The sequence below is a fragment of the Pipra filicauda genome, unplaced genomic scaffold (assembly GCF_003945595.2).
Source record: "Pipra filicauda isolate LSUMZ 115617 unplaced genomic scaffold, ASM394559v2 scaffold222_size1277272_pilon, whole genome shotgun sequence".
Lineage (NCBI taxonomy): Eukaryota > Metazoa > Chordata > Aves > Passeriformes > Pipridae > Pipra > Pipra filicauda.
In genome coordinates, this window is record NW_024104335.1 from 78,031 (window position 1) to 211,288 (window position 133,258).

At 41.4% G+C, this 133,258-nt stretch overlaps 1 protein-coding gene across 5 annotated transcripts; it reads right to left on the reverse strand.

The window, feature by feature from the left end:
* Positions 1 to 2,730: 2,730 nt before the first annotated feature.
* MOB2 (MOB kinase activator 2) lies at positions 2,731 to 116,555 on the reverse strand. 5 transcript variants are annotated; one of them, XM_027724151.2, is made up of 5 exons: positions 116,370 to 116,555; positions 13,874 to 14,034; positions 12,636 to 12,729; positions 5,631 to 5,755; positions 2,731 to 4,051 (listed from the first exon to the last, which is right to left on the reverse strand). In XM_027724151.2, the coding sequence occupies exons 1-5, from the start codon at positions 116,384 to 116,386 to the stop codon at positions 3,741 to 3,743; spliced, it is 708 nt and encodes a 235-aa protein (XP_027579952.1). In that variant the 5' UTR covers positions 116,387 to 116,555; the 3' UTR covers positions 2,731 to 3,740. The 5 variants fall into 5 exon arrangements, with proteins under 5 accessions (XP_027579952.1, XP_027579950.1, XP_027579953.1 ...); XM_027724149.2 differs by lacking the exon at positions 116,370 to 116,555 and adding an exon at positions 92,793 to 93,053; XM_027724152.2 differs by lacking the exon at positions 116,370 to 116,555 and adding an exon at positions 70,531 to 70,573.
* Positions 116,556 to 133,258: the final 16,703 nt, after the last annotated feature.

A 133,258-nucleotide genomic window follows, 5' to 3' on the forward strand; every position in this document is an offset into this window, starting at 1 on the left:
TTGTCTGTGCAAAAGACTTGGTAGCACCGTTCCAATGTCCCATTCCCTGAATGGCCAGAGGCAGCCCATGTAACAGACACAGGCTTCTGACCTTGGTGCTTGCTTACCTGCTGCTGGTATTTATTCCAGATGGCACGTATGAAGAAATTCTGTTCTTCCTATTTGTATTTACAGGCACTTATGCTTGGATTTCCTAAGGATGCTGCAGCCTCAAAGACTTATGGATAGTGACAAAATGGGGGAGGGGGGGAATTTCAGCTTGATATAACATTTCACTCTTGCTATAAATTTATGCAACCTCAGCTCTTCAGCACATCACTCGTGTGTGTAGAGCACCAAACGTCAGGAACATGATCCAACAAAACATACATATGACTATTGTTGAGTTTAAGTGGAAGACTTTAGCCCTGTGATGGCTTGTGCTCATTGCCGTAGGTTTAGACTCAAAAATTGGTTAAGGATTCTGAAATTGCAGGTGTAAAGCTGAGAGTTTGACAAGACAAGGCTTGTAAAAGGCATGTTTGGCAGAGTGGGGGTGTGTGCATGTAGATAGCCAAACAATACTAGAAGACACATTTTTTATTTCTCTGGGGTATCTTATTTATTTAGCAACTCTTAAACAATGGTATGGTATGTCATGATCTTTGGGGGTGGGGGGACATCTTGAATGTAGGACAATGAAGGTGTCTCTGTTGTTCTGCCAGCACTCTGAACAATTTACAAAACACATTTAAAGCAGCAATATGAAGATTTCCTCAGTGTTAGAAGACCTAAGCCTGTCTTTTAGATACAGGGGAGTGCAGGCTCAGTGCTTACAGTGTGGGTCATGAGTGACGTTGCAAGCACAAGAAGCCACTGACAAGCGTTGAAGGCTCAGTGGCACTTCTGTATCTAATGTTACTACAGTGTAATTCAGTAACCTCAGAAATATGCTCAACGCCTTGAGGCTGAGCTTTACAGTAACATTTACTCCTGACAAGAAGAACACGGGTGTTGGCACTGTTTCAGTGTTTTCCTTATTCCCATTGCTAAACCCAACAAGATAGGCTACACTAAAATAGGATTCATTATTTGTGTTCTTGTTAACTGCTTGTAAAATATAAAGCGATTACCCTGCTAGATGAAGTGTCTGTGCTTTCAGGAATATCAAATGCCTGCAGAGTAAACTCGGGACAGCTGCCACGAACAACAGCAGGCTCTTCTAGAGGTAACGTGGTACTTCACTGTTCTCTGGTAGATGAATTAATGGTTTGCTGCTTTGCACCAACACTTGTGTTCCCAGACTTCCTATGAGGTTCTGCCAGTTCTCCTATGGGAAGCTAAGGTATAGTCACCCTTGCTTTTGATACAGACATCACTGTGTTGTGACTGGAAATTAAGAGTTGTAGTGAGGTCAGTCTTTCCAGGGTTGAACTGCCTCTTGTTCAAGTCAAGCCTTTCTCGAATGCATATCACTTCTAAATGGTCTTTAAGACAAGACAACTGCAAATGCATTTTTACAGGTAGATCATAAATTACCAGATATTACTTGGGTTTGAGTTGTTGTTCTTGCTATTGGTTTCTTACCTTGAATGCTACTGTGTGCTCTCAGGGCAAGTAGCAGAGGGGCCTTACAAATGGCACTGCTCTGACTGCTGCTGCTGACCTCTGGTTTTCCCTTCAGACAGTGGTGTAGGGAATTTTAATTTAAAGGCTCACCTCAGCATGAATGGAGACTGAATGGAAATATTTGTCTGGATATGGAGGCTGTAGCAGGAGGACATGGTGGGGAAGGAGTGCTCTTGAGCAGCCTGTGTTAGCAGCACCCAGCCGAGCAGGTCAGCGGGATTTTGGCACATTTGCAAGCTACCCACAATCCAGAGACAAAAAACACAGGACAAGCCTGAGATCACAAAGTTTGAGGTTGTTTTCGCTCCCTCTCTTCCCTCCTCTATTTCCTTCTCCTGTGCCCTTTTGCTCACTTTTATGACTTATTGCTCTTTTTCTCACTTGCACATTTGTTATGTGTTGTTGCTCTTGCACATTTCACAAGCTCTTTTCTTGATTATGCTTTTTTTTATTCTTCCTTTTCTGCTCATGCCTCTTTTTTTTTTTTTTTTAATTTCACCCCTTGGTTGTGCTTTTCTTTCACTTTTTTCTTTGCACTCGTTCTCCTTTCCTTCTCTCTACTGACTTTTACTACAGCTACAGACCTCACTCAGGAAAACCTTCTAGGATTCATGTCAGGTCAGTTATAATAATCCTGCATATATCCCAGGATAATGACCAAAACCAGTAACAAACAGTTCTCAGAGGCTGCCACAGATTTGATAGAGGAACAATTCGAACAACATTTGCTTTTTCCCAATGCTGACTGCAAGAATTCAGTGGAAATGTGAAGGAAAGAGAGTGGTATCACTGTCCAGCTACAATACCGTATCCAGAGATGCTGTGATACAGTATTTGCTCTAAGATATGCAGGAACCCACAGCACTTGCAGAATGGATATATGTACTAACAGGAAACTTGTTTCTCTCCAAGTGTTGTTAATCTTCAGATTATCTGGGGAGGTGGTTCCCACGGCTACCGGAAACAGCAAGGAATTGATTATAAATGTAAGATTACAGGGTGGAAGACAACCCATTATTTATAAAGCTGGCTGAGAGCAGAGCCAACAGCATTCAGTGGTGAGAGGGAGGCTGCAGGGGTGGAGTCTGCTGAGTTTTGACGCTGCAAAAACAAAAACAAAGCTTGTGGCTGATAGATTCGCTTTTATTATTATAGAACAGATGAACTAAAATAAGCCAACAATATAATTTTATGCCAACAGCCATCTTTCTAGCACAGGCGGTGACTGACTCAATGCACCCTTCTCCCCCCTCCCCGGGCCTCTGTTCAATGGAAAGCAAAAGGTGGTGGCTCTGGCACATGGGTTTTGGACTGCAGTGATCTTACTCCTGTTACCTGTAGAGGTGTGCCTGGGAAAAGAAGAGGCAGGGGAGCAGAAGAAGGAGTATATATACTGTAGGAGCAATAAGCAGAAAGGCTTGTGGATCCTCTTGCACGTTCTGACCACATAGATGGGCCAACTGGAGAATTATGCCCGCTGTCAACACGTAGCAAGCCCCTAGTTGCTACTCTAGTCAAGCCAGGAGTTTCTTCCCATTCCAAGCTAACAAAGGGCAAGATGCACTCAATGGGGGAGCTTTTGGCAGGGTAAAGAGGCAGTCTATGTAAAACCAAACCAAGAAACCACCCCCACCCCCCAAAAAAAAACCCCAAACAAACCTGCATTTTAAGCCACTTCCAAGTAAAAGTTATTTCTTATAGTATAATAGATATTTTTAAATGGCAGGACCACCAGCCTAGAAAGACCAAAGGGCTTGCACTCAAGACCAAAGAAAGAAAAACAAAAAACCAACCAACCAACCAACAAAAAAAAAAACCCAACCAAAAAATTCAAGAGTGGCCCCACTCTCAAGCTTGGCTCTTCTCTAAAAACAGCACTCATCTTCCATCTGAATAGGTAAAAGGAGGAGTGGAGAGAAAATAAAATAAAATTGGTGCAACTTCTCGCCAGTTGGCGCATTAACCCAAAGCTCCGTACAGTCCTGTACGACTGCGCGTCCTGTGGTGGCAGCATCATTGCTTTCAGCTTTCATCGCTGTATATGTCTGTATGTATATCTGAACATATACATACACATACACACAGAATAGATAATATTGTTTTTAATGTTAGTTTTGATCCTGTAGGAGGGCTCATCTCTCTTTCACATGGTTCTGTGCTCCTGCGCTGTTGCTGCTCCCATTGCCGCTCCCATTACTGCTGCTCCCGCTGCTGCTGCAGAGGACCTCTGTGAGGTCATCCATGATGGTGGTCTCTTTAGGGTCCACGAGGTTGAACTCCCTGATGAATAGGATAAAGTGTGTGTAGAGTGTGTTTAAATGTCCGTGCAGCTCCAGTGCCAAAGTCTCCTTAAAGTGTGAGGAGTAGATATGGGCCAGCACATGGAACAGGTACTTGCAGATCTTCTTCACTAGGGACTCGAATGAGTTTGGGAATTCCTTGCCTGAAAGGAAGATGGAGAAACACCATGATAGCACCAGCTGCTTACCATCAGCTCCTCAGCAGCATTTGGGTGGGCTGACCTGTGGGTAACAGCAACTAGCCCACCATATACAGCAGACAACTAGAGGGTCCTCTATCATCCTATCATCTTTCTTTACAGGAATTCAGGGGAAGAATCTACGGAGGTATTAAGCATTTTCATTTGAAGTTAAATTTTAAACCCTAAGGGTTCAAAGATCACGAAGCAAGTATAATTTTTCTCTAAAACCACTACATTTTTTGTTACTGGCTGTAAAAATAATGATTCTTCTAGGTCCTTATCTAGTTTGTCCAGGAGTAGCAAATTTTTCTCCAGGAAACCAATTCACAGATCCTGAAATGGAAGCCAAGGTACACGGGCCTTGGTAGTGTGCAGCTGTTTGGCTGATTTTACATAACGACTTCCCTCATTTCATTGCTGAAACTCTATTGAATGGGAAAGAAATGGAAGGAAATACTGGGTGCCTTCTATCAGGCATCTCTATCTAGGCAGCTGAAACTGTGCTTGCCTAGAGCAAGTGCTGGAGTACTGGACCTGCATGGTAACTACTTTAGTAACACTGAAAGTGAAACTGAGGCAAACAAAAAAGCAACACCTGCCATCCTGTGATGCACAGTGCAAAGTCTATTACTGGTCTGAAGTGCCCCTTGACCTCACAGACAATCACTTGCATGAAGTGCCCTCGCTGACCTTGGGAATATTAAAAAAACAGAAGACAACTGCAGCTGGCTTACTAGGCACAGTCTCACTAGATACTGCCTTTTTCCAGATCAGGCTGCTTGTAAGCAAAGGCTGCTAGCTTAGTATTTTCTATATTGTAATGTCTTAGTTTCCCAATTACCTGTTGAAGTGGCTCAAGAAGCCAGCTGCTTTTAGTCCTGATTAGGGCAACCAAAAATAACTTCAGGTTTCTATTGTCTTCCCCTTAAACAAAGGCATTGCATGTAGCAATCTTGATCAGATACAAATTTGAGTTAAAATTACTTTCCTATTGCTTTTCAGCTCTTAAAAATCACATTGTTATTTAATCTTTGTAAGGGAAAGGAGACTGCAAACTCTCTGAGAGACAAGGCCTTAGAACCTTCGGCAAAGAAGGCAAGCCGCATTCCTGGCAATCCAATTTATTTCCCCCTTAATGTATTGAGGCTCTAATGGAAACAGAGTTCTAGTTTGCTGTCAGCAGGCTGTATTGAACACACACCTGCTGACTGTTTTCAGAATTTTATCCTCTCTGAACACAGGCTAGATGATCTCAACATGCTTGAAGGGAAAGATGTACTGATGATGAAACAGAAGCCAAGGAGACAGGTGTGAGACTTTCACCCCAGTTCATGCACCAACAGCACAAGTCTTTTTTTACTGCAAGAATGAACCAAACTTAAAATCTCCCTTAAAGAAACCAAAAGAAACACACAAAGAAAACAACAACAAAATCATCAAACAAACAAGTGAGAAAGCCGTCTTGTTGTAATACATATGCTGAAAGCCAACTTTCGCTTTCCTTACGGCCTCCACAGAGAGCCCCAGGAAGCAGACATACCGTATTTTGTTGGAAAGACGTCCTCATCTGTCACTAGTTTCTGCACCGAACTCATGACGAAGTCAACGTACTGAGGAGCAGTGCACTTGATCTTCTTTCCCCGCTCATCATACCAGTAGTACTGTCTGCGGAGAGAATGGACAGTGTTACCGCATCACACTCTGGCTCCTCAGCTCCACTCCTCTAAGAGGTCAGTGTCTAAATAACATAAAACAACAGCTGCAACATTACCAAAACACATCACAGCTGCTGCAGAACAGATTCACTTCTTTTCTAGATCAAAGACCTTGAATTTCTGTTGGCCAATTTTGTTTCTCCCTATGGGTTTAGGCCAGAGTGCAGGTGGCAGTACCAAGCACAGAAAGTCTGCTGACAAGTCTCCAAGGAGAGGAGCTTTGCTGAGGCAGCAATAATTCACTATCCATGACAGGCTGAGGGTTTAGATACAGCCAGTATAACTGTACAGGAAAGCATTATATAACTATTTTTAAAAGGGCAAGAACATTGCACAGTGATAAACTGGTGAACTTCTGATGCTTAACATCACAGAACATAAATTAGTCTTGCAGTGCAGTATTATTAAACGGTCAGATGGTGGCTCCAAAACACCGGCTTTTCCAACCTGGTGCTCCCAAGGACCAGCAGCGATTTTAAGTGCTTCAATTCCTGTTCCAAGATCCAATTTGGGGAAAGTTTTCAGGACCCTTCTGCACATCCCTAACAGCATGCCCTTGAACTCTGCTCCTTTCCTTACAGTTACACCAAACACATGAATATACATTTGATTCTGTCACCAGTGAATATTCCTGTTGGATATTACAGGAGACATTAGCATATTGCCTGGACTTTCAAAAGCAACCATAATTCAATCAGTTAGCCATAATCATCTTGATTAACTGCAGCCATCCCTCACCTGATGGAGAATCTGAAGGCTATAAAATAACTGAAGGTTTGTTCCCTTTTTTATAAAGTCATAGTTAATTAAAGTACCTCCTACTGTTACCAGGAGCAGATATCCACTGGATTAGGCAGACAGTGAGAAATGTTTTACAGATAAGGAATTTAGCAAAACACTTTTTAATTGGTATTTTCTTGCCTATGTCACATTAGATGTGTCTTGAGTCCCAGTTTATGAACTCTTTCTTCAAACAGCCTAAGCTCCAGGAACAGTCCTGTATCATTATAGGGCTGATAAGAAATCCATTGCATTGGTCTTCTCAGAACACAACATTACTGGAGTTTGCTGACTGCAAGCAAGAATGGAAGTGGTTTGAGCATGAGAAAGAACTTGGCTAGAAAGACATCACACCCAACATGAGCCTATAAAGCCAGGACACTACTTTTTGCCTGTCTGTTCAGCTCCAGCTCTGCTGCTGCTGGCTAATGATCTGTGATCTAACATTTCTCACACAAATCACTGAATAAGGCTCTTTATAGCCCTAGACAAAATATTACTTCAGTGTGACGTTTAGCCACCTTAGGCCTAACAGGACTAGGCTGCAATGAACTTGAAGGATCTATATGTGCCACCTGGGAAGTGAAGTTTTATGTGTACTGACCAGCAGAACTGTCCTGAGGCAACTAAAGAAAAATGTTAATGGCAACTAAAAAGTTTTCATTTAGAATGTGTTTTCATTGCCCTAAAAGATTCTTTAGGGACCTGAGGGTGGTGAGGTGAAGAAACTAATAATGCTGTTCATGCCAAAAGCCATATTAAAATAAGAGGAAGCTGCAGAAATAAGTAGATAGTTCAAGTTAAGAGAGGAAAAGCAACTGAAAACTGCTCCTGCAGACACTTAAGTTTTAGAATTTTTCTTTCAGCTCATTTTCACTATGTGGTGCTTGGTCACTGTCATTTACTAGGAAGAGCAAGGATTGACTGCAAAATTGCATAAAAAGGTGAGAAAGTGGGTGAAAACAGCAGGAGTCAAAAGCTCCTTTTAGAGCTATGTCAGGCATCAAAACTGGCATTTGAGCCCTTAGGCACAGACTGTGTTTGTTTTTCATCACTGCTTACTTCCTTTGTACAATCCACATATAAGGAATTACACAATGTAGTGCACCAACACACAAGCCACCTCATTTGTCTAGTCTTGCAATAAGTTGAAGTGAGACAGTCCTAGGCAACTCAGCCTTATTTCGGGTCTTAAGACGGTGCTTGTTGCCAAGAGCAGAAGCAGGCTGGACTGTCTGTACCTCAGCAATTCTCTCACACTGCAGAAACCCTCAACTGCAAGACAGAAAGCATAGTTTAGAGTTGCCCTTAGGCACAAAAATGAGTCTTGATAATTGGATCTTAGTCAAAAGAAACAGTTTGGCAACTGTACAAGTTCACTTACATGAAAATATAAGTGAATAAATCTGCTCTAACATCCCACTGAATATCCTTTTTGCCTTTCCTTGAAAATTAGGCTGATTATGCAAAGTAGGAATTTAAAAGAAGAATCATTAAAACTAAGGAGATAACTACAAGGATTGTCCTGTTGACTAGAATCATGTGTCTTCCTCATGTTTCTGGTGCTGTGAACAGACTTCACAGGTCTTAGGGGAAGAGAGGAGCCCCTGACATGCCCTGAACATCTCGCACCTGGTACGCTGGAGTTATCTCCATTAACAAGATAGGAAGCAGGCGGGGGCCGAGGAAGGGCTCAACTGGGCACAGAAGCCTAATTGCATTCCAATACTGGCACTGTGACAGCACAGTCCCATATTAGGGAATGGATGGGAAGCAGAAAGGACAAGAGGATGAGACTTAAAGGCACTTTTTTCAAGAAGTGCTCACATGATGCAGATTTTGATTATTTTATTTCCCATATAATTTCTGGCAGATTTAAACTTCCCCAGTATGGAGAGCACAAGGAATTTGCAGCTCCGTTCTAAATTCCAGGGGAAAATGACTATGGGTTTAACAGAGAAAAGCCTATGATGCAAATAATAAAGTATAACACATATGAATTAACAATGCTGCATCTTAATATATGTATGTATTTTATCCCTTTTCCTCTAAAACATTCTGTGCTTGTGTTGATAACATAGAAACCAAGGCAGAATAGAAGTTACATTGGTATATAAGAAGAAAAGCTTCTGGAAGGAGGGAAAAGCAAATACTGTGGAGATTAGGTTGCCTGGAAAGGAAGAAGAGACAGTCCTGGTAGAAATACCAAAAAAAGGGCTATGTAGAAAGCCGAGGGCAGGAATATAGTGCTTGTCAGCAGCTGGAACAGCTTTGATGGTTTGATAGGGGCTAAAGAACATTTTGGATGGGGGAAAAGAGAAAGGAGCCATCAATGTAAAACCATACAGCTTGGGAAATTTAAATATAAGACAAAGCAAAACTTGAAGTTTAAGATTTCTAAAAGGAACTACCCTCCATATGCAGAGATACTAAGGGCAAGGTAGCGATGAGAGAGGAGACTAAGATTAGAAAAAAAAAGTTATCAATTAAGGGATTTCAGTGGACCAAAACGACACCTTGAAAGGAGGGCTGCTAGAAGTTTGCATCCATCCTTGATGCCTCAGGAGTTTTGTAGTCTTGGCCTTATGAACAGCACTTATATTGGCTCTTAGTTTGGTACACTCACTGCAGCACCTGAACAAGTTTTGTCCCAGTGTCAGCTACAAAACCAGTTTACAGCTCATGGTGCTTAAAAGCTGCTTTGTGTAATAATAAGCTATAAAGCATAATAAATCTAAATAGTAAATACTGTGTTAAAAATACAGTACCTGCTTTACAAGTGATAATCATATTAATAAGCAAAATTAAGTAATTCCCAAAGTTACATTCATGCCAACCTCATCAAATTTTGAGGATAAGTGGGCACTGTGGTGTTTCTCTTGGCATTATCCCACCTTGCCAGTAAAGGCTTCCATCTGTTCTATACTGAGACTAAGTTTTGGTCAGATGTCTCTTAGTGACCGTAAGCAGAAATTCTCCTCCTCACTGTGTGCAGATGGCTGTGCTATCTCACATATCTGACAGAGGGCTGAAAGCTGCATCTGTCTGCAGTTTGTCAGTTGGCTGGAGCTTCTCTGAGATATTAAATCCTTACCTCAAATATTTAGCTGCAACCAGTGTTTCTAGTGCCAGCAAATACTTTAAATGTAGGACTGGGTATTTGCAGTGCATTTGAATGTAAAGTAACTTGACAATCAACCTGTTCTCAATAGTTACTTCTCAACCTTAAATACAAAAAGCCTTCCTTAAGTGTGACCAGAATGGTGTGATCCAAAACACGTCTTCAGGAACTGGACAGGGAAAACATAAAAGTGGAACAAAATGCAGACCTTCATACAGAACTACCTACAAACTCAGCACAGGAAAAACATGGCAAACTGCACCCTTATTCCAAGGTACTGTAATTCTGTGGCCATCTTACATAGCTAGATGCCATTTTATTCCCAGGGACCTGAACAAACAGATCATGGCCACAGAAGGTTTAAGTCTGGAGTGTCTGTTGGGTTAACCAGTAACAGACACTGACGTTTAGGTGGCACTCTTTACATACTGGAGACAGGTCAGAGGCACAATGAACCAGAGCGACTCGTGTTTCTACAACAGAACAAGCACATCCTTACCTTACTGCATTAGGTTGACTTTTAATTAAAAAAAAAGAAAGGGGTGGGGAAGCACTGTCATACTCATAACTGGATATGAACAAATGAGCATCTATGAGGCAGTTCTCCATGTTCCATTTAGGCAAAGCTCTTCCAAAAGGGAAGAGCTAGGAAAGGCAGAACATAAAGATGAGGATTTGGAGAACACAATAATGAACAGGGCCCTCAAAGCTGAACTGTACTGAGGTGTGTAGCTTGGTGATCTCACCTTGGTGGTTTTTTTCATAGACCCACACACCTGAGAGAATAAACCAATATGCAGCCTACAGCTTGCAAACATGAATCAGCCACCTGCCCCAAGCACAGGAAGATACTGAAATTGTTATGATTTAGCTACACACAAACCGTTTCAAGTGCTTTGCCCAAATGTAGACATGCTTCCTGTTATTCCCACAATTTTTCAGTTTTCCAAAACAAAGGACAGGAACATTCTGCTACCATTCCTCACCATTAAAAATACAGACTACAGCTGGAGCCGCCTACAGGCACTTCCTCTCTTTATTCTGCAGCACAAACTGCTTACAGAGAACCGTTTAAGAGCAGAATGGAGCGAGGCTCCCTATCACCACCTCCTTTTAACCACTATTTCCCACCAGCCAAGTGGATAAACAGTTAAATTCAGTCCTTTGAACAGGCAGTGCTACAACAGGAATTTAAACATGAGAAAGCTTGGGAGCAAGAGTTAACAAAACACTCATCTTACTGATCACCATTTCTTATTTAGAGACATTCTGTCTCCTTTTGATAAAATCTGGGTCCAGCAGAGATTTATTACTTTCTGTTTCAGCTTGCTTTCAAAGTCCCTAGCATGGCCTTTAATTCTCTGACAGTTATCGTTCCAACTTTTACATGCAAAAATATCCACAGTACACTTTGCATTCTTTAGAGTGCTCTCAAAGAAAGCCTCTGATATTAATTTCAAGTGTACAAGATAGCCCAGTGAATTAAGCAAGGATTTCTTTCTAAGAACTATGTAATGATTGTCAGAGATACAATATAGAGTTCTGGTTCTGTTGCCTACATTCCCTGAGATATTTGATTGATGTACTATAACATTAACTGCTCAGTCTTCTGCTTTAAAATCCATTTCAATTAAATTAACCCCAGGAAATGCAAGAGGAGGGAAGAAAAGGACTATCAACACGTGTTGGAGGAAAAAAACCCCACAACACAACAGGCTTATTCATACTCGACTGGATCTCATATTCCATCATGTTGGACTGTGCTCATCAAGAGCAGGAGTTCATGCTAACTTTTTCTTATATTCACATTGTACAGTAAAACTATAAAGCTTTCTTTCATAACAGATAGCTAGTCAACGTTAAAAAAGTCTGCTAAATTCTACAGGTGGAAAAGTGCCAACGCAAAACGTTTTCCTTACTCTTTGCAAAGCTGCCACTTGTGTTCTCTGTGCCCAGGGGCTCGGGCAGAAAGACGGTGGCTTACAGTCAGGCTAGAGATTATCTGTCAGCAGCCTGGTGCTCTGTCAGCATTCCAGCTATCAAAAGCACCCTCTGAGGTTTTCACAATTCGCTTATCCTCCCCGGCCTCCTATGGAATCCCAGCACTGTTACCAGTACAGACAGTTCTGCCTTGCCCTTGTTGAGGAATACATTCAGTGCAGGTAGCTCGGGGTGCAGCTGCAGATTGAGCTCTGGGTGGTGGGAGCCCCAGGCAAGGGGCTGTGAATTGCCGACCCTTTGCATAATAAAGGGCACAGGGACCTGTGGCCCAGCCAGGGGACTGGACACTCAGAGACACAGCAGGAGCTGATGACTCTGCTAAAAACTCCAGATTTTATCGTGCATAGACTGTGAGGGTATAAAAACCCAGGGTTTCCTTTGTTCCGGGTCCCTTCTCGGAGGCAGCAACTCGGGCTGGTATTTTGTTATATAGCTACTGCACCAAGATTTAATTGTTTTAAGGATCAGGACGTCTCAGACTCCGCTATGAGAAACCTGGGGTCGAGCCGGTAAGGAAACCTGGTCTGACAGTGTGAGTGTGCAGTGTGTAGCTGCGAAGGGGCCTCAGTTCCAGCTCAGTTGGTGTAAGTATGACTGCCAGAGTGGCTCCTGGATGGGTGGACCTGGAAGTTTCCTTAACATCCTTGTTCCCCTCTCCCTCAAGCACACACATGGTAATTTGCCTCTCTGATCTGACCTTATAAAACCAGCTCAGAGCACTCAAAGATTCTCATCCTTCTAGTCCTCCACAAAAACAGATTTCCATCGCACTTCACTGCTGAGGGGAGAGAAGACAATGCACAGCTGACACATTCTCACCAAGTACAGACCTGCCGTAAAACACTTGCCCAATGCCATTCAATACCAATATCCTCCCCCGGGCAACTCTGAAGACATGGAAACCTTGTAATTGTAAATATTGACTTACGTATTGCACACTGCCATGGTCTGACATGACTCTCCTGTACAGAATTCTGAGATTGTACTATACTGTAAGTTGATGTGATGAAAGAAAGTTGTTGCTGAAAAATAAACAAAGGAAATAAATTCAGAAGTAAAATACTTTCAAACACTGGTTATCCTTCAGACAATTATTTAAATAGAGCAAGTGAAGTGACCTCAGTCTTGAGCTTGCATATGAATTCAAACATGATTTAGCTAAATGAGCCTAATGATGAACTGCAAAACAAAGAGGTATATAGAATGAAAGGTCTTGTTTGTATTTAAGATGAAAGCACCATGATGCATCAGCTCTCATTACTCACAAAGCAGTAAGACTGGAAAGTGTCTCCGTCATCGGCCTCACCTTTACAGTAGAATACTCTACTACAAGCTGAAGGCAAACAAATTGCTATGTTCTTTTGAAGTCAGACTCAGTATATAGTGGCTAGAAAAAGCATTAATAGTTCTCACAATACATCCCCTTGTAAAAAGAACCAGCATGAAAACTAGTACACATCTACTTCTTAAAAATCTCATGAGATAATTTAACATCTTAGTACTTCTCACAGGGCACCTCACTTTTTCTTAACGAGTCTCTATCAACTTTCCTAACATGCAGTTTAAAGTATTTTCTTGCTACTACCACCTACTGTTGAAAACATAAACAAGAGTGGGCCATAGCTGCAGGTGAGGACTGGCAGGGGAAGCACTGGGAAGTACAGTAAATCAGGACTGAGATGCACAGATACAGCGTTCAGTCACAGTAGTCAGTCGTGTGTCTAAGTTTCAGCCTGTCTACTGTTTAAATCCACAGTAGTTCCACCAAAGCTTGAAAGGAGTGGGGAGAAATCCAACCAAAAGACTTGCTTTACGTACAAATGTTTAGAAACTACCATGTTTACAATGCTTCTGGAAGGCCAGTAGCTTGAGTTAGAAACATGCAGAAGCAGCCAGTTTAGCATCCAAAGAACATCCAAAACTTTAATGCCCTCAGTGCCACAGTGAGGGAGGTGGAAAGAGGAAACGATCAAGGCTTCCATGCTGCTGAGCACAGCTGTGTTGTACCTGAGACAACTTAATTACTATTCAGGGTATAATGACATGCATTACACAGTAACCATAGTCATTGAGAGTCTCTCTAAGCACTGAAACAGTAAAAAGGGTGAATGAAGGCCTTCTCGAGCATAGACAGCAAGCTCAGAGCTGTATGAATGCAATACTCACTGTTGCTGGCAAGCCACTCGTTGAGGTCTATTTCTCGTGGTAACATCACTAGCTCCTTAAATTCGAAGTCAGTAATTCTGGATTTTGTGTATTCTGGCTCTAGGTAAAGTTTCTTCTCTTCTGGCGCTGGCTTTTTACCATTTGGCTTTCCCTTGGACTTCCTGCAAAAGATTAAAAAAGAGAGCAGCAAGGTTACCTTTACTGTTGAACAGCTACAGAAACCTGAAAGCAGCAGTTATCCAAACTCTTATATTTGTTTTTACACTGTTCCTCCTGCATTCCCTCCCCTTAGCTCTTTCTTTTTCAAATCAAAATAAGAGATAATTTCTTTAAAAGTGTATTTGAGCTCAGACCCTTTTTTCAAGTACAGTGAAAGTTTTAAAGGCGTCAAGAAACTTGAGACTGAGCTGCTCCATTCTCCATTGCCCTTTTGCCAGTTTAGGTTGCAAACCACTGGGAGAGCGACGGCCTCTCTTTATGCCTGTGCACAGACAGCAGAACTACTGTTCTGAAGGAGCTACTCTAACTAACGTGACTACCAACCTGCTGTGCCCTACAGTTAGCAGTCACCTGCAAAACAGGAGTCTGAGAGACAGCAAAAGCAGGCTGCTGCAAGATAGCTCTCAGCTGGAAAACCTGGTGCAGCTCATTCAAAGCTACAGCATTCCTTGCTCTCCAGCCCTATGTTCTCTGAGATACCAGAAGCCTTCTTGAAGTGAGCATCTGTGACTTCAGCTAGAAGCAGTGATAACCACAAAAACACCTGTTTTCTCAACTCCTGGGAGACCTGAGACAGAAAGAACCAAGTTCGTGTTTTTCTGAAAATCCTTTAAAATCCAATGCATTATGAAATGACCTTCCATTTGGATTTATAAAAGTAGACAAACAATAATTCCATAAAATGCATTTATCTCCAGGGCATATTGAGATTTTTCATCTCCCATTTGTAAAGTGTTTGCTGTAATAACTGGAGTCTTCTCTCACTCTGTTTTTAACATCTTCAAGCTAGACTCTCAACCCAACCCACATTCCTGGACCAAAGAATGGACCTGGACCTCAGTCCTGGACCAGCAGGACCTCAGAGGAAGAACAGCGGGTCAAGCACTCTGGTCTTCTAGGCTATGTGGTCAAACACCCATGTGTTTCTACAGTTAAAAAATCCCTAAGCAGAGACAGAAGATGTATTTAATGGTGAGGGACAAGCGTAAGGCAATACTGGCTGTGCACTATCACGTGAATACAAGGAGGAGATGCCAGGACATGGTTAACATCAGGCTTTTTCGGTTAAAGTGTTTTTTAAGGACTGGTAAAGCCAAGACAAGCCCACCTTTGGAGACAACTGCATTAAGTTTGCTGTCAAAACTCATCTAGATCCTATCCAAAGGAAACCAACCTCACATTCTGGGTCTTAACACACTTTAAATAATCTTCCAACTGTGTGTTCCTGTCTGAGGTACACGCAGGCTTGACTTTTGCTGATCTGATCTGTTAATTAAACCCATTGTCCACATCATCCACATCATAGAAGGGAGAGACTGAGATGTGCCTTTCACGGGAAAGCAGTGCCATAACTTGGATCACCAGCACTGCCACTGTTTACTGTCTTGAACTTGTACTGAGTCTTGACATACTTGTCTCCAACCAGTAAATTAAGAGTAGAGGGACTTCTGGATTTTGGAAAGGCCATCATCAAGGAAAAACTAAGGAAAGCTTGGTGACAGCAGCACAATATACAGTTACACCGTCACGATACATTTACACAGATGTTCAGAAAGCACCGCAGGTCTCTGTCAGGGAACAGATGGTCACACTTTCTTTCCCTATGTTAATGACAAACATGGGTTTCATGGTTAGAGAGAAGATGCCTATGTCATAAAACATCTTTTTAAAGAATACAAATTCAGGATGAAAATAAACTAAATCCAGTATTGGTGAAGAGAAATTCAGTGCTCAACTCCTCCTGCACATCTCCTTTTTCCACAGTAGTGCATTCCAATTCAAGTGGAGCCTGCAAGATTTGTCACTTACATTTATTGAGTGAAGCAACCTGGACTAATTCTCACAACTGCTCTACAAAGGGATGTTTTAAGACATGTGAAGTCAGTTGTTCCTCAGCACAAACCTCTTAACACAGAAGGGATGCTCAGTTAGATAACAGTTCCTGATTGTCAGCTAACTATTCCCATCTTCAAACACTTGCATTTGCTACATTTAGTGGTTTTCGGGTTTGGTTTGGGGGGATGGGATTCAGGCATTCAAGGATAATTTCATTTTAAAGAAAATTATAGCTCCAGTAACAGTCATGCAGAAAATACCTTCAACTTCAGAGACTGGTTTGACAAACCACATTAACCACACTCAGGGAAAAAAGTTATCAGTGAGAAGTAGTTTGGATAGAGTTTCTGTCTTTGCTGTAGTTCAGGATAATTAAACCAAGGGCCCCAGGTTAGGGCTGTGCCACATCAGCTAAGAACAGTCTTCTGAGAGGAGGTGGAGGAGGGAAGGAGAGACAAAGAGGTCAAAGACAGTCTGTCAGAACCAGGCTTGGAAGGGAAACCACAGAAGGAAGCAAGACACTGGAGGCTGAGGCAAGCCTTCCATCGCATAGGAATGAGTGGTGTGTGCCTCACCCTCACTTCAACATCTTCTCCCCATTTCATGAGAATAAAAATTCAACACTAAATATGTTCACAAGTTTGCTACTGCAAACAACCGTACATTATTCCTTTACAAAAACCAGAACCTCTCGCATCTCCACACAAATGTTAATTCTCTGTTAGATTGGTACATGCAGCTACTTCATGTCTTTTCAATAAAATTGTGTAAGTCTTTCCACAATTGCCTTGTACTGGAACTGGAGTACTTTAAACAGAAGCTTCCTGAAGAATCCCATGCTCTGCCCCTTTCCAAAGCTTTGGTTTGGTTTAAAAAGAACCTGACCCATGGGTATCATCACTGAATCTGCAAAATGTCCATAATCACTGCTATCAAAGAGTTTATTCACACCACAGAAAAAACCTGCATATCACATCACCATGTGCAGCACAAACTTGTTAACCTTTTGCAGCTGCTGAGAGCTAAAGCAAGACCACAGAAATTGTTTACACCAGCGGATTTTTGTGTTCTCCATGCAGTGCAGCTGGGACACTACATGGCACAAATACTGTAAGTAAAAACTAAAAAAAACCCTCCAGCCTTAAAAACATTATTTTGAACTGGATCATGCACACCCCCTCAATTAAGCAGAACTTAGTTTATATTGATTTACTCAAATTAGTTGAGTCATATTCACTCTAGGCTGTAAAGCTGTGGGTTTAGTTTCGAAACTATCAATACCAGCCCACACTTAAAGCACTTCTTTTACAAACTTACAAAGCTGAAGCGTACAGCAGTACAAAAAAACCTGGTTTAGAAAAACAATTACACATGATTAAGAATTAATAAATAATAGTTCCATATTCAAGATGAATCAAAGCTCATACATTCACAGTTACCAGAATTACCAAATAGTGTAAAGTTTAGGAGTTAGCTTCCTTTCCCTCTACTCACCCCAACCTCTAAGTTCGCTGTTTTTTCAAAGATTTGTAAGAAAACACCAGCTGGAATCAACTCCAAAGGCACAAAGTGAAATATCCATTATTTCCTTTGTTGTGAGCATTCAAGATGCCTTCCTTAATTTTTCATTTTATGTTTAAAGTACACAAATATGAAAAATGTTGAAGTGTCCAGAACGACTGTTCTGTTCAGGAAACACCAAAACCCATCACCTGTAGATGCTTGTTTATGGGAAAACATAACTAAATGTGATCTAAGACCACAAAAAGAGCAGTACCTTTCAAAACACAGCTATAGGCACCCCAAGTCCTGATTCATGTTTACAAGTGTCTTTCTTCAAAAATAAGTGAATTCTGGTAATTTGTCTTAACATGTCCATGTCAGATCAATTGTATCACCAAAGCAGTTGGAGGAATAGCTGTTATGCAGCTGTTTCGTGGTGTGTCAAGAGGACAGACCAAATCCTGTCTATCAGTGCTTAACTACCAAGGAAACAAACATCTTTAAGGAATCCAAGGAGACAGCACTCTGCAGTTTTTATTGACAGGCAAACCAGAGTACAAACTAATTCCTCAAACTCCTGGGATAGGTCTGTCTTTGGTTTTAGGCACTCAATTGAATATGATGCCATAGGCCAAGTCACACCCACGAATACGTTTCAGAGAGGGAAAAGTGATGGGAAATGGCAGAAGAGAGATCACTCATCTAAAGTCTTAGAAGAAGGTTCAGCAAACTGGCTCCAGTCCAAGACAGTACAGTCACTAATGCTCTTAGCAGGGCTTCCATACTCAGTCTTGTGTTCAGCTAGAAAACACAGCAGCTGGAAGCTTGCCTGGAGAAAGAGATGTGTAAGACACTCCACACCAAGTGACAGGCCCAGTGGTCTGTGATGATTTTTTTCCCTAGTCCAACTGCTTTGTTAAGATCAAGTAAAACTGCCAATTTCCCATTTTTTTTTCTTATCCCATCTCAGTTAATAAAGATCCTCCTCCTCTAATCTCTCATTTCCTTCTTGATCAGATGCTCAGCAGTTTCTTAGTTTAAAGAACTTTGCACTGTGGAGCATCTTTAAAGCACCATCCAAGTGTTTAGTTTCAAAACCATTTTGAGGGAAGTATTACTCCCATTTCACAGCAGAAACTGGCTGTAAGGTTCAAAGTTTATTCATAGTACAAATGCTAAAGATGTGCTTCAGTGTAAACCAACATGGTTTGTTTGGAAAGAAGCACACGTGGAGCGATCTGGTTTAGCTGAAGAAGTATCAGAGACACAATGACCACTATGTGGACATGCTTGATAACCTGATGTATAACTTTGGAATTGTACCAGGCATCCATGGTTCTGGTCCTGCACATCTGATTTATTGCCAGGCTGATCACACAGAGGGAATGCTAGCGGTATTTTAAATGCCAAAGTTCCCTAAACTGATCATGCAATTTTAAATTATCTCTACCAATTCAGGATTTGGTTTTTTTTCCAGAGGAAACCAGCACAGCTATAATAATTTCTTGCTGTCTCGAGCAAGCTGTGTGGTTTCTTACACTGCATCTGAAATTGAAATCTCTTCAAAAACAAATTACGATACTTTGATCCTCCTCTCCTACCTTCACATATAACTAACTGTCCTTGGGATGAGTGGCTGTTTATTTTTTATTTTTTAAATACATGTAATCAGTGAGTTTTTTCTTTTCAGTGTGGCATATCAAAGTGGGTTTAGTACCAGAAATAAGAGTAACTGCAGAAAGTAAAAAAGTTTATTTAAAAAAAGCCCCCATAGTGATGATGACGAGAGCTCCAGGCAAAATTCTGACCACTCTGTGCCTCAGGATCATGCACTGGTTTTAGGTTCCAGTAAAGTCTTAAACACACTGATTTCTATTTGAAAATTGACAGACCAGGTCTGACAAGCCTAACATGGCAAATCTGTCTCCCTGTTTGCAAACGTTAAAACTAAAAAGTCATCTCAGGTCTGTGAGGATGAAAACCACCACGGATCACGAAACTTAAAGGACAAAGATGCATATTTTGTGATTAATGTCGTGTGGTTTTGTGGGGGTTATTTAGCAACTGTATTCCTTACACAAGGTTAACTGCTATAATCTTAGCAATCCCCAGCAAATCACCAGAAAGCAGGTCTCAACTGCTGACAATCCTGCCGTGACATATTCCATTAGTGTTGGTCAGAGGAGAGCACAACCCCCCCAGTTCACAGCAATGCATGCAGAAGTGGCATAAAAAGAAAAAAATCTGTTTAAAGGAAGATCAAAAACACAGATGCCCACAGATGTGTCACTAAATTATATTTTAAAAAAAATCACCTGAAGGTTTGGGGGTTATTTTCAAGTAATCTGGTTTGCACTTTACAATTTGTATAGTTCACAATCTGGAAAAGTTTGGGGTTTAAATGGCACATTTCCAACTAAAAACTTTTATGTGGATTACAGTCTCCAACAGCAACACCATATTCCAGGTATACCTCTACACACTTAACTACCAGATATATCAAACTATCTGGGCCTTCAACTTTTCAGCCTGTAATTTCTTCTTTCTTTTTGAAGTGTTGTGTTTTAAAATATCCTCCACTGATGAAGTGTTATAAAGTGAATCATTACTCCTGCCAAAAGCCACTTTCTTGGTAATTTGAGGATGAGGGTTGGCTTCTTAAAAGACAAAATTAGAGAGGCAGTAGGCCAACAATTTAACAGTGTCTTTTAGAAGCTTTGTTGTTGACACAACACAGTCTTTATGAACACTTTGTTTCAATTTTTCCAGTGAATAAGGGTTTTTATAATTTAAAATTAAAGGTATACTGGACATTTGCATTTTAGCTTCTCTCCTCTTCCCTTCTTTGGGTAAGGAGTCAAAGGCGATGTGCGTGGAACAAAACACAACACATTAAAGGTAAAAAAATTCTAACATGCAAGCTCTCCCCCTCTGATCTACTCCCTTTGCAGAAAGGAAAAATGCAATGATTTCAGCCATCCACAGAAGGCTACAGCTTTGTAAGGAAAATGGGGTCAGCTGCTCACAGATTTACTTTTTACCTTTATGTTTTTTTCTGTGGCCCTTTACTGGAAAGAAATTATCAGTTACTTTCTGGTTAGAAATGTTCTGCGTAAGCATGGGAGTCCTGAACCCATTCATAGCAGGAAGGAAACAGTTTTATGAGCTAAAATTTACAAGTCCTAGTGACAAGAACAATGAAGAAGCAGGTTATGCCAGTTTTTACAGGTCAAGAACAAAGTCTTGAAGGCTGTCCAGTTTCCTACCTCAGCAGCTCACAGTCTTTTCTCCTCAGTTAAGAGCAAGAACTGGAAACTCAGAAGTGCTACGCAGCTTAAAATCCCTTCTTGGTAATTCAGTGTCTTTATTTATTTGTATAGCATGCAAGAAAAGGGGAATAACAGCTTCATTTGAACATCAGTAGAGCTGCCCTTCCTTTGAGGAAAAAGCTAGAGATTATATTTGTATTTCCCCTCTTTCTTTAAAACAGCTCAAAATTAGCACCTCTGTGGAGATTTTTCTGCAATCCCATGTCCTGTTTTAACCCAGATCACTGCTAAGTCTTCAGCTGAAAGTGCCATGTGACAGCACACCCAGAACACAAATCCTGGATGTACACATCCACATGCAGGATTGGGGAAGGAAAGAACATCAGCATGGGAAGGGAAGCTGTGCATTGGAAAGCAGTCCAAATCCTGGTGCATCATACAGTACAATTGTTCAAAAAGTGCTGTGGACAGTCCATTTCTCCTGGGCTGGGGAAGGGAAGGAGACTAAACTTTTTAAGACAGTCTCCATTCTGATCTCCTCTTGCCCCAGGTCTCTGACAGACTCCTCTGATCTCAGCTTCATCCTTCCCCTCTCCCGCCCTGGGTTAGCTCCAGGGCTTGGTTGCTGTGCAGGTCTAAGGGGGCTGCGCAGCATAAAATGTCTTTGGCAGCATTTTTGGCCCTGCTTCTTCATTCTTGTTCTGTTTTTAAAAGTTACTAATAGTTTATTCAAGAGGAGGAGGAAAGAAGAATGTACCCTACATGCCAGGGAAACTTTTTCTTCTGAATTCTCATAGTGGCTCTTGGCCTTAAAAGGGAATCTTTGCTTGGCCTCCGGATGCTCTGCTGTAAACAGTCGGTGCCAAGGCATGGCAGGCATGTTAAGGATGACAAGTGCCATAACATTATTTCGTAGTGCTGCTTCCCAACAGAAAGCCCAAAACGTTCTGTAGGGCCAAACTGAGTTCCAGCTGGTGCCGCTGGCAAAGCAAGGAGAACATGGGGCACCTGCACATGCCATGTCTCTGGTACATCAGGCCTTTCTGTTCCCTTTTGTAGGACTCCCACCCACCTACTGGAGAATGATCTGGAACACAAGTCTTACAAGGAACAGCTGAGGGAGCTGGGGTTGTTTGGTCAAGAAAAAAGGAGCCTCAGGGCACCTTATCACTCTCTACAACTACTTGAAAGGAGGTTGTAGCAAGAAGGGGTTAGTCTCTTTTCCCAGGTAACAACTGATAGGACAAGAAGAAATGGCCTCAGTGTTTAGATTGGATATTAGGAAAAATTTCTTCACCAAAAGAGTTATCAAGCACTGAAGTCACTATCCCTGGAGGCATTTATGATGTGTGGATGTGGTTTAGTGGTGGACTCAACCATGCTGTGTTTATGGTTGGATTTGACGATCTCAGGGGTCTTTTCCAACGTAAACAATTCTACGATTCCACACCTCTCCCTCCTTCCCTCCTCCCTTGCACATCACCTCACAGCATAAGCTCAGTGTTTGCCCATACTGGTGTGTCAGAGGCACATTAACTACACTGCTGAAACTCCCAGGTGTTTGCTGGTGCCCAGGTAAGGCTACTCAGGATCCCCCATCTTCTCCTCAATGCAGCTCTGGGAAGAATGGCTGCAGAGGCAAGGCCAGGCATGCAACAGCTCAATTAATGCTACAAAAATGTGCACAGTGCATTCTTGTGGTAAAACACGCTGGACCAGAGTTTCCTTTCTTCTCTGGGCGTACCTGCCAGAACTCCTCCTCCAGGCAGAAAGGAGGTATCCAGCCTCTATGGCTGCCTTTGGGAAGGGTCTTCTGACTGTACAGTCCTTGCACTCTCCCGGTTCCCCTCCAGACAACACACCTGGGAGAGGGGCTGTGTGGGATGCCAAGGAAGTGATGTCCAATGGGAAACAAACGGATCATTTATTTCTAGGAGCCAGTGATGTAATTTAAAAGAAACAATTCAGTAGAAGAAACAAAATTACCCAAGCAAATATGCAGTTGTTCTTCATTTTGAAATGTTCTCTTCTACCTTGGTGCCAAAAAGCCCGCACAAACCCAAACCTGGAGGTGCCAACATCAAGCCTCAACAAGATTCTTTTCCTAAGCAACTTACTGCAGTCAAGACTTCTGGTAATTTGTGAAATAGAACAAATCTCTCCTAAAGTTTATTTTCAAAAGCTCTGCATGGAGCCAAATAAGGTCTGTGGTAACAGAGATTCAGTAGGTCACAGATTAAGTGTTGCAACAACTAATTTATCCAATGCTTAGAACAAACCACAAAGCAGAACCCTGCGTCAGAGGTGCCCAATCCTGAGCCTGTGACAGATATGGAGTGGTGGTTCTTGGCTTTGTTTTTGTTCGTTTTAAGTCTCCAGTTAGCAAACTGTCTGACAAAGGAAGCCAAAACGGAGCAGAAGGAAGGCAAATCTCTGCTTTAGAAGCACAGTATATGCTCCCTGGACTGCAACTCCTCCTTCCCAAGAACGGCGCTCAGAGCAGATCCTGGTGTGGAGCACTGAGGGACAGGAGAGGCCATCCCATGCTGACTCTCTAGGGCATCTCTGCCCAGCCATTCATCAGCTGAAAATACAGGCTGGAGTTCTGTGTTCTAGGGTTTGTCTTGTTAACATGCAGCTCATTTTAGTCCCCAGGCAAACACTCCAAAACCATTAGGCCCATACACAGTACCAAGATAAGGATGCTCCTGTATCCTTGTCTCCCTCAAAGGAAAAATGCCATTAGTATTCTAGCAACACAAGTGCTTCCTCATCATCCTCCACTGCTAAATATATTCCCATACTGCAGCTATGCAGTAGGACCAGAATTCATTTCACCTGGCCACAGATATCTCCATATGTAAATGTTTACATCTCAGCTAGTTCTCCAAGGACCTTTTGAAGTTAGCAGAGAGAGGTTTTTGTCTATAATGGAAAACATTTCTGTCCAAGGCAGAGATCTGTAGCATATCTTAAATTTCTTCAATTAAAACATACAGAGAAAGGAGAAAATTGGCTCTCAACTGAGAGCAGACAATGGCAGAGACAGAAAGCCTGGTTCCCTAACATACACTGCAGTGGGGAGGTCACCCACAATGCAGAGCCTTGAGAACAAGTGATCTGCACCAAGATTTGAAAGCAACTAAGTTTTGGGGCAGCTTTTAACACCCTTTTCACTCTGGGGAAGATAAATAGAGATCTGTCAGGTTTATTATTATATTCAGAGCAGTGTTTTTTCAACAGACAATTAGAAATTCTGGAGGCCAGAAACACTGCTTGCAAAGAACAAGGAAAAACTTAAATTGACAAAAGAAGTTTTTGTCTCTCTTTTAAGGCTTTTAGACTCTGAAAATGGAAAGAAAATGTGAATGTACTATAAAAACACCGAAAATTCTCAATTAACATACCCATTCCCTATGTCTTTTCAGACACATTTACTAATTTAAGCAGGGATTTATCTAATCTCCTCTATTCTCCTATTTGAACACCAGAGTTATTTTGACTTCTATGTCATTACATTCAAGTTTTGGCAGCAACTGCTCCTCCTGGCTATTCTGATGCAGCCCCGTTATCTCTCTAGAAGAGCACATGCAGTACACTGTGGTCCACCTTTGTGGGGAGGGAGTTCACCAACAGAGCACATAAATCACTGCAGACACTGTTATCTTCCAACCCTGATGAAGTCTGTAGAACTGGCAGGCTGCAAAGCTATCTTTTTATTTCTAAACCAAGCAAGTTTGATTTGGATACCTCATGGCCTTGTAAATGTGGGATTTCACAACATAGCTTGCACAGAGTTGCTTTTCAGGATAGAACTGTGCTTTAATTGCTGGGAATTATTTCACCATGGCAACCTGGCTTCAGCAATCACACTTCTTGCTATACAGCCCAAGATAGACAAACGCAGACAGTCTGCTCTGTTCAGAGAGTACCAGGGTGCAGACAGGTTTGTCTTTGTAAAAAGTGTTTTAGTTTTCCTCACTGCCTTTTTGCCTTGCAAGCTCTCTTCGTACAACAACAACAAAAAATTATCTGACAACACTAACTAGTATTAAGGACTGTAGCCTAAAGAAAACATGCAACAAAGAAAATACGTTAGATATGCAGGCCAAGTTCAGAACCTTACCTACACACTTCATTTAAGAAGATGGGTACATAAAATGTTTAATGTACAGAATTTTAAAATTCTCAACTTTTACAAGTCTACAAAAATGTTTAAGGATGTATTTCACAGTTACACTGTACAGTCTGGAAGAAGGCAATATGGACTGCATGACATTCCCAAACAGCTAATGGGAATACTCACCCAGAGTCTGTACTCTCAATAGACAAATATTTCTCAACATGGTGCAACATGTCAGCTTGCAGCTGAGCTCAGTCACAGTTGTCTCTCTCCTCAGCTCCCCAGAGGCAAGGAACAGTAAAGGACCATCATCTTTACTTCTGACAGGAGTGGGCAAATTACAACCATTTAGGCACAAAAAGTATCTTGCATTGGAAGGATAAGTTAGTTATTTATGTTGGGAAGAGAGTAAAAGTAAGTTCATCACCTACCTTCCTACTACAGTTCTACCCTGGAAAATGACATCTATATGTAATCACACAGCAGGCAAGACTTCAACAGCTGAATCCTTTACATAAAACATTGTTTGCTTTACATCTAAAAAAATGTGGTTTAATAGGACAGAAAAGTGCTGGGGCACAGCACAACTGAGAGCGTACATGGAAACACAGGTAACAACATGGCTACTTCAAACACCTTGGCCTTCTTTGCAGGAGCTTCAGTACAGAACATAAGCTCAATTAGATATATAATATGGGAAAAAATTCAACTTGTTTTCACTATTCATCAGCAATTCCGCATGCCTGCACCTGTCAGCTCACTTTTAAAGCCTGTGTACCAACACACACGTGCATCTTGTTGCATTGAGACAAAGCTATGGGGAATTCAATTACCTACCCAGCCATCAGTTATTGAACAGGTTGGGCAATGAAATACTAATTGTGAGGAAGCAACCCCACCTGAAATTTTCATCCTCTGTGTCAAGCTTCACAAACTCATCTCTTACACTTTAAATTAACTACAGCATTGTGATTAGGAAGGATATTTATTTACTAGAAATGACCTTTGGTCAAGGTCAGTTCTCAATGGCAGCTTTAGAGATCAAAAATGGATTCCTTTTTCCCTTTTGTTAATATTTTAGCTTTAATTTAAACCAAAGTTAGTTCAGGGAAGTCCCACCTCTCCTGGCATTCCTTAGATCAGATCCCATGATGAGAAACAGTGTTTTTCAGTCTTAGTATGAACTCTCTTGTTAAACTTAAAAATTGAAACCAATAGCTGGAAAGTATAAATTGTGTGTCTCCTCCTCACAGGATAATCAAAGCATTATCTTAATTAGGTACCTTTCATTAACAAATTATGTGTACAAAACATTCCCTAATGTAACCATGTAGTTAATTTTTAAAATTTTGTGACAGAATGATGCAATGCTCTGTTCAGTTTTGCCATCAATAACACACAGCGGTTTCAGAATTTCTTAGAAAACTTCACATTGAAGTTTTGCTTTCTGTATAAAAGAGGAAGAAAAAAAATTTATTTAAAATAAAAATGCTATGGATTCATGGGCCAAAGTAAAGAATATTTGAATGACTGATTGAAAAAAATAGTAGGGTGGATAATAGTTTAATTACTGGTACAGTTAGATCACTGTTAATTAGCTTGTGAGACAGCAGTGATTCCCAACCCTAATTTATTACTTTTCCAGATACGTCACAGGAGACTGAAAAGCAAGTAAGAGCACCTTTACAGACACTCACTGATCCACTAGCAACCAGGAAAAAACCCTCACAGATATATTAAAACCTCACAGTGTTACCTCCAAGGGCTTGCTGAAATACAAATTCATTCTTTTAATTAAATGCTGAAAGCACAGCCAAGAAATTGGTTAAGAAACACTAGTAATTTACAAAAATAAATATTAAAATTAGGTGCACACAGTTGTGTGCTGAATTTATTTCATTCCCTTGGCTGCATGTGCAAATGACAAGCAGGCTCTTTTAGCTGCTCATGTGGATTTGCAATTGATAAAGTTCATACAAGCCTGGACGAACACATTCCCCAAAACACAGTGCAAAGGCAATGTCACACCTCAAAGCAAGGAATGGTCCTGACCAGCTGACTCTCTTCAAACCCAGTCCACACTGCTCACCAGAGAAGCCCCATTTCAGTTCCTGGCATTATCCAACAGTTCCTGCTGGTTTGGCAGAGATGTAGCCATACTGCTTGTGTGCTTAGCAGCTTCACTATGAAGAAATGAAAGATAGTACCCAACCTGTGAAGAAGTCTCTCTCAGAAGAGTTTACTATTGTTGTTGGCTGATGCACTTAATTCTAAATACTTACGTCTCTACTTCAAAAATCAGTAGGAATTCCTCTCATAAGGCTTGCAACTGAAATCATTTAACAACAGTGAGCTCAACTGCTAATAAAATGTGTGGATTTAAAAATTTAAGGACTTGAATGACACACCTAGGCATGGAAAAAATCTTTGTATGCTGCAAAACAACAGAAAAATAAGTACTTCAACTGAGACAGAAAACAGTTTGCTCTCTGTTCCACACAGATGGTGGTCTCAAGACCCCAGGCTTTATCCTTTTCTGCATAGGTTTGTTCTGAAGAAATATGGCAGTCGCTTCAAAAGTGAAGATTTTGTATAACAAAGAATCAGCAAAGCCTCTTTCATCTCAATTTTCCTTTTCCCTGCCATGACAAATGCATCCTGCTGATGGTTAGCATTTATCCCTGTAAGGCTTTGGTGTTCTGAGTCTGGGATGCATGGACACATTGGACTGAAGAGCAGATCTGAGTGTCTTGAATGTGAGTGGAGGTACACCAAGGTGCCCCTAATGTTATCTCACCTCTGTGTGAAGTTACATAAAATCACCAGTAAAGAAACCCAAGCCTTCTTTCTTCATTAACTCTGTGTACTTTGTATGGTGTGCCAGGACTACTTTTTTTTTTTGCCAGATATTAAGCTAAGAATTTTAATATTTTGTCATTATCTGCCTTTCTGAGGACAGGTGCATTCACTGCTGATTCTTCCTTTTTCAAAAATAAAAGGAATCACACAGACATCCACAATGTTCCTTTCACCTCGGGAGCATCTGCTACCACCAGTCCCTGCTGTCTGAGCAAAAGCATTTGTAAACTTATTTTAGTACCAGACAGAAAAGAACTTGGAAAATTAACAGAGCAGCATTTTCTGACAAGCTCAAACAACCTGACTTTGGTGTTAATGGACTCCATTCCCTCCAAGAAGTGGGGTTTTTTAGTTCAGAAAGCTAGAAGAAAGGGTTAATCCATACATCCTATCCCCTTCTCTTTCCAGAGACTAGGTGCTGGCAGCTCTTAAAAGAAATGCAACATCTCTTCTCTGACAGCAATCTGCTGCAGTCTTAGTTAAAATTCTGTAGAGCCACACAGCACCGGGGATGAAGAAAAGGATTAGAAAATCCCCCTCAACAAGAGAATGCTTTAACACACTTGATTTTGGTGTAGTCACAGAGAAAGATGTATGATAGAGGAATGGATATATTTTGTCTTAGCCATTTTATAGACAGGACAACAACTGGTGGGAGATCGCATTCCTACAGCCCACCTCTTCCAAAAAGATCATCAAGAAAGGCGAAAGAAAAAAGCTCTTCTACAAGAGGAATACTTTTCTCCTACAAACCTACCTGGTAAAAGCCTTGGGGTGCACAGACAGTTTGAGATACCAGAGAACAGTGGATAGAAATTGTGTGAAATAGATACTTTCTCCATAAAGAGCAGCAGCAGAAACATGGGCTATTGCAACACAGGAAACAAAGAGACAAACCAGAAATTGTAGGCAACTCCCAGAAGGATGAATGTTGCATGCTCATACTTTGCTCATATATAAACTGAAATAATCTTCCAGGCTGAAACAAGCAGCTAAAATCTGGAACAAATCCTATAACGAAACAGATGCATACCAAGGAAGCAAGATAAAAGAAGGGTGAATAATTTCAGAAGTTCGAGATTATAATCAACTCTATTCTTTGTAAAGTGTCCAGGAGGCATCTTCAGGAAAAAAAAGAAGCATACTTTTGCCCCTAAACCAGAGGAAAATGCTATTAAACCTTGGGCAGGGGCCTTTCCTGTACTACCTCTGGAGACACCTTAGAGGGTTATTTCAACACAGAGAAGAATTTAAGCAGTCCTCTCCCTCTGGCTATCACCTCACAGGATGTAGAACATGTAACCAAAATACAACTCAGTGTTGTAAATACCTCTGAAGAAAGACACCAACTTCTTCATTAAGTTAATACACTGTACATGGTTCACTAACTTTTATAAATGCACCAGGGTCATGACACTCCCAGAGCAAATAAGAGTGAGCAGACTGACAACTACCCCAAAGCAATGGAGGAGTGCATGGCTCACTGGCCTGCCAGAGAGACAAAGCGTCTTTCCAGAGCACAGCTCCAAGTCCTGAGCTCCAGCAAGGGCCTCAGTTGGGCTTTGTCAGAGGTATCCAACAGCTCCCAGTGGGGCTGAACTTCAAGCAGAGCACTACAACTTTTGTAGCTACAACCAGAATAGACTTTGCTACCTGCATATGCTGGAGAACATCTGCCTGCACAAGCAGGGAGAGCCGCCTCTCCAACAGGCACATCCCAACCCAAAGAGTCCACCAGGCTGGCAATGCCACCCAGGCCTGCCTTCTGTACCCTGCTCTGTCCTGAGGAAAGGACACATGTCAAAGATCAATCTCACATACAGATTGAAGACCTGCCACAGAGTCCCTCCTGCACGGTCACACCTTGCCAAAGCACAAGATGTCACTGCCCCATAGTGTCATCAGTCCTTTCTGAGCAGCTGAGTGTCCCAAAAGGCCATCACTGAGTGAGGAATCAGCTCCTGTCACAGAAATACTCAGCAAGACACAGCACGACAACCAGTGATGTCAGTTGCCCTGAACCATAAACATTTTGAACTATTTTGGTACAATGGAAAGTTGTGGGAGGGAGAAAGAAAAAGAACAGGATAAAAATAGCCAAATGCTCTGAAGAGCATTTTGCCTATAAGCCCCTTTCCCTGCACACTGTCCTCCCTCCCTTCTCTTCTGCTTGTCCCCAGCCTTCCCCATTAATCAGATTAGCTAAACAAGGCTCTTCTAATTACTTTCTAATACTGTGAACCGGACTAAATTACTGAAAAATGTTTCTACCTAAATTAGAATAAAACAGGATCGATTTTTTAAATATTTGCTTTGATCCTGTCAATACATACAAGCATCATGGACAACAGTTTTCTTAAGCCATAAGAGTCAAGGCAGCACAGAGGAGGCAGCTACATCAAACACCCTCTGCTCCTACCCACCTATGTCCTGGTTCATAAACACATTTAAGACAACTCTGCATGATAAAAAAAAAAAGCAGAATACAATATCAAAACTAACCTGTTTTCTTTCTGATCTTGCTATGAATTATTTGAGGAATAGAGAAGGAATTTAACTTTTCAAAAAATTTTAAGTGCTGGATATAAAAATACATAGCAACATCCAGAATGCCAACTGAAACTTGCTAATTTATCTGACTGAAGCAATCATTATCACACTATCACTGAAGACAAATTACTACACTCTGGAAAAGCACATCTAAAAATTCCACTTTATTAGTAATGCCAAATGGCACACCTACCCAAAAAGAGTGGGGTTGGGTTGGTTGTTTTGGTTGGTATCCAAATCAATCCCTGCACACTGCTGTAAAAAGGGAGCTCTTTGAGAAAGGGGAGGTTTAACTTATCTATTCCCACACTCATCCGGGACTGTGTGTACATATAAACCACACCGTAATTTATCAAAAGACATTACACAATGACATCACAACTCTGTAGCCCGCACCATTCCTCTTTCCTGCCACCGTATCACTGATTATTAGTCAACTATTCCAGAGGGACTTGGTTTCACTGAAGACTTAAAAGGAAACGCACTGAGTATGAAGCTGCATGAGGAACAGTCTCCAAAAATTGCCTGCACAGGACCCAAAGTGGCAGGGCATAGCAAAGGCGCTGAGCACCTGAACCAGGACTGAAGTGCTGGCACAGGCAGTGAACACTGTATCCTAAAATCATCAGCAGGCAGCTCCAAAAAATGCTTATGGCTGGCTCTGTTATCCACTGGAACCAAAGAGGGGAGAGTTCTCAGGAACCCAAGTCTTCCTTGCATTTGTACTGCTTGAGGCCAGTAAAACACACATCTCTGCAAGGAAGCTAACGGGAATCTGTGGTGCCACAAAAAACTTGAACAGTTAATGAAATAATGCTATAAAAGAGAATAATATTCCAAGTTTTGACATGATACTCTTTTCCCTTTCTCCTTCTACCTCTCTCCAGATCCACCAACTCATAGAAATCAAAATAACAAAATGCAGAAAAACTGCACCCATTTTAGTTTTATTTCCTCTCTAACCATGGGCTACATAATTGCACAATTCATTACATGAGAGAGAAAAAATGACATTAACATATTTCAAAAACATAAGTGAAATGAAAGCCCTAATTAAACACTGTGCTAAAGAATACACACAACTTCTTTTCAGCTATGCTACGATTAATTTAAAGGGGAGATGACACTCTTCTAATGGTGTTATAATTTTTTTAATCGTTACAAGTGAGTAGCCTTGATCCTATCCCTGAAGAGTTAGACACAGTTTACTAACCAATATGATGAAAGATACAAGCATCTCCAGAGTTCTTCATAGCTGAATCACTAATAATTTAAAAGAGCAATAAACCTAACAGTAGCATTCATAAAACATTAATTAGAAAGACTGAGAACACATCTGTTGCTTTTGTTACAATTTTTCCCCCTTTCTAGTTCAGTTGTCTTTCCCTATGCTCTTTTAAACTCTTCTCAGGTTCTCAGGGCTGCTACTGCTTCTCGTGAAGTCTTTCTGCTTCCTCACACTTCCCTCCTTGTTTCTTCCACGTACTGATTCCTCCTTTGGCAGCTGTTATTACTAGTGTGTGAAACACATACTATCTGGCAGCCAGGAGGCCTTAGACCTACTAACTAATGAAAACAACTTGCATGTTAAAAACTTCAAGTGAGTCGGTTGTAACTACACACAACTCACGTAAATAATATACAACAAATCTGCTATGCAGGGAATCAAACTGATTAAGTACTGTACATGAATAACTGAGCTTTAAAATTCACAACCAGGAGAGAGACAAGAATGGAGGCAATCTGGAGTGAAGACAGGCACTATATCCCTTGTCCATTGTGAATTTCTACAATTCCTTGGCAGCCTATGGAGGGCTGGAAGGGAACTGTGATGATGACAGTTCCCAGTCAGGCCCAAGAAGAGAGCCTAAAATGCAGTGAGCTGTTCATAGCACCAAGCTACGCACAAGCAAGATATTCTCTGATCTCATCACCAAGGCACCGGTGATGGCCTGATCAACAGAAGAAAAATTACTGCATGCAGAGTTTAGCATGGATTCATCCTCTGTACAGACTGGAGAAAACTCAATCAGCAGAGTTTCAGAGGGCCAAGCTTAAAAGTGGTATTTGATAACCCTTTGTCCTACTCTTACTCTGAGATGGCAAACCATTATAGTAATGGTTTATACAATCTCATTTAACTTCTTATGACTACAATGTAGTATTATCAAGGGTCACTCTGTATTGGGGTGGCATTGCACCTCTGCATTCAACCATGTCTTTAAGGTCTCTTTTCTTATCTACCAACAATAAGGTGGACGAAACTCAGCTGCAGATGCCTCTGTTCCCAGAAATCCCACCACAGCTGTCACCAACCAGACACCAGTTTTGGCCTAAATGAGGTCCCATGTGGTTCCTTCTTTCGACATCGCTGACTGGGCTTACACTTCCTTAAGTACTAATACCCAATTTCTGCAATAAGAAAACTTTGATTGGACTTGGGATTTACCTGGGCTCCTACCTAGAGAGATAGCACAGCTACCTGTGCTCTTACACTGCCTGAGCTCTTTGCAGACTATGAGCTCATGTTTCACAGAACAAAGTAAGATGAAGTAACACACATAAGGTCAGATAAGGCATCTGAAGCAGATTCAAGAAGAGAAATAAGAGAAACAGTCTGGCATTTGAAGAAATTTTTTGTGACTTCACATTTCTCTCTAACTCTGAGCAAAAGGAGATAATGCAGTATGAAAAGACACATAAAAAACCCCCACTGTACTACAAAATAGTAATCACCCCCATCTAGTAACAGCTTAGCAAAATAAAGTTATCCTATTAATTCGCCAGCCCAAAACATTTCATGTGTGACAACAGCTTTTTCCTGCTTTCACAAAAGGTTTATAATACATGTAGAAAATAAATATCAGGAGATAAAAAAAAGGTAAATAAAAGTAAGCACAATTTCTGCACATACTCTAGTAAGAGAAGAAAGGATGAGGTTAAGCTACATTTTTTCAATTTATGCAGTGTGCACTGCATAAACCAAAAATATATGTTTTACTGCTAAGTCACAGGAACTTACCTATTCTTTAAAATAAACTGCCATAGATGCTGAACAAAAGGTTTGGAGGTTTGGCAATTCTTCTCTACAGAGACACCCATCTATTTACATCTGGGAGTGCTGCCAATAGAACAGCTACCAAAAACTTCAAAAGGTTCACAGCATGAATAGCAAGCCGCTGGCCAAAGGATTTTATGATATGACCAGCTGTGTAACACCATATTGAATTATAGACACAACACCCCCCAAAAATGCAAAGAAGGGACATTAAACTTGTTAAAAAGCTGAAAGAGAGACCTGAATTCCTTAAACTAATGTTTTCTACAGGAAAATATTTTTAACATGGACAAAAAAAAGTACTGCAATACAGGACTTCTTTAAGAGCAACTCTGAGCAGCTGTTCTCACCAAGCCTGCTTCAAGCCCATTGAACTCCTCTAGCTGAAGTCCCAGTCAGAGCTCAGCCACTTCGTGAGCAGAACATTCTGCTTTAATAAATTGCTCCCCTAAAGTCGCTCGGGGAGAGACGTGAGTCAAGGGAGGAAGAGAGGGATAATGTTTCTGTTGACAAACATTTAACAGTTGGCAACAGACAGTAGGAAACGGGACAACGCTGAAGGAACAAGGCTCCTTTTTGAAGCAGCACTGCCACTCCTCAAAGATCCCAGAAAAATATCTGTACATACTTAACCAAAATAAAAAGCTGCAGTTGTTGAAGAACAAGGCTGCTAATCCTAATATTTGTGGTGACGTTTTTCCCTGCCAACCAGAACGGGTCAGAACTCCTCCGAATCATATTACTGCACATCCTTTGCCAAAGAGTCTGGTTTTGGTCTCAGTAGTCATGCACGTCTCAGTGCTCACACAAGTCCTTTTGAGCTACATGAGCCATTTTTTCCCCTCATCTTACAGCATTTCTGTAGAAAACTTGCCAAAGCATATGCAGCATGTTGGTCGGACTCCTTATTCAGGCAAGCCAGGACCTTCACTGCCTGCTTACGTCCTGGAAATTCATTTCTCATGAAAGCACAAACAAAACTTGACTGCAGTGCTAAGGGTGAACAAATGTTTCTCCCCAAGCACCTACTACCGTTCCAACTTCCACCCTCCCGAAAGCAGCCTCCCTCCTCCACACACGAGCGGGACTGAGCAGCGCCCGGGACGGAGTTTTCACTGGAGCTCCATCTCCCTGCTCTCCCGGGATGCCCCGTGGGCAGCCGCCCTGCCCTGCCCGCCGCCGTCCTTACCGCAGCACTTTGCCCACCGCCTGCAGGACCATCTTACAGCTTAGTCCGGGTTTGGGACTCTGGGCGAGCACGGGCCGTTCACCGGGGAGGCTGCAGTGATCCCCGACCATGGTACGGCCGAGCGGAGCGGAGCGGGGGACACAGCTCGGCCCGGACTCCCCGCCGCTGTCCCCGGGCAGCTCCCGCCCCCGCCCGGCCCCGCCGGGGAGCCGCCAATGGCGCTGGGGGCGGGCGGTGCCGCCGCTCCTCCGCCCCGCCCCGGCCGGCGCTGCCCCGAACCGGCCCGGCCAGGGGCCCCCGCGCTCTGCCGGGGCTGCGGGGCCCGGCCGCGTTACACAACCCTGCCTGGGGCTGGGACAGGGGGGAGGCAGCGCCCCGGGCAGCAACACCATCACCAATCAATCCTCTGCCCCTTCTCTTGGCAGCCGAAGAGAGAGCGAGGCAAAGTAGGACGGTGCCTGACTTAGCAGGACGTGGGGCAGGCGCGCCGCTGTTCCTGTCTGCAGTACGGGCCCCGTCCGTAATGGGGCCAGGCTGGACTCCCAGTGAGAAACGGGAATAATGATGCCTTTTGTGAGCAAGGCTTTGCGCTGCCCTCAGGACTCAGCGACATGCAAGGGCATGGGCTAACCCAAGAACAGAGCTACAGACGGTCTGCCAGGAGCAGTTTTACATAGTGCAGGTCAGCCCAGAAATGACATCAAGACTTTTATCAGAGAGGCTTAAACACAGGAAGGGTGAAGAAGAATAAAATCAGCAGAAAAAAGAATAAAACCAGAGCTGCCTTGCCATTGTGACCAGAGTTACAAGTAGGCACTTTGGTAATGGTTCTCAGAGGACAAGGGATTAAGCAGCATCCACAAACACAAGGCCCGTTGTAACACACCAGCAGTTTTACCCAGAGAAACCACTTTGCCATGAATTTTCCTAACAGACCTTAGAAAAGCACTATATGTCCAGCTCCTTAGCCACAGCACAAAACCACCACTTCATGCCCCTTTTGGACAGGCAGCTGTGCCCACAGCTTGCTGATGTAGCATTTAGAGCCAAATCACAACAAAAAATGTGACAGGTGTGGCATAATGTGACCTAGAACACAAAGCCCTGAGGACATCACTTATTCTGAAAGGCTAAAACCCAACCCACGACACCTCAGAGAAAACAGGGGGTTTGCTATCTTACATACACCTCCAATGCAGGCTGCAGTCAGAAGGGGCCCTTCCCCAGACAGGCATAGCCAAGTGTTCCAGTTCATTTACTGAACAGGCATCTTCCCCTGTAAACAGAAGGCCAACAGGCTCGTTGAATTAAACTTAGCACAAACAATGACATTGCTGCCGTCACCAACCCAGCATCACTTGGTCAAAGTAGTTGGGAATGTGGCTGCTGTTTGCACAAACCCAAGAAACCACAGCCACGTGATGCAACTTGGAGGAATAATGTGTCACTACTCAGTCCCTACTTGGGACAGTGGTGTTTGTCAGCTATGCACTTTTAGTTGCATGTCCAAGTTAGGCCTCCACACCCTTGTGAAGCAGGAGGTATTTTTATTCCCACTCTCCAAGCAATCCACTTAAGACGGGGTTGTAATGACTTCACTGATAGCACACAGGAAGCCTGCAGCTGAACACAGCTCAGCTTTCCGTGCTGCATCTCGGCACTTCATACAGAAGATTATCCAATCCGTGAAAAATCTGATGCTCACTCAACCTTTTCCCCCGGTAACAGCGACTTGTGACAGTAACACTAAAAAGCAAGAATCCTGGCAAATGGAGGAAAGGCACCTGCCAAGAGGGCAGCTGCCCTTGCTTCATTCACCAGGGAAATCCACACAGAGGGAATGCTGTTTGTTGAAGAACCACCTTAAAAACAACAAGCCTGTGATATAAAGCAGCTTAAGTTTTAATAAAAGTCTGTCTATTCAAAGTAAATTAAAGGAAAATCCAGGGGTGAAACCAAAATAAATACAGCTCTGTGGTATTACAGTTGAACTAGGGAAGCTGGCCTCTCCATGAATCTGACTGCTAAACAGTCACTCTTCAGAGAGAGAGGTTCTGTGATCTCATACAGGTTAGGAACTGATGCTCTGCTGTTAAAACTGATAGATCAATTGAAATACAATTTTCAAACCTGGTATCTTTTTACTTTGATGCATATAAATGGTCTGTTTCTCTATTCTGCTAGCTTCCACATCAAACCAATGCTTTATCTTTTGCTTTCCTCAACCGTATGTCTCTGTGGCACCATTTCCAGCCTTTCCTCCATCTATCGGTTTTACTCTACTCAAGCAGTATCCCCTTTTTGGGTCAACTGCATGCTACAGTTCACCTGTAGTAGGGGATTTTATGCAAGTTGTGTGAAAACCCAGCATCTCAAAGTCAATTTTAAATGCTTCATAATAATAAAAATCAAACAGGGGATATAGGAAGCACAACTTAAGCACACACACTTTATTTATGTGGCATCAACACAAATAATTTAAAACACACGTGCAGTACAGATTCTCACACTTCAACACGATTTACAGCAAATCTGCAGACATAAATGGGTTTACTTGAGAGCTGCTTCATCCAGAAAGAGCAGTACTCCATCTACAACCAATGTGTTTATTTGAACAAGGCTGATGGTCTGATCTCTACCTATGCATATTCTGAAGAATGCATATCTGCACTTCCTTAAGGGTGTGTCTTACAGCCATGTGAAATCCTGCTTATTTACAACCACTGGAAGCTTTTTTTTCCACTTGCTTTCTCAACATCGCCTGATTTACCAACTGTTGGATCCAGTCTTGGTCCAAGTTGCTTCAGCAGCAGCAAACTGCTTCTAGCATATACCTTACCCTCCAGACAGCCTTGAAGGATCAGAGTTGTGTATTGAAATCATCACTGAAACATTAACAGAAATATCTGTGAATGGACCTACCAACAGCTTTATGATGTGTACTGGACCCACAGATATGCAAAACAGTAGCATCACCAGTGGCACAGAGGAAGGGCACAACAGTGCACTGGGAAGAGCACCCACTTACATATGACTATATATGCTTACAGTACACTCATGGAAAGCTTTCTAGATTGATCCCAACTACCAAGCCAAGGAGTGATATTTATACATTTTATGAATAATGCTTTGTATTTATAATGCTGTTATAAGCAGCAGTTAACAATTATATACTTATTTGCTCCTTCTACTGTTCCATAAAAAGTGTAAAGCAGCCACCACAGGAATATATACTAGCAGCCACCACAGGAATATATACTAGTACCCAGAGGTTTGGCAAAGAAAGCAAGTTGTATTCAACCCAGACAAGCAAACAATGCCAGAGAAAAGAAAAAAATCATAACCATTATTTTGATTAAGGTACAATTCAGCATTTATATGTATAGATATGAAGTCTTGCATCACACTGTAAAGTTCTGTTTTAAATTAAGCTAAAGTTTATTGTGTGTCCCTGCCTGACATATAACATTTCAATTTTGCAAGCTCATTAGCCCTTTTGTTTGACTTTAGTGTCCTGCTGCCACCTAGCCAAGTACCCTTTCCAGTTACCTCACAGCGTACCCCCAGGTCTCTGGAACCACTGAAAACCAGCAACGAGAACATTTTATCCTTTAGCTTGACTCTAAACTGTATTTATACTGAGATTACATTTGCTCTCCATTTTGTCATCCTCACACAGCAGCAGATGGCATGAGCAGATCTGCTTTGTGTCAACAGTAAAGGCATGCATTTTGGACAGAAGACAGGCTGAAGACAAGTTGTCTCAATCTCAAAAAGCAGTTTGGAGGTGGTCATAGTGAAGAGGGAAATAGAAGATTTCAAAGGTATGCGTTCAGCTCCACATTTGAGATTATAGCAGGAGAAATAGGTCTTCCTGGCCACAAACAGTGTTGTGACACAAGCCTTAGCAAAGTGGTCACACACACTGCAGAAAGTTTGTTTATAAAAGACTGAGTTTAAGAGTAGCACACTTGTAAGTCACAAGGTGCCTACATTTGCTGCTTTATTGAAAACTCTGGTAACAGTGACAAGTCAGTGTCTACCCTGCAACCGCCTTTGGCTTCATCAGTAACTATGAGGTGTTTTTTTCTACAACAGGCAGAGAGCAAAAAATGATAAATGATATTCTCACTTCATCCATAACATGAGAAACAATCAATAGCAACAAGAACAGCAAATTAGCTCAAAATATCAGTAGAGCTCCACTAGGAACTTAAAAAAGTTATGTTTATATTAAGGTTTTTCAGAAAGGATGCACAAAATGAGAAGAATGAAGGGTTCATCAAATATCACTTAAAAAAAAGAAAACAAAGGAAAAGAGTGAATGCTACCATATGTACCAAACAGAAATTGTGATCTCAAAGGCACTGTATTTCTGATGTGTGTAGGTGCATCTATTGTTCTGAAATCCCAAATGTCAAGTTAAGCCAGGTTCACCAAGTGTGTATGGATCAAAGCTGAAGAACATGAATGTGTTGAAGGAAGCAGCAACAGCAGCAGCTCAACTCTACCAGCACTGAACTAGGACCCAAGCTCTATTAATAAAGGATGAGATGGTCACACACAGTCTCTACATGGAAAAGTGATTTGAAATAGAGAACAGAGTTCATTTCTGTCGTCTGCATTTCAGTCAGTCCTCCTGAGTCAGCCCACTTCAAATGACAAAAGCTCTCTGCAAAACATACACTGGAAGGACACTTGCTTCCTGAGCAGCTGTTCCAGGTGAGTTTGTGGCAAGTAAAATTCTGAGTCAAAGAATCGCCATGGAGTTGGAGAGAAGCATCAGATTCAGAACTTAGTTTGGAGGACTCCTAAAATCTTACCACTGTTATAAAAATAATTTCTATAATTAAAAGTTATTATTCAGAATCCTAGGCAAGTTCCAAGACTACTGCATTCTGCTTCAAGCCTCCCCTGTTTTCCACCAAAAAAAAGGTTATTTACTTTCTGTACTAAGGTGTTGCATAGCATTATATAGCACCTTCTTTCAGTGAGGATGAAGCAGTTCTACACGATACCTTTCTTACATAGTTCATTCCACAACAGTAAAATACTGCAATGACACAGTCTCAGGAGGCAGAGGGTTTTCCTCTTTCTAGTTTGCAAAACAATATGCTTGGCACTACTACATAATGGAACAATAAATTCGAAAATATTTGAAAATAAACAACTCAAATCTAACATCCTCATAAAAGTGTCTTCCATAAATACAAAGTTTGCTGAGTAAAAGCCTGGTAATAGCTCCAGGTGACACTGGAGCTCAAGTGACATGCAATATCCATCTCAAAGAAGATAAAATCCCTTTTTTCTTCCAGTGGGGAAAAGGGGGAGAAGAAAACAGCAGCAAGCAAAGGTTTGCCAGTGAAGCTAAGCATTTATCATTCTGAGTGCCCAAAAAGATGTCTTTCAACACCTGTATTTCACCAAGCGCGTCAAAGGAAGAATTCTTATTAAGCAGAGTGCCTGCTGATAGGCTGCATGGGGTGCATACAGCACACTGTAAAGACCGAGATACTGAATTTATACCATTGCAGCTGCTGTTAGTTCCTTCCCAGAGATAACACAAGTGACAATTCCATCTCACATTTTACCATTCCTCTTTTTTTTCTTGCCCTAATTTTAAAGTTTAACTAGGCTACACTCCAGGGAAGCATTAGTGCACTATGTATTTGATACAGAAAAGCTAAAATGAAAGGCTCCTGTTATTTTCCTTCCCTCTCCCAAATACACTGGACCTCAAGCTTCATATAAAGAGGTAAAACTTGGCTAAGAAGTTCTCCCCAGGGATTGTTTAACATATTCAGAGCTACTTGCTACATATATACAAAACTCTCCCTGTAAGTTTTACAACATGACTACTGTTTTCACAGACTTAGTTAAATATGGCATGGAAAATAAAACCCTGATTGCAAATTGGAACAAAACCCTAGGCTAAGGAGTCAAAGGTATAATCAGCACAGGAAAGGAGGGTATCTGTGTCAGCACTGTCATTGGTCAGGAGTATCTATGCTTGGGTGGGAAAGGATAGAAGAAAAAAGGGGAGATGCTGGGAGTGAACGTGCAGAGTTTTCCCAGACAGATGGAGAAACACTAAGGAAATACAAGTTTCCCTCCTTTTTGGTGCTAAGAATGGTTTCATTTCAGTATAGCAAATGATTTTAGCTGGTAATGTCACATTTAGATGACAGCACCAGGGAGAAACAATTAACGAAATAAGCATGAAATTTATTCTATGAGATTTTTCTCCAGGCATGCATTACAAAATATAACACACAGAGCTTACATTATGTAATGAGAAACTATTCATTGTAATTCCTGGCACTTACAGAGTAACTCCTTAGCTACTACTTCTGAGGAGCAGGACCACAAAATCCAGAAGTCACAAAATTAACTTGATTCACACCCAGACGAGCGCACATTTGCATTCCACATACAACTCAGCACACAGATGCTGCACCCAAGCTAATTTGATTTCTTAATACCACCCAGGCCCAGTACAGATCAGAGCAACAGGAGGCCAACACAGATTTCGCCATGTAAACAATGCCATGAAGTACCTAACTTATAACCTGAAATAGTTCAAATTTATTACACAGATGAAAAGCTTTCCAGCAGGCGTTCAGCAAATGAGTAAGTATGAGTAGTGTTTGCATTGGGGCAGCTCAGCCCAGAGGAGGGGCACTTCCCAGCTCTGCAGTAAAACCTGTTTGGTCAGTGTGTGTGCGAAGGCGTGTGCTGCACATGGACACTGGGCTTCAGACAGACACTACCAAGGTGACTAACACTGGGGCTCACCTCTGCTGAAGTTACACTGCTGGATTTCAAAACAGTCGTGGAAGTAAAAGCATGAAGGTCTTGCCTTTGAGGAACCTCAAACCTGACGTACTGCTGATTAGGGATTTCAAGCCTTTCGAAAAAAATTAACATTTCTTATTCAGGATATTAAATGAGAGATTTGCAAACCTACTGAAAAAATTTTTTTGGAAGTTTCATAGGACAATTTTTGACACTTGGATATATCCAAAATCTTGCACACAAGAACCTACAATACTCTCACAGCACCCAAGAGAGCTCTCTTGAGTCTTTGCTGTGTCTGCCAGTCTTGCCTGAGCGAGAGCCCTGCTGCATGTGGGATACACCCACTTATGTAGGCACAGCCACACAGGACTGCAGAGCATGAGTAACCTGCTTGTCATTTTCCCAAAACTTCTCACAAAAATACAGCCAGTTTTCATGCTCTGATTTTCTGATGAAATAAATGGATTCAGTACATTCACTTACCCTTTTGATTTGAATACTTGGATGGCATAAAAAACTTCCAGCATCTTACATAACCCAATATGATCATATGATGTTGAGATCAACCCTATCCTACAAATTCGGGACACATTTGGACAAGAGTGGCAGGATAATACAATTTAAGGTTAAGACTACCATATGCTTCTTTTCAGGGCTCTGCAGTAATATATTCTGGAAGTGCACTGGCCTAGTTTAATAAGGAACTGGTGGATTAAAAAAAGCTTGTGTACCCACGATTGTTGGGTTTGTATCACATTCATTGTTTCTAAATAACATTTTTTCAAAAGCAAGTGAAGTCACTGAGGGAAATGATGACAGTAGTAAAAAAAAACAACAAAGAACACCCAAAAAAGAAAAATTCATGGAAAACATCACTTCTTTATACAAACCACACGTACTTGAATTATCTCAAACTATCAGAATTTTCCTTTTTAGGTTCACAATATTTGAAGGCAGTTTTTTTAAAAAAAAGTCCCTCCTGGAAGCCTACACAGGTCATGAGAAGGTCTACTTATAACAGAAGTGCCTTCCAAATTATGGCTAGATTATCACTTTACAGGACACAAATACTTTTATTACTGTGACGTGCTCGCGCTCTGTAAACTCTGATTAAGAGGCAGTCACGGATTACATCTTGAGGAAGAAACACCATAAAATATAGGAAATTAACCCAAATCTCATCTGATCAAGGGAAAAGTTAGAATGTACAATGGAAGAGCCCTGAGTCTAAGCCAATCATGGAGAAAGACATAGGTTTAAAAATAACACCGTGAAGCACACATCTGTCACTGAGCAACACTGCTGTATATGAAGCTTTTCTGATGCTGTCTTGCTTAAAACCTTCATTTTGCCTAGATTTTATTCTATGGCTACATTTACACCTTTTCTCCCAGAGTCCATTACAACTCTTGAATGCATGTTTATCTACTAGGAAAGGAAAGCACTGGCTGACAGAAGAGCTTTGCTGTTCTGGTTAGACAAGATTGTCATTTGTCATGTTTTAGTAATGCAGTAAGAAAATTAGCCTTGCCTGCTCTCCAGCACAAAAACAGTCACAGTTAAGGTCCTGGACAGAAACTGAGGAAAGGTCACTACAGTGTCTATGAAATGTCTATGAAGACTGTTCTGCATGAACTTTGCTAAATAAGTCTCTACCCCAATTCCACAGCCAAACCCAAAGAAATTACTATAATCTACATTTTGCATGCCTCGTTTAGCATACTTTTCCTGAATTACTTGCTTTCAGGACTGTGTCTGTATCAATACGTCCTGAGACTAGGATCAATGGGGAATGATGCCAAATTATCATAATTCCTACTTAGCTACTGAGAAATACCATTACCACGAACGTGGCAAAGACATCTTTTTCAAATGCTTGATGAAAATTGCTTCATGGCTGGGAAGAGGCACTGAAGCTGCAGTGTTACTGCAAGGATGCACAGGCAGGCGAGGGCCAGAGGACTGAAAATGCTATGTGGTAACAGGAGAGGAGAAGGACAACTCCAGACTTCTCAGGAGTCCCACCCTGCCACTACTTCCTCTGAGATGCAAATGAAATTGAGCCCCTCTCTACATCAAGATTATATATATATACACACATACACACACACACACACAATCAAAATTTATATCTCAAAATTTTGTCTAAATTCAGTGATAACACAATGCCTGAATTATTTTCACATTTTTCTACGCTTCTCACTGGAGAGGTAAAAGTGAATACTAGAATATGTATTCACCCTGCACCTTGAGCTACTTCTACACTTTAAAGGTACATTATGTGCATCAAGGAAATGTGTTCCAATACACAGTACGTGAACCTTTCCTTTTCAATGTTCTGCTCTAAAAATTGTTTGAAACTGGGGAAAATACATTGTGTTCCACTATGCAAATAGCAACTCCCCTGTTTAATTATAGTGCACTTTGCTGAGAATTGCATCATGACTAGGATACTACTGAGAGGACAAACATTTAACCACTATTCTTAGTTTGTTAGAAAATTTTTCCCATATTACATAAACACGTCCACACCCACACTCGGGCTGCACCATCAATCTTTTAAGTGTTTTTACTTTAGTAAAGGAACAGTTATTTTTTATTTCAGTAGCTTTATTTTTATTAGCATTATGAAACAGGTAATGAAGAAAGCTGAAGGAGAAAATTTAGTATTTTTTTGCCCTTGTTTTCACCACTGTTGCCTCAACTTTCTGTACTGGCATGCTGATTAAAAAAAAAAATCCTTAAAACATTGGAACAGAAAACATCCTTAAACTTCAGTAAAAGAATTCACTTCTAAATGTGCATTGAACAGAAAAGAGTGTCAAGGACTTTCTCCTATTTCTATAAAATGAATAGGTGCACATCTCACAAAAGGAGAAACAGGATGTATTTCTAATTCACACATATTAACCAGAAGCACCAGAAACAAAACCTAGTAGATAATTGAAAATACCATCAAAATTTTACAAACTCTTCCATATGTTGGCCAGAAGTGTGAGCCATGCAAAATTCCTCTGAACAGATGCAGCCTTATAGAATTTTAATCCTAGACATATCTTTGTCAAGAGTCAGCCAACTCAGGGTAACCACATCTTAGCAAGTCACATTAAAACAAGACACCTAAAAGCTAAGAATTAAACACTCAAAAAGCTAACCTTGGTATATTTATTTGCACTCCATATTCAAGTATCTGATTTTACCTCAGAATTCAGGGTTTTTTTCCTTGGGCTGGAGGGTACTAAAATACAGAATACAGATTCTATTCTGCTCCCAGTTGCTCTCCTACATGCTCAGTACTAAAGCAAAAAAATGTACAAATGCCATTAAGGATCAAGTTCCGGTCTTCCCAATCCAAACAGGTTTTTGTGTATAAAAGTGATCAGTCAGAAGAATTTATGTAACTGTGTGAACATTAAAAGGTTGGATCTTAATCTCCTTGAGAATCATCATCAATATGACAAAGCTTTCTTAGGGGACCAGGAAGGAGAGAAGATGAGGGCATGATATTTTAACTCTACAGAGTAGAAGAAAACCTTAATTTTCTTCCCAATACATGCTCCACATTTGTACAATGAACAAATGGCCAAGTAAATGCAAATTCTAAAAATAATGTTTTTATCATAAAACAATACACTTGTTGCTTTTAATGATACAACGTTCAAAACTCATTGCTGTGGCTGTTTCTGAAAGCAATAAAATATTTTATTCCACAAATTAGGCTTTGCTTTGTTTGCATATGCAAGTGTTCATGCATATTTGGAACCTAATCACAGTGATAGTGCTTTTACACCTGCTGACTACCAATTCCTGCATGAAGTACCTTTTTGCTTGTTTTTTCGCTATGACTAAATTTATAAAGAAACTGGTAAAAATCCACCTCACTGAAGTCAATATCCATATCCATCACAATTTGGGTGCATATCAAAATGTTCAACAGACAAAAATAATACCACTGAGGACTGACACCCTGCTAATCAGTCTGCTGAGCAGTGACAGACACTGCCCTGCAACCCCAGGGCTCTCACCAGCCCCAAGCACTGCAGCCCATCAGATCCTTTTGGTGTCCCTAAAGGAGGAGGGAGGGCAGGGGCACTAAACAAAGATGTTTGCTTCCTACACCAAAAGAAAAGAGACAAGAAACTATGCTTTAGTGTCCAAGGATTCATAAAGTCCTTCAAGAAACAAGCCTCATCAGATAAAACTTTACCTTTTAAACAGCCAGTTGGAGAAGGAATGACTTTGCATGTAATCAGATGTTAGCAACAGGTTATGTACAGTTCCTCTTATCTTTCACCTCATATGACTATTGCTTTGTCTTCACCAATAGTGGTTTGTTGAGGGACAGTAGTTTTAAAGACAAGACAAAATATGCAAAACTTAACACAGTATAAAATTCACAGATCTGCCAGGTAGGTACAGTCAATGTTGCACACCCCTTCTCAGGGTTGGGTTCATCTGTTTTAACCTTGTAAATAAAACAAATAGTTGTGTCCCCACTATGGTTTTTATAGCTTACATATCCTAATTATTTCACAATAAAAACATGTGCTTTTTTGAGTCAAGATATTTTGCCTACACAAGTACAGCACGCAGCAAAGAGCGGCTGCCACTGCAGACACAGCACTTCCGAGGAAACCTGTGCTTTGCACAAACATTTTAGAAGTCACCCCTCACTCATGCCTCTGAGCTGCCCAAGTAAAACAAGCTATACTGGTAAAATAAACACATTTTGTCAATAATTACACTTGACTTTCTTCCAGTGCAGGTGTACTCTCAAAAACCTTCTTCATACCCCAACCAACAATGCCAGAAGACATTTGGAGCAGAGACAAGATGTACACGGGTAACACCCAACTTTTCCACCCAATGATTCATACGTTTCCTCCAGTGGCATGCCAGGCTCATACACCGCAGAACCTACCCAACGCTTCCCTGAAAAGCCTGATTTACTGGGATTGCACAAATCAAAGGCACTGCACGTGCAGGGAATGATGCAGCCACCTACCTCCTGCTCAGGAGCCCGCAGAAGAAAGCAGCCAAAGTAGGGTGGCTGCCCTTGTCCAGAGCTCCTTTCCAGGGGCCCTTGGGGAAGCAGGGGCAATTAGGTGCAGACCACAGAATGAGCTACCAGACCCAGATGCTTAGAAACACTATATGCCAGTACACACAGCAACCAGAGCGGCAGGCTCTGGGGTCAGAACCAGCCTTCAGCTCTTGTCTGCCTTTCATCTAGTTACTGCTGTAGTGAACCCAAAGCTTAATCAGCCTAAAGCACACTTTCCAGAAAAGCATCTGGTTTCAACTCATGTATCTGACAAGGAAGAAAAATTACAGAGCAAAATAACAGATTTGTTTCAATGGCAGATCACATCCATTGTTAAAGCGCACATCCTTTGAATATTTCAAATCTCCTAATTTTAACATCCATTTATGTTTCCAATTATGATTGTCATCCTTTCTCTGCTAGATTATAGCTTCCTTCTTCCCCTTTTCTTTAAACTTCATTAGTTAGCTATTATATTCATCGCTTGATGATGGAAGCCTATTCAACCTAAGGCGACCGAAGGCCCACACTAAGACCTTAAACCATCTTGTCCAGGAGCTGCTCTATGCTGATGACGCCGCCCTTGTCACCCACACAGAAGTAGCTCTGCAGCATTTAACATCCTGCTTTGCAGAAGTTGCTGATCTTTTTGGGCTGAAAGTCAGCTTAAAGAAGACAGAAGTTCTCTATCAACCTGCACCTCAGGAAGTCTTCCATCAACCCCATATCACCATTGGCGAATCAGAGCTCAAATCAGTCCAGCAGTTTAACTACCTGGGAAGCATCATCTCCTCGGATGGTAAGATTGACGGAGAGATAGACAACAGGTTAGCAAAGGCATACAGTGCTTTTGGAAAACTCCATAAAAGAGTATGGCGTAATAAACACCTGAAGAAAAGCACCAAGATCAGTGTTTACAGAGCCATTGTGCTGTCTACTCTTTTATATGGATCCGAATCATGGGTCATCTACCGCCACCACCTGCGACTCCTAGAACGCTTCCATCAATGCTGCCTCCGTACAATCCTAAACATCCACTGGTCAGATTATGTGACCAATACATCTGTTCTAGAACAAGCAGCAGTCACAAGTATTGAGGCCATGTTGCTGAGAACACAATTGTGTTGGGCAGGGCACGTCTCCAGGATGAAGGACCACTGCCTCCCCAAGATCCTGCTTTATGGTGAACTTGCCACTGGCTGCTGCAAGAGAGGAGCCCCAAAGAAAAGATACAAGGGCTCCCTGAAACAACATCTCAGCCTTGGCCATATTGATCAATGTAACTGGTCTACTCTGGCCTCCAATCGGGAGGCCTGGAGACACACCATCTATAATATGCTGTTTCCTTTGAGAAAGCACGCAGGATCACTCTCGAGGAGAAAAGACAATGCAGAAAGAATTGTGTCTTGCAGAATTTACCACCTAAGGAGTCTTTCTGCTGTGCCTTTCGCAATCAGACGTGTCTATCTCGTATTGGCCTTTTTAGCCACCAGCACATCTGTAAAAATGTGGGTAGAGCCCTTCCCAAATCTTCATTCGCGAAGCCTAGCCATGATGATATCCATCTCTTGACCTCATGAATAACTAAAAAAAACCCCACATCTCTTTATGCCAAATTACTAGAAATTTTTTCCTGTCTTTAAATACTGCAGGTCTTTTCTATCTTCCTAATTTAGAAGGTACCCAAGTGCCTACTCAAGACAGTGCAAGCACAACTGCTCAGAAGATCTGAAGCTGTCCTAAAATCTTTATAGGGATGAACAAGCATACAGAACTCCATCTGGATCTCCATTTCCCAACAAATTAAAAGACCTGTTGCAAGGTTAGAACATTCGAGTTTCTAACATTTAGAAATTCAGATAATATTTGCATCCCAAGTCAACAGAAAGAATGCTAGTTCTCATTATTTCAGCAAGGAAAGAAAAATCTATTAAATCATTAATTTACTTATATTATCCAGACAGAAGAGATATAAATATAATATAACCCTTGTGTTATAAATATTTAATCAGCTTAGCAACAACTAGGATCATTTCATCCCACATGGATTGTGCTACCTTTGATTAAAAACCTCAAGGAGAAAAAAAAAGACGAAGCTTGTTTTTCTTGTAATCCATTCTTTTTCACTTTCTCACCCACAACCATGGGGAGGGAAGCCACAGCACAGTCATTCAAAATTAGGTTGTAGGAAACAAATGGAGACCACATGGCAAAAACGTTATGTCCTCTTCCACATAAAATTAGCTCCTTATCATTGTGTTGCTTCCACTGTAATCCTTGAATACCCTTGAGCAAAGAGCAGTTATCGATTTGAGCCAAACTATGTGACCCAAGGGACCATGTGGAAAGGAACAGGGAACATGATACAGCCTAAAACTTGAATGAGTACATCTTATCATCTGCTAATATGACTATTAGTGTGGAAAGCCACTCAGTTCCACTTTACTGCCCGCTGTCTCCAATGCCTTCCTTATTCTCCCCTCTTATACTCAGAAAGGGCAAATGCCTTCTTCCATCCTTTACAAGGAACGTACTAAGAGAGCAGCAATGAAAGACTCCAAAATAAGTTGTGCCCTCCGATTCCTTCAATACTGTCCTTCATCTCACTTTAACAATGCTACTTTTAATGTACAGAACTCAGAACTGAGCTTGCTGAAAAACATGACCCACCCTCACCCTCTCCGTTAATGCACTCCATATACTCAAGGATCATTGGGTTGCTTGATGGATGAGAATCCCAGGGCTTAACAGATTGCCATTATGCAAGTCAGAACTTGCAGACATTTCCCAACTTCAACATGTTACATCTCTACTAAAAGTGAAAGCTGAAGTTTACCTTCTTTGGGGCTTCATTTACTGCCTTATTTCTAATTCCAGATAATCAGCTTCCAACAAAACTTGAAAGCCCATGCACTCTTACCATGCAACAAAGGAAGTCAGATTGTCCTCCTGTACTTAGACATCTGCTTTTGTACCACAACTTCTATTAGCAGACTGTTGCTTAAGAGAAACAGACTGGCAATGAGAAACAGCTCAGCAGCTTGGCATTTGTTCTACTTGTGTAACCCTTCACAAACAGCCTTCCATTTCCATGAAGGCAACAAACATCTGCTCTGTGCACATACAAATATTAAATAAACCAAAAGCTGCAATGCTGTTCAAAAATAGGCTGAATGGATAGAAAGAAACAAAGCCACATTGATATTTTCATACTCTTGAACTTCCGAGTGAAATTCTTTAATTTCTAAAAACCGATTTAGAGTAAACTAATATTTAAATAGTTCTTAAGCAGTCAACAAATAAAGGTCTATTAACAATGTTCTTCACTAGTCTACCAACGCAAAACACCACTAGGATCTTTTGAAGCCCTTTGAGAGCATCTTTTGGTGACACAGCTAAGCCACTCTATCAGGTAGCTTCTTCAGAGAGGATTACTCCCTTTCAGTGCTCCCCGACCAAGCCAACTGGAAATGGTGCATTTGCCTTTTCTGCCAGTTTAACCCTGTGATGCAGCTCACCATGAGGCAATTTCAAAGTCTCTGGATATGCAAGAGAAACAGCAGAACCCAGCTAGGGAAAGGAAGTCCCTTTCAAGGGAGGTTTGCCACTGCAGTGACTTGGCTGCACTGTTGAACAGCAGCACATTTACACTGAGAGCTTCACACATGCACGTGCAAAGAACAGCACCCGACATGGGAAACTATGTTTGTTCCCATAAATGAGAGTGATAAGACTATAAACAGAGCAAAATAACACATAGCTACTTGTTCCATTGTCCCATGCTGCCAGGACGTGGTGCTAAGTACTGCTGTAATAGGAAGTCAGACATGCTCCAGAACACAGGAAAACACTTGGAGGGACAGGAGACTCAGACTTAAAACTGGAGAGGTACAATCCAAGCGGAGCTGTTCAGCGCACATTCACATGTCAGACAACTGTCTGAGAAAACAGCTCACCATGGTTGAAGACTATCAAGAGACAGTCTCCTCACAGATATGCAGTTTTCTTGCCACCATTTGAAGGATGATTCTACATAGTAACAATAAAGAAAATCAAGCCTGAGCATCATGTCTGAATTTTGAAGCATATGAAGCTTGAAGTATGTATTTGGGACAAATAGGGAATTACATTCCTAAGTAGGAGATGAAGTATGCTCTTAAACACTTTGTTTATAAATGTTTTTTTAATCCTCAGAGACTTGTCTGTTTTGAAATTGCATTGCCATATTCCAATATTTACTTATGGGGGAGAAGACAAATTATAACTATTTTTCAAGAACATGACAATGAAAATATTTAACCTGTATTGCAAAATAGTTTGTAACACAGAAACTGCCTCATCATTACCATAGTTACTTATGCTATAGAGCAGATTTACTATTTATGTTTATCATATTTACTATCAGATTTACTATTGATAAACTATTCTGTGCATACAGAAGTGGAAATTCACACTTTTTATTTCTTATTGAGAGTGCCATGGTAGCCAAGTTGGGAACTTATTAAGCTATCTAGATTTTCAATACATGTGAAAATATCAAAAGCTCAATTTATTTATTTAGTCCACTACATTTCTCCAAAACAGTAAAAGAAACTGTCCCTCCCACCATATGTTCTTCAGAATTCCTGTAGTTGGAGTATGCGCTGATGGACAGAGCAAAAGCAGCAAACTTACACACAATGTTAACTCCTTTTCAGAGTATAACAGAGAAAAGGGAACTAATAATTCTAAACTGTGTTCTGAAAACCCCAAAACCTTACTTTTAGTTCTGAACCGTTTTTAGGAGAGCTGTTAGTTATTCATAGGACTTCTCTAATACACTACTACTTTGCCCTGTAATTCCACTATTGATCACATACTATGTTATTGACTACAAAGTTCTCCAACCAAGAGCAAAAGTACAGGTTTTTTTCCTTAAAAGGAGAGCATAAAGAGGAGACATGAACTCTGACTTGGTCAAGTCGCCTCTATGAAAGTAAAATTTATTTTTGTAATCTGTAGCAGTGGAGTTGACTTTAAAGCAATGTGGTCTCAATTTGTACTATTTTAAATCAGGATGTTCAAATATGAATAATGTTCAAAATTTTAGACAGGAAGAGGTCAAAGGGGCTACTGTTCATATAATATGGAATGGAATTGGAAGAGCTGTAAAAATCTAAACTAATAGACTGAGTATTGGAGCAACATGGTTGCCACACTTACACAGACATCCCTCCAAGTCAAAAGAAAAATCACTTGTTGCTACCCTGTACACTTTTACTGGTGTTACGAATTTATTAGGATTGCACTCAGAAAGGGCTACAATTACTTTCTAAGTGGCTTAAGCCACATGTTCCCTCCCTGCCACTGTATCCTCTGTTTCTTGCAAAACTCACTCTTCAAAGTTTAGTAGTCAGGGACAAAAACTAATCCATAAAAAAAAACAAAAAAAAAACAAAAACAAAAACGGGATTTGGGAAGAATCCTGCAAGGAAAGGGAGAAGATAACGGCCAGTTTCTCTCTCTGACACAGCTCTACAGGTAAATCCCAATGGGCCCAGCTGTGCAACACGAGGCCGTTTCACCAGGGCTGAGCCAAGGACCTCACTGGAGGCTGGAGCTCTCCACAGGCTCTCGCTCCGGCTGGCAGCTGGTGCGGGCACACACTCACTGCCTGTCTTTTGTTTTTCAGAACAAGGAGAAAACACATTTTTCCCCTCCCTTGTCTGGGAAACAGGAAGCAGATTCTTATAAAGACTCTCCCACATACAGACTGGGCAGGAAAAAGGTGGAGTTTGGCAACATTAAGATTTGTTCTTCAAATGCAGACCAGTAATTATTCTAAGGTAAGCGACAGGATGGCTGGGCTTACTAATGTTTACTCACCCTGATGCTGGTGTTTTCAAACGTATTTATATTTCATGCAGACTTACTCATAAATGTAAAAATCAGTTATTTTTACCTGAGTTTTCAGGTGGTTAGACCCTTGCACAGACTTTATTTACCTTTACATAAATGTAACTAGTGCAAATAAATACGTCTTTTTCAATATCTGTACAAGTCAATCCATTCTTAAGCGCCTTATAAAGTGGCTAGACATTTTTATCCATGTTTTATAAATGAGACTATACTGTTTCAAGTGCAGAATATAGCTCCCCAGAGCACAGGAAAAGTTCTACACCTCCACTTCAGAAACCAAAAGCTAGTACCATTATTGTCTTTACCTCAGGGGGAAAAGACCCCTGTCTTTACCTCAGGGGGAAAACCTGTGGGCTTTCTAGGAAGGTCAGCCACTTGATAACTAACTTGTATGTGTGAAAGGACAGATACTGTTGATCGTACATATTCCAGGAGCACGTACTAAAAACTAGTAACAGGAAGAGAATTAGCATGAACAGCAGGAAGGTTCTTCACTGAAAAGAATCCCGAGATGCTGTTTTGACACTATTTGTTATGAGCTACCCCAAAAAAAAAAATAATCCTAAAATAGCTTGATTGCATCACACATGAAGTTTGATATGTTATCCACCTTCACAGAAAGTACCTAACATCCAGACTGCTTTGTATTAGAGCGCTAATCTGGATGGGAAGCAATCTCTCTTCAAAAGTCATATTCCAACCACTGCGAAATGAATTTTTTTAGTGAAAAAATGAAATGAACCTGCAAAAAATCTGATTGCTTTCAGTTCCTGCATAGCAACCTTAGCTTGTGCTTGTCGAGGTCATACTGAACAGTCTTTTAGAGCTTGGGAAAAAAAAGATTTTTTTAATAATCTTAAGTGCAGTGTCTTAAGCATATTTAAAAAAAAGCATTTAACGCCATAAAAATATTTAAATATGTAGTCAATGTAATTGCTCTTCAGAGTGTTCTGTGAGCAATCACTCATTACAAAAATGCTCTAAACAAGCTCCATGAAATCAAATTATAATGAAAAAATGATTAAATTCCCCTCAGAAAACTGCCTTGTTACCGTACCTAGAATACACCCATAATTAAAACTGACTGGGAAAGCAAAGACTTGTCTTCAAAAGTAATACGTTGAACACCTTTGAGTAATGTAGCTGCATGACTGCCATGGAATAAAGCTCCCAAGCCAATAAACCAGGCACGCAGAGTCAGCGTGGTGCCACCAGCTACCTCACATTCAGCATGAGCATCTTCCCTGCCAACACATGATGCTTCCTCATCTTTAACATCCATGGGCATCAGTGCTGTTCTCTCCCACACAGAGTAAATCGAAGAACTCACATTTTCTGCTAGCTAAGCCAGTAGCACTAAATAAAGTGATGGTTTATGCTTCATTGTTGGCAGGACAGAGATTTGGGAATTAGAGATTTTTCAAAATCGTTAACAGGTCTTGCTTTTTCCTTTCTTAGCTTTAGAGTGGACCATAGTCAAGAGTTCTCTCAAGACAGCTGTGAGGAAGGAAACTTCAATTTACATCATCATTATTGTAGGTATAGTTTGACAGTGGGCACGGGAAGAAAACATGCTCCCATTTTATTTCAGTGGAAAGCCTACTTTCACTGAAAAAATGCTATTTAAATGGCTACCTTTAATGCATTTATTCAGTATGCTTTCACAGTAAGAACCCATTAAAAAGCTCTAGTCCTCAGAACATCTTAGGGGGAAGAAGCAGAAATAAACTGTCCATTGCATATCAAGCTACTGAGTAACTAGTGTAAAAGTTGACAGTTAATTTACTGCCCCCTAGTTATGATTAATGAGCTATAAATTGGCCTGTTAATAGTTCAGTTGTAAAACAAATAAATTATATGGCTACTTTTAGTGGGCACTTCTCACCCTGTGCATATACAACCTTCATTATAAGCCCTGACCACACTACCTACTCCACAAAGCAATCTACTAGGAGGGAGAGAGAGGGAAGGAGGGAGTTGGCAGAAAAGGTGCCAAAAAAACCCTCCAAAACAGTTAAACCTCTGAAATGTTTTGTTGTTCCCTTTTCTGGCCCCAGATCCTTCATGAAACAACATCTTTGTAACAGTCAAATCTTAATATGAGCACTTATCACCACCCAAGGTTCTGTGTAAGAGCAAGGATGACAGTTTTCTCGAATTTGTGTCACAACATTGTTTATATCAAGAGGTGAGACATTTCCAGTAAGTAAGGATATAAGCTATGGTGGGAAGAAAAAAAGATCGGAAAAAAAAAAAAGAGGGAGAGAAGAATACCCACACACAAGACCTGCAACAGCACAGCCTGGAGTTCTGAATTAAATCTCTGCTTCTGGTAGAGACTAATAAAATATCTGTGAAGATATAGTCTTATAGGTTGTTCTTTGATTTAAGTATTTCCAAAGGGTGGGAGACTAACTGATCAGGCCAGTTTTAAGAGTATGTATTAAAATGCGCATAATTCTGTGTCACAGCCTGAGTCTTACTTCTTAATTACTTTTTCACATTAAAAAAAAGAAAAAAAAGACTTTTCTGACTAAAATATCATCTGACATAAACTACTGCAGTTTCAGAATTACATTACAAAATTATTCTATACTATGTGCTCCACTGATATGTGTAACTGGTTGACCAAGAGGTTACCCCCCCAAAAAATTTGATATTTAATGTGAATACTTATTTTCTGTAAGTCATCTGCAGCATTCACCATGAAGAAGGCCCAGTTCCAAATCCATATTTGGGAATAGCTCTATTAATATAACAACGATGACTCACAGTGTAAGTTCTAATGAAATCTTCTATTTAGAAGCATTACATTTATAATATTTTCCCCATATAAGGTTTACAGTTTAAGCCTTTACACATACATTGTTAATGAATATAAAAATGTCTAAAGTACTTCTGAATGCTCACACATGCAAAAAAAGTTTCAAAGAAAACACATGTGAGATCATAAATCTTGTGTTGTAGGAAAAATGCTATGTGAACAGCTACACTGAATATAAAGGGCAAGAGAATCATAGAATGGTTTGGCTTGGAAGGGACCTTAGAGATCACCTAGTTCCACCCCCCTGCCATTGGCTGGGACACCTTTCACTAGACCAGGTTACTTAGAGTTCCATCCAACCTGACCGTGAACGCTTCCAGGGATGGGTCATCCACAACTTCTCTGTGCAACCTGTTCCAGTGCCTTACAGTACAGAATTTCTTCCTAATATCTAACTTAAATTTCTTCCTAATATCTAACCTAAATTTCCCTCTTTCAGTTTGAACCTATTACTCCTTTTCCTATCACTACAGTTCCTGATGAAGAGTCCCTTTCCAGCTTCCCTGTAGGCTCCCTTCAGATACTGGAAGTTTGCTATGAAGTCTCCACACAACCTTCTCTTCTCCAGGCTAAACAGACCCAACTTCCTCAGCCTGAATACTTTAAATAGTTTAAAAAGAACCAATACCCACAACTCACTATAAAAGAAACAACATTCCTGAAGGTGGAGATAGAGCCTTGTGTTCATTGTCACTCTCCTCCAACTTCTGATGGGTCCATACATCTCTCCACAGTTCCTACAGGAGAGCCGACAGTAAAGTAAGTGGAGTCTTTTCAGGCAGAGCACAGGGAAGAGTACGGCAGCCAGAACCTGCAGTAAAGAACATCCACAGCAGAGAGGAGCAGCAGTGGTCAGAAACAGCCAGCAGCCCTTTCTGCGTGTGGGAAATGGTGCTGGACTGAAATCCTGTCCCAACCATTCAGCCATGTCACTGTGCAGTAATTGGATGGTAAATACGGGATGCAGGGGAGTGGAGTGAGAGACCTGGAGAAAGTATTTTATAAAGGAAACTTCTGCTGTGTATAGAATGAGAGCATTTGCCACATTTTGCTTGTCCTTGGGCACTGTTCTCCCTCTGTACACATCCAGCAGTTAGAGCAGCCTCAGATCTCAGTCATCATCTAAACACTACTGAAACATCATCCCCACATACACTGCAGTAACCCTCCTCCTCCAAAAAAGAACAAAATAAGGCCATTAAAATGACATGTGAGAAGCCACCTCACTTTGTAACTGAAGTACATGAATGAAAATCACTGTCAGCTTCAGGAAGTGGAAGAGTGAACCTGTAACTAAGTTACAAATGAGCAGAGGGCTGGCTACAGCTGACAAGAAAGTACTAAGATACCTCCAGTGAGGCAGAGGTCAGCCAGCAATGCTGGCATTTTGCATCTTAGCTTACATTTTCTGATACCATAAAGCATCTAAAGATGACTCTCCAAAACTGGATCCCCAATCCAACAAAAACTGAAGTGGATAATCTACATTTTTGGCCCTAATCTGATAAATCTGCACTGTGCTTTCCAAGGATAACTGTCTGTATTGCTACCCTAGATTTCCCCTTTTTTCATGACAGAAAGTATGGCAATTTGGGAGGACTGTAAAGCAGTTCAAACAGCTGCTTCTCCTCAGATAAGATATTTGGGTGCTCATACTACCTCTGTCTGCCAGATGAGCTGTTTCAAAAGGCTTTCACGAACCGTTTGTCACATCCTTCAAAGCTATTTTTCCTGCAGTTGCAATGAGACTTAATAAAAAAGCCTTCTGAAGCAGGCTTACTATGCTCTTTCCTATTTCTACTTTTTTGGGCAAAACAAACATAAGATACTACTTTTTCTCCTCGGCTTGCTTTGCGTCAGCACAAGACGGAAGCACACAAGAAAAATAAATTCTTTTTCAATTTCAGTGCTTGGCTCAAAATCAAAAGTCATTAGTTTAAAGCAGTGGCTTGGAGAAGAGGAAACATCTTGGGGCCAACAATATTTTATCAGTCAGTTGAGCATCCATTAATCATTAAGATACTCCTAAGTATTTTGTCCCTGTCCAACTTGAATTTGTTTCAAGGCATGAGTTAGTTCTGACTGTGATTATATATAATCACCTTCATGTACACACAGAACCAAGATTAATGCAGCAGAACTCAAAGAGCATTTGCAGAAGGGCCCAGGGCTGCACTGAGCAGAAGGGAAATGTCAAACTATTCCAACTCTAAGGTGAAACACCAATGTCACAAGTTAAACACAAATTTTTCAAGAAAATTGAGCAAGTGCTCCTCAGCAGCACAGGCACTGAGATGCTGAGCTGCAAACACTGCATTTTCAAAGCTTTCACCCCTGCCAGATTTCTGAATGCACAATCTAGCTACATTCCTCTGGTTCTTACAAATGTCCCAGGAAAACATGCCACACAGCAGTTGTTCAGCAGTGCAGTCAAGTAGGGCCACGATGAGAAGATAAAAATTCTTTAATTAACACTTAAACATTGTAGTTTGTGCTACATATTTGTTTCATCACGATGGGGGTTTGGGATAGCCACTATGCAGGAGTTGCAGAGATTATTGCTTAAACAGCCGTCTTCAGACAGCTGTCAAGTTTTTAACCTGCACTGGTTTGGAAAACATTGCAGACCAAGTGTAGGTAGCATGGCCTTGTCAAAATTGCCATGACAAGCAGAAGAGAATCTTGTGTTTCTCTGACTAGGGCCTTTGGAAAGCCCAATTTAGGTGCAATTTTACCGAGTACACTGTCAGTATATCTTACGATATTTGAAGGAAAGTCAGCAAGTTCCCAGTTGTCCCGTGGAGGTCTTCACTTCTACAATTCATAACCTACTTACCACTGCAGCAAAGCTTTCTTGCAGAGGGCATGGTCATTGTGAAGGTACACCAGAAGGGCATGGTTCTGTCTGCATCACTACAAAGGTTTTAGGAATGCATAGGCCCATACATTATGATTCCAAAAGGCACAGGAAGCTTAGATCACATCACCGAAGCTCAAGCTGCATATTTGTTTCGGGTGCATTGAGGTCATATCTTGTGAAATGCATGCTTGGATTCACACCCTTCCTTAAACTTAAGTCATTAGGAGAAAAAGAGGAAATAGATGTGTAATAAACAATATTTGTTATTTGACACCCTACCAGCATGCAAAGACTTCTACTATCACTAATTCCAAATGGTAAATGGACAAAAGGAAAGAAAAAACAGCAACTGCAAAGAGAAAAAAATTATGCTGAAATGATTACAGTGTCAGTGCATTTTTCACTGCCACTGTGTCACAACACAGCACCATGCAAATAAAGGAATATCTCCCAAGCTAGGATGATCTTCAAAAGAAATCGTTTATAAAAAGAAACTTTGCAATGCAAAGAAATATAATCAGCACACTGCAGGTTAGCACACAACAACAAAGCTGACTTAACGACACCGTCAAAGAGATGCTGGCAGGTAAGATTTCTGCTCCTTGTCTCAGGAAGATAAGGTGCTTCTTCTAACTCAGTGTCCTCTGACGAATCTCAGCACCATATCCCTCTGTCTCCACAGACATGTGTAACCAATACCCACTTCAAAAAGCAAGAGTGAACATGCCCATGTCCAGTGTGACCTGCTCAAAGAATAGCCATAAATCACTGTTTCTAAGTGAAACTCTGGATTTTAGTTGTGTTTCCAGTTTATGTTTGTTCAGTTCTTATGTGAGTGTCAACTGAGGTGCGATGGAACAGCAGAAAGGCAAGGCAGGGGGAGCTTTTTGAAACTATTTTCAAGCATCTTAGCTCCCTTTGTAGTCTTCCTCCTCCTTCATGAGTTTAAAAGTGCAATTAGGGCCTGACCAAAACATACACAGAGAAAAAACTAATTATTGTGATGACTTTTGCTACAGTGCTGTCTTTACAAGCAAAACCAAAAGGAAGAATCAAGATTTTCCTGAAAATTGGATCTGAAGTTTTGGGGAGTACTGCAAGGTGTCAAAGACAGAACTATTGAAAAGTGAGCATCTTTTGTATAAAGATGTAAGGGGCTTCACATAAAGCCTGTACCTTAGAGTTCTGCTGTTTTCTTCATTGTTTTTGTGTGGGTTTGTTTGTTTGGGTTTTTTTTTGTTATTTTACATCAGAGAAGCTCAAAGCTTTCATGCACTACACTGTAAGGAGGAATCCCATGCTATGTCCCCTCCATATGCAGGTACCTGATGCAGTATTTGCCCTACAACATTCCACCCCAATGAGCTCCCCTCTCCTCAAGTGACCTACACAACAGGCTGCTGCTCCACCTGACAAGTGGAACACCATGTCCCAAACAAAAACCCCTAAAGATCAAAACAAGCCTTTCTGCTGACATGGCAGAAGTTTAGGCTAAACAGGAAAACACACTTGAAGCTCTTTTTCCATTACCTTGCATTATTAAACCATCTAGGCAAGAGATAAACATAAAAGGAATTTCTTTAATTAGATAAATTCACTCCTCAGCATCTGTTGTTTAATAAAGCAAAGCACATCAGCATGTTAGAATCAGATAATATTTGAGTCTCCCACAAACTCACAGCTGAAGCTCCTTTTTCATGCAAGCATTTGGGTGCCACTGGTTTTACTCACTGTAATACAACACTTCCAGTTAAATGCTTGTTGTAAAATGTAATGCCAGGTATGCACAGGGCCACAACAAGTGAAATTCCTTAAAATGATTATGCAGCATCTTGCAAGTTAGAACAAGGCAGAACAGATGTACAGGGTGATCTTGTACAATGTATTTCCCTGAAGTTCTATACCATCCATTCATTTTTAATAAACCTCAAATCAATTAAAGATTGTGCTTCTTGTAACTAAAATCTAAATTCCTTTAACACAAGCAATATCCATTACCTTTTGCTTTTCAGCACCATTTCTTAATTAACTCTCTAATATAATCTCTCAAAGGGTCAAAAACCTCTGTAAAAAAAGCCAAGTTAATGATAATATATTCTTAGCCTCTATCTACTACAAACTCAATCCCATTGAGGGACAAATTCATATCAAAGCTTAAAATCAGATACTCTACGATAGTAACTTCCCATTATGTTTGATCTTGTATCCAGTCAGCTAGTGGAATTTTCATTACAGTTATTAAAAAAAAAGCATTAAGGATATGCCAGGAAGATGTTAGCACCTGTCTACTCTGACATTAAGAAAACCTAATCCAAATAAAATTTTAGAATTTTTAAAAAAATCAGTTTTAAACACGTGTTGGCAAAGCAAAGGACCCTTCTAAGCAGCATTGTGCAGACCAGCACAGCCCAGCCGAACCACACTGCCAAAGTATTCCCAACCTGATCCCCTTGCACTGCTCTCTGCCTCTCCTGTGCAGAGATTGCCAGTCAAACCCATGGTCCATGGCACAGTTAAAGCACTTAGGCACTGGGGGGTGAGTCTGCAGCTATAATCTGAAATACACCCGGGCTTTTTAGGAACAGAGCACTAAAGGCAACTGCCCCATGAGGCACTTAGCACAGTGCTTACTCATTACAGAAGGTTAAAAAGCAGCACCAAAGTAAAGGGACACCCCAAGACTAACAACTGTCTTCAGTTGTCAAGTTACCAGCCAAGCTCAAAACAACAGTTAGCACTGAGCTGTGAAAGTACAAATCCTCTTCAGATCAGGTATGCTGTGCTAAGAAATAAAACTTACATCGTATGAAAACACACAAGAATCTGCTTTAGTAAAAATCAAATGCAATTATTAAAAAAAAAAACTTCACCTGAAAATTTTCTATTTTCAATTATTACAACAAGATTCCTTAAACAAGGAATATCTAGGTAGTTATCTTCTTTCCACTAATGGTATATTCTCTGTTGCAGAGAAGATTCAACAGCAGAGAGAAAGAAAATCAATATTTTTAAAACCACAAAGCTAGTAAAGTAACTTGGACCAGTTTTTACTACTTGAAACTACTTAAGCTAATTTTTCATACTGACTAAATTTACAGTAAATTGTATTCCATGTCGGGGAGCATCACATTAAATGAGTTTAGCTCTTGTTTGTACCAAAAGCTGGTAAATGTTTAAAATCATCACCACAGGCACCTCTCTGGGAATTACACAGTTCCTAATGTTTCAAGATTTTACTGAGTAGATCCACCTCATTTTAACATACAGACAACTCTAACCGGCCCCCACCAAACACACATACTATATAAGCAAATCTAGCAAAATGCAGAAGAAAACAAGCTAAATAAGCTGCGTATTTCATACACTGTGATCCTCTGTTGTTTTTGAGACAAAAGACATGGCCATTATTTCATGTACCCCATTACTAGAAAGGAAAATAAAGGCTTCCGTTTTCACGTGGTTTTAATGATGAAGATTCAAAAGAGGATGCAGGTTCTTTCTTACCCATTCAGCGTGTATGAACCATTCCTCTTGAGTCTCATACTTGCTGATAAGAATCTTAGGAAAAAGTCCAGAATGAGGTGGTTTGTCCTGTGCCACCCCAGAATACAGGCACCTGTTTGGTGGTTGCGCGTTTTGTTCACCAGGGGATCTCTTTCCTGTTTCCCTGAGTCATCAGTGAGGAACAATGTGAAACCGCCACCAAAGTCACTTAGCAGGAAGCCCAGAGGAAACTGCCTGCAGCCAAACAAGAGTCTGGAGGTGTAATATCTCCCCAATGAACCTTTGACAAAATCTTGGAGCCCACTAAGGAAAAGCAGCAAAAACTCACAGAGGAGGTTTTATAAAATACCTGAACTTCTCCCTGCACGTGCAAGAATAAATCTTGTAGAAAGCTGTACTTTATCGGTGAGCTGCTCTTCTAAATAGCCTGAAAGCAGCTTCAGATCTATTCCCTCCTTCTCACCAGCCCTGCTGCAACTATCACTTAAGTATTTAGCACTACCCTCAGCACAAGGCAACTAAACAAGAAGTCCTAAATAACAAATACTCAGACTGTTTTGGGGTTTTTTTTCTCCCCCCAATATCAAGTTAAAAATTACACATGTGGAAAGGGACACACAATTAGTGGTTAAAAGGTTTATTTTCCTTGTAGTAGGTTAAAAACAGGCAAACAAGTCACGCTTGAATGCTGCAGAGAAAAATATCCTCTAGCAGTCCAGTCCTGGGCAGGCTGCCCTGCATAAATCACAGCATTGGACTGCCTCCGAGAAGACTGTTTTCCTCCCTTTTCTGTTCACCCTCCCGTTCCCTGATAGCTGTGAACCAAACAGCTGCACAGCTTAATGTCTGGACTAGAGGGGTGAATCTACTATACAAAGCAAAAATTACTCCAGATAACTGTTGATCATTTACTGTCTGTGAGCAAATCGACACTGACTTGAGAAATAAATCACATGAAAAGCATTTTTATCAATAGATGTTGAAATGACTGTCACTTGTGGCCTAGGTGAAACTACTTTAGGATAATGGGAAAACTGCACACTAGACAAATATAAAGATTAAATATTCACTACCTAAAAAGACAGAATGTAGGGTCCCATGGAACTCTGGCCTGAGTACATTATTCTTATTTGAATGGTTAAAATATCTAAAGACTATATGTTTGTCAAGATGAATTTTCATTTTAACAGTTATAGAAATAATGTAACAGTTACAGAAAAACAGCCTAAAAAATGGAAGAATTGTTTAATTTCTTTCCAGGTGCCCCAGATTACACATTTAGGTGTAATCAAGCATACCTATATAGGGACTGAATAGATCATAAATGTTGAAAGGAAAAAGTTACAATGAATTACAGGCTGAAGAAATCAACATCATACTGTTGATAAAAGGCAGTGAGACTGAGCTGTAGAAATATGCTGCATCTACAAGACAGAGAGCAATTCTCAGCATCTATCAGGCCTCATCTGAAGCACCATGCCCAATCCGTGGCACCCTAGTTAAAGACAGATGTAGAATTAGCTGGAGCCCAGAGAGCACCAAGAATATTTTTCATCTCACAGATGCAAAAACTGAGGGAAGAAAACAAGATAACACTTCCAAGAATTTAGAACACTGCTGTAAAGAGAAAAGAAACAAAATATTCTTCCTTCTTTGTCCATCACAAAGGGACTTAAATTAAACAAGAATCAAACCAGGTTAGTATTATTTTGCTTGCGGAAGGGCATGTGTTTGGTTCTTAAGTACAGGAAGAGACTCCAGAGTCCCTATTACTGCAGGCCCTTGAGATGATCTTGCTCCAGGATCTGGAGACCAACTAGGTGTCTCTCACCCCTACCTTCCTATGATTTGCTCCCAGTACTAGCTGGCAGAAAAAATGAAAATTGCGCCATATAACCACATGAGACAAACTAGCTCAAGTCACCAGGCTACAGCATGCTTTAGAATTTCCTCCTCAGAATAAGCTATACTGGCCAAGACTCCACATAGGTCCAATCCATTACAAGGACAGTGGTAGCATCGCTCTGGTTTTATCATATACATCATGGGAAAGAATCATACCTCGTGTTCTTCTCAACCATCAGCTTTACAAAGATCTACCTATGTACTGGCTGGCACCAGGGCCTAATTCTTCCAGGTGCTATGGTCAGGCCCTGCTGTCCCTCAGGAGCTGGCAAAGATTCATTATGGCCATAGAAGAGCTAGAAGTTAGGTCCCTGCAGGCAGCTACCTACAAGCACTGGATAAAGAGGAGACACATTCCTGGAAGTTCATCAAAGAAAACTAGGATGATTTATTTGGTTAATAATTTAGGGAATAAAAAATTAGCTAATAAATAAAAAATGTTAGGTAAAGACAATTTCTAAATGCTCTGCAAACCCATCTCAAATGAAAACTTGAACTCAGTTTTCTTCTCAGAGGCCAAGATTTCTGGAGAGGTCATCTTAAACCCAGGCTCAGAGTAAATCTGGTATGTTTTTAGTTTTACTTGAAATAAAAGATGCCTCTGAGAGTATAATTGAATCATATGTGACATGGCTTTTTTTGGGCATCTACTAATTTGCATTGGAAACACACCAGCAATATGGGACACAGGAGCTGTCATGAGGTGCTGTTTGATGGCTGTTAGTTAATATCAATTGACTACTATTCTAAACTAGAGAATCACAATTTTTGTAATTTTAAAAAAAGCAGCCCTTCCCACAGCTTTTTAAAGCTCCTTTCTGGCTACGAAATTTAAGTGATGTTCCCATGGGTTTTCTGAGCTCTTTGGCTTTGATGGTTACCTAATTTTTTAAAAATTAATTTCAGCATTCTGCGGCTGTAAGCAGCTGCTGGTTTTTTCCAAACACTACTTCTGCAGAAAGACATCGATGCTTTTTTTTCTTTTTCGCTCCCCCATGCTCTTTTAGGATTACAGCAGCACAAGGGTATGTGTTCTTTAACATCTCCATCTGAAAACTATTATAGGAAACCAGCAACTAAATATAAACTGTCCAATCAGAGCCAGAGTCAGCCACATTGATGCTGGGATCCCAAAATGCTATCATGGACAAAAGAACTTACCACAGAAACACAGCTAAAGCCTACTTGAAAACACAACTGCTTCAGAAACAATGAATTCCTGCTTCAGAGAGGTCTTCTGGAGAAACGTGTTTTGTTAACAAAGATAAAAAGCCCCTTACTTTTAGTCAACATGAAAATAAAGATGATAAACTCGCTGAAGCAGGCAACTCTACAGTGAGGCAATGTGCTATACACATTATCTCCTACAGTATTTTCAGTCAGCTGCACCTAAAGAAATTCTTTTCTCCCCTCTCTCCCTACACGTAGGCATTCCAGAGAGCACACACAAGTTGAATCATCCTCACTGTGGTAAAGACACATGGGAGGAGGAAAAACATCTTTATGTCTCCTTAAGATCCCTTCTGACAAATAAAGCATTCTTACAGTCCACTTTTCTTTTATTCCCTTTCCCAAGCAGAATCCATAAACTTCAGCATGGATTATTTGTTCCCAGGCTAAACATTCATCCAATTACTGCTCTGCTTCCAAAGGAAATTTCAACAGGACCATTTGGCCCAGTTATTCTGGACGTTAGCTCAAAGGGCAGTTCTTTAGATAACAGAAATTAGTATGGATGATTTACCATTTTCAACCATCTCCCAGATACTCTATGCTTTGAAAACAGCATTAAAAGATCTATTTCAATTACTATTTAAAAAATCCCTTTTAATAAGGAAACTTACATTTTAAGTAAAAAGCTGGGTACAGAACAGAATAGCCAGTCCTCTACTACTTGGAAAGACTTACAGTACACTCACAGCCTAATTATTCATCCAGGAGGAGCTTTGCATATGAATGAAACATCTTTCTACATCTAAAAAGAAACACTCACTAGCAACTTCAGTTCTCCACATCTGGCCAGGAAAGAGAGGAGACAGAGTGCCCATATGTACCCTATTTTCCAGAGCCAGGCTTTTCACAAGTGTTAAAAAGTTACTTCTACAGCATTTGGTGTTATTTTATACATGTATCCTTGACCCATTCCCTCCAATGTTTTTGAAAAATCTACTTGAGTTTGTCTATTTGACTACTGAAGAGAACAATTCACTCTTTCTTTTGGAAAATACCCACTAACCTAAGGCTTAACCTTGTTTTCTACTGTCATGCATCATAACTTGCCCTTATGGGCTGGCCAAGTTAATCCCCAAGATAATCAATGAAAGACTGAGTTGTTACAAGAAACAAATTTGAGGCTACTTTCCTGGTCTGACCCAAACAGTGGGTCAGTCAGGTTCACTTCTACCTAACTACTTAGCTAATCCAGGGTTAAACACTGATAATTAGAGGAACAAAGACCTTACAGGTCAATATCAATTGTTGCTCTATAAGGAATGAAGAAGCAAAAGAGGTGAAGGAGAACAGGAAAATTGACTCTAAGACATAGTTGGATGTAACTGTTTTCCCCAAATTCTGCTAATTCATTTGGCACATGAAGACAGTGCTGCCTCAGCTCAGAGCTGAAGGGATTTCTCTGCCAGAGCTGTAAAGAAATCCCATTTCAGTGAGGCTTTTGGCTTAGTATCGAAAATAAAGAAAAAACCCTGTGTGGGGACACAATGGTCAATATACAAAAGAAAGCCATAACACATTTCCTACATTCAAACAGAAAGCCTTAACAGGGGAGAAGTCTTTAATTTGCTTTTTAGAAGATTGTTTTGCTTTTTTTTTTAATAATGAATACAACAGCCAGTCCTGATTTAAGGCAAAGATGACAGCGGCACTGAAAGGGTTATTGCAAGCACTTTATAATAAGCAAAACAGGACAGTGTTGGAGAAAGTTACAGAACTGAAATAACAGAACAGCAATCCGCCTGGAAACGGAAAAGGGTGGGTGAGCAGTTTCTACCGGACCAGGGCAAAAGCCAGGGTTTATAAATTTAGAAAAAATACACACCCACATAAAACTTCTCAAGTAAGAGGATAGGGGAGGAGGGAAAAAAAAAAAAAGAAAGGAAAAAAATACACACACCATTTTACAAGGCTTTTATATAAATTTTGCCTAATCATTCTTAATGGACATCTGCCCATGGCTCAATACAGGAAAGACCAAGCTTTCAGCATGTGCCAAACTGTCTGAGACCTCTGGCACTCTGCCTGCTGTGAACCCCTACTTGGGGCAGTTTCCTGGAGTTAGGCTTGGAGCGAATGAACAGATCCCTCTTTGGAAGGGCTGTCCAAAACAGTTAATGTAATGTAGTTCAGTATTGGACCTCACAGTGCTCAAGTGCATTCTTTTCGAGTTATTTTAAATGATTTTTAGGTTTTAGAAAGAGAAGCAGCTAGACAGAAATTAATAATTAATTTTGGTGTTAAAGAGAGGTCCTTACACAGGGTTAACAAAAGTACTGTGGCAAAATTAACGTTTCAGTGGGAAGTGAAAGTTGCCCTGCTTCCCACAGATGGGCACTAAGACCAGCTACGTGGACAACAGGTATTTATGTAACTGTGGCAAACAGCTGTAGAGCTTGAAGATCCCTATTCAGATCAGGCCCCAAAACTCTCTCCATCTCAAAGGAAGGCTCATAAAGTAACATAAAAAATAGTAAGAGAATATTGATGTTCTTGGCAACAGTATCAAGCAGGTAATTTAGAGCAGGCACTGCCCCTTTAGCCCAAGAACAGGAAACAACTGTATGAATTACCAACATGCTCCACCCAACAAGTCCCAGCCGGTATAAAAGTCTCTGCTGCAAAATTTAGCTAATGATACAACCCAGGAGAACTCTGGTAGTACCACAGAGGGAGAACAGGAGAGAAATTTCTGAGAAAGACTTCAGCTAAAATTAAACACTATTGGGCACATACAAATCCCTGAAGCCTACAAAACAAGTAGTTAAGTTTTCTACTGCACAACTGGCTTCTTTTCTCTTTTCCTTTTTTTTTTTTTTTTTAATTTAGCCAAGTGGTCTCACCCTAAGGTGCTAAAAGCTATAAGCAATTTTTCAACTTACAAAAAAGTTTAAAACTACATTGATTTTGTTAATAATGAAACAGTACCCCGATTCCAATACAGAAACCTGGTATCCTACAAGTAAAACTTATTATAAAGAACCCTTAACAAAGAAAAGGAAAATTCTTTAAATACTTTTAAAAGGCTCATACAAATTATCATCCTGCATTTGTAGAGTCACTTATCAGACATGCTTTTTGCCTTACCTTCAGAAAGAAGCAAATTCACTATCTCAAAACAAATAAATACAGTATTATTTTGGCAGATTATTCTGTCTTCTAAATTAATGCACATAATGAAACAGCTTCTCTGAAATGAAGTGCAAAGTGAAAAATACTGTGCATGTCAGTGGCAAACATAAATCATTTGAATACAGGATTTTTAAGGTGATCCTAGCAAAGCCCTTGCCAAATTTGACTTCAGTTGCTGTTATTCACATTTTTCCAAGATCCTAAATGTTCAACAAAAAGTCTTTGTAGACAAATCCCAGACATAAGCCTTGTCATCCATCCTTCAAAGAATGGCAAGAATACTTCACCCCAGTCAGAGTCTGGACCTCACATTTGAGAATATCAGAACATTAACTAGCATTTACATAGCACTTTCGGAAATTTTAATAGCGCTTTGGAAAAAAAAACCTCAATCCCTGCAACCTGTGTCGGTGATTGTTACAGTCATTACAGTGGAAAAACCCAGGAGAAAATGGTTATAAAGTGGAGCAGATAAAAGGAAACTACTTGGAAACAGGATCAAAAAGTCAGTGCTCTTTCTGTCTTTCCCCATTACTGAGGATAAGACACACAGGGCACCATCTGCACTGGTTGTTTTCACTTTCTAAGGCAGAGCAGCAAATGTGAATTAAAACTCTAATAATGCTAGAATACTGGACTTTCAATATCAGATCCCTGGTACTTATAAAATACTCCATGATTCTTAAAGCAGTTTAAGGCCAGGAATGAAGGATCTGCTACATCTATCAGCTAGCTTATGTCTTCCACTTCAGCATCTCTTTTCCCAAAGTGTAAAATAGCAATAACAACACTTCAGGAAGCACTTGGACAGTCAGGATCTAAGATGATGCAAAGTCTAGGGTTTAATGGGATGAAGTGACTCATAAAAGGCCAAGAATCAAATGAAAGAATAACATAATTCAGAAATCCTCAGCTCTCAATTCAAACCTCACTGCTTAGGCCTCCTGCCTTTCCAAACACTTCTTACATGAGAGAAGCTGCATTTCACTCCTGAATAACTGGCCTTCATTCTCTCATCTGTGAGCACACACACATACCTTCTCTAAAGATTTTTGTTGAACACGGAGCTCAGCTCTCAAGGCAATATGGTAGACAAAGACTGGCTTCTTGCTTTATATGCTACCATTCTCAAGTCAAAAAACTACAATAAAAAAATTGTATACCTGCCACTAAATTTCATCCAAGCTTTGTCCAGCTACTGCTTGGTCCCATTTCTGGTTTTACAGACTTCGACTGAGAAGTAGTCCCTCAAGCTTATGCAATGGGAAAACCTGCACTCCAAGGCAATTCCTAACTCCTTACTTATATATTGTATTGCATCCCTGTATGCAGTCTTATGCAATCGAAGTGTTTAGCCTAGAAAACTGATCCTAAATGCCTTCAGCGATATGAGAGTATACTTCTTCAGTAGCAACAGATGATCTGGGAGAACATAGCAAATAATCCTATTTTGAGAATAAAACATTAATTCAACCTTAAAAGCAGAATTTCCAAGCTGCCCCTGGAATTCTTATCCTTTTACTGTGCCATTATGTAGAAGGACAATGTAAGGAGAACAAGTAAACTTGCTGTGAGGACCCAGGTTAGATGAGAACCAGTTTTTGGTTGAAAACTGAATAATCAAGACGTGATTCAGTTTCAATTTTAAAAACTTAAGATAATATTTATTCCCAACAGATAGGCAAAAGAAAGCCCGTATAGCAAATTAAGAAGGGCAGTTCTCCTTACATGTTGTTCTGGAATATCTACTATTTATCTAATGTTTTGTTATTGTTGCTGTTGTTATTTACTTTTTTATTGTGCTTGGATTTTTAGTGCAAGTTCATGAAATTTTGCTTAAAGTCACAAAGCTACAGTAATCAAAGCAGTCTTGTCTGCAATGCTGTGAACAGGACTCAAGCAAAAACTACACTAATTAGAATGCAATTTTCAAAGGTCAATTACCACATCATTAGCCAAGCCATTTACATCTCAGCAGTGTGGAATATTCTCCGGTTTTAGACAGTGGAATGGGACAAAAATGGATTAAATTGCTTAGGGTCAAATAGTACAGTGTGTTGATGAGTAAGAGTTTAAACTCCAGTAGCTTGAGTAGCTCATAATGGGCCATTTTCACACTATGCCCTTGTCCCTCTGACACCATCTTCTGTCAGATGCTTAAAGAGATAGGGCAAGCATATCTTCCAAGCATATCTTCCATCCACTTGCACTGTGAGTAAATCTAATTTCTTTACCTTAACAAAAAACAAAGGACCAATTAGCAAAAAAATACCTGGCTGTATGTCCACAGTCACATAACTCAAAAGTAAAAGCATAATCAGCACCTGTAACCACCCTGTCTAGAAGCAAAATAAAACAAACAAATAAAACACAAGACACAGTACAGGTTGTCCTAAAACTGTTTCTAGTTCAATAACCAAAGCTTTACAAAGTATATCGTCAGAGCAACTTTTAAGGGATATCACTGGGGTAATAAAATAAGCATGGGTTTTCCCCTCTGGATTTTAGATATGTACTGCGTGGTACATATTCAAATATGTCCATTAAAGTGATTTTGGGCGCGCAATGTCAAGCAAGTCAAGTTTCCAAACACATCAGTCAGTTCCAGACTGCGGGCCTTGCTGCACACACGGATTGTAAACGTGCAGTTTCAGAAGGATACACGCAGGCACCTTTACAATGGCACTTGCCCAGCCTAGACAAGCAAGCTAGGCAAAGATACTGCTGGGCTCAGCTCCAGAGGGGGACAGAAGGAAACCCCTAGTAACTGGAAATCTTTCTGCCTCCAGCGGAGCTGGTAGTTCTTCCCCTACCCATCCAGCTTTCTCCTTATTCGTAATTTGCAGCCATACTCACTCCATGACTGTATTTAACCTTTATATCATACTCGCTTTCACATCAAGCTCCTGCACCAGCACAGCAACCTTCAGTTTTTCAGGTGCTCATCTGACAACTGGAAGGGCCCATGAAAAAATAGTACAAAGCAAACTTAACCATGCGTGGCTTCTCCAGCTTTGACTTGCCTTTCACTTCAACCTGCAACCCTCATTATCTTTTTTCCAGATACTCCAAATCTCAACAAAAATCTTCATCATGCTTTAACTCCACACACCACTTACAAGTCAACTTGCACACTAACCCCATTTCTTATTTTGGAACCTGAGAGAGATCGTCATTCAGAAAGTCACTCCTATTATTTCCTTCTGACAACTAATTCAATTAATAATTATGGCCCATTGATATATATGATCAGACTCTCCATATCCTAGTATAATAATGGGTTATTTGCTTGTTTAGAAACAAAAAAACCCTCACTACACTGACAGAAAGTAAAACAAAGGTCAACTCAGAGCACTGGAAGCTAGAAAAGGATGTTATAATCCTTCTGCGGTTAGCCTTTAAAAACATATCTATTTGAAGTTTAAGTGACAAAAAGCTTCATTCTTCATAAGTGGTAAAAAACCTGAGGCTCTTCAGTTTTGTATGAAGCATTACCAGGGTACAAGTCAGTTTTGGTCCTATACCAGACATAACCATTCTTATAAAGCTTTGTTGCAGGTTGTTTGTATTTGATTTCTCTTTTTTTTCCCCCCTAACATTTTTTTACTCATACACCACACTTCTGTAAAAATATACACATCACATAATTAGGATCACCAAGTGAGATGCCTTATCTCTACCTCTGAAGACGCAAGTGCCAAATAAATGACTATGCAAGCCCCTCCAAAACACTATGTGCCAGTGACTTTGTCTCACCCCTTTATTGTCTCTCCCCCTTCCAGTTCCCCCATCCCCTAAAGAGCAGCTGATATTTTAGTCTCATGACCCAGCCTAAGGAACATCACTGCAACACTTGACACTTGCTAATACAGGTCACCAATTTTTATTAACCAAAATAATTTCAAGTCCACACACGCAGAATCAATCTTACTGCCAAGGCCATCTTTTCCTTCGCTTTCACTCCCACTGCACACATTTTGGTGCACTCATGCAAAACCCAGTTGGCTCCCTTCTGTGGGAGCAGTAACCTTGTTACTGCAGAGGTTCCATGACAACCAAAAGATAGTTCATACTATGGGTCACCGTAAGGCAATAATGTGCTATATTGAATATGTGTGTGTGTTTGCATGAATTTTTTTACATAAAATCCCACCTTTCACCTGCAGGAATTTTAACGAAATTCCATCATCGTGCTCTCCAAAAATTCTATGACAAATTTGACAAACCCCACCCAAGTGCAACAGCAAGTGCTTTAAGAGGAAAAATGACTGTAATAAGTTTTGACTAAGCATATTAGAAACAATTATTTGTCAATCTTTAAGCTATGTTTTGTCCTTCTCTATAGACAAAGAGTCAATTTAAATGGTCTTTTTTTTTTTTTTTTTTTGGTGACAGAAAGGTGTAAAAAAACTGCCACGAACTCAACAAGCTTCTGAAGAAGACAGGTTTTTAAATTTTTTTTCTTTTGAGCCTGGCTCCAAAAAAATTACACTAAATCACTTGTCTGCTCTTTCCTCATACCTAAAGAAAGATCTGCCCTATCCATGTTGCTATACTGCACTATGCTACAATTACATATGCCAGAATCCAAGAAATACCTGAAATTACTGCTGCAGAAGTGTCCCACAGAAACCTAAAATCATGGCATTTACAACACAAGATATGCACAACATAAAATACTTTCAGCAAAGAATCAGCAACGACTCATGTAAACACTGGCGAGCTACTGAAATTCCTTTTCTGGCAAGCTGCTGCTCTAAGGAAGGACTATGGACATAGGGGGGAAAGTCTGCAAATGCAAAGAACATGCCACATTCAAACTTAGCAAAGAATCCAGTTTACCAGTATTCAATCCTAAAACATATAAGGATTTTGGATTTATTTTTTTTTTATTTTAAACAATCATATGAAAATTAATGAGCTGGTACATGGATCATATTATCCAGTATTCATTTTTTTCCCCTCAAGAAAAAGATGCATTTAAACCTATAAATTGGTATTTCACTTTGCAACACTATGCAGCTGTACTCTGTGCTGTGGAGTTGGAAATACATACTGCAGCTGGAGAAACACATAACCTGAGCACAGATACCCTGCACCTCCCTAATTACAGATTCAAATGGTAACTGTGTGTGAAGCCTCTGGAATAATTACAGTTCTTACTGATACACTGTAAGTGATGATATATTGAGTAATTTAGAAAGAAACAAAAATAAGACAAGCCTTATAGCAGTAAGGATGTTGCTGCGGAAGGACCTACTTTTTCCATTACAAGAAGTTTATAATAGTCATCTGGTTTTCAAATTTGGAGTTATTAATCAATGTGTAAATTGGAATTTCCAGACTAAGATTTCTGTTGGTCTTTCAGCTACATAATCCTACCAGCAAAGTGTGTTAAAACATCAGGTTAACAGGCTTATTTGCTGAACAAGTACAGTGAGGAACTTGAAAACTTCTGTTAATTCACTGACATGATCTTCATTCCAAACTTGCATATTCTACTCTTAGGTCTCATGCTCTAATTGCCCCATTAATTTTCAATCAAATAATAAACTACCTGCAGTGATTTCACCAAGAAAGCTGCCAACACACTTAGCTGATAAAATAACTGCTTTGGGAATCTCCTCTCTTACCCAGAAAAGACTTTTTAGCTACAGCTCAGTTCTAGTAGGCCAGGGAGTGTTGACACAATGCACATTCCACTGCCAAGGTCAGTAATAAGAAACACACCACCACTTTCACATGGGATATACAATAAACATTTGAGGATATTTTCATTTTTTATTTTTCAGAAGTCTTAAGTGAGGGAAAATAGTTCAGTTATGCATAGCATCTAACTTTCCCCAGAAAGTCTGAGCCTTCTGAGAGCATCCTTTAGAGGATAATGGCCCTGAAATCTGTGAAGAGATGTTTATTGTGTGCATTGAAAAGCATAGTAATAGGAAGGAGTTGCTTCACGAAATGAAAACTTGCCTCGTTTCAACTTAATACTCACAGGCCAGCACACAAAGCAAAACCATTTTCAGTTATCTGGCTGGTTACCATTAAAAATGTGCAATAGGTGATGCAAAGAATTCTCACTCTAAGGTTTCTCTGGAGGTTTAACAGGCTCTCATAGGAAGAAAAGATGGGTGATATGATTAGCTGACATTTCCATTCTGAGAAGAATAGAAAGACTGTGCCATCCTCATAACTCAGAAAGGCAGAATATTATTCTCTATTACAGCACTTGTTAAAGCACACTAAAGGAATAAAATATCTTAGCTCAGTGACTTTAGTACATGAGAAAAATAATTCAGGGGAACATAGCCCAGTCATATCATCATCTCACCTGACTGCAACAGACCCCACCAAACACCACACTGAAGTAACTCACAGCTTCATGACAACAATCAAGATAAAATTTAAGACTGGCTGGCACAATTTCATCTTTCTACAAACCCTTCTGATTTCAAAATCTCTAATATGCCAAGAGCTACAAATTTAAGTGACCCTTTGTACAAGGGAAAAAGATCCAAATCACTCAGGTGAACTCCTGTAACAGACAACTAAGATGCCCTCACATATACCAAGCAGTAAATGGAGGGGTGCTTAGGCTTCCAAGGAAAGGCTGTTCACCTTCCAATACAGCACAGCAGCTCCCCTTATCTGCCCCTCACCCTTACCAGTACTGTGACCCACACAGCAGCTCCCCTCCTCCAACCCTCCTAGTCTCAGACGCTTCCTGTCTCCAGTGGCATTTATTTTCAGCCCTCAAGATTCCTTTCTATACGTTCCAGGAACCCTCTAGCCATCCTCTGTCCAGATGGCAGGCTACAGATGAAGGGAACAGGGTCTTGGAGAGTCTTTTCTTGGCCTGCTTCTCAGCAGCCTGCTGGAACTTAGAGGCAGGCTGAGTCCTGCACAGACAAGGCTCTGTTGCGCTGGGAAAGCCCTTCAATCCCTCTCCACAGTTTTCCTCAATGCCCTCTTTGTCTTCAAACAAATTTGTCTTAAACCTTTTAACGGCCTCTGCTTTCCAGGGGCATGCTTTATACAATCTACTCCCTACAGAAAGCCAATAAAAGGGCAAAGGAAAGGGATCTTAAGCAATGCTCTAACAGACAACCAGAGCCTCAGGTTTTACTACAAACAAAGCAGATGCTACTTTGACAAGCAGATGCGAAATAAAAAGATAGGTGATAGGTTTGAGTCCTGTTGATCCTTGTCATCTTCAGGAGATGTTCTGAAATGTGACAAACACAAGTTTATGTACTTGATTTCACTAAGGACCATCACCCTACAATGAACTATTTTCAAACTATGACTCTCCCAGATCACTAGTCCTTATCTCTGAGACAACGGAACCAGATTATTCTGTAATCACAAAGACCAATACAGTTTCATCACCAACACTATACATTCATGTACAAGCTTGAGGGAATGACTGACATCTTTTATTTGAGAAAGTAAAAATTTCACCAAAATAAAAATTAAAAAAAAAAAAATTAAATTTTTCTCTTTGTTTCCAACTGAAGCTTCACTGAACAGTTTCATAAGTTTAGTAAGATCTGTTCAGGATTCCTTTAACTCTATTAATATCAAAGGCAATGACATTACTTGATTTATTATATATATAATGAAATAATACTTCCAAGAGCCAAGAGGGTTTAAAACTGAAATAAAGCTGCATGCTTCAGAGTATAATATATTTAGGCATAAACTATTCTAAAATCAAATGCAGTAAGCAAAGCCAATTCCCCATTTAAAGACTGGAGCTATCAGGAAGACTGTAATGCAGCTCTTGGCTAGAACGATTACTTTAGGAAATGAACTGCAAGGGAAAGAACAAATTGCAGAACTTCAGTGAAACTCAACTAGAGTAGAAAGGGAGAAGTTACAGAGAAGCTACAGCAGCACAGAAAATTTCCCAATTTCAGAAAGGATCTTAAAAATTCAGCCCCTGAAAGGAAACGATCAGGAGAGTGGTGGGAAAAATCAGGCAAAATGCATCTTTGTCTTTTTAAAGGTCAATTAAAAAAAAAAAAAAGCATCTTCCTTGGTGGGTGTTGTGGTTTAACCCCAGCCAGCAACCAAGCATCACACAGCCACTCGCTCACTCCCCTGCCAGTGGGACTGGGGAGAGAACTGGAAGGGTAAAAGCCGGAAAAGAGATAACAACAGTTTATTAGCGAAAGCAAAAGCTGCGCACACAAGTAAAGAAAAACAAGGAATTCCATCACTGCTTCCCATGGGCAGACAGGTGTTCAGCCATCTCCAGGACAGCAGGGCCTCATCACGCCTAATGGTGACTTGGGAAGACAAACACCTTAACTCCAAACGTCCCCCCCTTTCTCCTTCTCCCCCCCCAGCTTTACATCCTGAGCATGTCACACGGTATGGAATATCCCTTTGGTCAGTTTGGGCCCCCTGGCTCAGCTGTGTCTCCTCCCAATGTCTTGTGTACCCCCAACTTCCTTGCCAGTGTGGCAATACGAAATGAAGAAGCAGCCTTGGCTCTGTGTAAGCCCTGCTCAGCAATAACAGAAACATCTCTATATTATCAGCCCAGTGTTCAGCACAAATCCAAAACCACAGCCCCTTACCAGCCACTGTAAAGAAAGTTAACTCTCTCCCCAGTCAAAACCAGGACAGTGGGAAAAGCAACACAATCTAGAAGCAATGCAGTACCATTATCACACTGGTGATGGCATTTTTTTTCAGTCAAGTTCTTGTTATTTAGGTTTACCACTCATTTTAGAAGGAAGTTGACCATGTCCTTCTGTTGCTTTCATCATTTACATGTCATAATACTGCCTGTGAGGTGATTTCTTTAGTTTCACTTTGACAAAAACAAAAAGAATCATACAAGAACTATCTTGAAGAAAAAAAATCACCACTCCTTTCTAGGAAAGTTTGAAAACTAAATGCTATAAATAAGCCGCACGATATAGCCTGACCAGATTTCTATCATGTATGTTTTTATCTTCCTTAGCATTTGTACATTATTAGAAAACAACCCTTTTCAGAGATATGCATAAAAATTCCTAACTAACCTCAAAATTGTTCAAATCCTTTTCAGTAACTCCTTTCATTTAGGGGGTGTGATCTATTTGCTTGTTCGGATAATATACTAAGTACATGATGATATCCATAGCACCTCCCACAAACATTCAGGATTGTCTAATTGAGATTTATCTGCTCTTATGAAATATCCACTGTGTGATTTACAGTCATTTACTCTGTAATAGCTGTAGCTGATGAACTGGTTTTAAGTTCCTGTTTTCTCTCTTCCCTTCTTTAGTTTCTCAGCAGATGAAAAAAGGTGCAGCTTCATCAGAAATTATTTAAATTCAATATATACATCCATAATCATTGTTTGGCTACCACTAGAACATGACCTACATCAACTTAAAATCTGACCTAGAAATTATATTTAAAACTGAAATCAGTTATAGTCCTACAAACCTTACCTAATATGAGCTACATCAGACATAGCTGGAGTGAACCAGGTACTAAAATCACAGAAAATTAAGTCCATCAGCTACAGAGTCAATGCAACATAAGAGGACACAGTAAACTATCCCCATAATGATCCAAAACTCTCACCCCTCGCCTCTGGAAAGACAAGGAAGTTTCTCTTAAGTCAATGGTTATTAACCAGACACTGAGACAAAAGCCAGAAAATTGTGAGGATGGTTTACAGATAGTAGACCAAAATCCAGCAAGTGTGGTATGACACATCTGGCCTCTCATCTGAAGCCATGTCATCCGATTACACCCTTGGCCTGAGCTTTCATACCAACCTTTCCCTTGTTGATCCCTGGCCAGCAGCTGTCTGAAAAACTTTACAGGAGTGAGAGTGTGAAATGAAAAAAAAAAAAAGTATAATCCTTTTAAAACTCATACAATTAGTCATGCTTTGAAGAAAACCTAGAAAAAAAACCCCAGAATTTAAATACCCAAAGAAGGCCCAGGTAGCTGAGGGAAAGTAGAGAAAACAGTGACTGCCCTGACACCTGGGAAGACAATCATCTATCAGGATACACCCATGGAGCAAAATAACAAATATGAATGAACACATATTATGATTAATGGAGATGATGACTGCTTTAGCTGTGAATTTCTAGATGTTGTTGCTTTTAAAGTAGGATGGGAAGTGCACGTGCCTGGTCCAATAGTTACAGCTAAGCTGTAATAGCCTTAGGGGCAAGTAAATAGACAAATAATTTTGCACTGACTATTTTTGGCAAGATAGGAGGAAATAAAAGAGTTTGCTGTATTGGAACTTAAGCATTACTTCCATGTACCTGTTTTCAATTCTGGTTTTAAAGCTACAATCAGTCTAGCATTTAATGTGCAATGACCATTCTCCTTTAATCTCAGCATCTTGGAACTCAGCAGAAAAAACTCTAATAGCAACTGTATCACAGCCCAGGACAAGAGTGCAAGAAGAGCAGGAACAAAAGGATAAAGTTCATATTGCTAATCTCTCAGTTTTGTGAGCATCTAGATCCACCAGGAACATGAAAATAATGCAAGATAATCATACAGAAGATAGGACACCAACCCTATGGACTAGTAAACTTGAAAAAAACAGATGCTGAAGCCACAGGCAACTATATTACAGCATCCATCCTCCCAGTAATGACATTTTCCACTATCATCCTAAAAACTCATTTTATCTCCCTTCTCTCTTTGTAAGCTGCACAGGGATTTTTCACACTAATTTGACACTAAATAAATGGCTCCACTGGATTTCTTTCCCATTCTATTCTGAAAATAGGACTTACAGTGAAAAGGGACCATAAGGGAATCCAACTAAATAGTCACCAACTGCCTATACCATTCTCTAAGGATGGTTAAGCCACATTTAGCCCCTTTTCCTTGTGTATTCTCTGGAAGCATCTGGTTTAGGCTGCTATTTTGACATCTTCATACCGAAGTTTGTTTAAATAAAGCAACTACAAGTTTTTGGCTAATAAGTGATAAGAAAATCTTTGCTCTGAGTTGACTGTATTCTATTACCAGAGGAATGTCTCTAAACTGTCTCCTTGGGATGTTTTTGTCAATAGGGCATTGGTTCATGTAATATAAAAAAGTGAGTATTTACCCCTAGTAAATATACCCTCAACATCCTTGGCTTTATTACCTCTACTCACCCTGAAACACCTTGTCAAAATCACTGTTTCTATGAATAGAAAATGAGTAATTGTTTATCCAACTCCACAGACAGCCATTGGAGTTTAGAACTGATTGCTATAGAACCACTCGCTGTTACAAAACTATGGATTATGCAAAAGCTTGCATCTACAATATTTTTAAGCGATTAATACTGCTGCTGTTTTCAGAAAAGAAAGGTATTTTCTGCTATTGTTAAGAAAGAAAAGGGGTGGAATACTTAGAATCCTTGGAAACTGGACATTTACACTGGGAGAAGCAGTGGGAAAGAAGGGCAAGAATTCCTGCCCATAAACAACCACATGTCAAGTAATACCTGGGGAAAAAAAAACCAAAACGTCACAATTTCAAGCTCACTCCATCACCCTACTCATGTTACTTAATTTTTTCACAAGTCAAATGTCTGTTCTGAGGTTGCGGCTCAGAAATCAAACCCAACATTATATTACAGAGTAGGGCTCTTCTTCAAATTGTCCAAATGGCCCCTCACATCCTCCATATGAACAAATATATCTGCTCAGCCAGTGTCAAATGAACATACTAAATGACAAGGACACCTGAAAAAAAAGAAAAAAAAAGAAGTGGAACCAAGAGAAAAAAATAATTAGACAGTTCTTAACATGTCAAGACTGCGACAGCATCTGCAGAAAACTGAAGCTTAAACTTGGGTCTGCAGTAGATCCAGCAAGATGCAAAAGAGTTACAGAATAGTTCAGCCACCGGCCTACACAAAGTCTAGAAATCAGTTCCAGTCACTCTGTCCATAGAGGCTCTTAACTCACTGTAATTAGGTATAAAGTACATCTGGTTTTTATTGCATTTGCCATATGCTATTTTCTGTGTCTAAAACTGGAAAGGACCATCAGATAGAGCTCTAACAGCATTAGAAAGGGAGAAAGTAGATTCCTGACATGCAGTTTCTGTTTCAAGTTCTTAAGGGTCTCAGTTCTTAACCTAGGGAGACTCCTGAACTACAGAATGAAAAATCATAACCAATTTCTCATCTCTTGCATACTAACACACCACCTGCAAAGAATCAAATAAACAGAATTTACTGTGAAAAAATGTTTCACAACTTCAACTGCAACTCAAGTCAAGCACAGAGTGACAAGACAGACCCTGTAGAAAGTACTAATAAAGTCTCTTGGTCTAAATACATTGAGAGTAACATAGTTTACAGAAGACAGGTAAGAGGGAAAGAGCACTTGTAACAAGCGTTCAGTAAACTACTTGTCCTTAAGGTTTGTTTCATACAAAGACATGTGGCAAAAATAGACAACTAACATTTGTTACCAGAAAAGGCTAGTTCAAGGCAGGAAAGCTGGACAAGAAAGACACTCGAGGTTTTGGTTTCTCCCTCTCTGCTGTTACCCCCCATCCACTTCTCCTTCCCCTTCTCCAGCTAAACTCTTTCCCAGCTTCTGTATGCACAGTACCAGCTCATGTCCACACATGTCTGTGCTAGTTAATGTATAAAATTGTCTTACCAGCAGCAGCGCAGTGAGCAGATGATGAATTCCATTCCAACAAAATTACCAGCAGGGGATTTCCGACAAGATGGCAATGGAGTAAAACACAGTTTGGATGCTCAAAGAAACATGGGAAGCCCAAGATAACTGATTACTGAAACACAGCCTGAAACACCAGTAGAGCTTTTCCAGAATTCAGCAAGATGCAACTTCTGGCAGGCAGAGTGTAAAACAGAAAAAAGGTACTCCTCTAGAGAAAGGGCATAAAAAGCTCATACTTGAAAAGACAGCTGCACAAAAGAAAGAAATAGGCTTTCTGCCTTTTTTTAAATCTATCACAATAGCTGTTATCTAAAGTTTCCTCCTCTTCTCTTAGGGTAGGACTGCTTAAAGTAAAAAAAAAAAAATCTCCTCCCAATAAATGAAGATTTAGCAAGTATTTTGATAATGCTTTTCTCTATCTAGTTCTGCCTACCTTTCAAGTCAGTTTGGAAGCAAAGAACAGTAATACCAAAATAATAAATAAATAATGAGAACTATTTTTTCCAATCCTTCCTTTTCTCTTTCACAACATTAATTCCAGTGACTCAGACATATTAAAGAGTCCAAAATATCTCTCGAGTCTGCTGCTTTTTCTGAAACTTACTTGCTTTCTTGAAAAGCATTGAAACAGTCATTTTATACCTGTTTTATGAGATTGCATAAACTCCTGAGATTTCATAAACTCCATTCATCCTTCTGCTTATTAGTCAAGAGGGAAAAATTCCCAGCAGCAGAGCCTTAAAGCTCCACCTTGTGGAAGATGCCTAGAATATTCCAATAGGCTCCAGGGGCAAAGGACTTCAAACCGAGCTTACAATTAATGATATGTTTGATATTGACACTTTGTCATCAGTCACACAGTAAGATAACCTCTTAAATGCATTCTACCCCAGCAGAAAAACAAGCAGTGGGAGATTACCAATAAAATGAAAATAAATGGCCACACCTCGAGTCCTGTGTCCAGTTCTGGGCCCCTCACTTCAAAAAAGACATTGAGGTGTTGGAGGGAAGGGCAACAAAGCTGGTGAAGGGCTAGAGAGCTAAGTCTTATGAGGAGTGGATGAGGGATATGGGGATGTGTAGCCTGGAGAAAAGGAGGCTCAGGAGTGACCTCGCTGCTCTCTAAAACTATCTGAAAGAAGGTTGCAGCCAGGTGGGAGTTGGCCTCTTCTCCCAGGTAGCAGGTGACAGGATGAGAGAACAGCCTCAAGCTGCACCAGGAGGGGTTCTGGTGAGACATTAGGAAGAATTTCTTCATGGAAAGGGCTGTTAGGCATTGGAATGGGCTGCCCAGGGAAGTGGAGTCACCATCCCTGGAGGTGTTCAAGGAATGATTGGACGTGGCACTAAGTGCTGTGGTTTAGTTGACAAGGTGGTCATCAGACAAAGGTTGTATTCATTGATCTCGGAAGTCTTTTCCAACCAGAATAATTCCATGAAAAGCTGTTTTATTTTGTGGCAATGGAATAATTATCCTGCATTGAATCAGCTGATAGCAAATGCAGTAGTCCAGAGGAGACACTGCTTTCATCTCATTTGGTGGTTCCTGTGCACTAGGCTTACTCTCTTTGTAAGCAGGAAAACAGGGAATCACAGACAGATTTATCTGGATGAGGAGCAGACAACCAAGGAATACAGCAACTCTGCCATCAAGAATGGATAAGTGACTAACAGAACTTCATCTTGTGATACTAGATTGACTGTAATTTCACACAGGTATTCCAAAAGCTATTCACAATCCTCCTCCAGCCACCTATTACAAACTCACTCAACTGAATGTCCACATTCGGCCATTCCTAAAAGCTTGTACTGAGATCAGCTTGGCCCCCACACACTGCTGTCTATGACTGTGCAGCCTGGGGACATTACAGCCAACTGAGCCAGTAGTGCCCTCTGCTGAAAGAGCCTGCACGGGAAAAACAGCAACTTCTGCATCATATACGTACCTCGTTTATCCTGCTTCCTTTTAAGCCTTTACGATATCCAGGGTTTGGTCTTACCGTGGTTTTTTTATGTTGCTTCTTCCCCACGAGGGCTACAAAGATGTTTCCAAGTTTATATACTGTAACACCATGCCAGCACATATAGACTCCAGAAACCAAAATGCTGCTGCACTAAAGCACTACAGACACAGCTCATGTTTTTAGCAATGTAAGAAGAAATAGATTAAAAATAAATTTAAAAAGAAACACCTACAGTACAGCAGTCATACGACAGTGTCGTGAGATGTTCTTTTCTACAGTAAACCCAAGATACTTAAAGAACACATATCCATGTCCATTCGATACTTGGAATTCATAAAACTATCATAATTTATAACTGATTACTAACAGTAATCACCTTACTTTCTCTGATTTAACCTTGCAACGTTTCTATTTTCAGTCAGTTGCTTCACTGAGACTTAGACATTCATAACACTCTGAAAGTCTGAATACTGACTGAAATACTGTACCCAATCTGAAAGTGCAGTGCTTTTAGCAACATAGATAAAATTTGGCTGAACGATACGTTTGCTTGGAACACTAAGGAGCACAAAGTTTAAACTGGTTGAATGCACGGTACCTGAACATGTAGAAAAAAAATGTAAACGTGCCACTCAAAACAGAGGAAAGTGCATCACTTCAGAAGCACAATCACCTTTCCGACACGCACGAGCTGGACCAGCCAGATCTCAGCCCCGCATCCCCCGCTGGCAGCAGCTGCCAGAAGATTTTCAAAGTCACTGTGAGGACATTGTAAGCACTTAAACAAGCGCCCATAGCTGGAGGCTGACTCCATCCTCTCTAACTCATGCAGAACACCCGAGCTCAGCACAGAGCACCTCCCCAGAGCTGCAGAGGGAGCCCGCTGCCTGCTCAGTCCCCTGCCCCGGAAAGGCAGGACCGTCATGTCACTCACCACAACCCACAGGCCGGTCTCAGTTTCATTTCTCAGCAATGATCATATCGGAAAAAAATAAAAAGCGATTACTCAGCTGACAAGGGGAAGAGGGTCTGACCTGTTGCCGCATGGTACCCTTCGAATCTGTATGTTAAAAAGAGGTGCTTGTTTTAAATTACACTCAATATTTTATTCTTCCTGTTCTCTGAGCTCCAACTCTGAATGACCTGTCACTTTACACAAAGTTTCTGTGGAGAATAGGCTTTCTCTTTTAAATAAAATAACACATCCTAGGTTGTTCAGTTAATATCCTGGTTGCGTCCTTTAGCTAAAAAAAAAAAAAAAAAAAAAAAAAAAAAAAAAAAAGCAGCCTTTTACGGCATGAGAAATGTTCACAGCCTCCATGAAGTCCTCTGTAATTTTCACTGTTGATGGCTGTTACCAAAAAAAGAGCACAGATACAGCAGAACAAAACATTTAATTTATTAATAGATTTTAAAACCAACAGAAGAGCTTAAATATACTCGAGCACATAACCTGAAACAATTTATTTCACCTTTACCCACTGTAGTCTTTTAGATAAAACTATCAAGTCTTTATGTAAAAAAACAAACAAAGAATTCACTCACACAGTCTTTATTCCAAAATGCAGAAGTGTATTTGAACTTTTTTAGTTCATGGAGCAGAACCAAAATTGCTAATAATAAAATATTACGTAAGGACAGAAGGTTAAAAACCTGTTTGTGTATTAGCAATGTTGAAGACCTTAAAAAAATGGCATTTCAAAGAAAAAGTATCTGTTGTCACTGGTTTGTGAGAATCCTTTGTGTAAATTATGCTTTGGCTATTACTTTTCATGAAATCAAAGCTTAGTCTAAAACTGACACCTACATAAAAGTTTCAAAGCCACTGTTCTCACGCTGGCCCCCATATGAACCTATTAAAAAGGCTACTCAAACTATCATTTTTTATTGAATAATCTCCTTTGCCCCCTACAGTGCTTCAGCTACACTTCTGCACACATCTCGGACGCAGTGGTTTGGTTTAGTTTACTTGGAGCACCAGTCACTGCATTCAGGAGTAGACAGACACAGTTTAACTTATGTAACCTCATCACCACACAACTGAAGGAACACACTGAAGCTGAGAAAAGATGCACCTTTTGTAAACTGGTTGTAGGTTTGGGGTTTTTTGAGGAAAGGCTATATATACACTTTAAAAAAAGAGATGCAGCCAAATTCTTCCTGCAACAGTAGAAGCAACAACACACCTAGCCTAGTCCAAGTCAGTCTTTTGAGATAAAACTATATCATGTTTCTAGCAATTTCTTCCATAGAAATCAAAAGCGTCACAGCTCGATTATCTCTCTGAAAGCCCCAGTGCTGCCACATGCTTTGCCATCACGACAGTATCTTTCTGCTTGGCAGACCCCTGTGCTTTATCATTCTCTTACTTCACCTGCCACAGGCTTAGTTTCTTTGGTGGGGAGATACTGTGCCTGCTGAACCACTCAAGTCTGCAAGCATGAGAAAAGCATCCATCGTATCAAAGGGCTAGCAGGAACTCACATATAATTTTTTTTAATCCACAACTTCAGTTAGATTTATCATCCTACAGAGTAAAAATTCATTACATTCCAAAGATCCCTTCAATGAACCACAGGACAGACCTGTCTGTCCACAGAAGCATGTTCCAAATGCACTTTTCAGCACATCCTCTCCATTGTGAATAGTTAAAACAGCAAAACTTCATAAAAAATAAGCCTGGACTCAAGACTGCCCAGCTGTGTTAGAGAACTACATGCAAATGGTGTGATTATAGGAAGAGTGTTCTAGGCAGATAATTCACCCAGAGTACAAGAACTGGGCAGAAAGCTCAGAACCATGAGAAATTCACGCCTGTTTCACCTCACAATAATAAAATGAGACAAGTTTATTCATCTCCACCTTTCACAGAAATTACAACCCATAAAGGCTGAGGGCATGGAACAAAATGCATCAATTTGCCATCATGATGCCCTCTGACAGCAGTGCATGTACCATGACCTTTAATCCATGTAGGCCTGTTCTGCACGTTTGAAAGGAAGTCAACTTAGAAGTGTGGTCTGCAAGGACAGATTACATAAGACTTATTGACAAGTCTTTCTATGTGTTACATTATTTTTATAACTTTAGTAACCAAAGACTTCAAATAATTCTGTTGCCAGTACCTGACTGATATTCCTGGCCTGAGGTTTCATGCCAACTACAGTTATGCTTATGGTGTCTGCAGCTCTCAACTACAAAAAAAGGAGGAAGACCATACCATTCCAGCAAAGGAGGGTAAGCAGTTAAAAAACCTGAGCCCTTGTTTGTAATACTGTGACAACACTTGATGACTACAATTTAAAATAGTCAATCGGAACAAGCTTCCTAAATAAAAGGATCTGGACAAAATACTAACTGGGAGTTTCAGTCACTTCCTGGGAAAGTAATATTCATGCAATACATAGAAATTATAATAAAAGTAATGGAGGGTATTTCTTAATTTATGATATAAGAACATACATAAAGAAAACATTTTTGTTTTTAATTAGCATGCTCGCTCTGACCTTTGAGATCTTTTTTATAAAGCTTGAGGAGACCAACATACTCTGGAATGTTGTCCTTGTCCGATGCTAGAGAAGATTTATAGCACATGCAGTTGAACAGGCAGACTAGTTCATGTTTTGTACTTTCACACCTATATTGATAAAAGGCAGACAAAGAAGAACTGACAGCAAACTTAGTTTCCTTTTAAAGAAAAGTAAAACCATGTTTTTATTCTCTGAGTAAAACTGTTGAGAAAGACATCAACACACACAAAAAAGGTAAACATATGTGGCCTGCAATGAATATGAAAAACAATGTTCAGTCTTTCTTCCAAATGTACGTTTATATTATTTCCTGCATTATGTACAGCATTGCACACAGGGAAGCACCTGGACTCTGGAAATTCAGCTTCTCCTTGCTGCTTTTCATCCTAATGTTACATAATGGACCAGCTTTTATACTGTGAGTGCCATTCTTGTCTGTAGTCTCTGCTTTAGAGAGTTCCGTTTTTTCTACAGTAACCTGAACCACAAGATCAGTATCTCATCATAAAACCTTTTGTGTCGAGCTAATTGGCAACGTCAGCATTATATCCTTAACAGATGACATAATCCATCTTATTCTGAACTGAAAATACAGGACTCCTCAATTACCTTCAAATATGTGATTTTAAACATACTGCAGTTATCAAAGGCAAACACACACCCTTTGGGTTGCTGGGAACCAGGACTGTTCTAGTTTGCCTGGTTTAATACAGGATATACACACCTGCAGTAGAGCACAATGACAGGAAAATCAAGTTGATTTTCAGAAAGTGTTCTTTTCTCTGATAAAAAATACCCAGATACAACAAGCTATTTTCACCTATGGTTCCTCCCACTTCCCCCCATGGCTAAAGTATATTTGATTCTGGAAATTATTTGAGTGATCGTTACGACCACCCAAAAAACCCCAGTGTCAGCCAGCAAGGTTGAGCTAATTAAATCTGGCACGCCGTACTCTTTTCAGAAAGCTCTCTCACTGACCAGCTGACCAGCACACTAATCCTTCTCATCCACAGATATGAAAAAAGCACTTTTCAAAACAGGCACTTTCCAAAGCACTTCTCCTATGTATCATGTACAGTGTACAAAACCACACCCCCACAAAAGTGCAGAGGTCAAAGGCAGAAGAGAAATTGTCTTCACTTCTCCTTGCACCTTAACTAAATGTCTCACATACTGGCCTCAAAATCACCCTTCAACCCTACAGTAAAGTTCATCAAGGTCCTAGATGTTAATTAAAAAAAAAAATCATACATGCAAAATTAAAAGTTGAAAAAGAAACTAACACTGTACATTGAATAAATAGAAAAAACACTCACTAAAGCCATTGTAAAGATATTATAAAACAAATATTGAACAAATAAACATGATTAACATTTTAATAGCCATCGTCAAAATGACAATAAATAAAATATATTCAGTAACATTTCATCAATTTGCTTTGTAAATCCATAGTGCAGTAGTCAAATACAATCATTTATCATGTAGTCTTACTTGGCATATCATTAAGCACAACCCAAAATCTAGTAATTAGTTAAAATTAGTTTGGAAGTTTCAGAAAGGAATTTAAGAAACCATCTTCCCTCCAGCACACCACATACATCCTGAGTTTTTTCCCCAATAAAACTAATCCCTTCCCATTTAGGTTTTCTCCCTCTCTTGCCTAGAGACCCATAAGAGGGATATATCACCACTATGTTAAAGGTCCCCCATGACTGTTTTCTTTCTCTCAACTTACACAGCCCCTTTACTTACATGCTAAATACTTAGTTTACTGTGGAAGTTTTTCCCAATGGCGTGAATTGTATTTTAAAGACGTATTCTAGCACTAATACATTTTGTGGGAAAGTAATTGACTTAAGGTAAAATACAGAGACAAGTAGCATATTCAGTCATTATTACTGTTGTTCTGACTTCCAGGTTAATAAAAATCTGGCCATGATTCACGCAGCACAAAGAGGTATATTAGTTCACATCTCAAGAGACTTATCTGAGCCTAACGTAACTTTTTTCAGTTGTGCAACAGAGCTGCAATTTAGTCAGCCCCTTCACACAGCCACAAAAACTAATGCAGGAAGTCCTCCACTTCCTCTCATTCTCATTACACTTCCAGAATTATACTTGCGATAGAAGCAGCAGCATCCCTCATGTAAACATGTATCTTCTTGATTTGCTTGAGGTCGCACAGCGTTCCTTGGGAAATATGCCAGTAAGAGACCCAAAGCACAACACCCTCCATCTCTCCTCTGTGTATGCCTGGGACACACAACACCCACCTCCCAAGGTCGTTATGAATACCATTTATAACTTGCTAAGCTTAAGAAGCTCCGCAGCTCTGCATTGCTGTCAGTTTAGGGCAGCAGCTTAAACACAGCACAGCAGCGAGAGAAGAGTTTCCCCTTCATAGAGGTCTTGGTTCTCCAACAGAATGTGAATCTCACAGTCTGATGAGAAGCACCCTGTACATCAAGTGGCATTCTTACTTGACAGCAGAAAGACGGCTTTAAATAAAAAAACTGAAGCCTAGTTCATCTACAGGTTAGGAAGAGACGAATTAATATTTCAGATCCTTAATATTAGTGGTGGCCTTCCTCTTAAATAAAGTTCAGTCCCAAATCACTTCTTTAAATACTGGAATTTTTCAAATAATTATCTTCTTGGAGACTGCAAAAACTGTTTGTGAAGATGCAGTAGTCCATAGCAGAGGGAAATCATCCTTGAAAATGCTCAGTCATGAACAACACATTTAAATCATGTATTATCTAACAGGCAAATGCATTGCAGATTTAAAAGTTGAGAGTGAAGGTAAGAAGGTTTTTAATGAAAATCAGGGTACTATGTTTTCTGACCACAACTAAACACAAGTGCCAAACTAATTTTAAATAGTTTCTTGTCTTCTCAGACAAGCCATCTCAGCCACTATGGAAAAATTATTAGTGAAAAATGTGTCCATTTGTTATCATGTTACCACAGTAAAGCAACAATAAGAAACTCAAAACCTGAGCAACAAAGTAGATGGAAATCTAAGCTGGAGCCACAGGACCTGAGTGTCACATTTCCTTCCCTCTGACTCAGGTCTGGAGATACCCTAAGCAAAAAAAACTCAGGATGTACCAGGATGCCTCTCTGACAAACCTGCTGCATCACTGCCTTTTTCAGAGGCTCCCTTGAAAACGTAGTGCAAGGAGATTTATCAACCCTGAAAAGTCAAGTACTCAAAATACTGTTTAGAGCTCTCAACTGTAAATGCTGCCAGAACTCATTCTGCTTATTGTAATGCCAGCTGTATCTTAAATTCCTGATAGCGTTTCACAGATAACTTAGAAACAAAATACAACAGTAGCTTTATTGCCAACTCTTGCTCACTTTTTAAAATATATAAACAAGCCAAGCTGAATTGAAATCATTATGTTTCAAAACACCATCCTCACTATCACTTATTTTATGGGCTACAATAGTACAGTTATTTCTTATTATCCAGTTAATCAAAATATAAGCATTTTTTGACAGTGTTGCTTAGGAAAAAGAAGTCATTTTTGCTATTTCAGGGAAAATATTCCATTTATAAAATCTAATTCTTCAGAAACCCACATAAATACATCTGTATGGTACAGAAATGTCAAGCTTGTTTCTTCAAATGGTTTGCTGTTAATTTTTTCATTTAGCTGGAATCTAGAGTTCCAGGATTCGTCACCGCTCTGCACAATGCTGTTCCTGCAAATTAGGCTATTACCCAAGCAAAAAAATCTCTGTTAGACTGAAGAGTGTGAAATGTACACAGAATTAAAAAAAAATATTTTAAACATATTTTTAATGTGATTTGCAAGATTCTTTCTAGCAGATGAAAACTAAGTTATTTTCCTGACTACTGCTCCTTCTTCAGGCCTAGGGCAGTGCTGCTACAACAGTAAATGTAGGTTATCAGCCATCCCTTAGGTGCTGTGCTAATAATCTCTGTAGAACCAACACCCACAAAGTTCCTCCAAAATCAACAAGTGAGAGCAAAGCTCATGTAGATAACTATTGTCCATACTGACCACCTGAAAACAAACTGCAACCAATGTAGTCCAATCTTGCACTGGGGAGGGAAGACACACTGAAATTCAACTACAGTCTGGAGCTACCAGTAGCAACACTTCCCTAACATTCAAGGTGTGCTGCATCTTCTGGTACCACAGCCTCTGTTGATACAAAAGTCATCCTGAAGAAAAAAATAAACAAAAAATTACATTTGTCCCTCAGCCTATCTAGATATTTATCATATTTACCAATGTTTCAGTCTTCTTACCAGCTTAATAAGATGCAGACTAAATATCTCAAGGATACAACCATATGTGAGTTTTTAAAAATTAATTTTATCAGCAGATTTCTGTGAGTTATCTGAAAGTTACCATTTTAAAACTGGGAAGTGAAAGACAAAGGAGCTGGAGAGATGTATCTGAAGTCACCTGGTATGCTAATGGCCAAAGTAAAAATAAAAATCCAGCTCTGTTAGAGTCCTAAACAAGCCCTCTGTAATGATATCAAGAAAACTTGAAATCCACGTAGTCACTTCAAGAGCAGCCTAATTTCTAAGAAAAGTATTTCATTCCATGTTCACCAGCATTTCTTAGTAAAGTCTCCTAGCAAATATTTATAACAATACGGACACAGTAGAATTCTCTCCCTTACCCAATCTGGAAATACAAGGGGACTTAATTGCAAGGAGCAAATTTAGAGATATTTTATCGTCCTCATCAGAAATGGTTCTTCGAGAACTCAGTGAAGGTGGAGAACTACATGACTTTTCACCTTCATGTCTCTGTGATAGGTTATGGAACAAGTTCATCATAACCAAATGCAGACTGTATTTTCTGCCACCTATGCGATGCCTGCTTTACACCTGATTCAGGCTCTATAAACATGAATTCAACAACTTCCAGGAACACCAGGTGTTTGTTGTTTTTTTGTTTGTTTGGGTTTTTTTGTTATGCTGAACAAAGTAGTTATATACCATCCAATATTCTATAAAATACTTTATTACTTTATCTTAGTCAGTATTTCCCCAACAACAGATTGCTGGGGTTCTGGTCTGCATCGTTTCCTACTCTGCAAATCCCCAGTCGCTTGCAGTCAGAGAGTGCTCTGGCACCAACAGTGTTCTCCATTTCTCTTTCATAGTACTGGCCCTGGTGCATTACAATACCTAAAGGCAACCAAGGAGTCACTGGGGATGGGGGGGCTGGAAGAGCATACATTAGCAGCAGTGAAAAGCACGGAATCCTTCTCTTTTAGCAATACTACTCTACATCTCACCTTCTCATTTCTTGATCTGAGGATTTAGCAGCTTCAGAAATTACTGTGGAGACTGCATATGTTTTGAATATGAACTATTTCCTTTTTTTTTCTATTCTCAGTTATTTAAGAACAGGGTTTAAAGAGGCAACCTGCACTTTCATATTTGAGGTTTGTTACTTCTCATTTTACACTTATAAGAAAGCCCTGATGGAAATGCTGTTGTGAAATACTCCCTCTTTCATTTATTCACATGAACAAGTTATTTCAAGAACGTAGACCATCAGTTTGCAAAAAAAAAGAACTAGTAAACTTGATTATGCAAGATATTTTTTAAAACCGGGGCATATTTTGGATCAGCCTAAGTTGTCTCAAATACATGTGGTAGTTGTGCACAAACACCTCCCAGTCCTTAACTAAATGGGATATCATGTGCCCTCATACATGTGCTCTTCTTTTGTAGTAACTGCAGCAGTGCATGTTGGTACATTTGTGTTTATGGATAGTACATTGCTCTATTTATTTTACCCCTAAAAGGAAAGTTCAGAGATTTTCCAGTGCTGAGAAATACATTGCTAAATTGACACACAAAAAGCTGAAAAACCTCTATTCCTTGAGGATAACCCTTAAGTAATCAGACAGCACCCCTGGCACTGGTCTTCTATGGCCTGCTGGATGAAGCTTGCACAAGTGGCAGCAGCAGCTTCACCTGCTCAGTGGGTGCCACCCCCACTTGGAGCTGTCTGCTACTGTGTCCACAACCATCCCGTCCTGCCCAAAAGAGGGAGCTCAGAGAATATCTCCTCCTGGAAGGCCTTGGTAGAGTAGGTGCACAGATGTTCCTCCAAGTAACTCAGGCAAGGAAAACTGTTTCATCATCGAGAAGAACTGCTAAACTAAACAGAACCTAAAATTAATTAGTTAACAGAATCCACAGCATCACAATTATAAATCCTGGTGAAGAACTCTGGCTAACGAAGAAATAGCAATTCACAACGCAACGTACAGTGTACTCTCAAGTTTCTCTCTTGAGCTTGACTCAGCAAGCCAAGGGATGCCGAGAACAGTGGGAAAAGCTACATGTTACAACAGGGATTGCTGTCCTTTTGGAGTGGCTAATGTAATCCTTTATCTCTAATTGTAGTTAGCAGGAAGGCGATATTCGAATAAGCGGCTCCAGGCAGTACATTTCTTTTATAATTATCATCCAGCATTGATTTGTTTTTGGTAATTGTTTTTGGACATTTTAGAACAACAGACATTATGAAATATACACAGATTAAAAAAAAAATGAAAGACAGTTTTTCATCAGACAGCCAAGTACATGTTTATCTGGTACTGCAAGTAATTTGTCCTCTTGTTTGTATTTGAAAGCAATGTTAAACTGAGGGAAAAACATTTCATAGTAAATTAGAGGCCTAGCATAGTCATAGTCAACATTAGCATGGAACGTGTACCATTAAACCATGTTCGTGGAAAAGTGAAGCAAACTCATCTGTACAACCACCTTGTAAAGGTTTGTAAAACGCTATAAGCAGGAATTTAAGAGCTGTAGGTTGAAGTATAAACCCTGAAAAAGCAATACACCAAATCTTACATGCACTGCTGGTTTGGGAGCTCTTTGCTGCATTTTCATCTTCAGCGTGAAAATAATGCAGAGGTAACTGGCATGCACTCACCTGCACATAAAAATGCTCCGGTGCAACACAAACTTTTTGAAAAAGTCCATCTTGCAATACTCAAACTTGGCTCAAACTCTGGTAGGCCAACAAAAGACACTCATCCAACAGCTGCTGGCTGTTCTCATCACAAGGAAATACCTCCAGTTTGCAGTTGTGTTCTTTCACAGCTGCATAATCCCCATGAATTCATACAGCAGGCCAGTGCAAACTTGCAAGCCCAAGAATATTGGAGTTTCACCCTTCCCTCTGCACTCCCGTGGTGGGGACATGCAGATGGCAGGTACCTGCACACGGGGTGCTTCCGGGTTTCACAAGGCTGTCGATGGCTGTGAGGTGGCACTGGCCTTCAACTGCCATTGGCCTCAAGGAGACAATCTGATCTCTGCTTTGTTATTCTAATATATGGATTTGCATAGCATTCTTGAAATATTTTGTGTAAACAGACCACTTGGACTTAAGTTTTCTAAACAGCACTGTCCTCCCCATCATTAAATGCTTAGTGGAAACCATACTCCAGCTTTTTTACTTCTATCAGTTGTGACGAACGATTTCTTACCAAACATCAGGAAGCACTGAACCACCCAGCCTGTGCTCCACAGTGCAAAGACTTCACTGTAGAATTAGGTGAAATAGTTTTCCATGTTCTAAAATTATTTCATCCCACAAACATTAGCTATTCCTTCTCCACATTCTAAAACAATACGTGACACTAATCACAGATTTTGCCTACTAAACAGCTACAAAGCTTCGTTATCACATCCTTCAATTAAGAATAGGGTGTTCTACTTCCCTAATGGTGTCAGATTTTGCCTGATAAATAACTACAAAGCATCATTATTGCATCCTTTAGTTAAGGTTATAGTCTTTTGCTTCCTTAATGGTGACTGACCAAACAATAGGTAAGCTACAGGAAAAGAGCACCATTCCTCTCTCATGCTACCTGCAGATGTGATTAGTGGTAAGCTGTTATGGTAGCCAGTGCTACAGACAAACTGCAAGATAAGCTCAGATGAGTACCTGGTCTTGCAAGAACCAGCACATTTCTTTTGCAGTCAGTCTTAATATATAAAATACTCAGAACCCAGTTCAGAGTTTGAGAGCACAAGTTTCTGCAAGAGTACTATAAGGTGTATTTGCTTTTGTTTTATCAGGAGTCAGTATTGATCATCACAACTATATATATATATATATACATATATATATATACACAACCAGCAGTCTCAAATGCTCCTGAACAACAGTAGTAGTATTTGCAACACGGGAAGCATTATGTCACCATTTTTGAAAGCAGAAGGCCAATATTTTGCTGAGAACCAGAAGCGGGGAATACAGAAAAATTACTCTCTTCAGGTGATGACTGTGCTCTGTTCAGATGGAGATACTGGGACTTTCTTAGTGGCAAGGTACCCCAAAAAGAAAAGGTATTATCCTTAAGATGAAGATCCTAGTAATGTTTATATGATGGAAGAATTCAGCTTCTCCTGAGTGAAGCCTTGTGTAATTTTTGGAAGCACAGAAAAACAGTTCTAATTGACGATGTACTATTTTTTAAAGTTTGCTTCAGTTCCAATTAAATCACAAGTGGCAAGGCTGAAAGCATGGTATTTTCTGCTCTGCTGGGGTGGCTGGGGTCCAGGCCATCTGCGTGGAATGCACGGCAGGACATTCCACCCTTCCGCCAGCATAGCCAGCGGTGCCAGCCGCTCCTGCAACCCGCAGAGGGGACAGGGAGGGATCTTCTTTTGTTTTCCTTATTTGTTTATTTGCTTTACTCTGGCAGCAGGCAAAGGGCTCGTCTCTTGCCAAGTTCATTACTATTGTAAAATGTTCCCAATTACACTGACTAAAGCGCTACAGTGAGGAGGGGAAAAAAAATTTTCGAGTTTACAATGAAACTACAGGACTTTATAAGCCTTGATTTTAGAAAACAGGTGAGAGCTGGATGTAGCATCTCTCTCCTAAGTACTCAATCCATACACATCACTTGTTCAAAATATTTCTTTCAAATTTTTCAATGAAGATTTTTGTTAAAGAATCACCCAAGTGCTATCAGCCTCTTCATTTAGTGATCTTCTACTTCCAAAACTTCTAAGTTTCGTGTTTAGATCTGGGACTATTCAGCCATATGTACCATATTCCTTACTGTTTTCTAAAATTACAATCAGTTTGTTATTATCAACATGAAAAGGCATGTTTGTATCTTTCTGGCCACATTAACTCTCTTCCTCATCTCACAGAGTTCTTGCCCCCCACTCACTGAGTGCAGACACAAATTGTTGGTGCAGCATCTCTCAGTCTCCTAAAGATGACAAACTAACCAAGCAGCAATATTCTGGTAGTGGCAGAACTGATTCAGGAAAATCCCATCCTCCTTTTCCTCAGTGGTACCACAGCCTAAATCAGCCTTTTCATATGACTCTGCTCTGAGGGAGTGAAAAATGCTACTTAAAAGCTTACAATACAAGATTAAGACCTCCAGTTGTATAACTCTGGACACCAAGTTGACTGTCACAGCCATACTCTCACATGCACTCACATACACAGAACAACTTCTTACTCATGTACAGCACAGCTGTTCTATGTCTCCTCTGCAATTCAAATGTTGCGTGTTTTCCTTTGAAGAGATTTTATTTACTGACTTGTCTCTTATGTCTAATTTACAATTCCAAAATATATCTATCATTCTCCCACTTCTCAAATCAGTTAGTACTATATCTGCTGGTCCTAAGCTGCAAAAGACAAGGGACCTTCTTCTCCGAGAAAGAAGAATCCATTCCGGTGTAATACCCAGAAGTTCTCTAAGCACAGCAAGAGATGGTACAGAACTACACTCTGACATGCAGGAGCAAGGCTGTCCCGCCCAAGATAAGGATAATCAATCAGAATATAGTACTTGTTTGAAAGGCATTATTCTCAAGTCCCTTCTGTTCAGTTGGAGAGCTAAGTAAGCATTTGCTTCATATATTAAAAATAGGTAGAAGACCTGAGCATAGCAATAACTTTATTACAGACTACAAGAATGCTGAAGATGCTACAAAACCCCTCTCAGTTCCTCCAAATTACATGAAGTTCCAACAGCCAAGAATTAATCACAAAAATCTTCCACTGCTCTTTCACTACGAAAAAATCACAGTTACACTTTAATACAAAAGGAAGCAGTAAGTTCAGCAAATGCTTGCTGTCAATGCTGAATCAATATAAGCTTAGGAAAAAGAATGAGAGGAGAAGTAGGAGAGTAGGAATAGCATTAAAAGCAAACACTCATCCACCATTTCCTGAAGTTAAACAAAAGGTACCAAAACTAACTGAGCTGCTGCAGGCCCCCTGCCCAGCTCGTACCTGCCACGCAGCTCCTGCCCACAAAACACCACAAGGCTGGACGAGAACATTTTGAAGACCAAACGTTACCCTTCCATGAGATGTTCCCGCATTTCTCAGTGGGAAAGGAACAAGAAAATGGAATGCTGTCTAAATCTGTTTACCTAAAATAAGCCACCCCTGCTTCGACACTCCCTCCCTACCCTGAGGGATTTAAGAAGCATGCACTGCCATGATCTGACAAGATCCAATAAACCGGACAGCCTCCCTCTCGCCTGCACAAGGACACAGCTGCTCTGATGCCTCATCTAGGCCTTGTGTGTCCAACAGCTCAGCCAGATCTTTATTTCAGTAGGAAGTATTACACACTCCTCTAATCAAGGCTGCAATTAGACCCACATGCAGATAACCAAATCCTGAAGGCTTCTTCTGACACAAAAAGATTAGTAGAGCTTGTGTTTTTTCACTGTCCCTTTCCAGCTCCTATCTCTCTTACAGTAGCTCTGCTAAAACTTGGTACACTTCCCAAGCAAAACTGTCACCAGCTAATCTCTAAAAGCCACCAGCACACTCCCCCCTCCCTCCAAATGGATCCATCCACAGAACAAAACCAGCTGCTCCTGATAAACCTACATGGCTGCATTTCACAATACTCTGGAGACCTCTAAAGCACTGTGCCTGAGCACAGCATGCTTGGTCCTGTAACAAGTGTATTAACACATGGCCCCTTGCATCCTGGAAGCACAAATATTACTGTGGAAAAGTGCACAAAATCAGAAATTTTAAGCGTGAACTGAGTCACAAGGAATGTACTCTGAACAGCTAGGTAACTTTAGGGTGAACAAAATTAGTCATCTTCAGTGAGTCACACAAAACAAAGTACAATTTGCAAAGATATCAAATTAAGAACATTCTGTTGTAATTGATTTTAGTCAAGAACTTCATGTCATTTCATATTAAAGACATATTTTTTGATTTGTAAGTACACGTGAGATTTTTACATAACAAAACATCTGGCTGGGAGCATGTGGCAATAGACAGAATGTGATGCATATCCCACTTCCTAACTTCCCTTTGGTCCCCTGGCCAGCACAAGTTGGCCATCTGTGGCACTAAGAGAGGGAGGACATTTATCATTATTCTTCTATAATCACCTATTCAATAAACAGGATTTCAGACCTAACAGCTGCATCCAGCAATGGGCAATGTGTTTTATCTAAGTCAGTCCTTTACCAAAAGATTACATGTGACCATCCACAGAAAGAATCCATTTCTGTCCCCAGGATACATGGCATCCCAATTATGGAGTATTATGTCAGCAGAAAAAATGAGCAAAAGAGACACATATCTTAAATTTGAGCTTTTAACTGGCTATTACCATAGAGGGTGACAGAACACAAAAGAAATGATACAGAATGAGTCCAATTTGCTTTCACTTGCTGAAGCAAAGCAACTTGCATATAAAAGACAGACAGTCTAATTTTAGCAGAAAATAAGCTGATGTACAAACTATTCTTCAAATAATGATAATCACATTAGAAAGGGTAAACCTCAGGTAAAGACTACAACGGAAAGCGTGCTAAAGCATCTGTTGAAGCATATCAACCAAATTAGCATAACCTCCCATAAAATCAAACAGTCTTTACAAACCACCACCACAAACCCTCATGAGATCTGCAGCAGTTAAACAGCATACCCAGCAAGCCTACATGCAGCTTGTTTCTGCAGTTGCCCTGGCTCCTCTATTCCTCTGCTTACCAAGGCAGCTTGACTTTGCCATCCTAACTTTGATATCAGATTTGAAGTTACTTTTCCCCCACCAAACAGAAGCATATTCTGTCATAGTGACATTTCTGGATTCACACTTGTAGCAAATGAGAACAACAACTTCATAGATATTTGAACAATTATTTATTTTTCAGAGGACATATCACTTAAATGAAAGTGGATTATTTTAGCCTGTTTTATAGGAAAAAAGTTTCATCTTGTCTAGTACATAACTAGTTTCCAAACTAGTACATAACCAGTTCCACAAATACATCAAGCCAGCAAACTGTCACTACCACCACTGGAGTTGATCACGGTTCCCTCTCCATCACTCTGGTCTCTCAATCTTCCCTCTGTGCCTCTCCCTGTGCAGAGGTACTTGTGCAGCAGTACAGTGAATTGGATAAGGAATTGATCCCAGCTGAACCTAAATGCTGTTTTCTTTCCATTAGCTTTAGCCTGCATCACTAGCGGGATCCAATTCCTAAGCACTCAAGCACTTGAGTTGGCAAAGAGAAGGGAATAAACAGCTCAAGCAGTGAGAAGAGGGCACTTCTCACAGCAGTCCCATTGGCCCAAAATGGCATAAAATACATAGTCTTTGTGTGATAAGTTTTTTGTTACAGGATACTGTAGTGCTTTTATAAAGACCTGTTCCTCCTTGTAAAAGTATATTTAAAGTTTTTTACATGGGAAATCCTCAAGGTTGCCTTTACACATTCTTCAGTCATTGCTTCAATTTCAGTTGTTTCAGGTTTTTTCTCTCTTCTGGAGGGAAAGTAAAGTATATGTATTAGGAAATAATGCAACGTGTAGTGAGCAGAACAGGGTACCAAATGAGATACTTATGCCAAGTCTAAAAAAAATTAGGAAGTTCTACAGCTCTTCTCATCTCTTTTCTCACCTTTTACAGAAGAGACGGTTTTCAAAACAGGAAGAATCACAGCAGAAGTGACTGGGCACAACTCCTGGTGTAGCCAGAGCTCGTGGGCTGAGGCTCTTCCAGCCCGTGGCTGTGGCTATTACAGACCTAGTGGTACCAACATTTACGCTGGATGGCACATTATTGCAACTGACAAAACAAATGTATGCTTGTTTGGTCCGAAGGGGAAAATTCTCCTCCTCCTCAAAGTGATCCACCCCATTTCCTGCTTCTCAATGCTATAAAAGCAATTTAATGGTTTTACATTTTCAACTCCACATTTGAGAATTCCACATTTACCTCCTCCAGTCTCAGTCATGAGGAGCAGCAACACATTTGTTAGACTGCTCTTTTTCTGCCCAGCTGCATGGATACTAGGAGAGGGAAAAGCCGTGTACACAAGACATATTTTTATTGATGTTGATTTTATGCCATAATTTTATACTTTTCATACTTCAGTGTGCTAATGTTTTGTTCAAAATAAATCTCAGTGATACAAAATGAGCTAAACCTAGCATTTAGCTTTCCAAGTAGTACTTGCACATTCTGCATTTTGATACATATGCTAATACCTACTAATTAGAATCATAACAAAGACTTTAAAGACAGGAATTAGGGAGAGGAATTTTCCAAACCAACATTTATTCGTTATATGACAAAACAAACATTAGAACCATTTCTTCTGTATAATGATGCAAAATATTCTCACAATAGGAGAATTGGGGAAGAATTCTAATACGACAATCAATTAATAAAATGAAACAAAAACCTACATGCTATAAATTTGCCATTTCATTATGTTCAGCCTCAAACACCGCTAAAATAAAAAATTACTATGCATATTTTTGCATACCTCAAAAAACCAGGAGGTATCATGGTTTCTGTGTGGTATGCAATTTCTAGGTGTTAGAAATTAGTTACAAACACCATGTATGTGTTTGTTGGATGTTGTATGTGTTATGGATGTAATGATGAAACCCACTGCAGTATTATGGTTAAATTCTCTGTACCTGTAGCAAAAATTATTCTTATTGTTTTACAGCACTTAAAGGACGAGGAAAGCTTCTGTGCTCATACGGTCTTTTACATAGATGAAGGCATATTTTACTTTTTATCAACACCGTAACTACATTAGCTGAAGAGGTTGTTTCCCAGAAGCCTACAAAAGAAGACAAAGCAGTATGATTTCACTGAATGGGAAGATCCTAATCAGTACCTTGTATTAGCAATTTAATACCAAAGACCACTGATAGAGAGCTAGAGGTTAAAATCCATCATCTTCCTAGTAAAACTCCTTTGATCCATTCTAAAAGCTCCTGCTTTGGTAATAAAAGTAGAATTCCATCTACCATTCTGCTTTTATATTAAACCCATAAGCAAAATCATATGAATGTATTTCCAGTGAGCATACCCTCAAAAGTATTTCAGCATGACAGGGAAAAGCTGTTACACTATTAGAATTGCAAATTATGTCACCTTTCAGCAAGTGACCAGCAACAGGCCACTCAGAAGTGCTTGGCAATAGAAGGCGGCTTGTTTTCACAATAGTTAACGCTTACTTTACGGCTAATCCACCTCAACTTTGTAGGCTTGCTTACCTCAGCAATCTGCACATTTGAAATAAATAAAGCAGTAGGAAGGGAGAAGTTTATAGTCCTGTCTCAGGCTGCTGCTTTCGGTATTTGTGCAAGTTCATCGGTGGCTACACTATTCCATAATGACAGCGTGAACATTCAAACTGCTACCAGATTACCTTTTTCTTAATATGTACCCTAAGAAAAAACAAACAAACAAAAAACCACCACCAACAACAAAAATAACCAAACCCTGAACCACAATTTACACTACTTAGATATCTGCAGTATATAAAATACTATGCAGAAAACTACAAGTCCATCCATTACTTAAAACAACCTTGCCAGCTGAACATCCTTGTTTAAACTCTTATACCATTTGTGCACTTCTACCCTTAGCAGTCACCATCTTGGTCAGACACACAGGAGATCCTTGGAATCACATTCTCCGCAGGAGCACAACACTAAAGGAAATAACACAATTCGAAAACAGGATGCGCACAAGAGGTTTTTCTGCGTGCACATTCCCAACCTACATCTGCAAAGAATATTTGGGCAAGGGGAGAACAGATTCAAGCCCAGAGCTTTATATAACCAGTAAACAAATAAACAGCAATAAGAGGACAGAGCAACAAGATTATGCTCCGAATACTCTTGTCGAACCGGAAGGCAAAGCCAAGAAGCCCTGCAGGAAACACAGGCTAGAAGCAAACTGTCTTATTTCCTATTGCTTCTACGTTTAAAAACATCCCCAGTATGCATAAATCAAGATGTCATTGGCAGTGAAAACAGAAGCCCAGCTTAACTCCATAGCTACAAGGCTCTGTTAATCCCTCTCTAACATTCTCACTAAGGTCCCCAGCTTTCTTTTGTTCTCATAATATCAAGCAATGACAAAGAAGCTATGACAATGACACAGAAGAAATTCGTATTCACTTGTCAGATACTGGTGAAAATATCTCCCTCAAAGGCACAGTATTGAGAATTAAAGCAAGTAAAGGCTACTGTGTCATACAGACAATCATTTCCATTTTTGAACATGGATTTATTGACAGCAGCATCCAAAACACTGAGAATAGTCACACCTGCAGTCTAACATGGATCAACATAAAGTATCAATGTCGTTACTTGTTGGGGGTTTTTTAAGACAATCAGTCTTCAGAAACATTCATAGTTCATGCATATGGCAGCTCTGTTTATTATTATTGCAAGGTGTAGCAAGAGGAATGCTGTCTTCTGTAAACATGCTGGAGGGAGAAACTGGAGCAACAGAAAGAAGTGGTTCTGCCCTACAAAAAGGGAACCTCCTGCTTTTACACAGCCATGTTAAAAATCCAGATAGCTTTTCTTTGGACAGGCTGTAACATACTGAAGTCTGTCAGGGTGGTTACAAACATGTTGCTGCCACAGTGCATCTGAGGGAGTAGGCACTGCATGTTTAACTTTCCTTTGTTTCCCTTCCACTCCCAGATGTGAACTATTTTCAAAATTATCTAAAGTATTTATCAGCAACTTCTTCACCGACTTGTTTTGGTAAAAGCTATATCTTCTAGAGGAAAAAGGGCAAAGGAGACAGTACTGATAAAATCTGCCCACTTTTTCATAATAAAGGCTCACAAGAGCTGCTATAGCCTCATTTGCTCCCTTGGCATGGGATGAGGTCATCCTTTAGATGATACAGGACTTAATCTTCTCTAACATATTTTGGAGAATGCAATACCTGAATGAGTCAAGTTCTACTGTATCTTAAAGGAAATGGAATCTCACCAGGAAGCACTGAGTTACAAGACTCAAATGTTGGACACTGTCACACGTACTTTATTTATCTTTTGAACTGAGTTAGCTAAACCAATGCTAATTCTCATGAAATATTCATGGACAATAACCTGTACACAATATTTTTGTAACAGTTTGATTTAAAACCTACTAAAGGAAGCCAGAGAAGAGCAGTGGGTTTTCAAAAGCCTAAAGTGTAAACAGTTCCAAGGAATATAAAAGGGTCATTTCCAGTCACTACACAAACCTGATTTATTCTCAGCATGATACCAACAAATCAGAGGTAGTATTCAACTGATCAGCTGTTTTTACTGGCTTGGTTAAATATTACTCCTTGCAGTACCCATCAGAATCATATCTTCTTCTTCTACATACTTAGCATTTGCATGTCTCCTGATCAAGACTTTTCTCCTCTATTTATACTACATAAATAAATCTAGGATTATTAAGCCAGTGTCTACTAACCATAGAACTTTAGAAATGCAAAATGTATTTAGAACACATACTGAGATCTCTCTTGTGCACACACAAACACCAAAAAAGCCCACCAACAACGAAAGTACTCACCTAAGGAGAAAAAGAAATTATTCTATCACAAATCCTCACCCCAAGCATTCTGTCAGAAGAAATTTCAATTCAGCATTTACATAATTTTAAATGGCAACTACATTTAGGGAAAGCACCTTCAATTCATGATCTTTTTGTTTCCTATTTCCAGACACTACAGTAATTCCTACTGAATTACTGACTATAATTAGCAAACTGTGACTTAACATTATTATATTGCACTATTTTGTTTTAGTCACAACAAAACTATCAGACTGAAAACAACTCTTCAGATTGTGACAAAAGTTTACATAAACTTAAAAAACTTAAGCTCAGAATAGCTAAGAGGAATAAGCAAGTGTCAAGCATTTAAACTGTTCAGGAAGCACTACAGATTCAAGAAGACCAAGGCCAATGTACAATGTGGCATCTCTGAAAACACATCCCCAATTCAAGCAGACGTTTTCAAGAAAAACCTATCATAAAAAAAAAAAATGCAAGTATAGATTAGAGAAACAACAGGAGATCAATAATACAACTCATATATAGAGCCAAGTGGTCTTGTTTCCAAATTTACATTCTATTCTTAATGATGTTAAAACAGACTCCCCCTTAATTCCTACCTTTTTCTATGGAAGAAAGAAAAAAGGTGGTGTATTTTCACCTCTAGAAAACTGGAAATAAAAGAAAGAGCACCACTATGATTCAGTATCAATATCCTGGGATACTTTAAAGTCCACAGAATTTCAAATCTTCTCTCCAGCAACCAATTCCATCTTTTCCCCTCATTATCATTGCATTATCAAGATCATTAAAAGTTACTGGAAGGATTAACATATATCTAATGACAGTCACAGTCCCAAAGGTGACATTTCAACAATAGGGAACAGTAAATACCAGAAAGAGAGTGACTTCTGTCATCCTTCAGAACCACATACCACCATTCAGGGCCTCTAAACAAATGGAAAAATGAAACATGCTAAGAAGACAGCTGATTTCGTGAATAATAAATCTGAAAAAAATCACCTTCCTCAAAAAAGTATTAATTTAAAACAATGAAAAAAGATATATCAATTTCTTAATATTTCTGTAAGACACGTCTTGGAGGCAAAAATGCACAAATAGCTCAAATGGACAAAAAATTATGAGGAAAAGCACTCCATTAGCTTCCATTCCTAAAGTTTTCCAAACTCAGAACTGAATCACCAGCTAATACATTCAGTACTTTCGCAAGAAGAAACAGATATCGGAAATGAGTGCTACAAGAGGTATTTTAGGAGGGAGTTATATTTTTGTCCAACTGTAACAATCAGATTTTTGTGAAGTCTTTCAACTTCCTGTACATTGAAAGGGGAGGTATTTGCAAACAAAAGATTAAGCTTTACTGTGCTGTTAAGCAAATACCTTCTGGATATCTACCTCTGCATCACAGGACTATCATAATGCGAAACAAAAGCCTAACAAGACCAATATTCCATTTCTGATAATGGCCAACACTGAAATGATTCAGAAGACTCCATAAATCTCTGAAAATGCAACTAACTGCCCAACACCATATCCCAAGAGGAATTCCTTCCCGACTCTGACTGTTCAGCTTTGATGAATGAACTGAAAACCAATATTATCCTAGCTGGTACCCTTGCGAATGTGGTTAATCTTTACAGAACCATATTACTGACCTTAGTGAATCATGCAATTTAAATCCTCAGCTCAACTATGGGCTGTATACAAAAATTCTTCCCATTTATTAGTATTCCAACCTTCGATTGTTATGCAATACACCAAAACTGTGCTTTATCGTCAAATATGCTGGCAAGTCAAGTGTCTTTCAACCCACTTTGGCCTTATACTCCCCTCATTTTTGAACTTGATGTTATTTTTCCATATGATGAAGCAGAAAAAGTATTTATTGAAACCTAGTTAATCTGAAGTTTTTCTGGATTTGATTTTGTAACAAAAGCACATTGGAGAATTCATTCTTTCAAGGTCTGAGACAGGGCCTGCTGTGATACTCATATTGTCATTTTACCACTAAACTCAAAAAAAATGGTGCAAGAAAAGCAAATCCAAAATGAGATTTAAAAGTAGTTACTAGCTCACTGTCACTCTAAAATAATATTTGTTTTTGGAACCATGAGTTAATGAGTAGCCCATGGCTATATGATAATCATTGTCTCCTTAGGAGATTAGACTCCTTTTTGGACAGGTTTATCTCACAGTATTTTTACTTCATGTCCTGTGCACTCCACCCACATCACTAGTCTCCAGGGATCTTAGGGAAACAAGCAATGGGGAGAGTTCATGTAAGCAAGAACATTATTACTTTCACTGGGAACACGGATACAATTTGGATTAGTTATTCCCACAGCTGTTTGGTCCTGTCTCTCTCCTTTTTTTTTTGCATGTAATAAGTCCATATACTTGGTCATATACCAGCAAAAGCATTAGGTGACAGTTGATTTTACTTAGATTCTTAGAGAAACTTTATATTTGCAACATCTCTTAGTAATTATATGGTATTTTTCATCCCAAACATCCCAAAGCTAGGATGCTTCATCCCTCTTATTTTAGTTAATACTGACCAAATCTACTGCATTGTTTGGTCAGCAATATCAAACAGGTGAAATTAACTTTCTCTCCATCTAGCTACTGGAACTCTGTGTGCCATTTTTAAAAAGCATAAGATTAAGGGTAGTGGATTGCAGAATTAAGTGGAATAGGGAAAATATAGGTGCATCTTCCCATTTCACTTTGCTAGGAACAAGAAGCTCTGGGTAGATTTGGTTTGCACACAGAGTCTGGCTCCCCCATTACAACAGCCTTTGACCTTCTCCAAGCTTCATGTACTGTTTTATAGGTCAGATGAACCTGACAGATATCTAGCTTGACTTTTGGAGCGCTCAATCGACACAGTAAGAACAGCAAACATGGAGCAGTTACTAAACTTGGGTTTCAAAGGTTAACAGCAGAGGACACAACTTTGCAGAGAGCTGCACGTTTCAGCCCAATCATATTTCATTTTCCATCACACTATCAAATCAAGGCCTCCAGGAAGCAAAGTTCTTTCCCACTCAGGTTCTGTGTAGTCCACAAAGGGTGCACTGATCTGGTAGTTACATCATGCAGAAGACATCAGTGTTTCTCTGTGTTAGCCCTCGAGATTGGTCAGCACTCTCTGTTGGTCTAACTTGTGATACCATCGAATTGCACACACTGATTTTTGGCATAACTAGGACTAGAAACTTTGTCTGTAAAGTCACAGACCCAAACAAACCCCATGCACCCCTTATTATAAACATGTGCTATGTCTGCAGGCAGAAGAAAATATTACATACAAACCATGGGACAAGAACAATCAGCAAAGGGATCAGAGGGCAACAATAATGTTTGCAGCCACAGGCAGCTGCGAAGTCCCCACAGACATCAACACAGTGCACTGTGATACCTGGGTAGCACACTGCAGGCCTCTGCTTGCTAAATGGGAATGTGTGACGCACCAGGCCACAGACATTTATCTGGATGAACAATAAATTACTCCTTTAGGTCAGGCATGTACTGGAATTCCCCCAGATCCAAGTTCTTCAGGCATTTGTTTTGACAGCTACAGCTCAATTACCAACAGTGATTGTACATAAGATACAATTGTGTGCAGTATTTTATAAAAATATCAAGGTCTTAGTAATAATGGAAAATAATTATAATTCCTTTATTAAATCTAGAGAGGAAATGATGATGTATGTGCTAGCAAAGTTTTATTACATGTATAAACACCATCCTTATTCCTATATTTCCTTCCTCTTTGTTCAAATTCTGCTTATTCAAACAACAAGGCTGTTCTTGACACTGGGGACCATCAGCCTGGTGATCTCTCTCATGTACTCTCAGGTTTGTTTTCCAAAATATTTTCTTATTTCCTTTTTTTTTTTTTTTTAAACTGTTTGTCATAGCAAGAGTGCTTTTACGCACAGGAGGTCAAATACAATTCAAATTCACTCCTTTAACTGTATCTGTTAAAACACATTAAAACCTTCACGGAAGTTGTCATTCAGAAGTTAAGCAACCTCCCTGTTAGCTTAATTCGTGATGCCCACAAATATTTAACACCCTTTTATTTTACATTTTTGGCTTGGCTCAGAAATACTGTGGATAGACACACCTAAACAAGTAGAACCAATGTGCTGAAATTTGTCTGTCTTTACAATAAAGTTATGTCTTCCTCAAGAAATTCTTAACAACTTTATTTTATAATAAAAAAGAGCCCATGTTTCAGAATAAAGTGTTTAAACATGGAAATTTAATAGATTTATTAGGCAAGAGTATTTATAATTTTATTTAATTACAAAAAGGATTACATTCATTTCTATTGAAAAAAACCAACAACAAACCAACAAAAAAACAACGCAACAAGTGATTTCATCCAGCAAGATAGTGGATTATACTATGTGTTTCATGAACTGCAGAAAATACTTCTTCATTAACAAGATGACTAATTTCCAGTATTCTCAGTTATTTTCAACTACCCAAAATTTGACTTAAACAGAAACATTGATTCTACTAACAATAAGAAAATGCAAGTCTGTGAACATGTAAATAATATCTTGCCCATTTGAAAAGTTATACCACATATAGCAACAGCTGCCTACAGTTCAGTGGATGACTGGGCACATTCTGTCTGAAACAAACATGGAAAACCACTTATAAGCACTTAAAAAAACAAAACAAAAAACACCACCTTATTACAGTACAGTGTGAAAACAGAAAGCCCTCCCCTTTAAAAGGCAAACTAACCACATTGCCTATCAAAACTTGCAGCTAAATGCCTAAATGCTTGTGCACTACAACCATTAACCCACCATCTCCCCTTTCTTGGATGAGTTTTCATAGCACTTTACTCCACCTGCTCAAGCCTCAACAAGCTCAAGTGAGTCAGGCCAGTACCTTCATATTCATCAGGGTGGGGCAAGGGAGACAACCTCAGTACAGACACTCTGGGGTTATAAGAATGCAAATCACCAAAGTCAGCATTTTGAATAGCATCAAAGCTAAAACTTATGCTACACCAGACCACATGGTAAAAGCCTATCATATGCCTAAAAAGAAACATTCATAAATACATCCAAAACCCCCTGAAATTTCACAGTAGCTTTCAACAATTGCTCATCACAACGACACCACAATAATCAAGTGAAGAAGGGACACAAGAAGAACAACTGCTGTTAGATGCCCATCTAGGAATACTGAGAAAACAGCACTCCTTAATGTCCAACAAGTCAGGCAGCAGAGGGGTATCCAACAGAGAGACCCTCAGCCTTACAAGATTAAGGCTAGAATTGAATAAAAAAAACAGCTACAGTCATTAGGCTGAAGCATCCCCTTCGCTTTTTCTTCTGTTCACCTCTTACCAGTCAGACTTCTCCCAAACCTCAAAAGTCAGCTACTTCAAAAAAAATGGCACTATCTGGCTACAACAAAAAGGAGACACAGGCAAGATCCAAACTGCAGGTTAGCACAGACACCCCAATCAGAAATTACAAGTGAAACAAAAAGGCTGGTTCATGGAAAAAAGTAAGACAACTTTGGAAGAGATTAGGGATATCTGAGGATCTGGATACCCTGACCAGAACCAGCAAATGCTCCCATTTCTAATCTCTTTCCTTTCCTAGAAGAGCTTCAGATTACCTTAAATAGCAAGACCAGTACCCAAATATGGCTTTTTTGAATGTAAGCTGGTCAGCTCCTGAAAAAAAGATATCAGTCCCCTGTTAAACCTGCAGGCAAGATTTATCCAGCTGACCTGGAGCTGTAATACTTAACATGGCTTTTGTTCAAGACTGTCTATTAACATAAACAAGAGATACAAGGATGCCCAGAAGCTTTTCCTTTCTTTCCCAAGTATATCTGTTGGTCTAATAGAAGTTATTAGCCCTCACTACAAACTTGACTCCTCTTATATCTGATGGAAAGCAGTCACACACTGACACTTTATTAGACATGACAACCATGAAGGTTACAGACAGGAGTTCCAGCAACACCTGGATATCATCAGAGAGAAGACTGACTAAAAAAGCTATTTATCATTTATTACACCTGACACAAACTTGAAACCAGAGAATTAATTCTGCAATCTGAGCCCATCCACAAAGTAGACACCTCCTCGTAAAAAAGCATCTCTATCCAGTTTTGCATAACCTGTTCAGAAGAAACAACTCCATGCTGGTTTATGAAGAACCACGCAAAAGAACAAGTTCTCTAAATTAAGAAATTCTAGATTGAAGTTTGCAAAAGGAAGCAGTTAAAAAAAAAAAAATCAGGCTCAAGTCTATGCAACCTGTTTCACACAAATTCTGTACTTAATGTATAAATACTAGGAGTTCTCAGGTAAAAGTCCCAAGCATTTACACACTGCAGTGTAGAAAAGGGACAGCAGTGATCCAGTCATTGAACACTGACTGTAAAAATATTCAAGGAACACCTTTGTAACCTGAGGAGTGAAGAAAGGAAGGGGAAAAAAATTACAAAAGCATGCAGATATATTCCGAAGAGCTCGAGTTACCAGACCTGGATCATTTAAAGGTAGTTTTCTGCATGCTTAGATTATGGCTTAGTGGTTTTACTCTTTCAGTGCTCAGAGTAAGAAGGAATTTGATCTATGACAGTCATTCCTGTCTTGATTCCAGTTTGATTTCTGATGTTTTTCAGAAAATTGTATCTCTACTCTGGTCGTGGGTTTCTGGGGTTTTTTTTGTGTGCGTGTACGTGCATGTTCAATGCTCTTTTTCCACAATCAGAACAGAGGTTGGTGGATTGTGTGAAACGCACCCCGACCAGTTTCTCTTGGCTGGCAGAATAAAAGGAAACTAACTTTTGAGAAAACTGCCATTTTCACCCCTCTCCAAATGCTAAAATTCTAGGACTGCTCTTCAGCTATTTAGTTATACTTATCATTCCAGATGCAAAATTAAATTATTTGAAATTATTGCACACTGTCTCAGGAGCAGAGAAGCTCCTAGACTGCAACTGTTAGAAGTGTCAGAACAAAGGCATGAAGCAACAGTTCTTCCTTAAGTAGTCTCACTGATGTAACAGTCTACAGTACTATTATAAACACCACAGTTGCAAAATAAATTTAAATAATCAGATTTATTAATTTCATGTCCAGTGAAGGACACAGTTTAATTATTTTTTTTTGTAATTGCAGTACAAGATGAGTGGAAAGCCTGATAGGAAGGACTTTTAATAAATTGAACCTAGCAAGCAAATTTCACCACCTTATCACCAATTGTAAAAGGCTAAACACAGGTTAAAAATAATGGACAATAATGTATTACTTCAGTGGTATTCCTCTAGCAGAAACCCACATTAGAGTTGTTTAACAGGTTAGCAGTGATCGCAGAATATGCAGATCTGACAACACTGAGTTCAAACTTGTATACGCAGCTATCTAAAAATTGCAGTCTTATTAATTTTACTCTTTCAAGTATGCTTTCTCTGGGCCCACATCCAGCAGATGTAACAGATGGAAACTGCCAGTAAAATACGGTGAAGTTATGTAGGCCAACCAGGCTTCCCGAAAGCTCTCTTGAATCAGACTGCTGGATTCAACCAGGCACCCAAAATACCACCAACCTCCACATTCACGCCATGACAGAGCCAGCACTTTTCTCAGGTAGATGAAACATGATTTACAGCAAATTATAAAGTTTGAGCTATTCATAAATATCCAGTTCATGATGAGTATATTTATAGTTTAGCCATAAACTGAATGTAACAACACAGTGGGACAGCAACTGTGGCAACGCTCTGACGCCACTCCCTGCCCTAGAACAGCAGCCCAGTCATGGCATCTCCTGCTTTCACATATTCTGCAGCTCTTCCCAACGTTCAAGCAGAAGGATATATCATCACAAGATAGATCGCTAATTATTTGCAGAGTAATTAGCACTAATAATCACATTACTACATGATTAGATTAAATTGATTTTAGTCCTTGCTGCCACCAAAATGAGCATTCCCTAAGCTTTATGCTCTCACCAACACCACAGGGCTATTAAAGTTATTCATGTAGTTACACAAACAGGCTGCAGGAACTCATTTAGCTGAAAACAACCTGAGGAGAGGAAACAAGGTAGAAGAAAAAAAAAAGGATTTGTTTTCATTCAGATGAGCATCTTAACCTACCAGCCTTCCTGAATCCTGATGCTACTGCAAAGCAGCAGAGGGTAACATGCAGAGACATGCGAGAAAAGAGTACTGCTACACTTTTAGAATGTTCAACTCTTTTTCTAAAACCAAAGTAATAGTTCATTTTACTTTTGAGACCTTAAGATTGATCTACTCTTCTTGCCCCTCAGTAAAATTCTTGTTGGAAAAAGAACACTACTAATAAGAACAAACCAGTATTCAGGAGTATTGTACTCACCACAGGAAAGCAACTGACTGATACAAATTCTGTGGCTTGCTAAAGTAACACAGGTTTCAAAATGCAGAATTTGTTTGGCATTTTCTCCAAGAAATCAATAATTAACTACACCAGGACACTTCAGGGAGCAAGGCTCTGCAGTAATTTTTTAATTTGTTTTGCATTAAAGCAGAAGAGCCTTAGCAGTGACCATCTCAGTAATACAACAGAGCACTTTCTAAGCCAGGCAGACATAAGGGAACAACGCAACTGAAAACTTTAAATTGCTCCCATACCATCTTGTACAGTAGACTCCTTTTCTACAACTCTAATAGCTCTTGAAACACACATTTCAAACTAGTATCACCTTTCCACAACTACACTAATGAATATTACAAGTTAATATTTAATGGAGATATTCTTTTGCCTGCAGACAACGTTATACTAGTTGTTTTCACAGTTAACTTCTGGTTCAGCAGAGGTACTGCTCATGTGTGCTAAGGGTATGAGGTAATATTGAAGTCTCATCACAACAGAGTGCAAGTGGCTCACAGACAGACCTAGATTTATCTGGGGAGGGCAACCTGGGACCCCACAGGTAATGTTACACCTATAAATAGAAGCAAGTAAGGAACATATGAATATTTCCTGCCCAATGGGACTGTACATGTCTGGTTTACCAGTTCCAAGTTATTTTCAGCTACCTCAAAGTGGGGAAAACGGCATGTGAAGCCAAGAATCTGCAGGGAATGTAACACGAGGGAAACACCTGTTGTGAGGTCAGATAAAAACCAGAACAAATATACCCACCATGCTAGCTGTGAAAGGTGAGAGGTTGCAGCAGTTTCTAAAGGGAAGACAGCCTTATAAAGGCAGGAGACTTTCTTCACTGGAGATAACTAAAGAGAAGAAAGGGGAAAGCATTCCTTATGGAGCTGAAGAAATTCCAGTGTTACTCCTTTCTTTCTTTTAATAGAAATATTTGCTATAATTAGGAAGTTTTGAACGGTACCCAGAATAAAAATCATTAGCTACTTCTTCTATAAAGGTCTGCTAGGCAAAGACAGGTTCAACTGTATTATGCACCAGCCAAGCTGACAGATAAGTATGCTGCATGATTGCTCACTGTTCCCACTACAAGATGCACTCCTTACAATTAATGGACTTGATGATCTCCATGGGTCCCTTTCAGCTTGAGATATTCTATGATAATGCACCCCATTCAAAAGTAACAAAAGTTTAGTCTAACAGGTGACAATTAGCATACTGGATTTTTACTGACTCAGAACTAGAACACTGGTGTGCTTTTTCCACACCTAGTCCTTAGCTGTTCTAGCTCAAGGTTAGGACTTCTCTGCATAACAGTATTACTCATATTTCACCATAGCCTATCTTGAACTGGACAGTGTCTTAAGGCCCTATGAGGAAATTCCTTAAAGATCCTTCCATAAATGCAGAATGGAAGACAACAAAACAGCAGTATGTATTACTTTTCTTCTAGCATTCAAAATTACTGCAGGGATAATGTGGTTAAATCCTACATCCAAAACAAGTGAAAAAACTGCCAGCTGTAATTTAAGTCCCTGAAAGGTATAGAAGGCTCTGAGAAAGGAGTGGACACTGCAGCTAACAAACAGGGTTTTTTATTTGTGAGAAAGCTTCCCTTTCCATAAGCTAACTTAAGGCATTTCTTCTCACCTCTCACTTGAACGCCTCCGAGCACAAGAAAAACTCTGCCCCCTCAAGAAGTGAAATGTTACCTTTAAACTCTGCAATGAGGATTATTTTCTGTGGAATGTATATCAGTATTCTCTCTGCATTAGAGGTCTGTGTTATTCCAGGATCAGTGTAAGCATCTCTCTCAGTTTCAAACAGCACAGTCTATTAACCTACTAAACCACAAAGTTTATAGTACAGATATAGTCCAAATTATCATTGCATTTAACAGGTAGTTGTAGGTAAAATACTTTGTTTCTCTCTTCCCTTTTTACATAACAGTTCACAAAAAATACTACAGTACTCGGTCCTCCTCTATTATGAAAAAAGGCATTACAGCATCAGACATCACTGTTAAAGACTAAAAATAACTGACACCATGTCAGGTTTACTAGCATCATTAATGTTTTACTCCTTTTCAACTATGAATTTTAAAACAAGTTAAAAAAGCAAGTTTCATAACTGAAGGAACAATGCCTGTCTTTGTTACTACTTTGAACTTCAAGAGCAGATCAATGCTATTTGTAACACAAAAGTTTGGAATCACTTCCAAAGAGGGTAATATAGAACTCTGGCAATTAAGCAACTCTGATCTCTAGTCAAAATTGCACTGAAAATGTATCCTATGCAAAACAAAAAAGCTCAAAAAAATTAAATTTAAAAAAAAATTAAAAATTAAAATTAAAAAAAAAATTTTAATGGAGAGAACATACTGAAGAAACCATAGTCTTTCACCAATATTGGTACTAATGCCACATTCAGTGGAAGGGTAAAAGATATTAATCAATCACAGAAAAGACTTTGGCGCTAAACTAAGCACTGTAACAGGCCAGCAGCTCATTCTTTTTAGCTTTCTTCCTTCAGACTTGACTGGATTTTGAAGCACTTGACTGAACAGAAGGCAGCACCCAGAGAAATTTTGCTGTGTGACCACGTAAGCCTGTAGCTGTTTGTTAATCCGTAATAAATTCACTATTGTTTGTAAGACTCAGCCTCCGGTTTTTTTGTATATTAAGCTCTCTGAGGCGATCAGAGACACTTGGGCTGCTGCTCTACGTCCTATGGCTAGAATTTACCCTTCCCCCCGCCTTTCCAAGGGGCCACAAGCGGAGGAATAAAGCAGATCTCACTCTAAATCGCCTATCAGATAAATGCAACACGAGCTCGAAGGGTGGAGATCTAGGACAGAAGCAACTGTTACTGCTGCCTAATATAACACACTTGCACTTGAAGGATAATTTCTCAGTAATACAAAGTTAAAACACAGAGGGTGTTTCTCACACCAAAGGTAAAGGCAGCACAATGGATAACATGAGACAAACAAGGTGAGTATGGAAAGTGCATGAAAAGCTGAAACTGCAGACCAGCACGTTAGCAAAGCAATTTAGGAATAAGGAAGAAGATCACAGGGGTTTTATTAGTGGTGACACTCTGGAAAGAGTAACACCACTAAGAAACAGATCAACACAATTCGCCTGCCAGAGGCATTGACAGAAACCAGTGTGTTACTGGGAGAGACCTGTTCTCCCCTTTTCTGCAGGTTTTTCTTCAGCCCTGCCCTTCTCACACCAGAGACCCAAACAGCTGAAGTTTCCACTGCGAGAAAGGCTGAACAAGTGACATTACCCAAACTTCTGCCTGGGCAGACAAACGTCCTCAGTTTCTGTCTCAAACAGCAAGAAGGATGTTTCCATCCACAACCTAGTTGCTAACAGAAGCTCTAACTTGGACAGAATAAGAAAGGGTCTCTTGGGCCTTCTAGCCTTTCCCCCTTCAAAATATCAACATTCACCCTTCCTGCCATAATCACGCACAAACACCGGCCCCTGTAGAACTCCCAAGGTTTTAAAGGAGAAAACATTAAGAGCATCAGTGGGACAATACTGGGTTTGGTCAGGCAAGGAACATACCAGGAAATAGCTGAGAATAAGCAAGTAATGCAAAATGATTCAGGATCCATTGCCATTACAACAGGGAAAACAGGCAAGTCTTTTTCCACATATGGAGGGACCCACCCACCCTGGGAAAAAAGTACAGAACAAATGCCAATTTTTTTGTAGCAACTTCAAAAAGCCCAAAATACTTTTCACAAGAAAACCATCATAACATACTGAGAGTTTGGCTAAACCTTGATTCTTCTCTGCTTTACAACATAATTCACACAAAATAAGTACAGCTGTTGTAGTGAGGCACTCTGAGTCTTGTCTAAGTCCTGTGTTTGATGTCTTTTTGTAATTACAGTGACACTTTTTGACACTCCAGCGTTTACTTTTACAAAGTCACCATAAGTGACTACCTGCACTTTAAAGTTGCTCTGAAACAAATCAAAATAAGCTCAGCATTTCTATTTTCATAGAGACCATCTAATAATAGAGTGCAGCCCTCTGACTCACAAGACACAAGGTTTGCAGTACATGGCACATAGACCCCTTCACATGCCACAAATACTGCACTTCCGCTGCTCAGCCTGCTGGAGGAAAACCCAGCCATCGGTATCTACCCCCCAGATACTCAGCATTCCCTCCGTCAGAGTGAGTGAGGGGTCAAGACTCACAAGAAAACATAACTCGGATTGACAACTGGCTCAAGAGTCAGACATCCAGTGTGAAGGTAAGTAACAAGTGCTGCACTTCCACCAGCAAACAGACCAGCTGCAGACAAAGGGCAACACACACACGAGTGATCCTTCTAAATACACCACATCCAGCAACTGCGACAAAATAGTTCACATTGTATTCCAGGCACGTCAGCGTTAGAAAAGGAGGTAACCTAGATGGTAAAAATCACGTTCAGGAGCCGGACCGAACTGCTGTAAAGAGGAAACTAAGGGCAGCAAGTTATCACTGCAACACTACTTTTGCTGAAGCATAAACCTACTGCTCATGCGATTTGGAAGCATAATTATTCACAGTTCACCTGAGTGCAGGTCGCCAGCACAATTCATGCAAGAAGTAACAGAGAATATCTTGCTTGGGATACTGGTAGCACATCAGGTCACTCCCATCAACTGCATCTCCCTCTCCTGCACTGTGATTTCCAGACCTAAAACCAGCAGCAAAGCGCTTTCTACCTTCTGTCTGTGTGTAATTAGCACTATTAATCCCAGGCTATCCGAGCCCCCTGGCGTGGCTCTGATTTGGCGTTAATCTCTGCCGAGGTCTCTTCTTCCTCCCCACAGAAAGCCATTTAAACCTTGGCACGCCGTTCGGTTTAAAGTGATGTTCTGTCGCAGAGGGATTAGCCCCACACTGCACGGGTGGGGAGCACAGCGAGCTGCCACACCTGGCCTGCCCATACCCGCAGAAAAGGAACGAAAAGTTACTTTTCCAGAGAGCCATCGCTCGGGACAAGGCGAGGGCTCCCGTGCAGCCCTTCCTGCCCCCGGGCGCAGGCGGCAGCACCCGGAGACGCCCGGCTCCGAGCTCCAGCCGCCCTCCCGTCCCCGCCAGCACGAACTGATTAGTCATTTGCGCCGCCCGCGGGGCTCGGGCCGCCCGGGAGCGGGGCCGCCACGGCCCGGAGAGCTCCGGAGGGAGCGACGGGGGGGCCCCACTCACCCCATGAGCCAGTCCATGGCTGGGTCCCGCCGCGCCGGGAAGCTCCCGCGGCCGCCGACTCGCTGCTCACCGCCCGCTCATGTGGGCCGGGGCCGCCGCGGGCTCCTCCCGCGTTCGGTGTGTCCGCGGGTCCCCCTCCCGGCCGGTCCGTCGGTCGGTCGGTCCGTCGGTCCCTCCCCGGGCGCGGGCGGGGCAACCCCGGGTGCCCCCCCCGGGCGGACACTCGCGCACCGCCGCGGCCGGAAGTAAACACACCGCGCGGCGCAACCCGGAAGCGGCCACTCGACGCCCCGCCCCCTGCGCGGGGCACGCCGGGAGTTGTATTCCGGGCGCGACTGGTGGTGCTGAGGGGACTGAGGGGAGTGGGATTCTCGAGGGCTTTCCGGTCTGGGGACTTCCAGTGTCACTCGTCCCCCTCCGCGGAGGTTTCACTGTCCGCGCCTCAGCGGTTCAGTTTCCCTGAGGGCAGCCCCGACGAGATCACACCTTAAGGCAGAACGTGTTAATTGGAGAAGGTGATGAGAGCCTGCCTGGTGCTCCCACAGGGCCGCCAGGCACTGACCCACGGCCGTCGTGCACGGAGACCGCTGTCCTCTCGTGTTTTCGGCAACCCGAGGTTGTCCCGGAGCCTTGGGAGTGGGACACAGGCTGGACACCTCCGTCAGCAGCCTTGTCCCTTCTGCTACAGAAGCACAGAAGCAATTAAGATGGAAAATACCTCTGAGATCATCGAGTCCAACCTGTGACCAAACACCACCCTGTCAACCAGACCACGGCACTCAGTGCCATGTCCAGTCTTTCCTTAAACATCTTCAGGGATGGTGACTCCACCACCTCCCTGGGCAGCCCATTCCAATGTCTAATCGTCCTTTCTGTGAAGAGATTCCTCCTAATGTGCAACCTAAACCTTCCCCGCTGCAGCTTGAGACTGTCCTCTTGTCCTGTCTCTAGCTGTCTGTTGAAGGTTGCACTTTTTGCTACAGAATGTCCTCTTTGACTCAAAATCCTTCCATTCTCTGTTCCTCTAGTTGCAAAAATGACCAGACAGCTACAGGAGGGACAATACTTATTCCCAGGCAGCCCAACACTGCACCTCTTTGAGATTTAAACAACTCTAATTGTTTTAAAGGTAAATCCTATCCATGCAGATCATTGAGGTGCAGCATTTCCAGAAGCTCTGTGAAACCGATATCCTCCTGACCGACTTCCCAGATCAGCAGCACCTACTCAGGTGGAGATGTTTGCAGAGGCAGAGCTGGGGTGATTGCATACTTTGGGCACTGTATTAATTATGTGTTATGGGAGAGTAATGGTTACTTCATTGGACTCCCTGCAGTCACCAGCTTTCTGAGGGAAGGACCTTCTTTCAAAGACTGTTTGAGCCATCACCTTCCTCCCCTGCCCTGCTTCTCCCACCCTGCCGTGCTGGAGGCTCCAAACATCCCCCCAGCCCTGTGGTCCTCTGTGTGAGAGCGTCCCCAGGGCCCCTCATCCCACAGGCACCCACTTGTGGCCATGCTTGTTCAGGGAGGGTGAGTCAGTCCACCACGCTGACTCTGATGATAGTTCCAACAAAGCAGTGTTATCCTGGGGCTACTACTGCACTGCAAGGGGGTGTTAGGGTCGGAATTAATAATAATGTGTCTCGGTCGTGGTTGTTTTGTATCTCTCTGTCTTGAGGAAAGGCCCTAGAGTTATTTTGTGTTAAAAACGTATTGCGCTGTAGTTTTTGGAACAGACCTTCCTCTGTAATCTGCTGGGGGTCCCTTTGCACAATATGTAACTGCTTTATTTTGCCATTCTCCTACAGCTAGACTTCAGCCTGAGAATCTTCTGGGTATACGACAGTGTAATATAAGAAATGGAAGGCCATAACTGGAAAATGTATGTTGTCTGTGTTCAAATGGAGCATTTATCTTTAACACCTGCATTTTATCTTTGAATCGTTTGTACTTTGACTTATCTTTGCATTTAGAAAATGTAGCAGAGGAAAGGAAAGAGGTCTTGCAGCAAAACTGCACATCTTTACTGAGTGACTGGCACAAGGATGTTTTGCAATGTTTAAAATACCAGATCAAACCACCTGCAGAAAATAATTATCCTTTATGCAGACACTTGATCCAGTCATTGTCTGCAAACATTTGAGAACAGATGTCCCTCATCTGAATTATGTTTTCTTGTTGCCTGTTGTTAAGAGTATTTTTAGCAGGGCGTTAGAGGATGAGCTCCATCCAAATTTATTGTGCGATACATTGTACCAGGAGTAGGGTGTTTAGTCATATGACACATGTTTAAAGGAGGGATGACTTCTGATACAATGAGTTTGTCATGTCAGACTAGCTGTTTTCCTCCTGGTTGTATCGAGAAAAATATACGGCAACTGGCACTAGGAGAATTACTGCTGCAAAAGAAAACTCGGACAAGGAACATCTATTTCATTAATCTTTTGTATCACACTTTCCAGTGGCACAAGGCATTTATCTATATCTCACCTAAGCTGATTATTTTGTAATTTTTTTTTCCATTGACGTTACACTAACTTTTTTTTCTTCTTCTCCCCTCAGCCACTGGATACCGCAGAATTCCGTCTGTCAGACCAAGCATTTCACATTCATCCTGGTTCAGTCAGGTCCCTCTGTGAGCAGCTCTGAAGAGCAAAGGATGTGCCAGTCCCAGAGCAGTCTCCAGTGCAACTTCACTTCTGTGTCTAAACCCTCTATAAAGTGCATCACAGCGATTATTCATTTGATAATAGCAAGCCTGGCAGGCTGTGGGGCTCTTTTGTGCTAAGCCCTATGCACATGCACAAAGAAAGGCTGCTCCTTGTTCAGGGCAACAGGCTTTTGAGACCCTGTAGGACATGAATATAAGGTGCTTAACAAGAGACAGTCCTTGGCATACAGATGTGTTAGGAAGTGCAGAGCATAGGGGAGGTTTATAATGCCTGACGTTGGAGGGTTTTGCATCAACTCTTCCCTGGATTACTGTCCCACAGCTTGTGTCTAACAGGATTTAAAATGCAAGACTATTGACAGTCTAGGCAGAAGGTGCATCCTGTGGGCTTGCGGGATCTGGACTGTAGGGCTTTTGGCTTCTCTCCTCCTCGTTCTGCCACCCATATCCCCTAGCCTGGCTAGCACAAGAGGAGCCAAAAAAGTGCATGCCCTGCTCCTCCTGGCCTCCAGGCATAGGGTGGCTTTGTTGCCAGGTGTTCCTTAACAGCACCAGAGCTCTTTAGAAACTAATGGGAGGCCGGAGGGGATCCATGCAGACCAGACCACAGGAGCTGGGACAGACAAACCTTCTCACATGAGGATTTGGTAGCCATGTAAAGTTCTGCAGAGCTCAGTGTAAAAGCCAAGGTACAAGACAGCATGGACCTGAGGGCTGTCCTCATCTATCAGAGGGCTCTGTTATGTCCCATAAGCCCTGAAGAAAGACACTGCAGTCCCCAAACTGGCTCAGCACTGGCTGAGGATTGCCTTGGAATTGCAAGTGTGAACATTTACTTCCTTACTTTTCTCCCACGGTTCTCATGACTAGATTTGTGCAAAACAGGACATCTGATAGCTGCACAGACAATGTCTGCCATATATACCTGATTTTCATCTCGGCTTTAGTCGGCTTGCTTTGCCTGTCTCATGATAAAGCAGTGCCGCAGAGGGCAAGCGGCTATGAGGAAGTAGTCAAAGCACCAGTCTCTCTGCAGCTCTGTCCCTTTACTGCTTCTGATTTAATTGTCATTACCTCCTGCAGCGGCAAAAGTGCAATACACAGGTGGGCAAACACTGCCTTGCATGGCCAAGCACTAAGGAGTGTGAGTGAACTTTGCTCCCTTATTGGCTTTATCGCCTCAGAAGCACCTGTCCCTCCCTCACCACCGAATATTGGTGTGGGGCCAGGCAGCTCATATCTGATAACTTGACATCAGCTCTGCATGTTTCCTCTTCTCTCCTTGTGGTAGTGCTGAAGGAACTGGAGAAAGCATTGCTCAGGGCTGTATGAGTTTTCCATCTCTTGATTTGAGGCAGTGTCATTCCCATGGAACTCATCTTACCCTGGGCAGCTGAGAGGCCTCAGCAGGCAGAGATGTGAACCCCTTTGCCGAGCTGAGGCATTGCCAGTGGGTGACAGAGAAGCAGAGCAGGTGATGGCTGCCCTGACACAGAGGGGGTGTGACATTTTTCAGCAAGCTGCAAATCTGCTGCTCTGATCTGGTGCTTCAGCAACAGGAGGAGATACACCCTATGCAGGGTATTTCCAGGAGATGTGGCAGACTGATGGGCTTGGGATCAAAATGGTTCTATTTGTGAAGCTCTGAATGTGGGACTGCCTCTTTAAGTCAAAAACATCCACATACTCCTTCTCTGAGACAAAACGTCTTTGTCCCTGTGCATGAAACATATTACGGTTCAAATTCCTGCAGAGCCATTAGAAAAAGCAAAGTGCATGAGTCTGACAGCGTGGGCCTGCCTGCAACCCTGAATGTGATTATTAATCATGCTGGATATTAATAACAGCATCTCTTCTTGGTTGGAACATTTGATTTTTTTATAAATAAACACTGTGAGTGGTTATAAATATTGATTTCTGCCAGTAATAGTAAGACGTTTTAGATATAGTCTTCCAAAAAGACAATCAATCCTGCTGAGGACCAGACTGGAAAAAATAAATGGCATTTTGGGTCCTGAACTAGCTGGGAAATATGGCTTTTATTCAGATGTCTGAGAGAGGGCTGAAGCTTCAGGGAGGAGGGCTGAAAAATCTATCCTTGGTGGTCTGTGTTTCCAGAGATGCTGACAAAAGTTCAGTCTCTCTCTCCCAGTCACAGAACAGAAGTATTAGGCATTTCCTCTTTTAGACAACTTGTGAGTGGTTGTTAAAACGCAAGACTGGTGGTGACTTGGTTTTATTTTTTCCCCCACTAATTAGGTATTACTGAGCAATGCCTGCCTTACGCCTCAGTTTCCACATCTGGAAAATGAAAAAACCCACTTCCCTCTGCATTAAGTCTTGTGGGAAATGATGTGTAAATGCTGATTGCTTAGGAGTGCTAACAATTAGGTAGATTTCCCTGTTCCTCCAAGTGGGGCATACAAAAATTATGGTAAAGTGAATTGAACAGTAGCCAAGAGAGTCTTAGTTTCAGCTGGGAAGCTTAGGAAATGCAGATGGACACTCATGGGGTCGGTATGCCTGGGCTGACTTGCATGTGTCAGAGATCTGTAAGGCAGATGAGTGTGGGTTTCCTTTTGCCCCTGTGCTGGCAACACCGTGTCATTGTAGACAAGCTGTAACCAAACTGACACTCCCATGTTGCCTGACCAATACCAGCCAATTCGAATGGCCTCTTGGAAAGGGGAAGTAGGAACTTCCAACACACCAGCTCTGTTGTAGTTGGTGCTGCTTTTTCTTACTGGTAAGCTCTTCCCTGAGTGTATCTTAACTCACTGCCTGTGTTGGAGTGGACAAAAGGGCACAGGGTGAAAAGTATTTTTAAGCTTAGAGAGGGATGTCCACTGTGTGGTTGGGTGGTAGGCTACCTATAAGCAAAAGATGTTGCATGTAACTGAAAGCCAGGGCTTGTCCATCCCCACTGGTTTTGCAGGAAAATGGAGAAAGTGCCGGAAATTCTTTGCATTATTTTCCTAATGCTGCATCTCCGTCCTAGATGGCAAAACTCCCCCTGGGCCTTCACCTCTAAAAAACCTAGCAGGCTGCAAAGAGCCTGCAAGACTTTTTTAGAGTCCTAGGTGCTTTTAACCACTCCTTGACATTATTTGCAAAGGCAAGGAACAACTATCTGGCATGTCTTGTCCTCTGGTACAACTACACACGTGCAGCAGTTCACCACATAACCTCCAAAGTGCCCTGAGAGCCTGTGTCACCTCTCCTGCAGAGCAAGGAGATGGGCACCCCACCTGCACACGCTTCTCATGGAAGGTGAGAGTTTGCCCCCATAGCCAAATGCCCACATGGAAGCAGCCCTAGATTTGTAAGTCACGGGATGATGGTCAGACTCGTGGCAGGATCGCCCCCAGGGGGTTGCTTTGCGGGTCCTGCACGCCCAGCTCGGAGCGACTTGTGAGCCCTCGACCTGCTTATGTAAGGTGGTTGCGAGGGAGCGGTGGGCAGGGTCCGCCCGGCTGCCCTGTGGCCCCTCTCCCGCTGAGGTGGACATCAGGACGGGGGGCTCAGCATCTCGTAGGCATTGTCCAGCCCGGTGCGGGGTTGGTGCCTGCAGTACAAATGAGGCCTCCAATGGCTGCATTAAAGCGTTCCCAGCCCCCACCGATTACAAAGGGTGCCTGGCAGAACAGGAGTCTGTTTGTCTGCTGTGCTCTGCGCAAACAGTCGCTTCTGTAAATACATCTCACATGAGCAATTAGCCCCGACAATAAAGAGGTCCCGTCTCTGCCGAGCCGTTCGGGGAACCTGCTCTTCACCGGGCACAGAGAGCGGCTCAAACAGCCAGATCTACCCCGCCTTCCCCGGGAGACCACAGGTCTGGGTCAGCAAAGCATCCCTTCTTTTCTGCTTCAGCCCTCTTGGCTGGATCTCGGTGCCTCGGTGCGACATGTGTGATGTGACAGCTCTCAAAACAGCCCCCGGATGATAACTGAGCACCCAGCAGCGTGGGGCTGCTCAGGGAGGGGGCACACATTGCTCTTCAGCTCCTGTGACACCCTGGGTGCAGGGACAAGTTATTTTAAGGGTGCAGGAAATATTATGCTGTGAAATTGAAGCTGGCTCCCACTGTGCTTGGAAACCACCCAGCCCGGTTCAGCAGCCATTCTTATCGCTGACCAAATGTACTTGTAATTATTTCTCCTCTCCCTCCTTCCTCACGTTGCTAGCATTTTTCTCCTCTTTCATCTTGCACAATTAAATCTGAAAACCAACCCAGGAAAAGTAAGGATCAGTTATTATTCATGCATATTTGCAATGCCAGGTAGAGGCCTCAGCTGGACAGCAGGGCTGTCTGTGCCAGGCTCTGGTCAGAGCAAAAATCCACAAAGAGAATTATTAGAATCAAAGCCCTGGAAGTCCTGGCCCCACATCTGGAGGGGAGATGTCAAATGTGATGAACATATTGCAGGCAACGTGCCTTGATGCACAAGCCTGTTCTCCTTACAGTGCACTCTGTGCTAGAAGAAAAAAGGGGAAGGGGGAAGAGGCAGGGAGAGGTGGAAGCGAGATGGTCACTTCCAAGCATTGGGCAGCCTGCTGCCTGATGTCTATCTGTCCTGCGTTCTACATCACTGTTGCAGAGGGAAAGGGAGCTTTTGCTAACGTTGCTGTTATCTTTCATTTCTAGCCCTGCTGCATGAATACATTTCATCTTCTCCAAACCTCTCCATCAGTAAACACATCTTTTTTGGGGTGCAGAAATTGAAGCTGAAGTGTTCTTATACTGCTATCCTTGTTCCTATGCTGATATCACTGGAGTCCAGCTCCAAGAAGACAGACTTGTGCAAAAAAACCTCCAGAAGAAACAGAGATGCTTGTTAATGTATTTGGGAACAGCTGACTATATAGTATATCAGTATTCGTATATCAGTATTTGTAACTGAGCAATAAGGCTCTATTCCCTGTCTGTGAGGTGAAGCAAGAAGCCAGTGTGATCCCTGGTGCCAGCCTGCTGTCCTCCGCATCCTAAGAAGACTCAATGGCACCATCTGATGGCTGAGGGGAAATATTCATATTCGTGAATATTCATTCATTCAAAGCTATTCCCAATCAGTAATAAGGTTTCTAGGTGCAGATAGATTAGTGGTCTTTCAAGGAGGCTTTGGGAGAGATTCAGGAGTGTTGAGAGGTGACATGGTTTGGCCTGCGTGGGGAGAAAGCTACCCTCTTCCTCGCTTGGCTCCTCCAATGCTGACACAGGAGAAGCAGCAGCACTTCAGAGTAGGTATGTGGAAAATGGGTGTGACAGCCAATTTGCAGGGCACAATCACAAAAATGTAAGCTCACTGCTGAGGCTCCGCGAAACCAGCTCAGAGCAGAGTGCACTGTGCCAGAATTGGTGTGCTGTTAGAAACAAAATAATACCCCTGCCAAAGCAGCCCGGTCAAGGCAAGGCTGAGCTTTTGCTGGAGCTGAGGGGGAGGATTTGGGGTGCATAGATGGCCATGTAAAGCTCTGTTAGTGCAGGTGGTTCAGACCAATGAGGATTTGTTTGGTAAGTGCATTCTATTGATTTTTCTATGTATAGGAAGTGTTGATTTCTCCAGCAAAGGCTGTAAATGAAGGTCGGGTTTATTCCATGTCTACTTTGCAGTATTAGCAATGGAAGGTGACCTGTCCTTTTTCTCCTCTTACTCTGACAACTGCAAGGGAAGTAAGTACAAGGAGTCAGCTAAATTTTGCCCCCCCACCCTCCAGGAACCTGCTATTATGTGAAATCCAGGAGGATAGAGTGATGGGTAGGAAACCTTCACCCAGGGCAATTTCCTCAGATTTGTTGGGATACAATGGTGCTATGAATGAGTCATCACTTAAAACAGATACCACCATTTGTTACCTCAGGACCATGATTTGTGTACATGGAGCCAGCTGAAACAACTCCTTGGAGTTTGTCTTCGTGAGAGTACAGAAGTACACCCACTAGTCTTTTCATGGGATCAGGCCTGTACTCCAAGATGAGCATCCTATCTGCAAAACTGGGGCTGCATGAGCAGTTTTAAAGGAAGAAATGAAAACCTCTGTGCCGGGCGCAGTGGGGATTTTGCTGAGAGTGGAGGTTTCCTCAGAGCATCCACAGGCTCCAAGGCTCTATTGTCCAGAAAACACACCCAAAAATGAGGGACTTCTCTCTGCTTGTCCTAATCCATCTCCAGGGAAAACCACAGCCATTACCAAATCCCTCCCAGCTCTGTGATGGGGGCTGTAGCAAGGTGTGAGTTTTCCTCCATCTGCAAGTGGTCACTCCTTCCCACACACTGCCAGCCTCAGCTCGCCTGGCCAGGGCACTGGGTGGTTGTTGGTCTGCCCATTTTTTAATCCGGCTCAAAGGGAAGTCTGCTTCCTGGGTGGAGCTGATAGATGCAAGGGAGGGCTTGATCTCAATCTGCTTCTGGCAGCCAGCACTAGTGCTAATGTTTGCGATCGCTCATTAGTCATTTATGGAGTGCACCCAGGCACCTGAAAGTCTTCCTGGGGATGTGGGGAGAGTGAGGGAACTCATAAGGGGCTGGGCAGCAAGTTGTTTGCTTCATACCTAGGAAAGAAGCCCAGAGCAGATGACGTGATTTCTGGCTGTAGCTCCACCGGTCTTGTTTGATGCCCCAGCTGCTCAATGTGGATCCTCACCATGCCAAGTGGTTGCTTGGGCAAGGTGAACCTGAGCAGATGGGAAAAGCGGCCTGAGGGGTGCAGGATTGTCCTTCAGGGGTAGCAGGATGCTGCTGAGTTGATCATTACCCTGAGTAAGAGTAAGACTTACCTGCTTGTGCCATCAGGGTGCAGTTACCTGTTAACCAGCTGATGCAAGTCATGCTGGCAGCTCTGAAACATGGGAGAGGATGGAGAGGACACTTCCATGGGCACAGCCCCTTCAAAAAGTCCATGCCGATGGATGAGCAAAGACCACATAGGGTGGGTTCCCATGCAAGGCACCAAGCTTTCCCTCCCTTAACCTGTAATCCTAACCTTGAGGAAAATGTCCTCCCCTTCCTCCGCTGAGGAAGACTCAAAGGATGAATAAAGCACACAGTCAACCAAAGCAAACAGGTGTTTCTGGCCTGGACAAATCCCTGGCCCTCTCACTGCAGTCCTGGTTTCTTTTCCCTTAACTCCCAGTTTCAAGGTCCCTCAGAAAAGCATTCCTGGAGGTTGCAGAGAAGAAACAAGGAGAGGAGAGGCAAAGAGGTTTCCTGAAACCAAAGGCCTTAGGTGGACGTGTAAGAGGCATGGATCAATAGCTGCACTTCCAAGAGCCTCCAGACTCCCTGGATCAGTGATAATAGCAGGCTGAACTCATTGCTAATAGCTTTGGTGGGTGTGAGAGCCAAGGGCAACCCCTCTGCTTCTAAGAAAGCCTTGATTCTGTCCCTGTGGCTCTGTCAGCAGCACTGCCTGGTGCAGGAGAAGCAGGAGGATTCTTTTTCATTACTTCTCTGTGCATGGACCCTTTTTTTGGTGAGGAGGGATATCAAGGCTTGGTCTTTGGCTGGTGCTATCAAATGCACAGTAGAGCTGGTGAAACTGCAGAGGTTATCGGAGCTAAATGACTCCCTGCTGTGATCTGGGTTATCTTGCTGACTGTATCCCCTTTAATCCACTCTGATATAAAAATACCCCAAGGAAGGATGATTCCCCTGCACAAGGAGGTTATTTCTCTTCCTAAGAGATCTCCATACTCCCTCTGCTGCTCTGCCAGGCATCTGATTACCTGGCTTTGAAGTGGTGAAAGGGACATGCCTGTGGGGCTGGCGTGAAACCAATTACCATTTGGAGTCCATGGCCAGGGCCCGGTGCAGAAGGCACCTATGCCTCAGCTATTCCTCTTCACTGACTGTTCCTGCTTTGCCTGGCAGAGTTTGCCTCCCCCACGCAAGCCTTGAACCCAGTGCTGCAGTATGGAGAACCAGGGGAATGTGCTTAATAGGATTTTCAGAGGAATACCAAATTTTCCTTTTTTCCCCCCTAGGATTACACAGATAAACAAACTCATCAGGGCTGAAAGCATGTCAGGAGTTCTGAGTGACCCAGAGGACTAATTATGGGGCCAAGGGGGAAGAGGTGAGGGCAGAAAGTTCAGTCATCCAAATGCATCCCACTGTGCTGGCTCAGTGACATTACAGCCTCAGCTACAGCCCTCACAGGCACCACTTAGTCAACTAGTGCCTTCACCTTGGTGGAAATCGCATTTCTTCCCTCTATGACTTGTTTGTACCCTCCATGCCCTGCTCTCAGCATGGTGCCCAGGGCTGAACCCACAGCTGTGTGGGCTCACCCTGCAGCAGGGGTAAACACCACAAAGACCCAGGTGCCTGAGTGTTTTCTCAGGGGCTGCATGAACAAAAGATCCTGGTCATCTCTGCTAGTCTGTCCCAGAGTTTTGTAGCAAGTGAGAGTCAGGCATGCCAGGTACTTGTGGGGGGCATCTCCTCCACATCTTGGCTGTTGTCCCTAATGGATGGCCTGGGCAGCAATTAACAGGGAAAGCAGAGCAAAGAGAAGCAGCTCTGGCAGCACTTTGACTTTATGATGTACTTTTGCTTGGCATCAGCAAGATCTGAGGAATGTCTCTGGTGGGGGAAGGTTAGTGCTGCTGGGCTGTAGATGAGGCAGTCTGGCCCTTGCTCAGGGCACCACCAAGTCTGCTGGATGGTGGCTAGGTGGAGGCTCCTGCAGCCCAAGTGCATCGTCACAGCACTGTGCACAGGGGATGCCAGGGCAAAGCCAAAGCCAAGCCTTGAAGACAGGCTGAAGGGAGCAGCGTTCCTGCTCACCCCAAAACGATGGGCTGAGCCAGAGAGGATTGCTGCAGAGTGTCTCGGAGCTCCTGATGTTGAGGACTGTACATGTGTGTCACAGATGGCACATGGCCACTTGTCACTGACCTCTCTTGCTGATGAATAAGACAGGCTGGGGTGTGAAGAAGTTTTGGTGTGCAGAGCAGGATCTCCTAGAAGTGGACTGTAGCATCTTTTACAGCCACCAGCCCACAGCCTAACACTTGGTGGCTTGAGTTTGCCAGTGCTCCAAGTCAAATGGTCCTCAGTGAGTTCAGACTCGAACCACATGGTTCAGGTGAATGAAGCAGGACACGTGGCACTTAGGAGCACACGGAGCCCTTCCCTTCTCAGTACCATGTGTGGCCTGGAAATGAGATGGAGCTGGACACTGTGAACACCAGAGCTGATATGTCCTTCCCAGCCAGGCTGTAGAAGGACACGTTGCTTGCAGAGACACTGAACCACCATTGCCTTGCTTTAATGCAGTAGTTTGCACCTATAGGGTGCAAAGGATTTCAAAGCTGAAGCACAGAGTGGGGACTTGCCCGTCCTCAAGTCACACAACCTGATGGGGCCAAAGCCAGGCTGGGGACTCCTGGCCCTCTGTGGGCTGTTGCCTTGCCCTTCAGACTTCTATCCTGCATCAGTCCAGGATGTTAGAAGCCATTTGCCTTTATTCCTCTTTCCTCCCCCTCCTCCTCCTCCTCCTCCTCCTTCTCCTTCTCTGTGTACCAAACACCTGCAGCGGTGCTTCTGCAAGCTTGCAGAAAGGGGTTTATCCAGCATCGAGTATCATCTCGAGCTCTCCTGAAGGATAAGAAACGAGGGTAAACTTCCTTTCCTATGTCCTGATGTTGCGCAGACAGAACTGCCATGGGTTTTAGGCTCCCGAGGCGCCGGGAGCTGCCAGTAGAGGCTGCTCTCTCGCCTCGATGCGGGCCGGGGCTGCGGGGCTCTGCAGGGCCAGCCAGCTCACGGCACTTCCTGATGGCACATGTCAGGGACTTCAGTCCGGCTCAGAGCCCGTCTCTGCGGCAGGTGACAGGGAAAGGCATCCCACAAAGCTCTGGTTTGAGCCACTGATGCCCCCGTTGCCTCCTCCAGCATGGACTGGCTTTGCTGTGTCCCCAACTGCCAAGGTTGCCACCCGCTGCTTGGCAGCCTTTGGCTGTGTGATGGATGTCGTGGGGTGGCAGTGGGGTCTGTGAGACAGGACCAAATGAGGCAGGTTGGTCCTGCTCTCCTACATCATGATGCCCAGCCCGATGGCCCCAGGGGTCGCTATTGAAAGGAGGTCAGGAGAAAGCACACAAATACGTGTTTACCAGGGCATGCAGGGCTTTCATTTCCAGCCCACAGGCCGATGTCCAGGCTCTCGCTTCTGTCCTGCACCCCTGGCTACTGTCAGCCCTAACTGAGCTCAATACAGCAGAGCTGGAGACGCCATCTCTTCTGAGGCATGAGCCCCTTGGCCCCCTTTGCAGGGCTTTGTGGCAAGGCACTGGGAACCCACTCATCCAGGATGGATGGAAAGGCCCCCCTGGGATTAGCAGTGCAGGATCAGACCCTCAGCATCTGTTATGTGAAGACCCAGGGCAGGGTGGTGAGAAGTGCCACAGCCACAGCCCAAATCCAGACCAGCTGCCCGCTGCCATGCAGAGTGGATCTATCTACACCCAACATGCAATTGTGCAAGACACAAATCAGACTTGGCTTGGGATACCCCAAGTGTGCCTGGCATAGAGGCTTCTGTCAGGTAGCCCTCCTGGTGCTGCTGAAGCTTAATGAAACATCTTGGAGTGGAGTACTGGGCTCCCTGATGACAGCAGGGTTGAAGAGTGATGCTACGAAGCAGCAGGTTGGAAAAGCTGGAAGAAAAGCCCGAAGAACAGCAAAAGAGGGAGACTTTAGGGCTGAAGTAGCAGTAGGAGAATAAAATGCCATTCTGACATATCCTTCAACTTTGCTGCCAGCACCACGCTTGCCATATCCCAAGCAAGCATCCCCTCTGTGGCAAGGCAGGGGAGGAGCTGTGTCCTCTCCCAGCAGTGGCAGCGCTGTCATGGCAGTGCCTTGCAGACACAGATGTGCCCTGGTCAGGATGCAGCTCTGTTCCCAGCATGACTGGCTGTGACTCAGAGAATGCCTCAAGGGAGCAAACCAGATGAGGAAGATGCTGCCTTTTTGTTGTTTGGAAATGAAGCCTCTTTTTTACATGGAAGCCTGTTTTAATTTGCCAAGGTGCTTTGCAGACACTGCAGCACCCACTGGGCAGTGAGACACTGCAGAGAGGAAGGAGAGCTGCGATTAACATGGGCTGTGGACAAGATAGGAGCAGCTGGGTCATGCCGTGGGCATCTGAGGGGCCAGCTGGATTTGGGCACAGAATCAACACACATGGTTTCTGGAGGAGAGAATTTTTGTTTGCATGCTTACCCTGGTGCCATGAAATGCGATTTTAGGAGATATTGTTTTTTGCCCTGATCCTGCAGATGTAGCTCAAGGCAGTGAGTAGGAGCAATACGAGGGGCTGCCAGTGTGATCTATAGGGGTTGCAACATTTTGGGTCAGGGCACACATATTAAGTGGTAAATCCACAGCAGGGTAACTACCTCTCTTTGTGGATGGTGGCTTTATTAAAAAGAAATAAATAAAACATCTTTAAAGAAGAGACACAAACCCCATCCTTGGGGCAGTGCAGACAGATGAGTAATGGGGCCCTTTGAGTAAGTGCCTGCCTGGCCAGCTCTGAGTCACTGAGCAAACAGCACCAGCCTGGAGCCAGCAGCAGGGCTATTCTTAGCTGTTTTCCTGTCAGGAGATGCTGCTGAGGGAGAGGAGGAAGGTTAGGGGGTGTCAGTGGATGAAAACATTTGTTTTCCAGCTATAAAGACCCCAAAGCCAGCCTGAGGCTCGGTTGCAGTAACCCAGACTGGAGACAGTAAGTGTGAGGATGAGGAGGGTGACCACTGCTGTGCAGGGAACTCAGGCCAAGGTTCTCAGAGAGTTAAGGAAGGTAAAAGACACACCTGAGGAGACAAGTGCTCCTCTGCTGTGCACATTGCCCAGAGGTACCTGGAGGTTCCCAGTCCTGAGGACACTGGACAGCACAGACTAAGCATCACCCTCACCTGTCCCCTAATGCATCCCCCTTTCCCACCTGCCCAGCAGGATACCATTTTGAGCTTCCAAGAACCACCTCCTCTGAGGCAGCCTGACATCCCTGCTGCAGATGGGGTTGCATCAGCAGGGAAGGGAGGTGGCAGAGGGTGTTGCAAAGGCCTGGACTCAGTTGTACTTTGGCTCCTTCTAAATAAAGCATCTCCAGTCATACTGGCTCAAGCTGCTGGCTCAGCCCAGAAGCCTGGAAAACTAAATGACATCATCTGGGTACCGCTGACAGACGGTATTTCCACTCAGACACAAGAGTGCCTGGGTTTCAGCTGAGGAGTGTGACTAGGGAGAACTGAAGGTTTTATGGAACCCCCTAAAACTGCCCTTTCTTCCTGCAAAGGACCCGGGCAGGCAGTTCACCCACATTTTGGTCTCTGTTCTCACCCAGGACATCCTAAACTAGACCCTCTGCACCCCAGGAGGGACCCCAGCAGAATTTCAGCTCTCTAAGCCAGCCTTTCTCCAATGCCACATGGCTGAGACAAGCCCAGGGACCATCCCATCATCTTTCTGCCATGCTTCCAGTGGTGCTCTGGCCACAGCTATGTGGGCTGCTCTCCCAGTGGCTGAAGGATGGTGAGATCTACATGACTGCAGGCTTGGGGCTGGATTTCCAGAAGAGGGGGTCGTGTGTGGGAATTTTGTGACTCACTGTATGAGTACACCAAACCAATACGCTCATGAGCCTTGTCAGCACCTAATGCCATGGACAGTGTTTGGACAATGCTCTCAGGTACATGGTGTGATTCTTAGGGTGTCCTGCATAGGGCCAGGAGTTGGACTTGATGATCCTGATGAGTCCCTTTCAACTCAGCATATTCTATAATTCTATGATCTCACCACCTTTTGAAGTGACATTGTGCAGGGGAAGGTAAGCTGCGATACAAAGCATCCGCATCTCTCTGGCATTCTGCAGGTGAGGACCTGCAAGAGGATCAAAATTACCCTGTCAGTTGTGGAATTATAGTCTGGTGGCATAGGAGAAGGTTTAGGGGGCAGGATTTCTCTCAAACACACTTGTTCAGCTCCAACTCTGCTTTCCTGGGTGGCCTTTGGCAAATAACCTGCCATCTTTGCCCCAGGTTTCCTATTTGTACAAAGTGGGACAAGAGGGATTATCCTCTGATTTCCAGAGCTCTCTGGACTTGACTAGAGCTGATCCCCATTTGCAGGGGTACATGGAAAAGGAAAAGTCAAGTCCAATAACAGTAATTACTTTTCTCCCTCCCATGGGTGTTGTAAGGATTAGCTCATATTTAGCAAAACTCTCTGTAAGTGCTAAACATTATTAATGGTCTTGGATTGCTCCAGGAGTGAATGTGGCTTTCCAGGGAGTGACGGGGTTTTTCCCTTCACTGGCACGAAGCTGCAGTGAATTCATCACAGCCCAAGGTAAGCAGAATCCTATTTCTGTTAGGCTCAGAGTGTAGAGGAGTGTCTGCAGCACAAGCAGTCCTCACCTTGCTTTCCATCAGCGTTGGAGAGGTGAAGCTGACCCCTTCTTGCATTAATGCACAACCAACAGGTCTCTGGAGGAACATGCATCCCATGGAGAGTCCCTGAGTGTGGTGCCTTAGTAAGGACTCATCTCACCAGTGTGGCAAATGGCATCTCCCAGACATGCAATGAAGTGGGGTCAAGCTGGGAGGGGCCATGCCTGCAGCATTGCCTGAAAACCACCCAGCAGCTGGGGCCAGAGACAAGGTCACAGCCCCAGCACGGCTCAGGGTACAGGTTTGAGTGTCCTGGCTCTAGTGGGGGCACATGGATGGGGGTCAATTCATGCCCCTGAGCGCCTTCAGGGTCCTAACACACTGCAACTCTGTGCACCAGGCGTGTTTATTCTCCTGCAAAGTGTGGAAAAGCAATGTACATCATCTAATGCCTCAAAGCCTGTGGGAGATGATAGATTCTCTTTTCTAGGCTCTGGTGCTGGAAAAAAGATCCCATGTCTTCTCAGGAGAGGAAACTGGCTTATGACTGGCTCAGCCCCTGTCCGACTGCTCCAGCAAATGTCCCTCCTGGGGACCCCCAGCTCTCTGGGCAGGGGTGCAGGATGCCGAAGCTCATCCAGCTGCCAGACCCTGTCACCCTGCCTCTCCACCCTGAGGAGATGGGGCTGACTTTTTGTGACCCCTTCTCCCCGTGCTGACTCAGCCATGCCCCCATGGTGGGTGGCCGTAGCCTGGGGTGGGACAGCATGAAGGTAAAGGCAATATAGACTGGCAAGTTTTCAAAGAGGCCACAAGC

Coding starts and splice junctions, on each gene's coding strand:
- MOB2 (XM_027724146.2), bottom strand. CDS start 34,589: ATGGTCGGGGATCACTGCAGCCTCCCCGGTGAACGGCCCGTGCTCGCC. Junction 12,730..13,873: donor CGAGTGGCTTGCCAGCAACA/GTGAGTATTGCA, acceptor TTTATTTTTCAG/CAACAACTTTCTTTCATCAC. Junction 5,756..12,635: donor ACCATGGCAGTGTGCAATAC/GTAAGTCAATAT, acceptor TTCTCTCCGCAG/ACAGTACTACTGGTATGATG.